The following is a 101,752-nucleotide window of genomic DNA, read 5'->3' on the forward strand; positions in this document are numbered from 1 at the left end:
TAGCAGGAAAAGGAAGGAAGAGTGAGCTCCTTCCTGTGTCCCAAAAGTTCTACTTATTGGGCATTTGTTACAAACCAAAACAAAACACCAAATGTGTTTTCAGTGCCTTTTACCCAAGAGGTTCATGTTTTCTTTTATTTCTCTGTAGTATTTGCACCATGTCCTCCTGTTTGGGTGCTTTCTATACTACCTTTTCCCTCCTCCTGCCTCACTTGCTCTCATTATTGGTGTTTGAACAACTCCTCTCTTCCCGGGAGAGCACATGGTTCTCCTGTCCCCCCTGGCCTGCCCTCCAAGGGGAACACACTATTAGCCAGCATCCTCTGGGAGCCCTCCAGGTGGTTGGCTGCAATGTGGTGGCTGCTATGGGAGCTGAGCTTGGGGCTGGCTTTTCCCAGGAGCCTCTGGGAGGGGTTGGTACCTGAGCCATCATGGAGGTGCTCCTCCTCGTCTGTGTCAGCGTCGATGAACTTACTAATGGAAGCATCGTGGAATGTGAAGACTGTGGGGATCAGGGTCTCCTGGGGTGGAGTCCTGCTGCTGGCGGTGGTGTAGACAGACACCTCAGGACTCATGAAGGAGTGGTCAGAACGGGCAGAGCTATCTGAGAGGGCCCCATCCCCTGGACCCTGTGCTGAGAAGGAGGAGGAGGGGTCCGCGCCGCCACCTTTGAAGTTGACCTTGAGTGAGCGGTTCTTGAGAGGGTTACTGAAGCGCATTCCACGGGGGCTGTCAGGGAGGCCGCACTTAGAGCCTCGTCCTCCAGGGAGCTTGGTAGCAGTGTGAGGGCCGTCCATGGCCTCATCCTCCAGGGTGATCTCAAGCACGGGGTTGGCGCTAACCCTTCCTGGTACACTGGTTCTGGGGCTGTGGGAGAAGCGAGCGCTTTCGGTGAAGTCGGCAGCGCAGCTCATGAAGCTGTCAATACTGGACATGCTCCTCATATCTGTGGTTGGGGCAGGCTCCGCGGGGATGCTTCCCATCTCTATCTCATCTCTCTTATTGGCTGCTTTAGATAAAGGTCCCTTGTCCTTGTTGTTAAGGTTAGGTTGAGATTGGGTCTTGGCCATCTTGTTGTACATCTCCTCCAGTTTCTGAGCGTTGAGGTGCTGAGGGCTTCCAGGACGGGCTTTGTCTGGTGAGCTGGGCTCCAGGGACTTGGCGGAAACCGTCTCTGAAGTAGTCCGCTTGGGAGTCCCTTTCCTGTAGCTGGGAGACAGGTGGTTGCCCTGCAACTTCCCCATGTTCTCTCCATTATTTTCTACCACTACGTCCATGAGCTCGACGCTACGTGCGAACGCCTCCTTCATGTTCATGGAGACGATGCTGCCATTTCTCTTGGCTTTCTCCAGGGCCTCCCGCCTCTTGATGGCCTTTTCCTGCCTCTTCTGCTCCTTGTAGAACTCTGAGAAGTTGTTGACGATGATGGGGATGGGCAAGGCTATCACCAACACTCCAGCTATGCAGCACAGACCCCCAATAATCTTGCCCAATAAAGTCTTTGGGTATATGTCGCCATACCCCACCGTAGTCATAGTAATGGTGGCCCACCAGAAGGAGGCCGGGATGCTTTTAAACTTAGTGTCCTCTTCGTCCTTCTCAGCGAAGAAGACGAGACTGGAGAAGATCATGATGCCCATGGCCAAGAAGAGGATGAGCAGGCCCAGCTCGTTGTAACTCCTCCTCAGGGTGAAGCCCAGAGACTGGAGCCCTGTGGAATGCCTGGCTAGTTTCAGAATACGCAGAATACGCATTATTCGGAAGATCTGCACCACCCTCCGGACGTTCTGGAACTGTAGAACACTCTTATTGGACTCAGTCAGGAAGATGGTGACGTAGTAGGGCAGGATGGCCAGCAGGTCAATGATGTTCAGCGGGCCCTTGAAGAACTTCCACTTGCTTGGCGAGGAGATGAAGCGGAGCAAATACTCCATTGTGAACCAGGCGATGCACACCGCCTCCACGTGAGCCAGCTGAGGGTTGTCTGTCACCTGGCCAAACTCGTCTATGTCCTGCAGCTCCGGGAGGGTGTTCAGAGACAAGGCAATAGTTGACAGCACGATAAAGAGGATGGAGATGATGGCCAGGACCTGTTGAAACACAACCAAGACACCACGTTTCAGTCAAACTTCAGTGCAGTGACATGTTGAACATTAATGCCAGAGCATTTCAAGGCCTTTTAGTCTGGATCCAACTATGCGATCAAACAACTTTCAAAGATGCTCTAAATATCCTAAGTACGGCTGCAGCAAATAATAACAGTCATTATGTAAAGCTGAAGCCTGAAAAATATGATTCATTCATGACCCACTTAGCTCTCTGACTAATTTCTCCTGAACATAATGAAAAGGCTACGGTCCTATCAGGACTAGCGGGTTTTTAAAGAGAAGAAAATGTCAAAGATAAATATCATCTAGAAGGCCTGGTCATTCAAGTCTGACCAAAATAATGTTTAGAATGTTAGTGCCATTCCTTTTAAAAATGTGAACCAAAATACTAGTTTCCCTGGTAACCCACTTTCTTTGCCACCAAATGTTGTATTTTCTGTGGATTGTGATTGACAGAACACACACCATGAGATGAGGGTGCACATTGATCCACAGATAGTGTGTGTGTATTACCAGCGTTCCCCATCACAGTAGGAGGGTGTGATAGCTGTCAGCTGGCTGTCAGCTGCAATCTCTTCAGCTATGAGTTGTGGTGTGTTATATCCCTGCCAAATGTGTGCCCTTGTTCCTATCCTGCTTTATGCCTCCTTTCAGTCCCTCCTCATCCGCCTCTCTCCTTCAGACTGACTCCCTCAGACTTATTGTCCTAGTTCTTCTACAAAGCACCTTGCAAAGTTAGTGTACTACTAGCAGACTACTAAAGACAGATTCACAGCACAATCTGTGACTCCACTGCATGATGAGAGCATTTGGACCTGCAAGAAGGTCACAGGGAACAGGATGATGAGTACTACATGCTGAGTACATCAGGATCTGGATAAGGTATTGTGGATTAACAGAGTGCATTCAGGGCTGTGTGTACCCTGCTTGTGGCACACCTATTATTCCTCTACCAGCCAGTGTGTGTCAATCCAACACAAGGTCACAGTGGAGGCTGTGTCCCTATCCATGTCCCAGGTCAGTGCAGTGCAGGATTACACCCTGGCAGTGCTCAGCACTCATTAACTTTAATTAATCCTGGCAGGTGTGGTGCCTGCAAACCCACCATGGCCTTTAGGGAGAGGCTGAGAGAGAGAGAGAGAGAGAGAGAGAGAGAGAGATAGGGAGAGTCTGAGAGAGAGTGAGAGAGAGACAAAGAGAGACTATGGGAGACAAAGAGACAAAGAAAGACAAAGAGATGTAGAGACAAACTGGACTAAAGCGTTTCAGCATAATTTTGATGCCCAAGTTAAAAGAGAGTGAATTAAAGGCCAGACACGAGTTTAAACTCAATCAGGGCCACCCCTAACTTGTCCTTCGTCGAGTCAGGATCCTGAGGGACCAGAGTGATGGATGAAAATCTACACATTAGATCCAAAGTGGATTTGCTCCCATGAAAGATTCACTCAACCAATCACCATTAATGAGTCAAGTTTCAAGTGTAAACGGCACATTACATATTTGAAAGGACAAATAACTTTTGAATATGCAGTATGTCACCGTATCCTTATATTTCCATTGTGTTTATAAGGATACTGTGTAGTGTTTGTGGTTCTTGTTTATTGAACTGACACAACAAACCTACACACATTGGTTGTTAGGCATACTATACCTCATACATGACTAAGTGCACGCTGACATCCAGACATGAAATACTGTAACTGTGCCATTGGGACAAACATAAACGACTTTTCACAATGACTTTCTAAAACCTTCCAGCTCAGAGTTGCATTCAGAATCCAGCTCAGAGTTACATCCAGCATCCAGCTCAGAGTTACATCCAGTGTGTGCTAGCTAGCTAGTGTGTTGTGACGTAATGCTCGTAGTGACGTAATGCTAATGGGCACGGCGTGTTGTGACGTAATGCTAATGGACATCATACTGTTACAAGTACCCTCAATGGCAGTTGGCGCGGCCTGTAGTAGGCGCGGCGGGTAGTTAATGTAGTCCGCAGATAGATATTATTGTAATGAACAAAGACAGTGTGGGCATGGATATGAGGATCTGCAACAGAATACATGAGCTAGAAGTTGTCAACGTAAAAGCTGTGAGACTCTAACTAACGTTACCTGACCATCGCTCCAGCTAGCTAGCTTTTGACAGGTTAGTAATAAGGGCCACCAACAAGTCAAGTCAAGCTAACTAGCTAGCTGCCTTCCTTCAATGCTTTGGTGGCTTACTGACAGACAAGACAGGGAGCTTATATTAGAAGTCACCAAGTATCGAGCTTAAGGCTACAGCTAGCTAGCTATCATATCAAAGATGTGTGTACACGTGCACGCATGCGTGTTTCTGTCTGTGTGTGCGTACATACTGTCCAAGAATCGATCACAACTAGCCAGACCCAGCTAACATGGCTTGACATACCATGTTTTGACTTTCACCCTCTCCCTGCAATCAGGTGAGTATGAAGTAATTATCAGCAATTGTCTATATCAGCGAGGGGCAACTCCATTCCTCGGGGGCCTGATTGGTGTCATACTTTTCCCCCCAGCCATATAGCTAACACACCTGATTAAACTACTTGCATTCGAAACAGAAAACTATGATTTGCTGATTATTGGAGTCGGGTGTGTCACTAATCAGGCCCCCAAGGACTGGAGTTGTCCATCCCTGTTCTATATGGTGTAGGTAGCTATAGTGCTCTCAAACACAACTCTGGTGTAGTGTGTTTGCAGACCTTTCTGTAGTATTCATTCTAGTTTTTTGCAGAAATGATTGTAGTACACTTCAGTATTCACAGTAGTGTTTTTGCAGACATGATTGTAGTATATTATACACTGCTCAAAAAAATAAAGGGAACACTTAAACAACATAATGTAACTCCAAGTCAATCACTGTCACGTTCTGACCTTTATTTCCTTTGTTTTGTATTTTTTTAGTATGGTCAGGGCGTGAGTTGGGTGGGCAGTCTATGTTTGTTTTTCTATGATTTGGGGATTTGTATGTTTCGGCCTAGTATGGTTCTCAATCAGAGGCAGGTGTCATTAGTTGTCTCTGTTTGAGAATCATACTTAGGTAGCCTGGGTTGCTCTCTTTGTTTTTGGGTGATTGTCTATGCTAGTTGCTTGTGTCAGCACAGGTCTCATTTATAGCTTCACGGTCATTATTGGTTTATTGTTTTTGTATTCAGTGTTCAGTACTTTCTTTAATTAAATATTCACCATGAACACATACCACGCCGCATTTTGGTCCTCCGATCCTTCTCGCCTCTCCTCTTCAGATGAAGAGGAGGAAGACCGTGACAATAACACCTCTGTGAAATCAAACTGTCCACTTAGGAAGCAACACTGATTGACAATAAATGTCACATGCTGTTGTGCAAATGGAATAGACAACAGGTGGAAATTATAGGCAATTAGCAAGACATCCCCAATAAAGGAGTGGTTCTGCAGGTGGTGACCAAAGATCACTTCTTAGTTCCTATGCTTCCTGGCTGATGTTTTGGTCCCTTTTGAATGCTGGCGGTGCTTTCCTCTAGTGGTAGCATGAGACTAGAGTCTAGAGCCCACACAAGTGGCTCAGGTAGTGCAGCTGATCCAGGATGGAACATCAATGCGAGCTGTGGCAAGAAGGTTTGCTGTGTCTGTCAGCGTAGTGTCCAGAGCATGGAGGCGCTACCAGGAGACAGGCCAGTATATCAGGAGACGTGGAGGAGGCAGTAGGAGGGCAACAACCCAGCAGCAGGACCGCTACCTCTTTGTGCAAGGAGGAGCAGGAGGAGCACTGCCAGAGCCCTGCAAAATGTCCTTCAGCAGGCCACAAATGTGCATGTGTCTGCTCAAACGGTCAGAAACAGACTCCATGAGGGTGGTATGAGGGCCCAACATCCACAGGTGGGGGTTGTGCTTACAGCCCAACACCGTGCAGGACGTTTGGCATTTGCCAGAGAACACCAAAATTGGCAAATTCACCACTGGCGCCCTGTGCTCTTCACATATGAAAGCAGGTTCACACTGAGTACATGTGACAGACGTGACAGAGTCTGGAGACGCCGTGGAAAACGTTCTGCTGCCTGCAACATCCACCAGCAAGACCGGTTTGGCAGTGGGTCAGTCATGGTGTGGGGTGGCATTTCTTTGGGGGGCCGCACAGCCCTCCATGTGCTCGCCAGAGGTAGCCTGACTGCCATTAAGTACCGAGATGAGATCCTCAGACCCCTTGTGAGACCATATGCTGGTGCGGTTGGCCCTGGGTTCCTCCTAATACAAGACAATGCTAGACCTCATGTGGCTGGAGTGTGTCAGCAGTTCCTGCAAGAGGAAGGCATTGATGCTATGGACTGGCCCGCCCGTTCCCCAGACCTGAATCCGATTGAGCACATCTGGGACATCATGTCTCGCTCCATCCACCAACGCCACGTTGCACCACAGACTGTCCAGGAGTTGGCGGATGCTTTAGTCCAGGTCTGGGAGGAGATCCCTCAGGAGACCATCCACCACCTCATCAGGAGCATGCCCAGGCGTTGTAGGGAGGTCATACAGGCACGTGGAGGCCACACACACTACTGAGCCTCAATTTGACTTGTTTTAAGGACATTACATCAAAGTTGGATCAGCCTGTAGTGTGGATCAGCCTGTAGTGTGACTCCAAATCCAGACCTCCATGGGTTGATAAATGTGATTTCCATTGATAATTTTTGTGTGATTTTGTTGTCAGCACATTCAACTATGTAAAGAAAAAAGTATTTAATAAGAATATTTCATTCATTCAGATCTAGGATGTGTTATTTTAGTGTTCCCTTTATTTATTTTTAGCAGTGTAGTATTCACTGTAGTGTTTTTGCAGACATGACTAGTATACTGTAGTGTTTTTGCAGAAATGCCTGTATTATACTATAGTATTCACTATAGTGTTTTACAGCCATGACTGTAGTGCACTGCAGGGTTTACTGTAGTTTATTTTGGGACATGACTGTAATATGTAGTGTTTTTGCAGACATGACTATAGTATATTGTAGTAACACCTGTCTACTAAGGTTAGCTAAAATGGCACAACTACCAGACTACTGCAGTTACTGTTTAATGAGGTGAACACCTCAACCAGAACATAAGACACCGGTTAGTAACAGGCCACCTATTGAGTTCGGTCAACAGTTCTGAGCAATGCAACGGACCATAAAACACCTTAGCAAAAATATTAAATGTGTATTACAATTGCAACATCTAAACATTAGAGGTTCTAGGCCCATTACAGGGAAACAGTACAGAGGCAGAGAAAGAACAAGCAACCTTTATTACATCTTAGAGGATCAGGTATGCTTGTTTGACACAGATAAATAACTCACATTAACAAGAGTAGACTATAATGACTTCTTAGATATTACTTCCACCAGATAGCTTTCTGAAATACAGGGTTTCACAGAGATTCAGCTGACCAAGTTCATAAGATGTCCAAAAACAGTGACAAATAATACTGCACTTCTGAATATACAAAATAAACAGTTAACCACTGCATTTACATAAACAATACATCTTTTTGAAATACAGCTGACTTTACTTAAAGACAGTCACCTTATTGGAGGGCGCTACCATAAACTGCCTGGACCTCAAACCAGCAAAGTCTCTCCTAACAAACCCACTGAAAACAAAAGTACATTATAGCAGTGGCTTAACATAATGAACATCAACCACACCCAAAATATTTATTCAAGACAGCATGGCCACAAAATGGCTCACAGAAATAAACCAACAGCAACAACCCCATGCAGCCTGTACACACAAAGGATCTTCCCAGTACAAAGCTCTCACCTGAACATGTACAATGGGTGCTTTTATACATTTCCTGCATGTCCTCCTCTAATAAGGGTGCACAGGGAAACACTGACCAAAACTTTGCTTCCAAGCCTGTCACACAATATTCTTCAGTTACTGATTGAGGATTAGGGGAAGGTTACGGTGATGCCCATCTACTATGGGATTTCAAATAAAGAACAGGCAGAGGCAGAGATGCTTTTCAGTTTAAGAGTCTTATAGATTCAGGTAATGGAGATGATACATGGCAGGGAATGATTGACAGTTGTTGACATGTGATTCGTCTTGAATTGAGACTTGATTGGCTTTGTATGGAGTATGGTTTACCTAAAAGGAGACACAGAAAGGTGCAAATAATAAAAGGACAATAACATCAGTGAACATACATCATTAATTGGCTGTTAATGGCAATAATAAATTACACTATATCAATGCAATAAGCATATAACATGGGTAAAGCTATGCATAAATATAGCAGCAGTTAACAATGAACGGCCAGAAAGGGTGTGCAATAGCATGTGGCATGGTAAGCAGAAGCCAGATATTTTATTTATCAATGGCTTCATAGCACATCATGGCAAGCAAACAAACAATATAAGCTAACAAATAGCAGGCTTAGTTAACATAAAGGGCAATGCACAACAAGTGCAAAAAACATGTATATATTTTATTATTTCCCCTTAACCCTACCACCCCTCCCCTATTGGAGTAAAATAATGGACAACAACACTTAGGCTTCTACATACATTTTACAGACACGGTATATTTTACAATAGTTATCTTTTGTTTGTTTTTAGTCCCATCGTTCAGCTGCCCTCAACCCCTCCTATCTATCTCTGAACACCATCCTGTTTTCATTTCTATTTGCCATATATTTTCCAACTGTGCTGTTTCACAAAAGTTCTGAACCTATATACATTTTACGGACACAGTATTTTTTACATTAGCTATCTTGTTATTTTTAGTTCCACTCTTTAGCTCTACTCAACCACTCCCATCTATCTCTGAACGCTATTTGCCATATATTTTTCAACTGTGCTGTGATGATTCTGTTCTGAACCTTTCTAGTCTCATAGTTTCTACAGATTTTAAATTAGAGATTTTAAAAAAATCTAAGAGTAGTAGTGCAACAATTATTAAAATGCATCCATTAACAGTACAGGTACCAAAGACAACAGGGCCCCGTTACCCAAAAGCATCTGAAAGGCTTTGTCTTATTCTCGTTAAGTTCATCATTAAAACCTTCGTGGGAGCATCGTTAAATCGCAGAGCCAACCCTGTTCCTTGAGAGCTACCCGCCTGTAGGTTTTCGCTCCATCCCCAGTTGTAACTAACCTGGTTCAGGTAATCAACCAGCTAATTATTAGAATCAGGTATGCTAGATTAGGATTGGAATGAAAACCTACTCTCCAGGGACAGGGTTGGAGAGCCCTGACCTACAGCATGGTTGTCACGCCTTGGTCTTAGTATTTTGTGTTTTAGTTTATTAGTTAGTCAGACCAGGGTGTGACATGGGGTTATTATGTATTGTATTTCCGTATTGGGGTTTGTAGTGTTTGGGATTGTAGTTGATTAGGGGTGTGTGTGTGTGTTTATTAGGTTGGCTGCCTGAGGCGGTTCTCAATCAGAGTCAGGTGCTTCTCGTTGTCGCTGATTGGGAACCGTATTTAGGTAGCCTGATTTCGCTTTGCATTTCGTGGGTGTTTGTTCCTGTCTCTGTGTAGGTTGCACCAGTCAGGCTGTATTAGGTTTCGTTCTGTTTGTTGTTTTTTTGTATTTATTTAAGTTATTCGTGTTAGTCCGTTCGTTTTGTCTTCACTAATAAACGTGAGTAACAGTAACATACACGCTGCATTTCGGTCCGACTCTCCTTCAACAACAAAAGAACGGCGTTACAATGGTCAATCAAGTTACTATTTCAGAAATTTTCAGACTACTAAACAACTATTGATCTAGAACACAGGAGAGGTACTGCAAGTTGCAAAGAAAACAGGACCTACCTCCACTATTCCAGCACTATTTCAACTTTAACATTTCAACATTTTTTAAAATACATTTTTTATTATTTCAATTCATATGATTCATAAATACATAATCAAATCACTTATGATTAGTTTAATTCAGTGACAACTAAAATATTCCAAAAATAATATTTGTAAATGATTTAGTCCAATCAACGTAAACTAAATATCATGTGGCTGTCCATGGTACTGATTTGTGTGTGTGTGTGTGTGTGTGTCTGCGTGCATAAGAAGAAAACATGTTGACTCACCCTACTTGTAGAGAAACACCAATGCCATCATCTTCTCTTCTCCTCTCTCTCTTTCATTATGCCGAAACAGGCTACACTGAGTATACAAAACATTATGAACACCTACTCTTTCCATGACATAGACTGACCAGGTGAATCCAGGTGAAAGCTATGATCCCTTATTGATGTCACTTGTTAAATACACTTCAAATCAGTGTAGATGAAGGGGAGGAGACAGGCTAAAGAAGGATTTTTAAGCCTTGAGACATGATTGTGTATGTGTGCCATTCAGAGGGTAAATGGGCAAGACAAAAGATTTAAGTGCCTTTGATCGGGGTATGCTCAACAGTTTCCTGTGTGTATCAAGAATGGTCCACCACCCAAACGACATCCAGCCAACTTGATAAAACTGTGGGAAGCATTGGAGTCAACATGGGCCAGCATCCGTGTGGAACTTTCGACACCTTGTAGGGGGGTGCAACTCAATATTAGGAAGGTGTTCCTAATGTTTGGTATACTCAGTGTATGACTCTTCCATACAGTACACGCTTTTCGTTTTTGTTGTCCTACGTTACCTGACTAAAATGCTTGCTCGCTAACCTAACTTCCTTTTCATAGGCACCGATGAGCCAGCTCGTTAACATTAGCCAACTACAGCTAGCTGCATATTGAACTTCCATCCTCTCAGGCCAGGGGCACAATGTATGAATTTATGGTTTGATGAGAGTCATTGTTATAATCATCGGCCAGTATGGAGAATTAAGTAAAACCACAAGTTCATAACCCTATCTCCATCCATGGGTAATTGAGGAAAGGACCAATTTTAGCTAGTTAGCCACCGGTGGACAACAACACAACGAGATGCAACGATTCCATTTTGTTTGTCAATGATGTTTAGCTTTTGATGGGATGTGATTGGTGTGAAGCCAAATCACATCACTTGACACTTTTTTTTTAGCTCAACGCTGATTGGCTATTGTTGCATATTTTTTTTATCAAGGGAGGCCAAATGCTCACTGGCTTCCCTTACATTCAATGCTCCGATTCACATCAATATCATACTCTTTTTGACCAGACAGCATCAGATAGATGGGCTACACATACAGAGACAGAGGAGCGTTTATCTTGCATGCTTTCTCTGGTGAGATACATTTAGCCTTTTTCGAATTGAAGGAAAATTATGAAATACAGAGACAAAGGAAAAATTACTTTGTTTAAAAAAAAAATGTCTTCGTCAATTTTTGGGGAAGCCTGTCTTCCCTTGGCAGCCATGAATACACGCCACAGTGTAACTCTGAGATGGATGCTTTATATAACTCTGAGCTAGATGCTGGATGTAACACTACTCTGAGCTGGAGGCCAGATGTAACTCTGAGCTAGATGCTGGATGTATAACACTACTCTGAGATGGATGCTGGATGTAACACTACTCTGAGCTGGAGGCCAGTTGTAACTGAGCTGGATGCTGGATATAACACTACTCTGAGCTGGATGCTGGATGTAACACTACTCTGAGCTGGATGCTAGATGCTCTCCACAAGACATCCAGGTCACTATGCCATATGGCTTGTTTTATTTCCACATTCCACTCAACATCCACTCCAGGGAGGGTGACGTCCATGTGCTCTAGTGTCCGTCTTACAGCCCCTACTGCCTTTGAGGGGAACTCACGCTCATCAGATTCTGGCTAATGTAGCCAGATGAGCAGACAGGGCTGTAGCAGCGTGCCTAATGAAGTGTGCTAAATAGGAACAACAGCATTGAAACTGACCCCAGGTGTGTGTGTGCTAACTATAGAAGAGCAGCTGAAGTATGACTGCTCTGCCCCTCTAATCTCTCTCCCATAATACATATTCCCACTCCAGTCTCAGTGCACTGCCAGCCTCAGCCAGCCAGCTAGGCAAAGAGGAGATTACGGGGACATGGACTCACAACAAAGAGAAGTCTACCCAAGGCACTTACAGCAAAGACAACTCCACACTACAGGGGTAGAGGGTTTAAAGTGGGGGTAGAGGGTTTAAATTGAAAAGTAAGGCCTGCGTCCATAGAGACATATACCAGCTGTACTGGTAATACTGCTACTACCAGCAGTACTATATCTGCACTGTTTTACAACGCATCAGTGACATGGCTGGAGGTGTTTTGAAACAATTACGGCTTCGCATACAAGCCAATGAATTATATGTGTTACAGCTGGAAGAGTCAACAGACATGGCGGGCCTGGCACAGCTCCTGGTATATGTCTGTTATGTTTATGCGGGGTCAATTAAGGAAGACATCCTCTTCTGCAAACCACTGGAAACCAGGACAACAGGAGAGGATATTTTTTAAGCACTGGACAGCTTTATGACATCAAATGGACTTTGGTGGTCAAGATGTGTTGGTATCTGAACTGATGGCGCAAAAGCAACAAGCGGTTCTGTGAAAATTGTATTTTATCAGAAGCCTCTGCCAGATTTCTGGATAGGGCTGAGCTCAGCGTATCCTGCCTTGGCAAATCCCCTGTTAACACACTGATGCCCTTTGCAACCATGTACATATGTGAGAGTGGATTTTTGGCCTTCACTAGCATGAACATTAAATACAGGCACAGACTGTGTGTGGGAAATGGTTTAAGACTGAGACTGAACATTTATTTAAGACTGAACAATTAAGGTTTTATACTGTATGTAAGATGGCTAAATAAAGAGCAAAATGATTGATTATTATTATTTGTGCCCTGGTTCTATAAAAGCTCTTTGTCACTTCACACGAGCCGGGTTGTGACAAAAACTCATACTTATGTTTAATAAATGTATTGTATAGTGTGTGTGTGGCATGCTCACAATGATGGCAAAAAACAACATTGTGGAGTGTGCTGACCCTGGTGCTAGAGGGGGTACAGCTGGAGGTTGAACGTTTGAAGGGGTACGGGACTATAAAAAGTTTGGGAACCACTGCGCTAAGACGTCTGGTCTATATTCACACTCAATAAACGACAAACATTCATTCAGGTGAGGTATAGACACATTCATTCCTGTACACTTGTGTGCATACCACACACAGTACATGTCTATAAATTCAGTACAATACATACACACATGCAATCTCCCCCACTTTGACTACACATACTCCTGTTTTCAGTAATAGAGTGGTAAGGAGGAGCTCCGCAGACCCTCCATGTCCAGAAGTAATTTAGCCGTTCACTGTAGTCCTTGGTGCTCTGTAGAGTTGCTATTTTCTCATGTCAATTAACTTGTGACATTCCTGGATTATTCATTATATTAATAAAGTCTAATATAATCAACAAATCAGTGATTCTTGAATGATGGGACAATCTCTTCCTTTTCTTAATATTAATAACATTTGAAATATATGATAGACCAAAGTATCAGCTATTACACCACGTATTGGAACAACCCTTTAATTCTTATATTTTTTCATAATATGCAACTAACTGGATTTATGTCAACTCTGTCAGACACCATAAAAGACATTTCATTTTTACATGTTTTGTCCAAAAGTGTTAAAGACCTTGATTGTTTAATTCTAATATCATTCAAATATGTAATACAAATCTCCAAACTTCTTGTTTTATTTTATAGCACTATATAATGCTCCAGGGCTAATTACGTTAGCATTTTGACATTTATTTTCTAGATTTAGAAATAAAACATTTATAAAGCAAACATTATCCCTTAGATCTAGCACGGCAAATACGTCAATAGTTTAAGCATGTTTCAGAAAAGTGATTCAAAAAACTCTGAATATTGAAAAATATATCTTAAGGAGTTTTAACGGGGTTAGCCATCAGTGATGGAGTTGACAACAAAATACTCAAAACAGACATTTTTGCCTTTAAAAATCAAAGTAAATTACAAACATTTGTAAAATATAGACAATTGTTAGTTTGAAAATCCCCAATAAAAACACAACCATTCTGTTAGATTTTTCAGCACTCTAACAGAGTTAACAAACACTTCACTGTTAGTTACGAATTATGTGATGCATAAAATTTGATTTGAGTTGATGTTTTACAGCGTTGACATAAATGGCATTTTTCTTCTTCATTCAAGTGGTATTAAAAATATACATTTCTTTTTCCGTAGTTGCTTCATGACTCTAAAACACAAAATGTATATCCTATCAGGGAGATGGAGTTGTTGTGACAATGGGGATTTCAATACATATATTTTTATTCTATAAAAAGTAGGGAACTTTACTGACCATGAGTGGTCTTGTTGCACTACATGTTATGACTACATGAAATAAGGGTGCTTAAGGTGTAGCAGTCCCTACTCACTCTTGATTCATTTAGGATTTTAGACAAATCTGACTGATTTCACAAAATCTCTGGACATAATCTTTTTGGGAATCACAGTTTGGAGATAAATATTATTTGAAGTCAGAAAGGGCTATTTCAAGAAACTACACAAGATCATTTTTCAGTTAATATTCATTATTGCAATTTGTAAAATTTTTAAAGACTTGATTGATTTATTTTTGTTTGTTTTGGAGGGTTTGAAAATGCAATCCTTTGCTCCAGAGAAGGGCATTTTCCTGTCATAGAGCCAACATGGAAATTAATAATATAGAAAATATTTAGAAAATTACAAAAGCAAATCTTTCCCCTTTAAAAATCCCCTAAATATAATTTATCAGCCCAAATTGTCACGCCTGCTCCCGCTCCCCCTCTCTGGCGCTTGATGGTGCCAGGCTGGCCATCATTACGCACACCTTTCACTATTGTTATGCACATCAGTGCTTCATTGGACTCAATCACTTTATTGATTGCCTCCTCTTTATCTGTCTATTCCTCAGTTTGATCTATGTGTCAGTATTAATGTTGTTATGTTTCCCTTGTCCAGAAGCTGTCCGTGTCTTGTTTCATGTCTGTTATTTATTAAATATTCACTCCCTGTACTTGCTTCCCGTCTCCCAGCATCTGTCCTCACAGAATGCTGACACTAATATTGGAAGCATCAGGGAGTTTTTTGTTTTGGTTGGTGACGTTGGGTCCGCTGCCGAAGGAATTGGGGATGCCTTTGCTGGCTCGTCAGTCTTCCATGCCTTACTGGCTAGAGGTTTTCTTTCATCGGTTGGCTTGGCAGGCTCCCATTCCACATCATGCCTCAGCCGGCTCGTTGGGCTCCCACGCCTCAGCTGGCTCGTTGGGTTCCCACGCCTCAGCCGGCTCGTCGGGCTTCCACATCTCGGCCGGCTCGTCCTCATCCTATGCCTCGTTCGGCCCGTCAGTGCATTCGGAAAGTATTCAGACACGTTGACTTTTTACACATTTTGCTATGTTACAGCCTTATTCTAAAATTGATTAAATAGTTTTTTTCCACACAATACCCATAATGACAAAGCAAAACAGGTTTTTAGATTTTTGTTTTGAAAATGCATTTAAAAAAACCTGAATCATCACATTTACATACGTTTTCGGACCCTTTACTCAGTATTTTGTTTAATCACCTTTTGCAGCGATTACAGATTCAAGTCTTATTGGGTATGCCGCTACAAGCTTGGCACACCTGTATTTGGGGAGTTTCTCCCATTCTTCTCTGCAGATCCTCTCAAGCTCTGTCAGGTTGGATGGGGAGCCTCGCTGCACAGCTATTTTCAGGTCTCTCCAGAGATGTTTGATCGGGTTCAAGTCCAGGCTCTGGCTGGGCCACTCAAGGACATTCAAAGACTTGTCCCAGAACCACTCCTGCATTGTCTTGGCTGTGTGCTTAGAGTTGTTGTCCTGTTGGAAGGTGAACCTTCTCCCCAGTCTGAGGTCCTGAGCGCTCTGGAGCAGGTTTTAATCAAGGATCTTTCTGTACTTTGCTCCATTAATTTTTCCCTTGGTCCTGACTTGTCTGCCCAGCCCCTGTCACTAAAAAACATCCCCATAGCACGAGGCTTCCACCACCATGCTTCACCGTAGGGATGGTGCCAGGTTTCTTCCAGACTTGACACTTGGCATTCAGGCCAAAGGGTTCAATCTTGGTTTCATTAGTCCAGAGAATCTTGTTTCTCATGGTCTAAGAGTCTTAAGGGTGCCTTTCGGTAACCTCCAAGCAGGCTGTCATGTGCCTTTTACTGAGGAGTGGCTTCTGTCTGGCCACTCTACCTTAAAGGCCTGATTGGTGGAGTGCTGCAGAGATGGCTGTCACTCTGGAATGTTCTCCTGGATATTGTGTGTAGGTTGATGAGGGGAAAACAACCATTTAATTCATTTTAGAATCAGGCTGTAACGTAACAAAATGTGTAATTCTCGGTCACGTCCCTGACCAAGGCCTTTCTTCTCCGATTGTTCAGTTTGGCCAGGTGGACAGCTCTAGGAAGAGTATTGATGGTTACAAACTTTCTCCATTTAAGAATGATGGAGGCCACTGTGTTCTTGGGGACCTTCAATGCTGCAGACATTTTTGGTCCCCTTCCCCATATCTGTGCTCTGACATGCACTGTCAACTGTGGGACCTTATATAGACAGTTATGTGCCTTTCCAAATCATGTCTAATCAATTGAATTTACCACAGGTGGACTCCAATCAAGTTGTAGAAACATCTCAAAGATGATCAATGGAAACAGGATGCCCCTGAGCTCAATTTCGCGTCTCATAGTAAATGGTCTGAATACTTATAAGTTATTTCGTTTTTTGACTTTTAATACATTTGCAAACATTTCTAAAAACCTGTTTTTGCTTTGTCATTATGGTATTGTGTGTAGATTGATGAGGATTTGTATTCATTTAGTCCATTTTGGAATAAGGATGTAACATAACAAAATGTGGAAAAAAGGGAAGGGGCCTGTTGTCACAGTTCCAAGACCAGTTAGAAATGTCCAGCTAACCCTAAGCCGTTGACGCCGGAGTATCTCAATACTTAACTTGGATCCGCACTAAGTAGCAATGATAACCTTCACCACCGTTGTCTTACGGCAGACAATCAATAATTGTCTAGTTTCTTTCCATTGAATTTCTTGGTTACATGATTGTATAACTATCAAAGGAGTTTTGATGTTGAAGGTGCAGTATTTATGAAGTTTGGCAATGAGGACAACAAGTAGCATAGTTCAGCTAGCCAGCTAGTTTAGCCAGAGATACTGGATACAATGACGAGATTCTTGTCTCCACCCTAACAATGGGAAACGTCAACAACCTGTATTCAATGGAGAGTGAGATGCTATGCTAGCCTCATGAATATGCATAGCCGTCTCAAATTTCAACAGCGACAACTCTGATACCGTTTTTTTTCTCTCAAAGTTGCATCACACTTATATCAGTACACCCGTAACAACCTAAGCATTACGAAACTTCTACAAAATTGTTACCTTGAATAAATTCGACACTCTCGCATTGCCCACCATACAAAAACTCTTCACTTGCTTAATAATTTATGATCTTCTTCACGTGGACAGATTCTGGGTTAGTCAGGGAAAACCAGGGAAATAGAGCTCAGGACAGGATATAACTGAGTGCACATGCACACTAGGGTAAATCAGGAGAATGATTTTGGTTTTTATGTCCTGATATTAGGAGCAGGCTACAAAAAGTTTGTTAAAAAAAATTCAGAGACTGAAACGAATACATCAAATGACAAATATCTAAGGAGAGCGAATAGATATACAAACCCAGATATCAGCTGTGACTTTCAATAGTAAAACAAAGTTGAAAATGATGTTTGACTGTAAAATGAATCCAGAAAATGAATGGAGGAGTCGCTTCCGGACACGGTAGACTCCTCCTCCTCACCACTTTATGAGACCAAAGCGCCAGCGGCCCCTTCCACGTCTCCCTGGAGGCAGAGTGAATATCTAATGCCCTGAAGTGTGAGCAGAACCATCCTCCTGTCCTACACAAGGTGTATGTCAGTGGGTTCTTAGTGGGGCATGAAGGACAGCAGGGCAGCCCAGATAGTTAGCCCAGTTCTCACTCTGCTTCATCAAGCTTAGCCCTGCCTCATAGAGAAAGGAGGCATGAAAAGAGGAAAAACAGCAAGAGAGAACTCAGTGAGGACAGCTACCCTCCATTCCCCACCAGGGCAGGTTATAGGTACTGGAGGGGATAATAAATATAATAGGATTGTATTGCTCTATAAAGCCTGCTATAGGATGGGATGTTTTCTATTTCTCTTTTTTATGGGCCTGTCTCCTGGGCCACAGAGAGTAAGAATTCAGTTGCACTGCGCTTTATCATGGCTCCGCTAGCTCATTTCACCATGAGTGTGAGTAGAGTTAGGTCACCTGTGTTTTCTTCTTTGTTTCCTTTTCCTGGTGGTTTTCCTTTCTATGCATGATTAAGTTATTTATTTTTTATTTGTTGGTAGATTTAGGTATATTGTATTTCTTGTTGGAATTGACCTGGTTTTGGTGGGGGATGGTGACCCACATGGAGACACTCGTCCCTGTCACTTTGGTAGGGCTTCAGGTGTGTTACTGAAGCTACTGTCACTGTGGAGGAGATTCTGGTCGCCATAGGAGAGAAGGTAGGCTATGAAAATGTTGCTTATGCGTAGTGGATGAATAAAGCAGTGGTGTTTTTTCTTAAAGTAGAGCGTCTTATCGATCAGATGGTTGAGCATGGCGTACTTCTTAAAAGGTATGTTTATTCGAGTATAGACGCTTTTCTCCGTCAACAAGGGTAACGATTTCAATGTACAGCCGTTTATTCCTAATGAGCTATTGGAGCGCGAGTTATTGTGGTTTGGGAAGTTTGCAAGTTTAATTGAAACAGGTTATGTCGTTTAGGCGACAGGTGTTTGTGTTTTTGGACTCACCGGAGCAGACTTTGATCGTTTAAAGTCAAGTATGACAACAGACTGCAAATGGCTTATGCTAGAACGGGTAGTCAATGGTGTTTTGAGTGTGGGGATGTTGGCCATAAGTGACATGCTTACCCGAAAAGGGAGAAGGCGGAGGGAGGGACACAGGTGGTCCTCGTAACGCCTGGGCCCACTGATGTAGGGAGAGGTGGGCCGACAGCGGTAGAGCAGCCACAAGCACCTGTTGCTGAGGAACAAGTTGTGTTGATGGTACTGAGTTACAGCTTGTACCAGAGGGGAACATAGCGTCTGATGTGCAGCAGAAAAATATTGTTGTAGAAGGTAAGGACGGATCTGGGGAGCTATTTCCCCAGATGGGTGAGGAGATGCCCTGTATGAGTAATGGGGTACAGGAGGGGGTTCAGGTGGAGCTAGTCTCACAGGTAGTTGAAGAGATGTCCATTATGAGTAATTGGGTACAGGAGCGGGTTCAGGTGGAGCTAGCCACCCAGGCAGTGGAGGAGATGCCCGGTACGAGTGATGGGGTGCAAAGTGGGGAGTGTTGAGAGGGATGTTACAGAGGGGAGTCAGGGGTCTGAGGATCAGGAGAAGGATATGGACATTTCTGATATCCCAGATTCCCTCAAAATGGCACCGGAGAAGAAGGCAGACGTTTTACATGTCCCCAACCGATTGTGTTTTTTTTTCTTTGTTTATTTGCATTTTTTGTAACTTGTTTTGTAACTTATTTTGTACATAATGTTGCCGCTACCGTCTCTTATGACCGGAAATAATTTCTGGACATCAGGAAATCACCACGGACTGGCAGAATCCTTTTTTCCTTTAACGAGTCTGACGAGCCAGGCGCGAACGATATACTGCTTTCTCTGGAACAAGCCCAGATCCCCGGGATTTGCGTGAAGATGTTAAGGTTTTCTTCCTCTTCCTCTGAAGAGGAGGTGTAGCAGGGATCGGACCAAAATGCAGTGTGGTTATTTTGATACATCTTTAATAAAGATAATAACGAATGATACAAAACACTAAACGTAATGTGAAAAAACCAAAACAGACCTATCTGGTGCAAACACAGAGACAGGAACAATCACCCACGAAACACTCAAAGAATATGGCTGCCTAAATATGGTTCCCAATCAGAGACAACGATAACCACCTGCCTCTGATTGAGAACCACTAGGCAACCATAGACTTACCTAGACAACTCTACTATACCACAATCCCATAACCTACAAAAACCCCAAGACAAAACACACCACATAAATAACCCATGTCACACCCTGGCCTGACCAAAAGAATAAAGAAAACACAAAATACTAAGGGTCCGGGTGGGCGTCTGTCCACGGTGGCGGCTCCGGCGCGGGACGTGGACCCCACTCCAACATAGTCTTAGTCCACTTACATCGCGTCCTAGGATTGGCAACCCTCGCCGCCGACCTTGGCCTAGTAACCCTAACCAAGGACCCCACTGGACTGAGGTAGCTCGGGACTGAGGGATAGCTCGGGACTGAGGGATAGCTCGGGACTGAGGGGAAGCTCGGGACTGAGGGGAAGCTCGGGACTGAGTGAAAGCTCATTCAGGTTGATGGCTCTGGCAGATCCTGGCTGGCTGGTCGTTCTGGCAGATCCTGGCTGACTGGTGGTTCCGGCAGATCCTGGCTGACTGGCGGATCCTGGCAGACTGGCGGCTCTGGCTGCTCCATGCTGACTGGCGGCTCTGGCTGCTCCATGCTGACTGGCGGCTCTGGCTGCTCCATGCTGACTGGCGGCTCTGGCTGCTCCATGCTGACTGGCGGCTCTGGCTGCTCCATGCTGACTGGCGGCTCTGGCTGCTCCATGCAGACTGGCGGCTCTGGCGGCTCCATGCAGACTGGCGGCTCTGGCGGCTCCTTGCAGACTGGCGGCTCTGGCGGCTCCTTGCAGACTGGCAGCTCTGGCGGCTCCTTGCAGACTGGCAGCTCTGGCGGCTCCTTGCAGACTGGCAGCTCTGGCGGCTCCTTGCAGACTGGCAGCTCTGGCGGCTCCTTGCAGACTGGCAGCTCTGGCGGCTCCTTGCAGACTGGCAGCTCTGGCGGCTCCTTGCAGACTGGCAGCTCTGGCGGCTCCTTGCAGACTGGCAGCTCTGGCGGCTCCTTGCAGACTGGCAGCTCCTTGCAGACTGGCAGCTCCTTGCAGACTGACAGCTCCTTGCAGACTGGCAGCTCCTTGCAGACTGACAGCTCCTTGCAGACTGACGGATCCTTGCAGACTGGCGGCTCCTTGCAGACTGGCGGCTCCTTGCAGACTGGCGGCTCCTTGCAGACTGGCGGCTCTGGCTGCTCCATGCTGACTGGTGGCTCCATGCTGACTGGTGGCTCCATGCAGACTGGCAGCTCTGGCAGCTCCTTGCAGACTGGCAGCTCTGGGGGCTCCTTGCAGACTGGCAGCTCTGGCGGCTCCTTGCAGACTGGCAGCTCTGGCGGCTCCTTGCAGACTGGCAGCTCTGGCGGCTCCTTGCAGACTGGCAGCTCTGGCGGCTCCTTGCAGACTGGCAGCTCTGGCGGCTCCTTGCAGACTGGCAGCTCTGGCGCTCCTTGCAGACTGGCAGCTCTGGCGGCTCCTTGCAGACTGGCAGCTCTGGCGGCTCCTTGCAGACTGGCAGCTCTGGCGGCTCCTTGCAGACTGGCAGCTCTGGCGGCTCCTTGCAGACTGGCAGCTCTGGCGGCTCCTTGCAGACTGGCAGCTCTGGCGGCTCCTTGCAGACTGGCAGCTCTGGCGGCTCCTTGCAGACTGGCAGCTCTGGCGGCTCCTTGCAGACTGGCAGCTCTGGCGGCTCCTTGCAGACTGACAGCTCCTTGCAGACTGACAGCTCCTTGCAGACTGGCGGCTCTGGCTGCTCCATGCTGACTGGTGGCTCCATGCAGACTGGCAGCTCTGGCAGCTCCTTGCAGACTGGCAGCTCTGGCAGCTCCTTGCAGACTGACAGCTCCTTTCAGAATGACAGCTCCTTGCAGACTGACAGCTCTGGCGGCTCCTTGCAGACTGACATCTCTGGCAGCGCTGAACAGGCGGGAGACTCCGGCAGCGCTGAACAGGCGGGAGACTCCGGCAGCGCTGGAAAGGAGGAAGGCTCTGGCAGCGCTGGACAGGTGAAGCGCACTGTAGGCCTGGTGTGTGGTGCTGGCACTGGTGGTACTGGGCCGAAGACACGCACAGGAAGCCTGGTGCGGGGAGCTTACCAGGTTGAATGCTCCCGGTCGCCCTGCCAGTGCGGCGAGGTGGAATAGCCCACACTGGGCTATGCAGACGAACCGGGGACACCGTGCGCAAGGCTGGTGCCATGTAAGCCGGCCCAAGGAGACGCACTGGAGACCAGATGCGTAGAGCCGGCTTCATGACACTTGGTGGTTCCCTTTCCCGAGCGGGTGGCGCTCGGCGGTCGTCGTCACCGGCCTATTAGCTGCCACTGATTGTCTTTCCTCCCCCTCCTTGTATGTTTAGTGGTAGCACCTGTGTATGTTTAATTAGTTTCTTTATTAGACAGCCGGCCCGCCTGGTTGTTGTGCGGGATTATTTCAATGTAACCTTCGGCTCTGTTGTAGAGGTACGTGTTAGTACTTGGTCGTGTATTTTTCGTTGTACATTTTGATTCCCTGTGTTTGGGAACGTACCTATTGTGAGCACCCTGTGGTGCGTTGGTGCTATTAAAGATGCACAGCATTGAACTCTCTGTCTCCTGCTTTTGACTCCACACCCACGACACCCGGAGCATTACACTGCCCAGTTACACAAGCCTACCAGATGAGCTCAACTACTTCAATGGTTGCTTCGAGGCAAATGGCACTGAAATATGCATGAGAGCACCAATTGTTCCGGAAAACTGTGTGATCCCGCTCTCCGCAGCCGATGTGTGTAAGACCTTTAAACAGGTCAACATTCACAAGGCCGCAGGGCCAGACGGATTTCTAGGATGGGTACTGAGCGCACGCACTGACCAACTGGCAAGTGTCTTCACTGACATTTTCAACCTCTCCCTGTCCGAGTCTGTTATACCAACATGTTTTAATTAAGCAGATGACCATAGTGCCTGTGCCAAAGAACACTAAAGTATCCTGCCTAAATGACTACCGACCCGTAGCACTCACGTCTGTAGCCATGAAGTGCTTTGAAAGGCTGGTCATGGCTCACATCAACACCATCATCCCTGAAACCGTAGACCCACTCCAATTTGCACACCGCCCCAACAGATCCACAGATGATGCAATCTCTATTGCACTCCACACTGCCCTTTCCCACCTGGACAAAAGGAACCCCATATGTGAGAATGCTATTCATTGACTACAGCTCCGCGTTCAACACCATAGTGGCCTCAAAGCTCATCAATAAGCCAAGGACCCTTGGACTAAACACCTCCGTCTGCAACTGGATCCTGGACTTCCTGACGGGCCGCCCCCAGGTGGTGAGGGTATGTAACAACACATCTGCCACGCTGATCCTCAACACAGGGGCCTCTCAGGGGTGCACGTTCCCCATCCCTCTCACACACACTCACATCATCTCACGCAATTTAGTCAGAAAGGGTGCACATAGGTTTTTATATATTTTTTGAATGAATGACAACATAATGGAAAGGATGGAATTACCCAGCTACTGCCCGTAAACACAGAATTTTTCTATGGCTGATGTGAGAATACCATGGGTTAGAGTACAGTGTAGACAAAAACATTTACACCCATGGGGGACACAGTCTGTTAGGAAAGTTCCATATTGGGAGTGACCCAGGTGTTTGCAAGTCTACCCTCAAACTCCCCCAAACTATTCTCCCCTCTTTCTCTCTTACTCCCTCATCGCTTCCCTTGTCACATTGAAGGGCTGACTGTGATTATGCAAATCAATGGGCAATGACAACGAACATCGCCTAAATCAACAAGAACCCAGACCTCATGCACAGATGACCACCACCGAGCACGTATGAACCACCTCAACCTTCCCTTCCCACTTCTGTCCTGACCAATGGGTTGCAGCTGAGCAGCCCCATACAGAGGGGGAGACAGAGAGATGGATGGTTGGGCTCCCAGGCAGTGTCCACTGAAGCTGTGACATGGTGGTGCTGTTGCCGGGAAAAAGGTGTGTGTATTTGTGTGTGTAGGTTGGGTGGGTGGTTGGGTGTAACTCTGAGTGCATGCCTCTGCCTCTCAGCTCTGCTAAAGCTCATTAGCGGGTGTAGGCAGGTAAGAGAGAGAAAGTATGTGTTTGTGAATTAATGAGCATGCACCCCTGTGGGTGGTTTGTACAGTAGGGGCAAGGCATGTCACTGGCCTGCACTAGATCAGCTGTATGACTGGTAAAGGATTTATGACCCCCCCCATCTCTTTGTGCTGTATGTGGTATGGAGGAAGTGCCTGTTTGGCTGCCTTTGCAGTGGGAACCCTCAGTAGACTGTGAGTGAGGCTTTCCTCAGGGCGGTGGAAAAACGGACAGATTGTGAGGCCCAGTCTCCCTCTAATGGAAGAAGTAATGTGACTGTGATCCTGATCTACGTGTGGTGGGCGTGTGTCTGAGTAGGCCAGGAACAAACAACACCAGGAGGCTGACAGCACTCACACTCTTCCTGTTGAAAAAGATCACACACCGCTGAGACTGTGCTCAGACTGTTCTTTTTTCTAATTTCATGCAGGAAGTGCAGCTGTCTTGTTATGGTTTTGACACACGTATGGTACACCAGGGCTGGCAGTAGTGTTTATTGCCAGTGTTTCTCTAGCCAGTAGTGAACTAAGTGGGACTATGAGATTTGAGTGTGGGCCATCAGATCTTGGAGGCTGTGTATAACATGGGGATTAGATGACTGACAATGTAAGGATTTGATCATGATTAGAGTGACTAAGGCATGTGGAAATATCTGGAGTGACAGAAGGGCTATCAAACACCCACTGGGCACAGATGTCAATTCAACGTCTATTCCAAGTTGGTTTAACATAATTCAATAGAAATTACGTGCAAACAACGTTGATTCAACCAGTATGTGCCCAGTGGGCAGCCATTGAGCCATTGTATCGCCACAATAAGGTTCAATGCAAACATTGATTAGAATCAGAAGGCACGTACAAGTTAGAGATTAAACTACACAGGGCTAAGGGAAAGGGTCATGACCCATGTTCAAATTTGTTTTGCAATCGCTTAAGATAAGGCACATTTCTTGGAATGACATGGATGTTAGTGCTGAAGGTTCAGACTTAGATGGGCCGGAAACATTGGGCCAACATCACTTGAGATACAACACAGACACTTGGTGACCACTAGATTCTTGCCGTTCTGTATCAAATGTAAATCTTAGAGTTCCTGTGACTAAATCCTGTTGTTTGATTACCGATCACAGCCTGCAGGCTATCGCTTGGCAGCATCTTCATCCTGAAGCTTGATATCAGCCACTGTGCCAAGCTGGAAACAACGTCAAGTGATAAGATGCCTCCGCTGATCATGTGCCCATTGACAGCTAATTAACAGTCACCAATATGTTCCTCTCCGGTGACCCTAGCAACCTGTTCTGTCCTGTTTGATGTTTTTCATAAAGGGACTTGTCACTCGATGCCACAGCAGGTTGTTACAGCAAAACGTAGGATGGATGGACCCACAGTTTTTCCTGAAAATGTAGAGAGCTTTGTGCCCCAGAGTGACTAGCTATACAGTATGTGAGACAGGGGAGAGGGTCATGGTTGGACACTACGTTTGGCAGGTGCTTGATATTTTCCTCTAGATCTCTGACAATCAACGGCCCTGATGAGAGGTGAAGTGTTCTCCTGTCCAGTGAGCTGTAGCTTGTGGAGGGCCCATTTAGGACCGTGTCAATTTACCCACTTAAAGCCTTATAGAGTTTATTTCAGATCCTCCAATTCACTAAAGGCATTGTCTCTATAGCAGGTCCAAATGAGACCCACTCTTTCAGTAACACATGTTGTAGAGCTCCCACTGTGGTCTGTAACTATGGGCACATCAGCAGAAAATGATCAAACTGTTCTCGGTGCCGCACCGGGCCGGTCTCTCATTGTAATCATGACAACCTACTCATGGCTCACCAGGTGGAGTTACTGGATCGTTACTAGTCTGACAACATCACTAAGGTCTTTCTATCTCACCACTTGTATTGCTTTCCTATCCGGATGACCATCTTTTCCAGTGTATCCATTCTGTCTCAGATACATTTTCCTTTTCAAAGCCATTGTCTGTAATGGTTGGTATTGAAGCGATGATGACACTTTACTCTAAGTGTCAGTTTGTCAGCCCTTTATAACATCTGTAATGGGAAGTAAACATGAGCAGACATACAAATAACCTTCAGTCTGGTTCTGACATGTAAGAGCACTGAATACCTTCTCTGTTGGTATTATAATACCTCTGAACTAAAGACACATTTTACTGTGCAATCTCCTGTTATATGCAGATCAATTGTTCCATTAGTCTCTTACCAAGTCTCACTCTTACATTACTCTATCCCTATTATTCACATCTTGATATTATTCACATCTTGATATTATTCACATCTTGATATTATTCACATATTGAATGTTATTCACATATTGAATGTTATTCACATCTTGATATTATTCACATCTTGATATTATTCACATATTGAATGTTATTCACATATTGAATGTTATTCACATATTGAATGTTATTCACACCTTGTTATTATTCACATATTGAATGTTATTCACATATTGAATGTTATTCACATATTGAATGTTATTCACACCTTGTTATTATTCACATATTGAATGTTATTCACATGGTGAATATTATTCACACATTGTTATTATTCACATGGTGAATATTATTCACATCTTGTTACTATTCACATCTTGTTACTATTCACATCTTGATATTATTCACATCTTGATATTATTCACATATTGAATGTTATTCACATATTGAATGTTATTCACACATTGCATATTAATATACAATGCTATCTGTCCCCAAAAACCCCGCATATCCATCACATTAATGTACCACGAGTCATGACATGTAAGCTACAACAGCCCTTTACATAGACGCCTCTTTACACACACACACACACAAACACACACACACACACACAAAGTGAATATTACATTGTCTAGACACACCTCTTCCGTGTAGCAGTCAGTCTGTGGTTGAATAATTCAGTGGGAGAGAAATATAGAGAGGATAACTGGGTCTATATTTGAACCCTACTGTCCTAGTAAATGGTCATAAATAGAAAGGGGATGTTTCTCTCTCTCATGGGTCAGTCTGAGACCACTGCCTCATTGTCTTTCTAATTCATATTCAGCTCCACCAGCTAGACAAGAGATTGAGCTCAGGTGCTCTCTAGTTCGTCTCTAGAAAGAATCCAGCAGTTACAAGTGCACACACACACTTACACTGGGCTACAACCTCTGTTATACAGTCAGACTATCAACTTTACATAAGTACCTAATGAATAACAAGGACTGCAGTGACAACGTGTGTGTGTGTGTGTGTGTGTGTGTGTGTGTGTGTGTGTGTGTGTGTGTGTGTGTGTGTGAGAGTGATATGTTAGCCATAAGCCCAGTGGTACTTCATAGAAACTCTTCAGGCAGGTGAGAAAAAACCTTTGGAAGTGACAATGAAAATTTGAAAAGCAGCTTTTTAAATAATTACTAACCCACCAGCTGATGTAGAGAAGGAAGAGTCAAATTTTCTGTCAATGCAGTGCTTTTCCCCAATTACAGAACCAGAGAGTTTTATAACGCAAACAAAACATGCTTTTTCAAGCATTTTCTGAGCTTATGGCCTGTGCCATCAGGGATGTGTATGGCCTGCGCCACCAGGGATGTGTATGACCTGCGCCACCAGGGATGTGTATGGCCTGCGCCACCAGGGATGTGTATGGCCTGCGCCACCAGGGATGTGTATGGCCTGCGCCACCAGGGATGTGTATGGCCTGCGCCACCAGGGATGTGTATGGCCTGCGCCACCAGGGATGTGTATGGCCTGCACCACCAGGGATGTGTACAGGGATGTGTATGGCCTGTGGCATCAGGGATGTGTATGGCCTGTGGCATCAGGGATGTGTATGGCCTGTGGCATCAGGGATGTGTATGGCCTGTGGCATCAGGGATGTGTATGGCCTGTGCCATCAGGGATGTGTATGGCCTGTGCCATCAGGGATGTGTATGGCCTGTGCCATCAGGGATGTGTATGGCCTGTGCCATCAGGGATGTGTATGGCCTGTGGCATCAGGGATGTGTATGGCCTGTGGCATCAGGGATGTGTATGGCCTGTGGCATCAGGGATGTGTATGGCCTGTGCCATCAGGGATGTGTATGGCCTAAAAAGAGCTAAAAAAGGGAAGGAAAGAGTGTTAGTCTGACATTTAAATGGGAGCAGTTTAGAGGGATAAAACCTTTAAACATGAACACTCCTTCTTGGCTTGGAGAGCAGCTGAGAGAAATGTAGTCATTCATTACAAATTAGACATTAAAATGGACGTATCCCACATAGGCAGTGACTGTGAAGTCAGTTCCCGCTCTGTCAAATACAGAAATTCAAAGACTTTGAGAACAGTCGCTTTGGATAAAATACTTGATTACACACAGGTGGATTGTATTTATCATCATTAGTCATTTAGGTCAACATTGGATCATTCAGAGATCCTCACTGAACTTCTGGAGAGAGTTTGCTGCACTGAAAGTAAAGGGGCTGAATAATTTTGCACGCCCAATTTTTCAGTTTTTCATTTGTTAAAAAAGTTTGAAATATCCAATAAATGTCGTTCCACTTCATGATTGTGTCCCACTTGTTGTTGATTCTTCACAAAAAAATATAGTTTTATATCTTTATGTTTGAAGCCTGAAATGTGGCAAAAGGTCGCAAAGTTCAAGGGGGCCGAATACTTCCGCAAGGCACTGTATAAGTGTATGTAAACTTCCGACTTCAACTGTGTGTGTGTGTGTGTGTATATATACATACGTGTACATATATACATACGTGTACATATATACATATACATACGTGTACATATATACATATACATACGTGTACATATATACATACGTGTACATATATACATATACATACGTGTACATATATACATACGTGTACATATATACATACATACGTGTACATATATACATACATACGTGTACATACATATACACACATACACATACGTGTACATACATATACACACATATACACACACATATACACACATATACACATATATACATACGTGTACACACGTGTACACACACACACGTACACACACGTGTACACACACACACACGTGTACACACACGCACACACACACACACACATATATATACATATATACATGTATATACATATATACATGTACATACACACACATATATACATGTATATACATATATACATATACATATACACACACACATATACATATATACATATACATATATACACACACATATACATATATACATATACATATATACACACATATACATATATATACATATATACATGTACATACACACACACATATACATATTTGTACATACACACACACATATACATTTATACATGTACACACACACACACACACACACATACACACACACACACACACACACACACACACACACACACACACACACACACACACACACACACAAAAAAAACACACACACACACACACACACACACACACACACACACACACACACACACACACACACACACACACACACAGATAATAAAAACACACACACACACACACACACACACACACACACACACACACACACATACATACATACATACATACATACATACATATCTGTATAAGTATATGTAATATATACACACACGATATTCACACACACGTGTATATATACATATATATATATACATATACATATATATATACACATATATATACACATATATATACGTGTATATATACACATATATATACACACACACACATATATACATATACATATACATATACATATATATATATACATACATATACATACACACACAGTTGAAGTCGGAAGTTTACATACACTTAGGAAGGAGTCATTAAAACTCCTTTTTCAACCACTCCACTAATTTCCTGTTAACGAACTATAGTTTTGCCAAACTACTTTGTGCATGACACAAGTAATTTGACACAAGTAATTTTTCCAACAATTGTTAACAGACAGATTATTTCACATATAATTAATCCACTATCACAATTCCTGTGGGTCAAAAGTTTACATACACTAAGTTGACTGTGCATTTAAACAGCTTGGAAAATTCCAGAAAATTATGTCATAGCTTTAGAAGCTAATTGACATCATTTGAGTCAATTGGAGGTGTACCTGTGGATGTATTTCAAGGCCTACCTATCCTACCGATCCTCGACTTCGGCGACGTCATCTACAAAATAGCTTCCAACACTCTACTCAGCAAACTGGATGCAGTTTATCACAGTGCCATCCGTTTTGTCACTAAAGCACCTTATACCACCCACCACTGCGACTTGTATGCTCTAGTCGGCTGGCTCTCGCTCCATATTCGTCGCCAGACCCACTGGTTCCAGGTCATCTACAAGTCCATGCTAGGTAAAGCCCCGCCTTATCTCAGTTCACTGGTCACGGTGGCAACACCCAGCCGTAGCACGCGCTCCAGCAGGTGTATCTCACTGACCATCCCTAAAGCCAACACCTCATTTGGCCGCCTTTCGTTCCAGTTCTCTGCTGCCTGTGACTGGAACGAATTGCAAAAATCGCTGAAGTTGGAGACTTTTATCTCCCTCACCAACTTCAAACATCTGCTATCTGAGCAGCTAACCAATCGCTGCAGCTGTACATAGTCTTATCGGTAAATAGCCCACCCAAATATACCTACCTCATCTCCATACTGTTTTTATTTATTTACTTTTCTGCTCTTTTGCACATCAATATCTCTACCTGTACATGCCCATCTGATCATTTATCACTCCAGTGTTAATCTGCAAAATTGTAATTATTTGCCTACCTCCTCATGCCTTTTGCACACAATGTATATAGACCCTTTTTCGCAGTCGCAGTTGCAAATGATAACTAGTTCTCAACTAGCCTACCTGGTTAAATAAAGGTGAAATAAAAAAACATTAAAAAAAACTCAGTGCCTCTTTGCTTGACATCATGGGAAAATATAAAGAAATCAGCCAAGACCTCAGAAAAAAAATTGTAAACCTCCACAAGTCTGGTTCATCCTTGGGAGCAATTTCATAACACCTGAAGGTACCACGCTCATCTGTACAAACAATAGTACGCAAGTATAAACACCATGGGACCACGCAGCCGGCATACCGCTCAGGAAGGAGACGCGTTCTGTCTCCTAGAGATGAACGTACTTTGTTGCGAAAAGTGCAAATCAATCCCAGAACAACAGTAAAGGACCTTGTGAAGATGCTGGAGGAAACTGGTACAAAGGTATCTATATCCACAGTAAAACAAGTCCTATATCGACATAACCTGAAAGGCTGCTCAGCAAGGAAGAAGCAACTGCTCCAAAACTGCCATAAAAAAACAGACTACGGTTTGCATTTGCACATGGGGACAAAGATCATACTTTTTTGAGAAATGTCCTCTGGTCTGGTGAAACAAAAATAGAACTGAAGAACACCATCCCGACCGAGAAGCACGGGGGTAGCAGCATCATGTTGTGGGGGTGCTTTGCTGCAGGAGGGACTGGTGCACTTCACAAAATAGATGGCATCATGAGGAGGACAATTATGTGGATATATTGAAGCAAAATCTCAAGACATCAGTCAGGAAGTTAAAGCTTGGTCACAAATGGGTCTTCCAAGTGGACAGTAACCCAAAGCATACTTCCAAAGTTGTGGCAAAATGACTTAAGGTCAAGGTATTGGAGTGGCCATCACAAAGCCCTGATCTCAGTCCCATAGAAACTTTGTGGGCAGAACTGAAAAGGTGTGTGCAAGCAAGGAGGCCTACAAACCTGACTCAGTTACACCAGCTCTGTCAGGAGGAATGGGCCAAAATTCACCCAACGTATTGTGGGAAGCTTGTGGAAGGCTACCCGAAACGTTTGACCCAAGTTAAACAATTTAAAGGCAATGCTACCAAATACTAATTGAGTGTATATAAACTTCTGACCCACTGGGAATGTGATGAAAGAAATAAAAGCTGAAATAAATAATTTTCTCTGTGTTCTCGGTGTCTACGGTGTTCTTCGGCTTGCAAGCCTAGCCCTTTTTTCTCCAAACATAAGAGAGCCGTGCTCTCTCAGCGCTTGGGTATGTCACCAAAGCTCCGCCACTGTGCTTTCTTTTCGAAGAAGCTCAGCCCTGGCGGAGCGAATATATGATGTTGTGGACCGGGAGCTGTTGGCTGTGGTCAAGGCTCTGAAGGTGTGGAGACATTGGCTTGAGGGGGCTAAACACCCTTTTCTCATCTGGACTGACCACCGCAATCTGGAATACATCAGGGCGGCAAGAAGACTGAACCCTCGCCAGGCAAGGTGAACCATGTTCTTTACCTGTTCTCTTTTCACTCTGTCCTACAGACCAGGTCCCAGAAAGCTAAGGCAGATGCACTGTCCCGGATGTATGACACAGAGGAGCGGTCCATGAATCACACTCCCATACCTCCAGCCTCTTGCCTTGTGGCACCGGTGGTGTGGGAGCTGGACACAGACATCGAGCGGGCGTTACGTACAGTGTCCAGCTGGGCATCTGTACATTCCGTCTGCGACCATTTGATCTATTGGGCCCACATGTCACCCTCCTCTGGTCACCCTGGCATCGGTCGGACGGTGCTCTGTCTTAGTGGGAAGTACTGGTGGTCCACCTTGGCCAAGAAAGTGAGGGTTTATGTTTCCTCCTGCTCGGTGTGCGCCCAGTACAAGGCTCCTAGGCACATGCCCAGAGGAAAGTTACAGCCCTTACCCGTTCCACAACGGCCGTGGTCACACCTATTGGTGGATTTCCTTGTGGATCTTCCTTCCGTCCAACACCACCATCCTGGTCGTTGTGGATCGGTTCTCTAAGTCCTGCCATCTCCTTTCCTTCGGTCTCCCTACGGCCCTGTTTACACACGTCGTCCGGCACTACGGGGTGCCTGAGGATATAGTGTCTGATCGAGGTAACCAGTTCACGTCAAGGGTCTGGAGGGCGTTCATGGAACTTCTGGAGGTCTCGGTCAGCCTTACCTCGGGTTTTCACCCCGAGTGTAACGGGCAGGTGGAGAGAGTAAACCAGGATGTGGGTAGGTTTCTGCGGTCTTATTGCCATGACCGGCCGGGGGAGTGGCGGCGTTCATCCCCTGGGCAGAAATGGCCCAAAACTCGGTTCGCCACTCCTCCACTAACCTCTCTCCCTTTCAGTGCGTACTGGGGTATCAGCTGGTTCTCGCACCTTAGCATCAGAGCCAGATCGAGGCTCTTGTGGTGTGCGAATGGTTTAAGCGCTCGGAGGAGACCTGGGACGCTGCTCATGTGCATCTGCAATGGGCCGTGAGGCGTCAGAAGGCGAGCGCCAATCGCCACCGCAGTGAGGCCCCGGGGTTCACACCAGGGGACCGGGTCTGGCTCTCGACCCGAAACCTGCCCCTCCACCTGCCCTGCCGGAAGCTGGGTCTGTGGTTTGTGGGGCCATTCAAAGTCCTGAGGAGACTGAATGAGGTTTGCTACAGGTTAATCCCTCATTCCATGTGTCTCTCCTCAGGCCGGTGGTGGCTAGTCCACTCCAGGAGTCTGAGGTGCGGGAGGTTCCTCAGCCCCCTCTGGACATCGAGGGGCACGGGCATATGCTGTTCGATCCATACTGGACTTGAGGCGTCGGGCGAGGGGCCTTCAGAATCTCGTGGAGTGGGAGGGATACGGTCCAGAGGAGAGATGCTGGGTGCCGGTGGAGGACGTTTTGGACCCTTCGTTGCTGCGGGATTTCCACCGTCTCCATCCTGCGCCTTGTCCTCCGGGTCGTTTCCGAGATCCGTGTCGACTCGCTACTGGAGCCGTGCATCGGAGCCATGCTACCGCCGAAGTCGGTTCCTCTCCTTGTTCGGGCGGCGTTCGGCGTTCGACGCCACTGGCCTTCTCGTCATCGCCGATCCACTTTTCATTTTCCATTTGTTTTGTCTTTGTTTTACACACCTGGTTTCAATTCCCCAATTACATGTTCATTATTTAACCCTCTGTTTTCCCCATGGTTTTTGTGCGTGTTTGTTTGTTGTATTTACGGTCTGTATTGTGGGCTCCGTATTATTGACTTGTATTTGAAAGTCTTGAGTAAATTTACGTGTATTACTCATCTCTGTTGTCCTGCGCCTGACTCCTCTGCACCAGCTACACCCAGACCCATTACAGGCTGAATGAGCAGCTGGAGGTGTGTTACCAGACACTGGGCCAGATGCTGCTGGGAGGAACACAGCTAATATGGCCTGTGTCCAGGTAAATAGACTGGGTCCAATCTCTGCAGTACATCTTCTAGAAGCCCTACTTGAGATAAGACTGTCTGTCATTACAGCGTTGCATAATATTACCAGGAGTAAATCTGGGGTATACTGTGCTTTTTAGTGTCAAGCACGTCTGAGAGTAACCACCACAACCTTATACAGATACCGCTATCAGTACACCTGCTGCCCATAACTTCCCCTGACCTTTGAACTTGACTCCAAGTCCAAATGTCTTGAAATGTAGAGGCTGAGCTGTCTGTCTGTCTGTCTGTCTGTCTGTCTGTCTGTCTGTCTGTCTGTCTGTCTGTCTGTCTGTCGGTCGAGGGGAACTCTCCAGTTGTAGCAGATCAGGACATACAGCCAGTCCAGTGAGCCTTGGTCATACTGTGATCAGCCTGGACAGGGCTGTAATAGGACTGCGGAATGTGGCCAGCTAGCTGTCACAGTCTTTATTTCATCTCTTAAGCAATGCCGAGCCACTCGATGGGATGAGCATGTGATGGGCATGGGGTGGGTTTGTTGTCTTTTACTGTGAAATCAAGCTGTGTTTGCCCTCTGAATAAAAGAGTAGGGTCTAATCTAATGAATTACAATGAAATAAAGAGGCTTTTTGGGTGGCTATTGTTTAGTGGGGAAAACAAAACAACCACATGCACACACCATGTGCTACAATTTGGAGCGAGGCCTTCAGCGAGACTGCAGTATCTTGGCTATAATTGAAGTAATAGTTGCCATGGTGATGTGAGGCTTTTTTGTGCATAGGAAAGGCATTCACAAAAACAGGACAGAACAAAACAAAACACAGAGGGAAGACACAGAGGGAAGAGGACTGCCTAGAGCAGGGATGGGCAACTGGGGGGGGGACTCAGTCGGGTTCTCAACTTACTGTTGAGAGTTAGAATAATAGAATACACAAGTTGCATTTTCAAAATGTGGTTGTGCATCAGCAGTCACTTAATTCGTCCATGTCAGCAATTTTTTTTAGATGGGTAAGTTAGTCTAGCGGTCAGCTATCTAAACCTGTAGTAATCATGGTCGAATTACCGACCAGGGTGGGGCCCATTGATAATCAGTTATCACATTAAAAAACAACCTATGGCAAAATGTGTAGAATTGCAGGATATTTGCTGTAAAACGGCTAATCTTTCACTCCGCCCCATTGCAAAATGTGTAGAAGTGCAGGAAATTAGTTATAACATTGCAAAATCTTCTCTCTGTCCCATGGCAAAATATGTAGAATTGCAGGGAATTAACTTTAAAATGTGATTTTTTTTCTCTTCGCTGTCACAAGGGGAGCGCTAAAATGTTTTATTTGAAGGGGGGGGGGTGTAATGGATGTGGGTACGCACCCTAATGGTTTTTTTGTGGCCCCCATCAAAGGCCCATCCCTGGCCTAGAGGGATGACATCAAAACTTGGCTGTGGGACAGAGAGAGTGGGATAAGGAAAGAGAGGGAGAGAGAGAGAGCGCAAGAGAGAGAGCGCAAGAGAGAGAGCGTGAGAAAGAGAGAGAGAATTCCACAAAGAATTTGAAAACAAAGCCAATTTTGATAAACTCCCATATCTACTTGGTGAAATACCACAGTGTGCCATCACAGCACCAAGATTTGTGACCTGCTGCCACAAGAAAAGGGCAACCAGTGAAGAACAAACACCATTGTAAATACAACCCATATTTATCTTTATTTACTTTCCCTTTTGTACTTTAACTATTTGCACATCGTTACAACACTGTATATAGACATAATTTAAAATGTCTTTATTATTTTGGATCTTCTGTGAGTGTAATGTTTACTGTTCATTTTTATTAACACTTTTTCACTTTTGTTTATTATCTACTTCAATTGCTTTGGCAATGTTAATTAACATTTGTTTACCCACGCCAATAAAACCCTTAAAATTAAATTGTATTGAATTGAAATTGAGAGAGGGGGGTGGGATATAGCAGCAGGAGAACACCTCTCAATCTCTACAGAAAAACAAACAAAGGCTAAAAGGAGTGGAAAGAAACTCTTTATTTTTAGTGGAGGAGAGATTACTGTGATAACTCTCGCTCCGGGGAGCTAGTCGAGCGCTCTGATGAATGGGAGCTGGTAAGTAAGATCAGTAGTACCTAAGTGGACCAGAACACCCTGCAGAGACTGTGTCAGAATTACTTTCTGATCATCTCTCCCAAACCTCAATTTCAATCCAAGATAAAGAAAAAGAGGGAGGGTTTTGATTCCGCCACTCAATTAGTGCCCTCGATTGAATGATTAAACCTAAAGCTTCTGTTGCCTCATTGAGAATGTGACGGCACACACACACACACACAAATGGAGGTATAAACGGAGTCATTTAATCCTTAAGAGTCTATTGACGCACCTGTGAGTCAATCTAAGTAACATACACCCTCCACCAATGGCTTAGACTTTTAGAGGTTCAAGTTTTCTACTCTCCGTTGCCAATCTAAATCTGGCTATGTCATATGGTTGTGAGAGTGAGAAGTGGTCGTAGTGGCCCCCAGACTGGCAAGGGGCCAGGGGAGACCATGGCAGGCATCCCGTCTCCAGTCTGAATGGCCAACGCATCCTGCTTGTATAAAGAGTGAGAAACAGGCAGGGTGATTTGCAAACGGAACGGAACACTAAATTACAACAGGATGTGTGTAATGCAGTTGTCATCGCAAGGATCCTGGAGCTGCTGAGACAGAGGATGGGATGGAGTAGAAAAGGGAGAGGGAGAACGTATCTGTTTAAGAGAGAGAGAGAGATACGCGTTCCTAAAAATAGGGATACAAGACAGAGGGGGATAGAAAAGCAAGGAAAGAGAGGAAAGCCAGTCAGCGAGCCCTGTTCTCTAGCCCTAACTGTAGCTCTCCAGTCTCCCAGACATAGTTCGCTAAGTGGGATCGCCACACTCCGCCAGAGGGAAGGTTAAACAGACGTTAGACTGAGGGTGACACACAGCACACTGGTCACATCCATCCAGCAGCGAGTAAACAGCTTGTCACTCCGGCATGCTGGCCCAGACAGCCCATGCCATGGATGGAGACCCCGACAAGGCCGGGCTGTAACACTCCCTCAATAGCCCCCCCCCCCACTCCCCGCCGCACAGAGACTTTTAATTTGCGGCTGTCATCCTCCTCTCCCACCCCTTCCCCACAAACTCCTACTCATCTGCCTTCTCCCTGCTGTGCTGCTGTGGCACGGACCACTGCCTGCCTGCCAGCCTGCTTGTCTGTAAGTCTGAAAGTCTGTCTGATAATATGCATGTTCCTGTGTCTGTTTGGTATTTGGGTCTGTCTGTCAGTCTACCTGTTAGCCTGCTTGTCTGTAAGTCTGAAAGTCTGTCTGATAATATGTATGTTCCTGTGTCTGTTTGGTATTTGGGTCTGTCTGTCAGTTGGTCTACCTGTTAGCCTGCTTGTCTGTAAGTCTGAAAGTCTGTCTGTCAGTTGGTCTACCTGTTAGCCTGCTTGTCTGTAAGTCTGAAAGTCTGTCTGATAATATGTATGTTCCTGTGTCTGTTTGGTATTTGGGTCTGTCTGTCAGTCTACCTGTTAGCCTGCTTGTCTGTAAGTCTGAAAGTCTGTCTGATAATATGTATGTTCCTGTGTCTGTTTGGTATTTGGGTCTGTCTGTCTGTCAGTTGGTCTACCTGTTAGCCTGCTTGTCTGTAAGTCTGAAAGTCTGTCTGATAATATGTATGTTCCTGTGTCTGTTTGGTATTTGGGTCTGTCTGTCAGTTGGTCTACCTGTTAGCCTGCTTGTCTGTAAGTCTGAAAGTCTGTCTGTCAGTTGGTCTACCTGTTAGCCTGCTTGTCTGTAAGTCTGAAAGTCTGTCTGTCAGTTGGTCTACCTGTTAGCCTGCTTGTCTGTAAGTCTGAAAGTCTGTCTGTCAGTTGGTCTACCTGTTAGCCTGCTTGTCTGTAAGTCTGAAAGTCTGTCTGATAATATGTATGTTCCTGTGTCTGTTTGGTATTTGGGTCTGTCTGTCAGTTGGTCTACCTGTTAGCCTGCTTGTCTGTAAGTCTGAAAGTCTGTCTGTCAGTTGGTCTACCTGTTAGCCTGCTTGTCTGTAAGTCTGAAAGTCTGTCTGTCAGTTGGTCTACCTGTTAGCCTGCTTGTCTGTAAGTCTGAAAGTCTGTCTGATAATATGTATGTTCCTGTGTCTGTTTGGTATTTGGGTCTGTCTGTCAGTTGGTCTACCTGTTAGCCTGCTTGTCTGTAAGTCTGAAAGTCTGTCTGTCAGTTGGTCTACCTGTTAGCCTGCTTGTCTGTAAGTCTGAAAGTCTGTCTGATAATATGTATGTTCCTGTGTCTGTTTGGTATTTGGGTCTGTCTGTCAGTTGGTCTACCTGTTAGCCTGCTTGTCTGTTTCTGTATCTATCAGATAGAATTGGTCATTCTGCAACTATGACTGGTATCTTGACACCTCCAGCTCTGAACATTCCTTGACTTACTGCACACAGCAGTGTTCTCACTACATGAACCCATCAACTCACTGCATTATTGGACATTTGTCTTACTTGCAGAGAATGTTAGATTTTGACAGAAAAGTCCAACTACCTGACTTGAAGTGACTTGCCTTGTCAAAATTGTGATGTTAGCTCCTCAGAATGATTCCTCCCCTCACGCTAGAACCCTACATTGGTCATGCTCAAGAACCCTGTCCTGTTCTGAAATCAAGCCACTCCTCTAAGCCCTCTTTCTTGGCCTTGACTTCCTGACTAGAGACCATTAACATTGACCTGTCCTCTCAGTGTGAGATGCTGAGAAGCTGTTGAGAAGCTGTTGATACTGTTACTGTAATCCCTGATCCTCATCTGTTTCTCCTCACCGTCCGTCTACGTGGCTTCTCTCCACTTACACAATCAACATGCTATTTATTCACTCTGTGATCTTCATTTCCTGCCTATTGCTTTCTAGCTCTCATTAGTAACAACTACATATCATGTCGGCTTTTATTCAAAGCTGTCATTACATTTCTTTCCAAGTAAGATATTATGCCAAAACATGAGCCATTGCCAGCATTTCTCGAATCACTTTTTGGCATTAGACTCAGAGAATACGAGATCAGACTAAGATTAGAGTGAAAATCCTTGGATATATTTTGTAACACTGTGGCAGACATAATCCACACGCACCCAAAGTCTTCATGGAATAGACCCGGAGGACTTCCCTGTAAATACTGAGTGTGATCTGGGCTGAGGGGTGATGAACACTATATAATCACCAGCCTTATCCTCTCATTTCCTCAGACCCACGTCCTGTCTTAATGGAAACTCTGCACTAGTGGGCAAAGACTACAGTACACAGCATTACATAATAGCATTATTATGCAAAGTCTTCAGTTAAAGTTGCCCTTTCAGTCTCAAGTAAATATTCCCTTTGAGGTGGCTATTCAGCATTGAGGATGAGTAAAATAGATACGAAGAGGGAGATTGACGTGAATGTTTGATGCAGGTATTTTTGTCCTCTCGTGGGTGACAAGATGACAGTGGAGTGTCCTCTCACAATCATGGCTTTGATTAAGAGGTAGCTCACCAGTCTCTAGTCTCCATTTGGTTACTATGGGCTCAGTCTATACAACTCTGTGGTGTCCTGATAAAGCTATAGATAGTATAGGACAAGGCTCTCCAACCCTGTTCCTGGAGAGCTACAATCCTGTAGGTTTCCATTCCAACCCTAATCTAGCGCGTCTGATTCTAATAATTAGCTGGTTGACAAGATGAATCAGGTTAGTTACAACTGGGGTTGGAGCAAAAGCCTGCAGGAGGGTGAGTCTCCAGGAACAGGGTTGGATCGGCTGACGTAAAAGGATTAATAAATACATTTGATTGATGGGCTAATATGCAGAGACATTTTGTAGCAGCAAACTAGGAGCAGACATTCACCAATGTAATTATTGTGATGGCTCTGGGATCTTTATAGAAATGGAAGGCTGTTAGTCCGACAAAATGAGAGAGATTGATCCCTGGCTTACGCATGTATTGTATGTGACTGTTTATTCACACACGTTCTAATCATCAGATGAATTCAACAAATACTGAAAAATCAAATTGGTCAGTTATGTCCCAGTTGAGCAGTCCCTCAGCTCTCCATCGGGCTAGATTGTTTGCTCTTTGGGCTACCTCAGGAACCACACGTGTGCTAATGTAATAGTTGGTAAGGGAGTCGAGTTTCCCACAGTTCTCTAACCCTTTCTATTGAAATCACACTGCTCAGTTTACCTAAGGCCCATCCACTCAGAGGTCTCATTCTCCTGGGCTACAATACACAGCTACTGATAGCCTGGGAAACCAAGCTCCATTCACAATAGACTGCCAGACAATGACTTCTGGTCATTTACGAGGACAAATAATAAGAACACCAAATCAATATCTGTAAACACATGCCATATAAGAGATTTGCAGAGCAGCAATATTCAATGCATGTTTTGAGTCAGCAATGTGGCTGTGTAATCTTCACTACACAACTGTCGAGGTGGAGGATAGGCTGGGAAGGAAAATCAGAGGAAAGATATGTAAAAAGGCATAAGGGAGGCTGGGGGTAGAGAGTGGAAGTGGAGGGAGTGATGCAGGGATGAGAGGGAAAAATGACAGATAAAAGAGGTATAAGACATTCAATAAAGACAGGGAGATTGTTGGAAGAACAAAGAGATTGAGGAATGTACATGAAGAAGAGAGGGGAGAAAAGGGAGAAATATATGGAGAAAATAAAGGGGTGAAGGAGGACAGAAAGACAGAGTGAGGAGCGTGCCCACAGTTCAGGGTCACTCATTGGTCAAGTGCCTCTGCCTGCGGCATTGCAATTCCCCCTTTCTTCTGCTGTCCTCTCTCTCTGTTTCTGTCTCTCTCTCTCTCTCTGTTTCTGTCTCTCTCTCTCTCTCTCTCTCTCTGTTTCTGTCTCTCTCTGTTTCTGTCTCTCTCTGTTTCTCTCTCTCTCTGTTTCTGTCTCTCTGTTTCTGTCTCTCTGTTTCTGTCTCTGTTTCTCTCTCTCTCTGTTTCTGTCTCTCTCTCTCTCTCTCTGTTTCTCTCTCTCTCTCTCTGTTTCTGTCTCTCTCTCTCTCTCTGTTTCTGTCTCTCTCTCTCTCTCTGTTTCTCTCTCTCTCTCTGTTTCTCTCTGTTTCTCTCTCTCTCTCTGTTTCTCTCTCTCTCTCTGTTTCTCTCTCTCTCTGTTTCTCTCTCTCTCTGTTTCTCTCTCTGTTTCTCTCTCTCTCTCTCTGTTTCTCTCTCTCTCTGTTTCTCTCTCTCTCTGTTTCTCTCTCTCTCTGTTTCTCTCTCTCTCTCTCTCTCTCTGTTTCTCTCTCTCTCTCTCTGTGTTTCTCTCTCTCTCTCTCTGTTTCTCTCTCTCTCTGTTTCTCTCTCTCTCTCTGTTTCTCTCTCTCTCTCTCTCTCTCTGTTTCTCTCTCTCTCTCTGTTTCTCTCTCTCTCTCTGTTTCTCTCTCTCTCTCTGTTTCTCTCTCTCTCTGTTTCTCTCTGTTTCTCTCTCTCTGTTTCTCTCTCTCTGTTCAATTCAATGGGCTTTATTGGCATGGGATACATGTGTTAACATTGCCAAAGCAAGTGAGGTATATAATATATAAAGTGAATATATAAAGTGAAATAAACAATAAAAATTAACAGTAAACATTACACATACAGAAGTTTCAAAACAATAAAGACAATTGAAATGTCATATTATATATATACCGTGTTTTAACAATGTACAAATCGTTAAAGGACACAAGATAAAATAAATAATCTCTCTCTGTTTCACTCGCTCTGTTTCTCTCTCTCTGTTTCTCTCTCTCTCTGTCTCTGGTTCTGTCTCTCTGGTTCTGTCTCTCTCTCTCTGCCTCTGTTTCTGTCTGTCTCTCTGTTTCTCTGTCTCTCTCACTCTCTCTCTCTCTCTCTCTCCCCCTCTTTCCCTGTCTCTGTCTTCCTTTTTCATTCCACCTTTATTCATTCACCTCCTACACTTCCCTCTCCTTCCCTTTACCCTACTTCCATTTTTTCACTGTCCTTCCCCATTTCCCCTTCCCTCCACCTTCACTGTCTCTCTTTCCTTTCTTTCTCTAGAGAAGCATCCCATCTCCGGCCAGCCCCTGATCTTCCACTGGCTACAGGCCCAGCAGTACATAGCACAGTGACAGGAGCTGGCATGGCATGGCCCACTTAGCTCTAGACATGCTCAAAGAAACAGGCAGAAATATTCCTGTGTCCTGGCTGCTCCATGGTGACTAGGGGAGAGGGGTTGGCGGGGGCTGGAGATGGGGGGTAGAGCAAAGCCTGAGTGGGATGGAGGCTTTAGCTGTCTGCCTGGGGAGGGAAGGAAGGGGACCACTGGGACTCCTGCCTGCCTTCAGAGTAATGGGATTGTGATTGAGTCTCACACAGTCAGTCCACCCACACTACACTGTCAGAGTCATACAGACACACTACACTGACTCTCACATATAGTACACTATAGTAACAACACCTTTACCACTGTTTCAAATAGGCAGTCACTTTGCTTGGCTTTAAGAGCACTATTCAATCAGAAAGATAATTGAGTTCGACCTCTGAGAGCATATCATTGAATGAGGAACGCCTTCTGATGTCAATCATTCCCTGTGCAGAGTTGCCATAGGGCTGCAGGTGGGTAGTAGCCTACTTTACTGTAACTACAGGAAACTCCTCCCTGGAGATAGTCTTAGTAAAGCCATTAGAAAGGAATAAAGTAGACTTAATCATCTTTAATTGCGTTGGGATAGATGAGCCTCACACAGGCCTCCCACCAGTGAAATGACAGTGTTTCAGGTATTTCTCTATCTGCTCCAAAGCAGGTCTATCACAGCAGTGACGACGACTGATATACCACAAACACACCTCTCTTTAACATACATACTGCAGATAACTGCCAAAACAAAGGAAACATCAACATAAAGTGTCTTAATAGGGTGTTGGGCCACCACGAGTTGCCAGCACAGATTCCATGTGCCTTGGCATGGATTCTACAAGTGTCTGGAACACTATTAGAGGGATGTGACAATTTTTCCACAATAAATTCCCATAATTTGGTGTTTTGTTGATGTTGGTAGAAAACACTGTCTCAGGCACCGCTCCAGAATCTCCCATTAGCATTCAATTAGGTGACTGAGACCACACACACACACACCATTTAAAAACCCTATGCGTCTTTGAGACCCCTCTTTCAGTCACTGAGATCTATGGTAGCCAAAATAACGAGCAACTGGGCATTTTTACACCCTTAAGTATGATGGCTTGTTATTGCTTAATTAACTGCACCTGCCTTTCAATATACTTTGTATCCTCCATTAACTCAAGTGTTTTCTTTATTTTGGCAGTTAACTGTATATATGTCAAATGAACATTAGCTTGCTTTTGGCTGAATTACAACCAGTGTCAGACAATGTAAGGACCTTTGTATTGCAAATTCATCCTGCCACAGAACCAATTTAAAACAAAGGAAAATTGTGTCCTTATATGCTTAGGTTTTAAAGCTGCAATGTGTTGGGCAACCCAATTCACATAGAAATGTGAGTTACAGATATGGTGCATTCGAAAAGTATTCAGACCCCTTGACATTTCCAAATTGCGTTACATTACAGCCTTATTCTAAAATGGATGAAATCATTTTTTCCTCATTAATCCCCATACAATACCCCATATTGACAAAGCAAAAACGTTATTATTTTTTTAGTGCAAATGTATTAAAAATAAAAAACAGAAAAATAGCATTTCCATAACTATTCAGACCCTTTACTCAGTACTTTGTTGAAACATCTTTGGCAGCGCTTACAGCATTGTGTCTTCTTGGGTATGACGCTACAAGCTTGGAACACATGTTTTTGGAGAGTTTCTCCCATTCTTCTCTGCAGATCCTCTCAAGCTCTGTCAGGTTGGATGGGGAGCGTCACTGCACAGCTATTTTCAGGTCTCTCCAGAGATGTTTGATCGGGTTCAAGTCCGGGATCTAGCTGGGCCACTCAAGGACATTCAGAGACTTGTCCCGAAGCCACTCCTGCATTGTCTTGGCTGTGTGCTTAGGGTCATTGTCCTGTTAGAAGGTGAACCTTAACCCCAGTCTGAGGTGCTGAGTGCTCTGGAGCAGGTCAAGGATCTCTCTGTACTTGGCTGCGTTCACCTTCCCCCGATCCTGACTAGTTTCCCAGTCCCTGCCACTGAAAAACATCCCCACAGCATGATGCTGCCACCACCATGCTTCACCGTAGGGATGGTGCCAGATTTCCTCCAGACGTGACAATTGGCACTCAGGCCAAAGAGTTCAATCTTGGTTTCATCAGACCACAGAATCCTGTTTCTCATGGTCTGAGTCCTTTAGGTGCCTTTTTGGCAAACTGCAAGCGGGCTGTCATGTGCCTTTTACTGAGGAGTGGCTTCCATCTGGCCACTCTACCACAAAAGCCTGATTGGTGGGGTGTTGCAGAGATGGCTGTCCTTCTGGAAGGTTCTCCCATCTCCACAGAGAAACTCTGAAGCTTTGTCAGAGTGACCATCGGGTTCTTGGTCAGATCCCTGACGAAGTGCCTTCTCCCCTGATTGCTCAGTTTGGCCAGGAGGCCAGCTATAGGAAGAGTCTTGGTGGTTCCAACCGTTTTCTTTTTAAGAATGATGGAGGTCACTGTATTCTTGGGGACCTTCAATGCTGCAGAAATGTTTTGGTCCCCTTCCCCAGATCTGTGCTGTGACACAATCCTGTCTCGGAGCTCTACGGACAATTTCTTCGACCTCATGGCTTGGTTTTGCTCTGCACTGTCAACTGTGGGACATTATATAGACAGGTGTGTGACTTTCCAAATCATGTCCAATCAATTGAATTTACCACAGATGGACTCCAATCAAGTTGTAGAAACATCGCAAGGAGCTCAATTTCAAGTCTCATAGCAAAGGGTCTGAATATATATACCTGAATAAAGTATATATAAATACAGTGCCTTGCGAAAGTATTCGGCCCCCTTGAACTTTGCAACCTTTTGCCACATTTCAGGCTTCAAACATAAAGATATAAAACTGTATTATTTTGTGAAGAATCAACAACAAGTGGGACGACATTTATTGGATATTTCAAACTTTTTTAACAAATCAAAAACTGAAAAATTGGGCGTGCAAAATTATTCAGCCCCTTTACTTTCAGTGCAGCAAACTCTCCAGAAGTTCAGTGAGGATCTCTGAATGATCCAATGTTGACCTAAATGACTAATGATGATAAATACAATCCACCTGTGTGTAATCAAGTCTCCGTATAAATGCACATGCACTGTGATAGTCTCAGAGGTCCATTAAAAGCGCAGAGAGCATCATGAAGAACAAGGAACACACCAGGCAGGTCCGAGATACTGTTGTGAAGAAGTTTAAAGCCGGATTTGGATACAAAAAGATTTCCCAAGCTTTAAACATCCCAAGGAGCACTGTGCAAGCGATAATATTGAAATTGAAGGAGTATCAGACCACTGCAAATCTACCAAGACCTGGCCGTCCCTCTAAACTTTCAGCTCATACAAGGAGAAGACTGATCAGAGATGCAGCCAAGAGGCCCATGATCACTCTGGATGAACTGCAGAGATCTACAGCTGAGGTGGGAGACTCTGTCCATAGGACAACAACAGTCGTATATTGCACAAATCTGGCCTTTATCCTCTTGATGCTCTGGGGGCGCTATTTCATTTTTGGATGAAAAACGTTCCCGTTTTAAACAAGATATTTTGTCACAAAAAGATGCTCGACTATGCATATAATTGATAGCTTTCGAAAGAAAACACTCTGACGTGTCCAGAACTACCAAGATATTTTCTGTGCGTGCCCTAGAACGTGAGCTTCAGGCAAAACCAAGATGAGACGGCATCCAGGAAATGAGCAGGATTTTTGAGGCTCTGTTTTCCATTGTCTCCTTATATGGCTGTGAATGCGAGAGGAGTGAGTCAGCCCTTTCTGTCGTTTCCCCAAGGTGTCTGCAGCATTGTGACGTATTTGTAGGCAGATCATTGGAAGATTGACCATAAGAGACCACATTTACCAGGTGTCCGCCCGGTGTCCTGCGCCGAAATTGGTGCGCAAAAGTCAGCTGCAAGTATTTTTCCATGGAATTTAGAGAAGAATGCAAGCTTCCACGAACGATATATCAATGAAGAGATATGTGAAAAAACACCTTGAGGATTGATTCCAAACAACGTTTGCCATGTTTCGGTCGATATTATGGAGTTAATTCGGAAAAAGTTTGACGTTGTAGGTGACTGAATTTTCGGTTCGTTTCGGTAGCCAGATGCGATGTACAAAACGGAACGATTTCTCCTACACACAGACGCTTTCAGGAAAAACTGCGCATTTGGTATGTAACAGAGTCTCCTCATTGAAAACATCCGAAGCTCTTCAAAGGTAAATGATTTTATTTGGTTATCTAGTTTTTGTGAAAATGTTGCTTGCTAAATGCTACTCAAAATGCTAAGCTAGCTTTGCATACTCTTACACAAATTAGTCAATTTCTATAGTTCAAAAGCATATTTTGAAAATCTGAGATGACAGTGTTGTTAAGAAAAGGCTAAGCTTGAGAGCAGACGCATTATTTTCATTTTATTTACATTACATTTAAGTCATTTAGCAGACGCTCTTATCCAGAGCGACTTACAAATTGGATGTAAATGTAAATGTAATTTTATTTGCGATTTTCAGAAATCGTTAACGTTGCGTTATGCTAATGAGCCTGAGGCTTTAGTCACAATCCCGGATCCGGGATGGGGAGTTTCAAGAGGTTATGGAAGAGTGGCAAGAAGAAAGCCATTTCTTAAAGATATCCATAAAAAGTTAAAGTTTTGCCACAAGCCACCTGGGAGACACACCAAACATGTGGAAGAAGGTGCTCTGGTCAGATGAAACCAAAATTGAACTTTTTGGCAACAATGCAAAACGTTATGTTTGGCGTAAAAGCAACACAGCTCATCACCCTGAACACACCATCTCCACTGTCAAACATGGTGGTGGCAGCATCATGGTTTGGGCCTGCTTTTCTTCAGCAGGGACAGGGAAGATGGTTAAAATTGATGGGAAGATGGATGGAGCCAAATACAGGACCATTCTGGAAGAAAACCTGATGGAGTCTGCAAAAGACCTGAGACTGGGACAGAGATTTGTCTTCCAACAAGACAATGATCTAAAACATAAAGCAAAATCTACAATGGAATGGTTCAAAAATAAACATATCCAGGTGTTAGAATGGCCAAGTCAAAGTCCAGACCTGAATCCAATCGAGAATCTGTGGAAAGAACTGAAATCTGCTGTTCACAAATGCTCTCCATCCAACCTCACTGAGCTCGAGCTGTTTTGCAAGGAGGAATGGGAAAAAAATTCAGTCTCTCGATGTGCAAAACTGATAGAGACATACCCCAAGCGACTTACAGCTGTAATCGCAGCAAAAGGTGGCGCTACAAAGTATTAACTTAAGGGGGCTGAATAATTTTGACGCCCAATTTTTCAGTTTTTGATTTGTTAAAAAAGTTTGAAATATCCAATAAATGTCGTTCCACTTCATGATTGTGTCCCACTTGTTGTTGATTCTTCACAAAAAAATACAGTTTTATATCTTTATGTTTGAAGCCTGAAATGTGGCAAAAGGTCGCAAAGTTCAAGGGGGTGCAAAATGTTCAGAGGTCAGAAGGTCATTATTCCCAAATCACTACGTCCAGAGATGCTTACCCGCATACACTCCAGTCACGTTGGAGGTGATGCATGCTACCGCCAGGCTCGTGAAACATTATACTGGCCAAACATGCAAGCAGAAATGAAAGACATTGTCAGCAGTTGTACCACATGCAACGAGTACACCCATGAACAGCAAAAGGAAACCATGTCGTCACACGAACTGCCCACAAGGGCCTGGCAAATCGTCATCATGGACTTATTCAGCCACAGACAAAAGGACTATCTTCTCATTGTTTATCACTACTCTGACTTTTGGGAAATTGAACTGCTCCCTGACTTGTCTGCGGAGACAGTCATAAAGCGCTGCAAGGCGCAGTTTGCAAGGCAAGGTCAGCCTGACAAGGTAATCACGGACAATGGCCCACAATTCACTGCACAGTTAAAGCATTTCGCCTCAGAATGGGAGTTTGACCACATGACCTCCTCTACAAGACACCCAAAAGCAAATGGCAAGTCAGAATCAGCTGTCAAGATTGCAAAAAACCTGTTAAGCAGGGCCTTGCGCGACAGCAACGACCCATGGAAAGCGATCTTACAGTGGAGTAACACACCCACCGAAAACATGGACAGCAGCCCAGCACAACGCCTTCTGTCCAGACGTCTGAAGACTACCATCCCCGTAGCTAACAAGCTACTTGAGCCCTGCGTCATGGTTGGCGTCACGGACAAACTGCGTCACAGAAAGCAGCTCGCTAAGTGCTTCTACGACCGGACTGCTCGAGACCTACCAGAGCTGGAGGTGGGTGAAACGATAAGGATGAAACCGCTGCCGGGAGATCACACAGGACTTTAGAGGCTGGGAACATGCCTACAGAGTTGCACCACGTTCTTTTTTTAAATTTATTTTATTTCACCTTTATTTAACCAGGTAGGCAAGTTGAGAACAAGTTCTCATTTACAATTGCGACCTGGCCAAGATAAAGCAAAGCAGTTCGACACATACAACGACACAGAGTTACACATGGAGCAAAACAAACATACAGTCAATAATACAGTATCAACAAGTCTATATACGATGTGAGCAAATGAGGTGAGATAAGGGGTAAAGGCAAAAAAAGGCAAAAAACTACATTTACATTTACATTTAAGGCCATGGTGGCAAAGTAACTACAATATATCTAAATCATTAAGGGGGAGGGGGTGTGAGAAGGATTACAAGTAAAACACTGGAATGGTAGATTTGCAATGGAAGAATGTGCAAAGTAGAAATAAAAATAATGGGGTGCTAAGGAGCAAAATAAATAAATAAAATGAAATACAGTAGGGAAAGGGGTAGTTGTTTGGGCTAAAATATAGGTGGGCTATGTACAGGTGCAGTAATATGTGAGCTGCTCTGACAGTTGGTGCTTAAAGCTAGTTAGGGAGATAAGTGTTTCCAGTTTCAGAGATTCTTGTAGTTCGTTCCAGTCATTGGCAGCAGAGAACTGGAAGGAGAGGCGGCCAAAGAAAGAATTGGTTTTGGGGGTGACTATTGTAAGTGGCTGTTCCACTGGATGTCAGAAGGTGAATTCACCAATTTGTAAGTCGCTCTGGATAAGAGCATCTGCTAAATGACTTAAATGTAATGTAAATGACTAGAGAGATATACCTGCTGGAGCGTGTGCTACAGGTGGGAGATGCTATGGTGACCAGTGAGCTGAGATAAGGGGGGACTTTACCTAGCAGGGTCTTGTAGATGACATGGAGCCAGTGGGTTTGGCGACGAGTATGAAGCGAGGGCCAGCCAACGAGAGCGTACAGGTCGCAATGGTGGGTAGTATATGGGGCTTTGGTGACAAAACGGATTGCACTGTGATAGACTGCATCCAATTTGTTGAGTAGGGTATTGGAGGCCATTTTGTAAATGACATCGCCAAAGTCGAGGATTGGTAGGATGGTCAGTTTTACAAGGGTATGTTTGGCAGCATGAGTGAAGGATGCTTTGTTGCGAAATAGGAAGCCAATTCTATATTTAACTTTGGATTGGATGGGATGTTTGATATGGGTCTGGAAGGAGAGTTTACAGTCTAACCAGACAGCTAAGTATTTGTAGTTGTCTACGTATTCTAAGTCAGAGCCATCCAGAGTAGTGATGTTGGACAGGCGGGCAGGTGCGGGTAGCGATCGGTTGAAGAGCATGCATTTAGTTTTACTTGTATTTAAGAGCAATTGGAGGCCACGGAAGGAGAGTTGTATGGCATTGAAGCTTGCCTGGAGGGTTGTTAACACAGTGTCCAAAGAAGGGCCAGAAGTATACAGAATGGTGTCGTCTGCGTAGAGGTGGATCAGAGACTCACCAGCAGCAAGAGCGACCTCATTGATGTATACAGAGAAGAGAGTCGGTCCAAGAATTGAACCCTGTGGCACCCCCATAGAGACTGCCAGAGGTCCGGACAGCAGACCCTCCGATTTGACACACTGATGGTGAAACAGGCGAGGCAATCATTTGAGAAACCAAGGCTGTCGAGTCTGCCGATGAGGATGTGGTGATTGACAGAGTCGAAAGCCTTGGCCAGATCAATGAACACGGCTGCACAGTAATGTTTCTTATCGATGGCGGTTATGATATTGTTTAGGACCTTGAGCGTGGCTTAGGTGCACCCATGACCAGCTCTGAAACCAGATTGCATAGCAGAGAAGGTATGGTGAGATTCAAAATGGTCGGTAATCTGTTTGTTGACTTGGCTTTCGAAGACCTTAGAAAGGCATGGTAGGATAGAAATAGGTCTGTAGCAGTTTGGGTCAAGAGTGTCCCCCCCTTTGAAGAGGGGGATGACCGCAGCTGCTTTCCAATCTTTGGGAATCTCAGACGACACGAAAGAGAGGTTGAACAGGCTAGTAATAGGGGTGGCAACAATTTCGGCAGATAATTTTAGAAAGAAAGGGTCCAGATTGTCTAGCCCGGCTGATTTGTAGGGGTCCAGAATTTGCAGCTCTTTCAGAACATCAGCTGAACGGATTTGGGAGAAGGAGACATAGGAAAGGCTTGGGCGAGTTGCTGTGGGGGGTGCAGTGCTGTTGACCGGGGTAGGAGTAGCCAGGTGGAAAGCATGGCCAGCCGTAGAAAAATGCTTATTGAAATTCTCAATTATGGTGGATTTATCAGTGGTGACAGTGTTTCCTATCTTCAGTGCAGTGGGCAGCTGGGAGGAGGTGTTCTTATTCTCCATGGACTTTACAGTGTCCCAGAACTTTTTTGAGTTATTGTTGCAGGAAGCAAATTTCTGTTTGAAAAAGCTAGACTTGGCTTTTCTAACTGCCTGTGTATAATGGTTTCTAGCTTCCCTGAACAGCTGCATATCACTGGGGCTGTTCGATGCTAATGCAGAACGCCATAGGATGTTTTTGTGTTGGTTAAGGGCAGTCAGGTCTGGGGAGAACCAAGGGCTATATCTGTTCCTGGTTCTAAATTTCTTGAATGGGGCATGTTTATTTAAGATGGTTAGGAAGGCATTTAAAAAAAATATCCAGGCATCCTCTACTGACGGGATGAGATCAATATCCTTCCAGGATACCCCGGCCGGGTCGATTAGAAAGGCCTGCTTGCTGAAGTGTTTCAGGGAGCGTTTTACAGTGATGAGTGGAGGTCGTTTGACCACTGACCCATTACGGATGCAGGCAATGAGGCAGTGATCGCTGAGACAGCAGAGGTGTATTTAGAGGGCAAGGGTTCTTACCTGGTAGATGTTGGTGGCTCCCTCTATCGTCGCAATCGGGTGGATCTGCGCGTAGCAGAGCAGACAAACCAGAACACGCCATACACTCACCTAGATGAGCTGGATCACAGTCCAGGCCTAAGGGTAAGGGGCGCAGAATCGAGACATGGGCCAAGCTCTCCAGTTCGCCCCTAATCCTACCCCTGTCAGAGCCAATACTTACTCACGGGTGGGTCGGCTGTGCAAGCCACCGGACAGGCTTACTCTGTAAGCAAGGGACTGTTAACTTGCCCTCGGTTAATTAAAATATATATATTTTCTTAAATAATTAAATTCAATTAAAAAAGGAAGTTGACAACTGAAGTAAAAAGAAAATGATTTTTCTATTGTTATGACCCGACTATTAAGAACTTAATGTTATAACTTTATGTTTGGACTTTCTATTGAAAAGGATAAAGGATTCGACTAGCCGGACTGTTCCCCGGACTCCATGTGTAGGGATTTGTACAATGCACTAACAAGGCTATTGAACCTGACATTGGTGTCTGTCTTTATTCCTTTATCCAACATATCATACTGGAACAATTGGGTATCTCACTGCACCCTCATATGTAATGTCTTGAAATATACAGACAGATGTATTAAAAGTTAATTTACATTGCATTACCTCAGACATCCATCTTTCCAACTCTACCCATAACTTTTGAATTTTGTAACATTCCCAGAAGTCATGAATTATTGAGTCATTAGTAGTTTTACACTTCAGACATGACCGCCAATGAGCTGTAGAATTTGTGAATTTTGATACTTGTTAATAAATTCTATACATTAATTTATATTGGATTAAGCGTACATTTTTGTTAACTGTAATCTCGTTAGTTATGTTCTAACATTTCCTCCATCTTGTGCCAATATCAGTTATTTTTAAATCTTGGTTCCAATGATTTATATTGTTTGACTCCCTCAATGTCAAGTTCTGACCTTTATTTCCTTTGTTTTGTCTTTATTTAGTATGGTCAGGGCGTGAGTTGGGGTGGGCAGTCTGTTTGTTTTTCTATGATTTGGGTATTTCTATGTTTCGGCCTAGTATGGTTCTCAACCAGAGGCAGGTGTCATTAGTTGTCTCTGATTGAGAATCATACTTAGGAAGCCTGGGTTTCACTGTGTGTTTGTGGGTGATTGTTCCTGTCTCTGTGTTTGCACCAGATAGGGCTGTTTTGAGTTTTCACGTTTCTTGTTTTGTTAGATTATTCATGTATAGTGTCTTTTTCAATTAAACATGAATAACCACCACGCTGCGTTTTGGTCCGCCTCTCCTTCACCTCAAGAAAACCGTTACACTCAAGAACTGCTCTGACGTCCAAAAGATTTATAACCAAAATGTTGTGATATAAATCTATATCTACACTGGTCAACCCATAATCACTTTTTAAAGCTGTCATGGAAATAAATATTTCCCATTACCTAGTTATTTGTGCCTTTAGTTTTCCATGTGGGCTATTTTATCGATGAATTCTGAAAAGCTATCCAACGATTGTTCCATGAGGTTGTATTTCTAGGTTCTTGTAAAATAAGTTAAATTTTCTTCCATGTCATTATAGTGTTCTTAACTGTGAAGTTGTTAATGTTCTTATCTTTTTTCTTTGAAAATAGAAACTTAAAAATATTCTGGAGATGAGCATGCACAGGTTAAACTCACCCTCGGGCTTCGGAAGATGAAAAACGTTCCTTTTTATTCTATGAATTTTATTTGCCCATATAAAGTCTGTTATGACCGAGTATTATTTTTTAAAGAATGTCTTTGGTGGGACAGTGGATCTGTTCTATGTACACTATTTCTATGCTTCCCGTTCTTAAGTTCTGTTTTTGTATCTTTTACTTTAGGTTTTGTACAACTTCAAACAGCTGTAAATACTATATTTTTGGATAGTGAAACTATATTTTAAGGCAGTTTAGATGATGATACAATGTTTCTCTACACTAGTTATGTCACATAAACTGAAATTAGGCAAACTATTAGAATTGTAGCAACCAGGAAAGGGTTTCTGGATATTATATCTTTAAATAGAAACGGAACCAGATACAATGCTTCCCTGTGCTGACCTAGAAAAGTCTCTCTCATTCTCTCACCCCGTCTCTCTCACACATAGGCACACACACATAGACACACACACACCATTCTTCATCTTATGATCCATGCATTGTCAGGCTGTGAAGGTTTTCCCTTAATTGTAAGCCCAGTGTTGAATTTTGGCCAGTGTGCCGGCCCCTGCAGTGTGAGCTGAGCTCTGTTTCCAGACCGTCTCTGCTGCCTGTCTGTTTCTCCTTGCTTAATGGCCCCAGGCTGGGCTAAAGGTACCCAGTAGCCAGCTAGTTGTCTATTACCTATCTTGTTGTCTAGACACTTTCCCCTACCTATATGTAGAGTACATCAACCTGGTCTCAGAGAATTTCGTATTATTCTTTACGTAAGTCCCAGATTCTACATTTAGTATGATATGTTACGTTTGGTATGGGACATAAGACAGATGGTTACTTAAGGCAAAAATGAAAGGAAAGTGGTTGGTCGGGGTGGATGGGTAGGCATATATAACTGCATATATTTAACGGGTGGATGGGTAGGTATACACAACGTGACTGTTGCAAGTTCGAATCTCATCAAAGACAACTTTAGCATTTTACCTAATTAGCAACTTTTGAGCTACTTACTACTTTTGAGCTACTTTGCAACTACAGTGACAAGAAAAGTATGTGAACCCTTTGGTATTACCTGGACTTCTAAATTGGTCATAAAATTTGATCTGACCTTCATCTTCATCAACAATAGACGAACACAGTCTGCTTAAACTAATAACACACAAACAATTACATTTTTATGTCTTTATTGAACACGGTGTAAACACTCACAGTGCAGGGTGGGAAATTATGTGAACCCTTGGTTTTAATAACTGGTTGACCCTACTTTGGCAGCAATAACCTCAACCAAACATTTTCTGTAGTTGCGGATCAGACCTGCACAACAGGCAGGATGAATTTTGGACCATTCCTCTTTACAAAACTGTTTCAGTTCAGCAACATTCTTGGGATGTCTTGTGTGAACCGCTCTCGAGGTCCTGCCACAGCATCTCAATCGGGTTGAGTTCGGGACTCTGACTGGGACACTCCAGAAGGTGTATTTTATTTTGTTGAAGCCATTCTGTCATTGACTTACTTTTGTGTTTTGGGTCGTTGTCCTGTTGCGTCACCAAACTTTTGTTGAGCTTCAATTGGCAGACAGCCTTACATTCTCCTGCAAAATGTCTTGATAAACTTGGGAATTCATTTTTCCATTGATGATAGCAAGCTGTCCAGGCCTTGAGGCAGCAAAGCAGCTCCAAACCATGATGCTCGCTTCACCATACTTTACAGTTGGGATGAGGTTTTGATGTTGGTGTGCTGAGCCTTTTTTTCTCCACACTTAGTGTTGTCTGTTCCTTCCAAACAACTCAACTTTAGTTACAGCTGTAAACAGAATATTTTGCCAGTAGCGATGTGGAACATCCAGATGCTCTTTCGCGAACTTCAGACGTGCAGCAATGTTTTTTTTTTGGACAGCAGCGACTTCTACCTTGGTGTCCATCCATGAACACCATTCTTGTTTAGTGTTTTACGTAGTGTAGACTCGTCAGAGATATTAGCATGTTCCAGAGATTTCTTTAAGTTTTTAGCTGACACTCTAAGATTCTTCTTAACCTCAGTGAGCATTCTGCGCTGTGCTCCTGCAGTCATTTTTGCAGGACAGCCACTCCTAGAGAGAGTAGCAACAGTGCTGAACTTTCTTCATTTACAGACAACTTGCCTTACCGTGGACTGATGAACATCAAGGCTTTTAGAGATACTTTTGTAACCCTTTCCAGCTTTATGCAAGTCAACAATTCTTAATCTTGGGTCTTCTGAGATCTCTTTTGTTTGAGGCAATGTGTGTTGTTATTTGTTTGAGGCAATGTGTGTTGTTATTTGTTTGAGGCAATGTGTGTTGTTATTTTAAGCAGACTGTGTTTGCTTGTTGTTGTGACTTACATGAAGATCAGATCTTATTTTATTGCCAATTTATGCAGAAATCCAGATAATTCACATAATTGTTCTTGCCACTGTACTTAGCATGTTAGCTAACCCTTCACCTAACCCTAACCCTTTTAACTAACCCTTCACCTAACCCTAACCCTTTTAACTAACCCTTCACCAAACCCTAATCCTTTTAGCTAACCCTTCCCCTAACCTTAACCCTTTAACCTAGCTCCAAAACATAACCCTAACCTTAACCCTAACCCCTAGCCTAGCTAAAGTTAGCCACATAGCTAGAATTCGTAACATATCATACATTTTACAAATTTGTAAAATATGGTATATTTTGTGAAATTCATAACATAGAATATGAAATGTAATATGTAACATATCATACGGAATGGGTGATGGACATCCACAATTAATACATACCATACGAAATGTAACATATAATACTGAATGGAGTGTCTTGGCTTTACGTACAGAATAATACGGAATGCTCTGAGACCAGGAGTACATCGCAACCTCAATTACCTCGTAAGAGTTCCTGATCAAGTCGTGTCATTAGGCAAAACTCAGGGCCCTATTTTGACGGTAGATTTCGGATTCTGTTATCGTCTGTCATGTCTAGACTAAAGCCTAAGTACCAATGGACATTATTGTGGAGTCAGAGGACATTATGAAATGCCAGAGCCTCTCTTCTGTCACCATGGACACCAGTCTGTCTCAGCCATTAACACCTACGTACAGTCTGTCTATCCAGTTTGACTAGACTGCCTCTCTCTATCTCTTTGCCAATGAGCTCATTCAGGTGTCATGTTAAAACAGACGCTGTCCCATCTTCGGGACCAATTCAGCAGGCTTTTTACGGTATTTAGTTGAACATGATGTGCTACCTTTGGGAAATCAGGTGATTGCCAAACAGTTTGATGCAGCGTGATCAAATGCTTCCATCCCTGTAACAATTAATTAGTTAAGTCATAACCTGGATGTGTCTATTTATGTGTGTGTGTGCTTACCTGAGTCTGTATACGTGTGTGTACGAAATGGAGGGGAATATATTAGCTAGATCTCCACATGTGTGTGTGCCTGTCTCTGACTATGTATTTATAGAAGCCCCGCGGGAGAGTGTGTTACTTACTTACACACACACACAGAAGCCTCTCCCAGGTAGAGGCGTGTTGCTGTGTAGAGCTGTCACACCAGGAAGGCTGCAGTCTACAGCAGTAGAATATACAGTGCACTCTTGGGGTTCTAAAAATTGCCACACAGGAGGATCCTTTCCAGTTCAAAAAGGTTCCTCGTGGAACCCCTCTGAAAAGGGTATTTTAGGAACCCCTGTCCAAAGGTTTAAACCGGAACCTTTTTGTGATGGCAGGGGTTAAATTTTTAACCTTTTTAATAATATATTGTAGAGGTGGCAGCCTATCAGAAGATTGAAGGCGTGGCTTATTGGAGGTGTGGCTCTCAGATAGCTATTTTTGGCTCCCCATTAGAGTAAATGTCATTCCTGTTAATCATGTTAAGTTTGTACACTGCAAATAACATTGTTTCTTTAATATTTATGCACATTGCATATTGTAATATAATATTCATAATTTTAAAATAGCTGATTACACATAGTAATAAGGTGGTAACTATTCCAACATTGGGATTTGCATGGGCTCTTGAGGAATTCATATACCTCTGTAAGCCTCATTGAAGCTACAACACATCAGTGTTCAACCTTAACATGGGATGGCAATACAACAGAACAGATGAAAAGGAATTACTTTTACTCCAAATGGTGGCCTAAAAAGATATATCTGAAAGCCACACCCTTACTAAGCCACACCTCCAGTTTAGGGTTCCTCTAGGCTACATTGAAACATTAAAGATTCCGCCAAGAACTCGTCAAAGGTGCAAATATGGACCCACTGTTGCAATGGTTCCTTGAGGATCTCCTGGGTTCCTTGAGTCACCTCTATGAGAGTACCAGGGCTCTCCTCTCCTACATGGTTCTTCTGAATCTCCCTGAACACACATCACATTAATAATTTACTGGACCAGGGAATAGGAACTAGAATCATCACACAGATACTTCCCATGTCCACCAGGTCAGAGTTTCGTGAGTGCCCTATCTGGAGTGTGATCTGTCAATACAGAAGTCATCAGACATTCAAACACAGGCAGATTGTTCCTGTTTCCCTCTCTCTTACTGACTTCATCCTGTTTTATATCCATCATTATTGTATTTCTTTGTTTAAATGGGCAATTCCCCTGAAGAGTGTAGCTCTTTCCTGCAGTCAATGACCAAAAGCGCCTTCTTTGGCCTCATGGGTGGAATGTTATTACTATTTTTCATAATTTCATCAATAATAAAGATATATATTTTTTTTAAACAGACAAAAATCCGGTGTTTCTATGTCAAACAGTTCTTATATTTCAGTCTTCTGTGATAAAATGTAATATTGGGATGCAAACTCAAAGTTGAATACATTTCAACTCTCTAACTAGGTTAAGAGGGATTGGAGGAGGATGAGGCATTGATTGAGATTTTTTTTAAGACTAACAAGAAACATTCTGTGTGACCCTGATTTAGCCCACTGCAGTAAAAGGTTAAGAGGGGATGAGGAGGAGGAGGTATTGATTGAGAAATCCAGTTGAACTCCCTCTGACTGTTTCCCTTTCACCAGCAGGCCCGAGCATCACCTTCGAAACATAGGCCAGTCTCTATAGCAACAGATATTCTTCCTGAGTCCGTGTAGGTGAATGGAAAGTCAGCAGATCAATGAAGGCCTACACAGGGTCCCTTGGACCGCATTATCGCCCATACTGGCCTAAATCTGGATCAGAGCTGATCTATAGTTCTGGGACTCACGTGAGGTCCCCTGACCCCACTCCCCTTCACACACAACCAACATGAAGACCACCATTACCCCACTAAAGCCTTCTGGAGCCTTGCTTAGCAACAACCCATAAACAGCTCCATTGATGTTGTCACTAACCATTTTCACTTTTCATAAAGGAATATTTTGTATGTCCAATTACAATGAAATGCATTGAAATGTATCATTGGAATCAGTGTGCAGATTTCCCTCAAAATCTACATTAATTCTGTCAAATTTGACTGTGTGGGCTGGGCTGTGTTTTGGCTTATGAGTTGTGCTTGATGATGTTGACAGGGCTTGTGTGTTTGCTGTCTGCTCTGTCTTCTGTAGGTGTGTGTTTGTCTAAGAGCAGAGGCCATAGAGATAGCCCCATTTGGATAGGAGCAGGTGTCTTTCTCACCCATCTGTCTTTACGCCTGCTCTGCTCTGCTCTCTCACCCACTCTGCTATTTTCCAGTCAGGTGTGGCTGGACATATTTTTATGTTCTAACTAACTATAATTGGCTTTCCATTTGCACTTTAGGAACATTGCTTAGTAAAAGGGGAAAAGCAACAACAAAATCCTACTGTATATTGCTGCCAACTGAGTTTGACTGAATGTAACTAAAATCTGGAGAATTCTCTTGAACATTTATACATAGGGATGACAGGAGAGTATGAGAAATGATTGAACATACATTTCAGTTGTTATATATCCCCAATAACTAAACAACACAATGGATGATGATAAGATCAGTCCACCATCACCCTCAGCAAAACGGAAAGAGCCTGTGATGCGACTTCCGCTTTTGGACGTTAACACTGCATCTTAACTCCTCCTCCACATTTACTGGATTGGATGAACACTGCAGAAAAGAACCCCCACGCCTGCTATGTCAGGCAAGTCCAAAATAAAGCTTTATTTAATCTAAATTCTCTGCACCAGAAACATGATTCCTTATAGCTTTACTGTAAGTGTACAGGTGATGTTGTGTTAATTAAACCATGTTGTTGATTGTTCCTCCATGGAGTTTAACGGCGTTGGGTTGTGTCTCAGTTTCAGGTAATTACAGTTGCCAGGCTGGCAACCACTACAGCACTAACCCCAACATCGCTGAAGGGAGGGACAGCAGGTAGCGAAAAGAAATGGGAGAAACAGTGTGTTATTTTAATAACAACACTCTAGGTGATCTCCCGATACACAGTAAAGAACAAAACAAAACAGAAAGTGGCAAGGTACCGTTAATTCTAAAACAATATTTAGCTCAGTGCTCATCCACTGAAGCACAATAGCCAAACAGCAGGGATATGGCACTATGTATAGTTGAAGATGTAAATTTACAAACACTTGGAGTCATTAAAACGCATTTTTCAACCACTCCACAAATTTCTTGTTAACCAACTATAGTTTTGGCAAGTCGGTTAGGATATCTACTTTGTACATGACACAAGTAATTTTTCCAAAAATTGTTTACAGACAGATTATTTCACTTATAATTCACTGAATCACAATTCCAGTGGATCAGAAGTTTACATACACAAAGTTGACTGTGCCTTTAAACAGCTTGGAAAATTCAAGAAAATTATGTCATGGCTTTAGAAGCTTCTGATAGGCTAATTGACATCGTTTGAGTACCTGGGGATGTATTTCAAGGCCTACCTTCAAACTCAGTTCCTCAGCTTGACATCATGGGAAAAATCAAAAGAAACCAGCCAAGACCTCAGAAAAATAATTGTAGACCCCCACAAATCTGGTTCATCCTTGGGAGCAATTTTCCAAACGCCTGAAGGTACCACGTTCATCTGTACAAACAATAGTAAGCAAGTATAAACACCATGGGACCACGCAGCCGTCATACCACTCAGGAAGGAGACGCGTTCTGTCTCCTAGAGATGAACGTACTTTGGTACGAAAAGTGCAAATCAGTCCCAGAAAAACAGCAAAGGACCTTGTGAAGATTCTGGAGGAAACAGGTACAAAAGTATCTATATCCACAGTAAAACGAGTCCTATATCGACATAACCTGAAAGGCCACTCAGCAAGGAAGAAGCCACTGCTCCAAAACTGCCATAAAAAAGCCAGACTACGGTTTGAACTGCACATGGGGACAAAGATCATACTTTTTGTCCTCTGGTCAGTGAAACAAAAATAGAACTGTTTGGCCATAACAACCATCGTTATGTTTGGAGAAAAAAGGGGGCGGCTTGCAAGCCGAAGAACAGCATCCCAACCGTGACGCACGGGGGGGGGCAGCATCATGTTGTGGGGGTGCTTTGCTGCAGGAGGGACTGGTGCACTTCACAAAATAGATGGCATCATGAGGAGGAAAATGATGTGGGTATATTGAAGCAACATCTCAAGACATCAAGTTAAAGCTTGGTCGCAAATGGGTCTACCAAATGGACAATGACCCCAAGCATACTTCCAAAGTTGTGGCAAAATGGCTCAAGGACAACAAATTCAAGGTGTTGGAGTGGCCATCACAAAACCCTGACCTCAATCCTATAGAAAATTTGTGGGCAGAACTGAAAAGCGTGTGTGAGCAAGGAGGTCTACACCAGCTCTGTCGGGAGGAAAGGGCCAAAATTCACCCAACTTATTGTGGGAAGCTTGTGGAAGGCTACCCAAAATGTTTGACCCAAGTTAAACAATTTAAAGGCAATGCTACCAAATACTAATAGAGTGTATGTAAACTTCTGACCCACTGGGGATGTGATGAAAGAAATAAAAGCTGAAATGAATCATTCTCTCTACTATTATTCTGACATTTCACATTATTTAAACAATGTTGTGATCCTAACTGACCTAAGACAAGGAATTTTTACTAGGATTAAATACCTGGAATTGTGAAAAACGGAGTTTAAATGTATTTGGCTAACGTGTATGTAAACTTCCGACTTCAACTGTATCTGCCTTTTCTCTAAGAGAACAGCACAGTCTTAGACATGATCTTCACAATGACTGGAATACCTTTATGTCAAACTGCTCTTCTTTCATATCCTGTCCCAGATACCTCTCTACACTCTGAAGGTTTTGACCTTTTTACTTTGACCTTTCTCTCGGCCACACCACACCACACAACCACAGCATGTCATGGATTCAGATGTGAAGCAGACAGTGTGTGATGACACCCTACTTCTGGAGCTGGACAAAGGAAACTCTTCTAGACTGATCTAGTGGAGGTGTAGCTCCAATGTCACACTAGAGCTGGTGCTTGACAAAGCATGTCAACCTGAATGGGGGTGTTGTGTGGTGTGTAGTTGTTGTGAGCAAATTCAAAATACTCTTCATTACACTATCACAGGCTGATGACAAGTAGGTTAAATTATATGTTGCTCTTTGGCTTACTGTAGATAGGAAAAAAAATCAGCCGTCAGACAACAATGTAATCAGAGTGCATGCTATTTACAGCTGTGATTCAGATTCCTGTAGAGTGGTGCTTGATCGTGTTTTAAATGAACCAGTATAGTTAAAAAGCCATTTAGTTCACACTATTTCATAACTAAATGCTAATGTATGTATTTACTACCACAGTATATTTCTGTGGGACTTTCCACATCACCTCATACCGTGAGGCCTCTTGAGCATCCTGAGGAACCCTGACCCTTGGCTGTCACAGTAAGCGCCTGGCTATACTCCTAATTGGGATTGCGCCCGTTTACAGCCACCCTCTGCGCCCGTTTACAGCCACCCTCTGCGCCCGTTTACAGCCACCCTCTGCGCCCGTTTACAGCCACCCTCTGCGCCCGTTTACAGCCACCCTCTGCGCCCGTTTACAGCCACCCTCTGCGCCCGTTACAGCCACCCTCTGCGCCCGTTTACAGCCACCCTCTGCGCCCGTTACAGCCACCCTCTGCGCCCGTTACAGCCACCCTCTGCGCCCGTTACAGCCACCCTCTGCGCCCGTCAGCCACCCTCTGCGCCCGTTTACAGCCACCCTCTGCGCCCGTTTACAGCCACCCTCTGCGCCCGTTCTGCGCCCAGTCTGCGCCCGTTACAGCCACCCTCTGCGCCCACAGCCACCCTCTGCGCCCGTTACAGCCACCCTCTGCGCCCGTTACAGCCACCCTCTGCGCCCGTTACAGCCACCCTCTGCGCCCGTTACAGCCACCCTCTGCGCCCGTTACAGCCACCCTCTGCGCCCGTGCCACCCTCTGTTACAGTCACCCTCTGTGCCGGTTACAGTCACCCTCTGTGCCAGTTACAGTCACCCTCTGTGCCAGTTACAGTCACCCTCTGTGCCAGTTACAGTCACCCTCTGTGCCAGTTACAGTCACCCTCTGTGCCAGTTACAGTCACCCTCTGCGCCAGTTACAGTCACCCTCTGCGCTCGTTACAGTCACCCTCTGCGCTCGTTACAGTCACCCTCTGCGCTCGTTACAGTCACCCTCTGCGCTCGTTAGTCACCTGCTTCAGATTCCATCTCCTAATTTTCTCCTATTCTTCTGTTTTACTCAACCTCTGTGTCTGTCTTTGGTTGAGTGATGATTAGGCCTACATTACTGCCAGGTTGACTGGACCTCTGCAAATAATGAACGAGGGGCTGCAGCAGCATGTAAATACAGCAGCCATGTTCACATCTTCTCATGTTTTACCTCTCACCTTCTTATGTAACCATTGGAACTTACCTGCAGTACATAATGCTTCTACCCACAGTATTCTACCCACAGCCCCTACATACTGTAAGGTATTTAGGCAGTCTTAGAATACACTCTCTGTATTATAAGGGGGTTGGTCAGTGTGTGTGTGTGTGTGTGTGTGTATTAGGGCTGAATGGCGAGAACCCAGTTTCTGGGATTTACCGCACAAAACCACTCAAATTATAATACATTATATGAACAGCATGGCGCGAAATGGAACTGTTAACTTATATTTGAAGTCTAAATCTGGCTTCTCTACGGCCTCTGCATGATGAATCAACTCTCAGGGTGTGGACAGACAGCCCATCTCAGTATGGAGCACACTTCACAATGCATGTAGACCTTTCATCTCATCATGGTAACTGTTTTTATTGTGACAGGTAGGCCTACATTTGATGCAGAATAGCCTTTGTTACAGTAATGTATACATGTCCATCTGGCTTTCGCAGGTCACCTTGTTTTTTAATTGTACAGATGTTTTACTTTTATTGCAGCTGCAGATTTTTTTCAACAGCCTATCACTCAAATATCGTTGCTTTAAATCAGTGCATGCGTGACCACTCTCTCGCAGTCTTTCTCTCTCTCCACCAACTCCCTTCAAATTGCATCCAAAATAGATAATCCTGTTATAGATAGATATATAGCCTGATATAGTGGCTGCGAAAGTATTCACCCCCCTTTGCATTTTTCCTATTTTGTTGCCTTACAACCTGGAATTAAAATTCATTTTTGGGGGGGTATATCATTTGATTTACACAACATGCCTACCACTTTAAAGATGCAAAATATTTTTTTATTGTGAACAAAAAGAAATAAGACAAAAAAAAACGGAAAACTTGAGCGTGCATAATTTTCACCCCCCCCAAAGTTAATACTTTGTAGAGCCAACTTTTGCAGCAATTACAGTTGCAAGTCTCTTGGGGTATGTCGCTATAAGCTTGGCACATCTAGCTACTGGGAATTTTGCCCATTCTTCAATGCAAAACTGCTTCAGCTCCTTCAAGTTGGATGGGTTCCGCATGTTCCGCATGATGCTTTAGCAGTATGCTTAGGGTCATTGTCCTGCTGGAAGGTGAACCTTTGTCCCAGTCTCAAATCTCTGGAAGACTGAAACAGGCTTCCCTCAAGAATTTCCCATCCATCATTCCTTCAATTCTGACCAGTTTCCCAGTACCTGCCAATGAAAAACATCCCACAGCATGATGCTGCCACCACCATGCTTCACTGTGGGGATGGTGTTCTCAGGGTGATGTGAGGTGTTGGGTTTGCGCCAGACATAGCATTTTCCTTGATGGCCAAAACGCTCAAGTTTAGTTTCATCTGACCAGAGTACCGACAGATAAAAATAAGCATATGTTTGGCGAGTCTCCCACATGCCTTTTGGTGAATACCAAACATGTTTGCTTATTTTTTTCTTTAAGCAATGGCTTTTTTCTGGCCACTCTTCTGTAAAGCCCAGCTCTGTGGAGTGTATTGGAATGTTGTGAATCAAGAGGTTGTGAGTTCCAGGTGTGGACATCGATGCCATTTCCGGTCACAACTTGCAGACTTGTTTACATGTTGCTGTGCGTTTTGTGCGTTTTGTTGCCAACCTTAATTTGCTACCTGACAACTTTACGGTTTTTACTTTTTAATTACCGTTTATATTTTTGATTTTTTCCTTCACTCAACTTTTTTTTCATTCAACTTTTTCACTCCGTACGCTTTATCTGGACGTGGTTCGTCAGGACCTCCAACAGCCGAAGCTAAGTAGTAACATTAACATGATGCCTTCTAATTGCAGTCACTGTACTCATAATATACAGGAGAACGATCGCTTTACGGCGAAGATAGCTGTGCTGCAAGCCCAGCTTCAGACGCAATCGTTAGGCAAGGGTAATTTCAGTGTAGGAAAGGATGAAACAGCGTCTGTGCCACCAGTAAGTACAGATAGTAAAGTGGGTGGGGTTATATCCTTCCTGTTTGGCCCTGTCCGGGGGTATCATCGGATGGGGCCACAGTGCCTCCTGACCCCTCCTGTCTCAGCCTCCAGAATTTATGAGTCAGTAGTTTATGTGTCTGTGGGCAAGGGGCAGTTTGTTATATCTGGAGTACTTCTCCTGTCTTATCTGGTGCCCTGTGTGAATTTAAGTATGCTCTCTCTAATTCTCTTTCTTTCTTTCTCTCGGAGGACCTGAGCCCTAGGACCATGCCTCAGGACTACCTGGCATGATGACTCCTTGCTGTCCCCAGTCCACCTGGCCGTGCTGCTGCTCCAGTTTCAACTGTTCTGCCTGCGGCTATGGAACCCTGACCTGTTCACCGGACGTGCTACCTGTCCCAGACCTGCTGTTAATGATGATGATCAGCTATGAGAAGCCAACTGACATTTACTCCTGAGGTGCTGACTTGCTGCACCCTCGACAACTACTGTGATTATTATTATTTGACCATGCTGGTCATTTTTGAGCATTTGAACATCTTGGCCATGTTCTGTTATAATCTCCACCCGGCACAGCCAGAAGAGGACTGGCCACCCCTCAGAGCCTGGTTCCTCTCTCAGTTTCTTCCTAGGTTTTGGCCTTTCTAGGGAGTTTTTCCTAGCCACCATGCTTCTACATCTGCATTGCTTGCTGTTTGGGGTTTTAGGCTGGGTTTCTGTACAGCACTTTGAGATATCAGCTGATGTAAGCAGGGCTATATAAATACATTTGATTTGATTTGATTTGCTACCACACCAAAGCTACTCTCTGTTTATCATATATGCGTAGTCACTTTAACTATACATTCATGTACATACAACCAATTACATACTACCATACTATCAATTACCCCAACTAACCGGTGCCCCCGCACATTGGCTACCCGGACTATCTGCATTGTGTCATATATGTGTAGTCACTATAACCACACCTACATGTACATACTTCCACAATTAGCCCGACTTACTGTATATAACCTCCCTACTGTTATTTTTCACTGCCTTTTTACAATTGTTTTTCTTTTTTTTTTACTTATCTATTGTTCACCTAATACCTATTTTTTAACTTAAATGGCACTGTTGGTTAGGTCCTGTCAGTAAGCATTTCACTGTAAGGTATACACCTGTTCAGCGCATGTGACAAATCAACTTTGATTTGATTTGAAAGACATGTTAATTTTAATACACCCCAGCAGAAGGGTCATTTCAGCCTGGCAGCTCATTTTCCAACTACACCCCAGCAGAAGGATCATTTCAGCCAGACCCAGGACAAGGCCAGGTATATTACCCAGTAGCCACGGGTAATCAATTAATTACAGTACGAGCCTTATATATTTAGCTAATTAATGATGGGCTATGCCTAATAACCTTCTAACTTATAGCCTCTCTTTTGCGCAAAACGCATGCACCTGGGCACCGCTGGCCTTTCCTTAGAAAACACTCCTTAGCTTTTGGAGTCCCATGCAGGAAAAACTAGACTAGAATAGCTTGCTGGACATATTTTTCTATATCAATAGACTATTAGAAGAGGGACGCAAGCTCTTTTTTGCTAAATGTCTAATACAACAATCAATGGAATGGGTAGTTTGAAAGAAGAGCAAACGCGTGATGGCGGTAGGGTATAGCAGTTATTACTGCTATACAGTCAATCACGGACTACAGGAAGAAATCCAGCCCAGTCACGGACCAGGATGTCTTGCGCCCAGGCAGACTAAATAACTTTTTTGCCCGCTTTGAGGACAATACAGTGCCACTGACATTGCCTGCAACGGAAAAATGCGGTCTCTCCTTCACTGCAGCCGAGGTGAGTAAAACATTTAAACGTGTTAACCCTCGCAAGGCTGCAGGCCCAGACGGCATCCCCAGCCGCGCCCTCAGAGCATGCGCAGACCAGCTGGCTGGTGTGTTTACGGACATATTCAATCAATCCCTATACCAGTCTGCTGTTCCCACATGCTTCAAGAGGGCCACCATCGTTCCTGTTCCCAAGAAAGCTAAGGTAACTGAGCTAAACGACTACCGCCCCGTAGCACTCACTTCCGTCATCATGAAGTGCTTTGAGAGACTAGTCAAGGACCATATCACCTCCACCCTACCTGACTCCCTAGACCCACTCCAATTTGCTTACCGCTCAAATAGGTCCACAGACGATGCAATCTCAACCACACTGCACACTGCCCTAACCCATCTGGACAAGAGGAATACCTATGTGAGAATGCTGTTCATCGACTACAGCTCGGCATTCAACACCATAGTACCCTCCAAGCTCGTCATCAAGCTCGAGACCCTGGGTCTCGACCCCGCCCTGTGCAACTGGGTACTGGACTTCCTGACGGGCCGCCCCCAGGTGGTGAGGGTAGGTAACAACATCTCCTCCCCGCTGATCCTCAACACTGGGGCCCCACAAGGGTGCGTTCTGAGCCCTCTCCTGTACTCCCTGTTCACCCACGACTGCGTGGCCACGCACACCTCCAACTCAATCATCAAGTTTGCGGACGACACAACAGTGGTAGGCTTGATTACCAACAACGACGAGACGGCCTACGGGGAGGAGGTGAGGGCCCTCGGAGTGTGGTGTCAGGAAAATAACCTCACACTCAACGTCAACAAAACTAAGGAGATGATTGTGGACTTCAGGAAACAGCAGAGGGAACACCCCCCTATCCACATCGATGGAACAGTAGTGGAGAGAGTAGCAAGTTTTAAGTTCCTCGGCATACACATCACAGACAAACTGAATTGGTCCACTCACACAGACAGCATCGTGAAGAAGGCGCAGCAGCGCCTCTTCAACCTCAGGAGGCTGAAGAAATTCGGCTTGTCACCAAAAGCACTCACAAACTTCTACAGAGGCACAATCGAGAGCATCCTGGCGGGCTGTATCACCGCCTGGTACGGCAACTGCTCCGCCCTCAACCGTAAGGCTCTCCAGAGGGTAGTGAGGTCTGCACAACGCATCATCGGGGGCAAACTACCTGCCCTCCAGGACACCTACACCACCCGATGTTACAGGAAGGCCATAAAGATCATCAAGGACATCTACCACCCGAGCCACTGCCTGTTCACCCCGCTATCATCCAGAAGGCGAGGTCAGTACAGGTGCATCAAAGCTGGGACCGAGAGACTGAAAAACAGCTTCTATCTCAAGGCCATCAGACTGTTAAACAGCCACCACTAACATTGAGTGGCTGCTGCCTACACACTGACACTGACTCAACTCCAGCCACTTTAATAATGGGAATTGATGGGAAATGATGTAAATATATCACTAGCCACTTTAAACAATGCTACCTTATATAATGTTACTTACCCTACATTATTCATCTCATATGCATACCTATATACTGTACTCTATATCATCGACTGCATCCTTATGTAATACATGTATCACTAGCCACTTTAACTATGCCACTTTGTTTACATACTCATCTCACATGTATATACTGTACTCGATACCATCTACTGTATCTTGCCTATGCTGCTCTGTACCATCACTCATTCATATATCCTTATGTACATATTATTTATCCCCTTACACTGTGTATAAGACAGTAGATTAGGAATTGTTAGTTAGATTACTTGTTGGTTATTACTGCATTGTCGGAACTAGAAGCACAAGCATTTCGCTACACTCGCATTAACATCTGCTAACCATGTGTATGTGACAAATAAAATTTGATTTGATTTATTAACTCAGCCCCATAACCCTTCAATCTTCATGAAGAGAAGGCCTTCTGCATCTAATTCTAGTCCTACAGCATATTATTCAAGGATGTCATCAGAATGAGGAAGATAAATTAAATAAGTGTCATTGTCCTAAACAGTTGAAAGCGAGGAAGGAATGAAGCAACAATAGAGAGAAATAGGAAGTCGGCCAATAACATTATGGGAAATATTATGAAAGGTATATATGCGTCAGCCTACTAATTATATAAATAGGCTATATTATATTTCAAAATTAAAATCAAATTCGCTAGCCTATACTTGTAATTTTGTAGGCCGCATGTGCTGCACCAGAATCGCACCTTCTCTTCTGCTTTATCATGGTTTGTACGATGTGTGCAATTCCATATCATACAGTACAGCAACACAGTTCAAACTCAAAGATTAGCCTACTAAATCCAGCTGTGATGGCAGGTATCTACAGTCAGACAGCTGTTGAAGGCCAATCCTGATGTCCTAATTAGAAGGTGGACCTCCACATTTGTAAGGAAAGCCTTCCCATTCAAAAGGTATTACCATCAGAACATCAGCCTGTGTCTAGCCTATATCCTGCGGATACAAGGTACATTCTAGCCTAACTGTCAATTAGTCCTTCCTCTTCTGATCTCAGTCCACACCAGGAAAAACGTTTGGGTCATTATCAGCAAGTGCATTTAGGACGGAAATAAACTATACGTAATTAAATAATAATAAACTATACTAGTGAGCAGTTATGTTCCCATTTCCATAGTGATAAGATATATGTTATCTCTTTCCTCTGTGTGTTGTTTGTATGGTTCTCTATATAAATGTTTGTCTGTTTCCACCAAGAACCACATTGTCCTCAGGCAACAGTGTCTGTGAGATAAAAACCCCATCTCAAATAACATCAATCAACAGCCAATCAATACATCACAAAAGGGTGGACAAACAGATAAAACATCTTTGTGTGGTTAGTCATACGCTCATCTAAACACAAAGCCTGCCCTAAGGATCACAGTGAGCCATGCAGTAGCTGCTGTCCATACTGGTAATAGAGCACCTCCATCAATAGAGGAAGTAATTCATAGATTACAGACATTGAGTCGTGTCCCAGGGAACTGCTTTCTTCACCACTCAATCTCGATGGAGAGGAAACCGTAGCCCAAAGGTATGACCTCAATTTCAATACATTAACAACACATTTCTCCAGGACCCCACTCTGCCAAATAGCAACACACTTTTTTTAAATAAGGGAATATCTCATATTGTATGCATCTGAATGTCTGCTTGACATATGTACAGCAGAATACGACATTATTTCCAAAATGATACATCCACAATTTTTTCACATTATGTATTTTTTCATCAGAAATGATTTCTGTGGTTACCTTCATGTGTGTAAAACTATTACTGTTCTCCGATTTTTTATGAATAGATTTTAGATGTTTTGCAAAACAATATACAGTGCATTTGGAAAGTATTCAGACCTCTTGAGTTCCCCCCCCCCAAACAAAAATTGTTATAGCCTTATTCTAAAATGTATTAAATTTTTTTTTTAAATGTCTCAATCTACACACATTACCCCATAATGACAAAGAAAAACAGGTTTTTAGAAATGTTTGCTAATTTATAAAAAATACAAAACTGAAATATAACATTTACATAAGTATTCAGACCCTTTACTATGTACTCTGTTGAAGCACCTTTGGCAGCGATTATAGCCTCGAGTCTAACAAGCTTGGCACACCTGTAGTTTCTGCCATTCTTCTCTGCAAATCCATTTACTAACACCAGCCATATTCAACGGGTGTTGAGCTTTTTGTCAGTTATTCTGTACTCAGGCAAATTCAGATGAGAGTGGTCTGAAATCGGAGTAGATAAAAAAAGCGAATTTAACAGCTACAATATTAGTCAAAAGCTTGGACACACATACTTATTCAAGGGTTTTCTTTATTTTTGCTATTTTCTACATTGTAGAATAATAGTGAAGACATTAAAACTATGAAATAACACATATGGAATCATGGGGTAACCAAAAAGTTTAAAACAAATCAAAATATATTTTATATTTGAGATTCTCCAAAGTTTGGTATTGGTTATTGGTATTTTATTAGGATCCCCATTGGCTGTTGCAAAAGCAGCAGCAAATGACAGTTTACAATCTAAGGTAACGCCAAGTAATTTAGTCTCCTCAACTTGTTCAACAGCCACACCATTCATTACCAGATTCAGCTGAGGTCTAGCACTTAAGGTATGATTTGTACCAAATACAATGCTCTTAGTTTTAGAGATGTTCAGGACCAGTTTATTACTGGCCACCCATTCAAAACTGACTGCAACTCTTTGTTAACTAGGGGGCAGTATTTTGACATCCGGATGAAAAGTGTGCCCAATGTAAACTGCCTGTTACTCAGGCCCGGAAGATTTTGGATAGATTTGGATACAAAACATTCTAAAGTTTCTAAAACTGTTAAAATTATGTCTGTGAGTATAACAGAACTGATATGGCACGCAAAACCCAGAGGACAAACCATCCAAAAAAAGAAAATGTTCAGCCTACCACTGTTTCCAATGGCTGTCATGTTTATTATGAGGCAAAATCCTCCCAGATTGCAGTTCCTAGGGCTTCCACTAGATGTCATCCATCTTTAGAAAGAGTTTCAGGATTGGTTTTGGAAAAATGAGCTCGAATTTGTAGTTTTTCTAAGTGGCTCCCATTTTGGCTGTAGTATTTTACTGTGCGTGGATGAGAGCATGACCTTTGTTGCTTATCTCCGGTAAAGACAATAACAATTCTCCGTCTTAAGTTTGATAGTTTATTTACGTATTAGGGTAGCTGAGGTTTGATTATAAATGTTGTTTGACATGTTTGGAGAAGTTTATTGGTAACGTTTGGGATTCATTTTGTATGCATTTTGAAGGAGGGAAGCTGGTGGATTATTGAATGACGCGCACCAGCTAAACTGAGTTTTTGGGGTTATAAAGAAGGACTTTATCAAACAAAAGGACCATTTGTGATGTAGCTGGGACGCTAGTGTCCCACATACCCTAGAGAGGTTAAGCTTTATGTTGATGTATGACACTTGTATTTTCATGAATGTTAAATATTTATATTTCTGTCATTTGAATTTTGCGCTCTGCAATTACACCGGATGTTGTGGAGGTGGGTCGCTAGCGGAACGCCTGCACCAGAAAGGTTATTAAGGGTTTCAGTTACTTCATTAGTTCTGGTTGCTGATGTGTATATGGTTGAATCATCAGCATACATAGACACACATGCTTTGTTTAATACCAGTGCCAGGTCATTGGTAAAAATAGAAAAGACTAGAGGGACTAGAGAGCTGCCCTGAGGTACACCACACTTTACATGTTCGACATTAGAGAAGAATCCATTAAAGAAAACCCTTTGAGTTTTATTAGATAGATGGCTCTGAATCCACATTATGGCAGAGGTTGAAAAGCCATGGCACATAAGTTTTCAACAACAGGTTATGGTTAATAATATCAAAGGTTCAACTGAAATCTAACAGTAACCTCCCAAAATCTTCTTGTTATCGATTTATTTCAACCAATCATCGGCCATTTGTGTCAGTGCAGTACATGTTGAGTGCCCTTTCTATAAGCATGCTGAAAGTCTGTTGTTAATTTGTTAACAGAGAAATAGCATTGTATTTGGTCAAACATCATTTTTTCCAACAGTTTGCTAAGAGCAGGCAACAAGCTGATAGGTCTGCTGTTAGAACCAGTAAAGGCCGCTTTACCACTCTTGTGTAGCGGAATTACTTTGGCTTCCCTCCAGGCCTGAGGACAAAGACTTTCCTCTAGACTCAGATTAAAGATATGACAGATAGGAGTGGCTATAGAGTCAGCTACCATCCTCAGTAGCTTTCCATTTAAGTTGTCAATGCCAGGAGGTTTGTCATTATTGATCGATACCAATAATTTTTATTCATATTTTTATATGTTTTTCCATCATTCTTTATATCATTGATCTTGGCTTCATAATAAAGTTTATTATTCTTTTTGTTGAAATTTCTCAACTTGCAGTAAGTAAGACAGTCATATGTGCAGCCATACTTATTAGCCACTCCCTTTGCCCCATCTCTTTCAACCATACAGTTTTTCAATTCCTCATCATTCCATGGAGCCTTAACAGTTCTAACAGTCAGTTTCTTAACTTCTTATGGCTGCAGGGGCACTATTGAGTAGCTTGGATGAAAGGTGCCCAGAGTAAACGGCCTGCTCCTCAGTCTCATTTGCTAATATATGCATCGTATTATTAGTATTGGATAGAAAACACTCCGAAGTTTCTGAAACTGTTTGAATGATGGCTTATTCAAATTTGAATGAGGCTTCTGCTGTGATGTGGGGCTAAATAAGAACAGAATGCATCCGACTACTGGCAGAGAGCCAGTTCCAGGTCATGCGCAAAGCACATGATATCTTCCTGCGTTCCGTTCCTCCTCTAGACACAAAGGATTTCTCCGGTTGGAACTTTATTGAAGCTATATGTTAAAAACATCCTAATGATTGATTCTGTAGTTAGTTTGAAATGTTTCTTCGACCTGTAATATAACTTTTTTAATTTTTTGTCCAAAGAAACTGTCATCCAGCTCCAGCGTTTGGATATGTGTACCAAACGCGCTAACAAAAGTAGCTAATTGGACATAAATAATGTACATTATCGAACAAATAACAAATCAAGCATTTATAGTGGACCTGGGAGTCCTGTCAGACTTTCTGATGAAGATCATCAAAGGTAAGGGAATATTTAGCATGTAATTTATGGCTATAGATGACTCCAACATGGCGGCTATGCAACTATTTTTCTGAGCGCCGTCTCAGATTATTGCATGGTTTTCTTTTTCCGTAAAGTTTTTTTGAAATCTGACACAGCGGTTGCATTAAGGAGAGGTATATCTATAATTCCATGTGTATAACTTGTATTATCATCGACATTTATGATGAGTAAATCTGTTGAATCGAAGTGACTATGCAAAATTACTGGATGTTTTTGGAACTAGTGAATGTAACACGCCAAGGTAAACTCAGATTTTTTGATATAAATATGAACTTTATCAAACAAAACATACATGTATTGTGTAACATGAAGTCCTATGAGTGTCATCTGATGAAGATTATCAAAGGTTAGTGATTAATTTTATCTCTATTTGTGCTTTTTCTCTGTCTTTGGCTGGAAAAATTGGCTGTGTATTTCTGTTGTTGGTGACCTAACATAATCGTTTGTGGTGCTTTCCCGTAAATCCTATTTGAAATCGGACACTTTAAAATGGAATGAGATACATGTATGTTTGAGGAATTTTAATTATGAGATTTTTTATGTTTTGAAATTGGCGCCCTACACTTTGACTGGCTGTTGTCATATCGCTCCCGTTAACGGGATTGCAGCCATAAGAAGTTTTTAACAGGTGCTTGTTTATCAATAATTGGAAGAAGCAATTTCATAAATTCATCAAGTGCAGACCAACAAATATTTTTAAGTAGCCACCCTTTGCCTTGATGACAGATTTGCACACTCTTGGCATTCTCTCAACCAGCTTCATGAGGTAGTCACCTGGAATGCATTTCAATTAACAGGTGTGTCTTGTTAAATGTTAATTTCTTGAATTGTTTTCCTTCTTAATGCATTTGAGCCAATCAGTTGTGTTGTGACAAGGTAGGGGTGGTATACAGAAACCCTATTTGGTACTGTATGTCTATCGACAGTTGTCGTAGTGACGTCATTAACATTCTATTGAAATGGTGCTTGCATAGTGGAGTCTTTTGTTTATACATGTAGCTAGCTAAACAATTAACCATCATCCCAACTCATAACGTTACTACTGCATGAATCTGCAGGTAGCTAACCAACCAGGTTCAATGTTAGCTAGCTAGCTAACATTAGGCTATAACTAGCAATGCAAATGGCTCTCCAACAGAATTTTCTCCATCTCCTTTGCTATCAAACTCTAATTCTGTACATTCCACTGATTTCAAAACTTGGTCCTCCAGAAAGTGGAGAGCAACACATTTCCAGTTCTACTAAGGATTACCTACACATACTGACCAGCTCATGTTATAAACAGAAGCTTGCTACATGGCAGACCAATCCAAACTCATCTCTCAGCATGTCCAGCCCAATCATGACTTGCGGGAAAATTCCTGTCTTTTTCCGTGGCTAAACCAACTGAGCTCATAATTTAACAAATTAATTTGTATTTACAGATGGCATACAAGTTTGTTAATAAGGCACATGAAAGTTCACATGTTCCAGAAGGCATTTCTGCCCCAAAATGCATTTTGATAAAACATTTAAAAAAGTTTACGTTTAAATGTCTCGCCTGTGAAGTAATGACGCGCGACATATGCCTAGTTTCCTGAAACAAGTCACATATTTGACTATGTAGTTGTTTCACCTAGTACAGTATCTAAACATGAATGCACTAACTGTAAGTCGCTCTGGATAAGAGAATCTGCTAAATTACTAAAATGTCAAATGTATAGTAAATGTTCACTTACAATTCTCATATTACTATATTAAACAATAACATTTTAAATTATTTAAAATTGATGTCAACAAATGTATCATTTGTACAGTTCTTTATTAAAAATGAAGTTATTTGTTTCATTTGACTGTATAAATCCTAGCAGGACTACTTATTTCTCTGAGAGGGAGGCGGATATATAGCGTTTTGCAAAAAAACATGATTATTTGTCTCTGAAACGAAACCAGCAAGTGATTTTAAACAAATACATGCCTGTCATTGAACAACCCTATGCCATGATTAAATAGTGAAAAAACACCAGTGAATCTGCATAGCAACTGACTATGTACCCCCTTCACCTTTTCTTTTCTTTCATAAGTTCTTTAAATAATAAAAGCTAATTTTCCTACATTTCAGAAAATGGATATATACTGTAGCGTTTTAGAATTAAACTATTCTTGCTATCTCAGTAGTTTTCTGTGATTGCAGTGAAATGCAGTCTTTTAAGACTTGAAAAAAATCAACCAGGAAACTACACTGCTTGCAACCGCAGTGCTCTCCAGAATGTGGTGTGGTCTGCCAAACGCATCACCAGGGGCACAATGCCTGCCCTCCAGGACACCTACAGCACCCAATGTCACAGGAAGGCCAAAAATATCAAAGGCCATCAACACCCGAGCCACGGCCTGTTCACTCCTCTATCATCCAGAAGGCGAGGTCAGTACAGGTGCATCAAAGCTGGGACCGAGAGACTGAAAAAATGCTTCTATCTCAAGGCCATCAGACTGTTAAACAGCCATCACTAGCCGGCTACCACCCGGTTACTCAACCCTGCACCTTAGAGGCTACCTGGAGAATCAGTGTTACTTTAGTAATGGAACACTAGTCACTTTAATAATGTTACACACTGCTTTACTCATTTCATATGTACATACTGTATTATTTTCTACTGTATTTTAGTCAATGCCACTCTGATATGACTTGTCCTAATATTTATATATTTCTTAATCTCATTATTTTACTTTTAGATTTGTGTGTCTTGTTGTGAATTGTAAGATATTACTGCATTTTTGGAGCTAGGGACACAAGCATTCCACTACACCCGCAATAACATCTGCTAAATATGTGTGTGTGACCAATAACATTTGAATTGATTTGAAAATGGTGTACGGAACAGACATTGGCAACAACACAAACAATTGAATCCCCTTCTCAGCAGCTTACTAATGGGAGAGATTTTCCCCATCAAGTAGAGGCTCCTTTGCTAGGGGTGTTTAGTTTCTTTGGCCTATCTCCTCCATCCATGTGCTGCTACACATTGATCAAATGCTATCAAAGACATGTCAAAAATCTAGAATGTAAATGTTGGTTTGTGTACAAGTCGTGGTGAAGAGGAGCATCTCTGAAGGCTGTGCCCTTGTGGTCATGGATTTAAAATGTAAACAATGAAAAGACACAGGTTAAAGATATGTCAGTAACAGGCAGAATCGAAAGGTTAAGAATCTCAAAGATTAAGCTATGCTTTAGGGGCACATAGGGGTTAATTGACACAATGTGAGTAACCTACGAGAACCACAAAGCATTTCCACCTGTGGCAAACCTCTTCAAGGTTAGGAGCATTTGTCACAAACTAAGTGGTAAACTGTCACCAAATCATCCAAGAATGAGAGTTCTTTCGAACAGGACAGTACCTGTGTGTTTGTTTCCCCGTCCTGGTCCACCCAGGCCATAGGCGAGGTCAAGGATAGCAGGGTTCGGTACACGAATTGGGTTCTCGGTAGGTCCAGGTCCAAACGCCAACAGGTAAGTCCAAAACAGTCCAGCTCATACACGGTAAATCCAGCCAATCTCTATTGTCTCTTTCTCTATTGTTCATAGATCCTTCCAGCACTCTTCTTCTCTTCCTGGTTTTTCTTGACACTTTATCTGTGGGTTGGCTCCACCTTCTGAGGGTTCCCCTTGCTTCTGGGACTTGTAGTTTTGGTGGTCGGCAATTTTGTGATCTGTAGTTCTGACAGGGGTGGCCATTTTAGTGATCGGGCAGAGCCCGTTTATTAGTTCTGCTCTCACATATCTGCCATTTACCACTCGACCCCCTTCTTTGCCACACATCTCTCCCCCTAGATCCGACCCCTACACCAAAAATATGAGTGCATGTGGGATAACCCATCCACGTTTCATATTTCCTTCCCTGCTCTGTGTTTCAAGTCAAAATGAAACGAACTCAAAAACCACCGCATCACCTGAGCGTTCTTCTCTTTAATGCATCCAGGTGAGTGGGGCATGGTCACTGATGAAATATATTTCAGACTTTCTAGAGCCCATTTACTGCCAGCGCCTCTTTCTCAACGACTGAGTAGTTGGTTTCCCGTGGTTCCAGCTTCCTGCTTAAAAACAGGATGGGGTGTTCCACCCCTTCTACCTCTTGGGATAGCACTGCTCCCAAGCCGATTGAGGCATCCGTCTGAACCATAAACTCTCTCTCAAAGTCTGGTACCACCAGCACTACCATCTTTGTCTAAATGCTGGAGAAAACCATTTTGGCCCTCTGGCTCTAGTCATGTCGGTAATTGGGGCGGCCACTGTGGCATAACTATGATTCAGTAACCCGTCAGCCCTAGGAAGGCTCAAACCCGCTTTATTTACTTTTCGGCCATTCTCTATGTTCATTCTTAAGTTGGAATTTGATTAACCCTCTTCCCACAGTGTATCCCAGATACTCTGTTTCCTCTAACCCCACATAACACTTGGCAGGGTTTGCCGTGAGCCCTGCCTTTCTAAGGGCGTCTAACACTGCCTGTACCCGGGGTAAGTGGGATTCCCAATCTGGGCTGTAGATCCCCACGTCATCTAAATAAGCTGCGGCATATGCTTTGTGCGGTTTTAGGACTTTGTCCATGAGCCGTTGAAAGGTGGCTGGGGCCCCGTGTAAGACCTGGCATGACGGTGTATTGAAACAAACCCAGGTTTCAGGAGATGCTAAGATTCCCCGGGGATGCCTCCCAAGCTCAAAGGGAGAAAACCCCAGGAATGGAACCTGCTAATGGCAAACATCAGAAGGTGAATCCCAGTTCTTCCCATCCTTAATTACCTTCCTGAGCATTGACTTCAGGGTCCCCCATCTCTGTCCGTCTGAGGATGGTAAACCGATGTCCTCACTGTTTCACCTGCCAAGTTTACAAAGGTCCGCCATAAGTTGGGACATAAAGGAGGTCCCCTGGTCAAATCTCCTTTGGAACCCCTACCCTGAATAATTCCTTTAAATTCAAGCCATCGTCCGATGGCTTCTGGAGCGAATAATCAGAATGACCAGAATGATGAAGACTAGATCCTCTCAAATGGTGTTTCGAAGTACTAACCTCTAACAGCTGGTCAACTGTTAACCCCATCCCACAATGATTCCTTGAATTCCTGGCCAGTAAAACCTCGGTGACGATAAAGCCACCCAGAATGTGCAGGCTAGATCATACTGTCCTCCGCATAACCAACAACTGTTCCACCACATCAACCCCTATTTCTCTGAAAATCCCTTTTTCAAAGTAAAATGGCAAAAACATTTAATACCATCTACGACCTGCACATCTGCTCTGGCTTGCTGCAGGGTTAGATCCTGGTTTTGGGCTTAACAACACTGTCATCTCAGATTTTCAAAACTATGCTTTTGAACCATATCCTCCTCCTCCCCTAAATTGACTAATTTTTCCTGGCTTTGTAAGGCCCCATGTATGGTCAAAGTTGTTGGCATATGCATTTTGAGTAGCATTTAGCATCTTTGGGACCACACCGACCTCATTTTCACAAAAACCAGATAACCAAATAAATAAAATCATTTATTCGTCACTAGGCTTGAAGAGGGTTAGCTTCTGATGTTTCTTTCCCTTCAATTCACCCTGACATATGTTTGAGATCTTTCTCAGTTAACAGGACATGCATACCAAATCTTCATTTTCACCGAGCAGTTTTTCCTGAATGTGTCCTGGTTGTTACAATTGTAACAGATAATAGGAGAAATCGTTCCGTTTTTAGTGTCTCGGCATTGACTCTTTCCTCATGGCCCCACGCTGCTCTCTTCCCCCTCTATATGCTGGGACAGCCTTACCCTGTCCGCTGGTTTGCCCAATCTGAATCTTTCCTCCTGTGCCTGCTCAGCGGTTCCTGCCATACAATAGTCAACCAGGCCCACGAGATGGTCAAAAGTACCTCGTTCTGGCCAACCCATCGTCTCACTTCTTGGGGTAGACCTCGCTGAAACTGGTTGAGTACGGATTAACTACATAATCTCTGGTCGCAAATTTCATGGCAAATCTGTTGTTTGGAATCAATCCCTCAAGGTGTCTTTCTCTCCCTTTAGTTTATCGTAATCCTGTATCTTTCTTCATTGATATGCAGAAGCCCTGTTCTTCTTTTGGCCACTTCTCCCTCTCTGCTGTCCTTTCGAATATGCTTCCACATCATCCTGCTGTCATTTTTTGAAGAAAATGATTGGCCTCTCTGTATCCCATGGAAAAATTGGTCCGCTAGACCCTTTAGGCCTTCTCTTAACTCCCGGGTGTTTCTCTCTTGCTCTTCTCTGAGCAGCTGGTTGGTGCGGTGCTGGACCTGTAACGTGTCCTGATACATTCGCATTGCATCCTGATGAGCATTTGGACACCTCTTGGGGCGGACACCTGTATGGCTTCCTCCATAATTTTCCTGTGGCCACAAAAAAACCTCTCTTATGGTCAATTTTTCTTCCAAACCAGTGATCTGCCTCCTCCACAAATACCTCTTCAATGCTTTGTCACACACCTTGGGGAAACGACAAGAAAGAGTTCTTTCGAACAGGACAGTACCTTCCTCCTGGTCCACCCAGCCGTATCACAGGATATAAGCAGGGTTTGGTACACGAATCGGGTTCTCGGTAGGTCCAGGTCCAAAAACAGGTAAGTCCAAAACAGTCCAGCTCAAAAAATCCTGCTCATTTCCTGGATGCCTTCCAGCACTCTTCTCTTTCCTGGTTTTGACCCTTTATCTGTGGGTTGGCTCCACTCACGTTCTAGGGACTTGGTGGTCGGCCATTTTGTGAGAAAATATCTTGGTAGTTCTGGACACGTCAGAGTGTTTTCTTTATGGAAAGCTATCAATTATATGCATTGGCTTTCAGTCGAGCATCTTTTTCTGACAAAATATCTTGTTTAAAATCAATGACACTTTTTTACATCCAAAAATGAAATAGTGCCCCCAGAGCATCAACAGGTTAATAGATCCAGTGTTATGGTGATTTTACATGATTAGGCATGTTTGTATGTTTACCTCATATCTGTGTAAGGGTTTGTATTAATTACTGTATTGTATCCTTTCATCTCTGTTAGTTGATAGTTGATATGTTATATTGTTATCTCTGCTAAAGAATGCTGAAATGCTGATGAACTTATTCTGATCTGAATAATCAGAGCAGAGAAGAGAGAATGAGAAACAGGGACGGCAAGAGAGACAAGAGTAAGCGTGTAAGAGAGAGGAAAGAAACAAGTGATGGAGAGTGAAGAGGAGAAAGGGGTGAGATGGAGAGATGAGGTGAGATAGAGAGAGCTTGGGGAATATAGCATGGCCCTCAGTAATCTCTGTCTGTCTGTCAGTGTGCCAAGCGCCCCCCTGCGTCAGGCTGGTAAGAGATATATGGTGATTGAATCAGCCAGGCAACAGAAAGGTTGTGTGCCATGGATTTATAGGCATTCAGAAAGCACAGTAAGATTATCAGACACCATCGACCTCTCAAAAACATCCCCTTCAACACACTTCATAGGACAGTCTCTCACAAATCCTCTCAGCACACAGCAAACACACACACACATTCAAAACCATCCATCCCAACTCTAATCTTAGGTCCTAGTAGTCATAAAGCTACTGGGACAATCACTTAAATAACATAAACCCCACCATGCTACTGTACTGCTCTTCTAGTGTGACCATCCATCCTCAAGTCATGCTGGGCTCAGTGTGAGAGAGAGACAGGTTGGCCTGGAAGTTAGCATGTGAAGCCACACTCCCTCCTGCGGAGAAAGAAATCTCCTCGGCCAGCGGTCCAGTGGTCCACACACGCTACTCTGCCTCTCAGCCTCTCTCTCCCCTGCCTGTCTGTCCAGGGTGTGTACTGTCCTCACCCAACCCCACTTACTTTTTATCTTAATGCAATTGTCATTGATTTCCTTCCCCGGCTTAAAACAATTAGTTTGTCAGCCCATACTGGATGAAAATATATGGGACCTGGCGGGAGCTGTAGAACACTGTTGATGGCTTCACCCTGACAGGGCACATAGAGCTGTCAACCTCAGCCCAGACGGATGCTCAGTTAACTCCTCACTCACTAGTTGGCTGCTCACCATGAAGCAATATCGTCTCAAAGTGAGGTTTATGATCAGATGTGAGCAGGTCAGGGGTTGTAATGTAAGGTAAGATGTACAGGCTACAACCATCTGATACGCCGTGAGCCTGTCTTATTGCATAGCCAAGGTTCTTATGCACTAGAGCGTGAACTGCGGTCTATAAGGCAGAAACATGCTGAGACATGCTTTAGTGCAGCACCAGCAAGGTCTTCCTGTGGACGGCAGGTAACCTAGCGGTTAAGAGCTTTTGGGCCAGTAACCAAAATGTTGCTGGTTCAAATCCATGAACCGACCAGGTGAAAAACGTGTTGTTGTGCCCTTGAGCAAGGCCCTTAACCCTAGACACTCTGGATATGAGCATCTGCTAAATGAATGTGACGTGACGCAGGCTGTCTGCAGCTGAAGGGAGAGGAGGCTGTTATGTAATTAGTCCTACAGAGTCAGTACTGGTTGGGCAAAAACACAGCATCCTTTTTCATAGCTCAAGTCCCATTCTGGGTCCAAACTGCAATAGTTTCTGGGTAGAGCTTTGCACACCTGGAGTTTACAATATTTGCACATTATTATTTTTTTAATTATTCAAGCTCTGTCAAGTTGGCTGTTGATTATTGGTAGACAGACATTTTCAAGTCTTGCCATAGTTTTTCAAGACAATTTAAGACAAAACTGTAATTAGATCACTCAGGTACATTCAACGTTGTCTTGGTAAGCAACTCCAGTTTATATTTGGCCTTGTGTTTTAGGTTATTGTCCTGATATAAGGGTAATTTGTCTCCCGGTGTGTGTTGGAAAGCAGACTGAAACAGGTTTTCCTTTAGGATTTTGTCTGTGCTTACCTAATTTCGTTTCTTTTTATCCTAAAAAAAATCAGAAAGCAGTTTTACTTTAGTGCCTTATTGCAAACAGGATGAATATTTTGGAATATTTGTACTATGTACAGGCATCCATCTTTTCACTCTGTCATTTAGTTTAGTATTGTAGGGTAACTACAATGTTTTTGATCCATCCACAATGTTTTCTCCTATCCCAGCCATTAAGCTGTAACTGTTTTAAAGTCACCATTGGCCTCATGGTGAAATCCCTGAGGGGTGTCTTTACTCTCTGGTAACTGAGTTAGGAAGGAAGCCTGTATCTTTGTAGTGACTGGGTATATTGATACACCATCCAAAGTGTAATTAATAACTTCACCATGCTCAAAGGGATATTTAATGTTTGTTTTTTACACATCTCCCAATAGGTGACATTCTTTGTGAGGTATTGGAAAACCTCCCTGGTCTTTGTGGTTGAATCTGTGTTTTAAATTCACTGCTCAACTGTGGCACTTTACATATAATTGTATGTGTGGGGTACAGAGGTGAGGTAGTCATTCAAAAATCATTCAAAAATGGTAAACACTATTACTGCACACAGACTGAGTCCATGCAACTTGTTATGTGACTTGTTGAGCACATTTTTGCTCCTGAACGTATTTAGGCTTGCCATAATAAAGGGGTTAAATTTTAAAGACAAAATTACACTCTGACATTATGGGGTATTGTGTGTAGGCCAGTGACACATCTCAATTTAAACCATTTTATATTCAGACTATAACACTTTTTCAAGTCAAGGGGTGTGAATACTTTCTGAAGGTACTGTACATACATATTCACATGGTGATGTTTCTATTTGTTAAAAACACAAACAATTTGTTCTTAATGTTTGAAAAAGGGCTTTTTTTGTGATTTTAATTCCCTGATCTCTATAGGTAAATTATTCCAGTCAGTTGGGCCTTGGTATCTGAAAGATCTTACTCTAACATCCTGATGCAGCCTTGGAATTTACAAGTGCTGCTGTCGTTGAAAGGAGTAGTTTGAGTCTTGTAAAGTTAGGTGTTCCTTAATATATACAGGGAATTTAAAGTTCATACATTTAAAATGTATAAATCAATTTAGTGATTCATACATTGTACAATGATGTGTCTTACAATGGCATCCAATAATTAATCTGCAAAGATGGGTATAAATGACATCTCATTCATAAAGTAAGTTCGTGGTTGTGTTTTAATAGATGATGTCACCATAGACTAGGATAGGAAGCAGCAGTTGGGTTACTAAGGTCTTTCTAATGGATACAGTAAAACAATTCTTAGATCTGTATAGTAACCCAAACTTATAGTTAATTGTTTTTCTAATATAATCAATATGCTTTCCAAAAGATAATTCACAATCTTTCTTCAAACCCAGATGTTTCAAACAATCAACACTTTCAAGCATTGTTCCATCACTTGCATGAATTTTGAAATTGCCAGCTGTGGAGTTTATTCTTTGCCGTGAACCGAAGAGCATGAAATCAGTGGCGTGTATTCATGAATGCCAAATAATTGAAAAATAATAATAATAAAAATATCTATTTATCTTTCGTCTCTCTGTGTTTCATAATTTTCCTTCAATTCGGAAGAGGCTGAATGTATCTTGCCAGAGAGAGCCTTCAAGTGAGCGAAATAGTGCCCCTCTGTCTCTGTATGTGTAGCCCATCCTGCTGATGCTATCTGGTCTAGCATTTGGCCTCCCTTGATAAAAAAATCTGCAATAATAGCCAATCAGCATGGAGCTAAACTGAGTGAGCTCAACTGTGAATGGTCCTGGTGCACCAAAAAAAAGTTTAAAGGGAAGCCAGTTTGGATTTGGCTTCACTCCAATCACATCACATCGAGAGCATAGGTAATTGACAGAAACTCGCTGTGCATCTCATTGTGTTGTTGTCCTCCGGTGGCTAGCTATCTGGCCAAAATTGTCCCTTTGCTAAATTATCCATGGATGGAGAAAGAGTAAAGTAAAACCACAAGTCCAAATCACTAAGTACTGGCCAATGATTATAAGGAAGATTCCGATCCAACCATAAATTCATACATTGTACCTCTGGTCTGAGAGGATGAAAGTTCCATACAGTATGTAGCTAGATGTAGTAGGCTAATGTTAACTAGCTGGCTAATCGTTGCCCATGAAAGGAAGTTTGGCTAGCGAGCAAACATTTGAGCCAAGTAGCCTAGGACATCAAAAACTAAAAGTGTGTACTGTATGATAGAGTCATTGACCATTTCAACAACATGAAAGGATGAGAGGATGGCACTGGTGTTTTTCTACAAATAGGGTGAGTCAATATGTTCTTTCTACTTACACACACTTACACAAATCAGTAACATGGACAGCCACATGGCATCCGACCGCAATGCTCTACAGTACATCACTGGGGCCGAGCTTTATGCCATCCAGGACCTCTATATTAGTCGGTGTAAGAGGAAGGCCATAAAAATTGTCAAAGACTCCAGGCACCCAAGTCATAGACTGTTCTCTCTGATACCGCACCACAAGCATTACCGAAGACTGGGTCAAAATGATCATTTTTTGCACTGACTCTTGCACAAGCTCGATGTACACTCACTGGACTCTAACCACACACACACACGCACGCACGCACGCACACACACACACACAACACCCTCACACATGCATATTGATAGCACACACACACATTCACATTCCTTCACACTCGTCACATATGCTGCTGCTACTCTCTGTGTATTATCTAGTATTATTACTACTAGTATTAGTCACTTTACCTCTATGTACATATACATTTTACCTCAATTACCTCGACTAACCCCTACCCTTGCACATTGACTCAGTACCAGTACCCCTTGTATATATCCTTGTTACTGTTATGTTATTGTGTTACTATTTTTCCTTTAGTTTATTTAGTACTTTTTTTTAACTTACTTTTTTAAAGCTCTGCATTGTTGGTTAAGGGCTCATAAGTAAGCATTTCACAGTTGTATTCGGCACGTGACAAATCAAATTTGATTCGAATTTATATTTAGCTTACTTTGATTGGACTAAATTGTTTTTGGTATCTTTTAGTTGTCAGTGTATTAGACTAAGCATAGGTGATTAGATGATGTTGAAATGTTGAAGTTGAAATGGTGCTGGAATAGTGGAGACAGCTCCTGTTTTCTTTGTGTCTTGCGATAACTCTCCAGTGTTCTAAATCAATAGTTGCTTAGTAGTCCGAAAATGTCGGTAATATTAATTTGATTGACCCTGCTGTAAGTAAGGTAAATGTTTTTTTACATGCAATATGCTTTGTGGACTCTGACACCAGACATATGTTGCTCTACGGTTTTGTGATGAAACAAAGGTGTGGTATTCTGCCACTGTGTCTTCTTATTGTCTTGGCCTTAGGCCTGTGTATCACTGTGTTAAGGCATGTGAACTAAGAGGTTATAGAGCAAACAACACAATTATCACAACATATTAGTTGTAATATGGCTTTTTTCCCCCTGGCTTGGCTTCCCCGGTGATTTTACCCATGCATCGCTACTGCATGATATAGGACTTTGTTTGATTTTAAAACAACATTCTTTGCTAGAAACCATTTTTGCAAAGTGTTAAAATCATCATGGAGAGTTGCTTGTATCTACAAATATTTGAACCTGATATATAGAGCACTATCATCAGCATATAAGGGATTATGTGTATTCTGACAAATTAGAGGCAATTGATTTCTGATTATAGAGAAAAGAAGGGGGGCCAATACTCAACCTTGAGGTACTTCTTTACTGAGTCCAAGAAGATGTGATTTGTGTCCTTCTATGGAAACATTGTTTTCTATTGCTGAAATATGCATGGAACCAGTTTAGTGATATGTTAGTGAAACCAATGTTTTGAAGTTTTGCTAGTAAGACAGAATGATCCTTTTGAGAAATCAATAAAGATGGTACCAGTTAGTTTGCCTTGGTCAGATGAAGAATTGTCACGGTTTTCTGTAGGTGAAAGAGAGTCGGACCAAAATGCGGCGTGTCTATTGCGATCCATGTTTAATCAAACTGAAGAAACACGAATCAATACAAAAAACAATAAACGTAACGAAAACCGAAACAGCCTAATACTGGTGCAAACTAACACATGACAGACCTAAGGACAAACAAGGAACAATCACCCACAAAACCCAACACCAAACAGGCTACCTAAATATTGTTCCCAATCAGAGACAATGACTAACACCTGCCTCTGATTGAGAACCATATCAGGCCAGACATATAAATAGACAAACCAGACACACAACATAGAATGCCCACTCAGATCACGCCCTGACGAAACAAAACATATAAACATACAAAGCAAACTATGGTCAGGGTGTGACAGTACCCCCCCCAAGGTGCGGACTCCGGACGCAAAACCTGAACCTATTGGGGAGGGTCTGGGTGGGCCTCTGTCTGCGGTGGCGGCTCTGGTGCTGGACGTGGCCCCCACTTCACCATAGTCTTAGTCCAACACCTTGTCCGCTTCCTTGGCCTCCTAACTACGGCGACCCTACCACATAACCCCACTGGACTGAGGGGCAGCTTGGGACAGAGGGGCAGCTCGGGACAGAGGGGCAGCTCGGGACAGAGGGGCAGCTCGGGACAGAGGGGCAGCTCGGGACAGAGGGGCAGCTCGGGACAGAGGGGCTCTGGCGCCTCTGGGCTGACTGGCGGATCTGGAAGAGTCTGGCTGACCTGGAAGAGTCTGGCTGACTGGCGGATCCTGGCTGACTGGCGGATCTGGAAGATCCTGGCTGACTGGCGGATCTGGAAGAGTCTGGCTGACTGGCGGATCCTGGCTGACTGGCAGATCTGGAAGATCCTGGCTGACTGGCAGATCTGGAAGAGTCTGGCTGACTGGCGGATCTGGAAGAGTCTGGCTGACTGGCGGATCTGGAAGAGTCTGGCTGACTGGCGGATCTGGAAGAGTCTGGCTGACTGGCGGATCCTGGTTGGCTGGCGGTTCTGGCAGATCCTGGCTGACTGGCGGATCTGGAAGAGTCTGGCTGACTGGCGGTTCTGGCAGATCCTGGCTGACTGGCGGATCTGGAAGAGTCTGGCTGACTGGCGGATCTGAAAGAGTCTGGCTGACTGGCGGATCCTGGCAGACTGACGGCTCTGGCTGCTCCATGCTGACTGGCGGCTCTGGCTGCTCCATGCTGACTGGCGGCTCTGGCTGCTCCATGCTGACTGACGGCTCTGGCTGCTCCATGCTGACTGACGGCTCTGGCTGCTCCATGCAGACTGTCGGCTCTGGCGGCTTCTTGCAGACTGGCAGCTCTGGCTGCTCCATGCAGACTGGCAGCTCTGGCTGCTCCTTTCAGACTGGCAGCTCCTTGCAGACTGACAGCTCTGGCTGCTCCATGCAGACTGGCAGCTCTGACAGCTCCATGCAGACTGGCAGCTCTGGCTGCTCCATGCAGACTGGCAGCTCTGGCTGCTCCATGCAGACTGGCAGCTCTGGCTGCTCCATGCAGACTGGCAGCTCTGGCTGCTCCATGCAGACTGGCAGCTCTGGCTGCTCCATGCAGACTGGCAGCTCTGGCTGCGCTGAACAGGCAGGAGACTCCAGCAGCGCAGGAGAGGAGGAAGGCTCTGGCAGCACTGGAGAGGCGAGGCGCACTGTAGGCCTGATGCGTGGTGCTGGCACTGGTGGTACTGGGCCGAGGAGACGCACAGGAAACCTGGTGCGGGGAGCTGCCACCGGAGGGCTGGTGCGTGGCGGTGGTACTGGGTAGACCGGACCGTGCAGGCGCACTGGAGCTCTTGAGCACCGAGCCTGCCCAACCTTACCTGGTTGAATACTCACGGTCGCTCTGCCAGTGCGGCGAGGTGGAATAGCCCGCACTGGGCTATTCAGGCGAACCGGTGACACCGTGCGCAAGGCTGGTGCCATGTAAGCCGGCCCAAGGAGACGCACTGGGGACCAGATGCGTAGAGCCGGCTTCATGGCATTTGGCTCGACGCTCACTCTAGCCCGGCAGATACGCGGCGCTGGAATATACCGCACCGGGCTATGCACCCTCACTGGGGACACCGTGCGCACCACAGCATAACACGGTGCCTGCCCGGTCTCTCTAGCCCCCCGGTAACCACAAGAAGTTGACGCAGGTCTCCTACCTGGCTTCGCCATACTTCCTGTGAGCCCCCCCCCCCAAGAAATCTTTGGGGCTGACTCTCGGGCTTCCATCCGCGTCACCGTGCTGCCTCCTCATACCAGCGTCTCTCCGCTTTCCCCGCCTCCAGCTCTTCTTTGTGCGGCGATATTCTCCTGGCTGTGCCCAGGGTCCTTTACCGTCCAGTTCGTCCTCCCATGTCCATTCCTCTTTGAGCTGCACCTTGTGCGTCTACACTCCCCTGGTTTAGCTCAGGGTCCTCTCCCGTCGAGGATTTCTTCCCAAGTCCAGAAGTCCTTATTACGCTGCTCCTGTGGCTGCTTGTTACCACGCCGCTTGGTCCTGTTGTGGTGGATGATTCTGTCACGGTTTTCTGTAGGTGAAAGAGAGTCGGACCAAAATGCGGCGTGTCTATTGCGATCCATGTTTAATCAAACTGAAGAAACACGAATCAATACAATAAACGTAACGAAAACCGAAACAGCCTAATACTGGTGCAAATTAACACACGACAGAAGGACAAACAAGGAACAATCACCCACAAAACCCAACACCAAACAGGCTACCTAAATATGGTTCCCAATCAGAGACAATGACTAACACCTGCCTCTGATTGAGAACCATATCAGGCCAAACACAGAAACAGACAAACCAGACACACAACATAGAATGCCCACTCAGATCACACCCTGACCAAACAAAACATATAAACATACAAAGCAAACTATGGTCAGGGTGTGACAAGAATGTATATCATTAGTAAGTTTCACTAATGCTGTAGTGGTATAATGTTTGGGTCTAAATCCAGATTGAAAGGGTGAAATTAAATTAAATCTATCTAGGTACTGACACATTGGGAATGAATGAATTTCTCAAAGATTATTGCAATTCAACATATTACTGATATAGGACTATAGTTATTTGAGTCTAAGGAGTTTTCAGCTTTATGAAGAGGGTTCACTCAGGCACATTTACACACAAAAAGTATTTCACAAGTCGGTAAAGGCAAGTTGAATAGATCTGCTAGGGCAGGGGTCCAATCTGGTACTGGAAGTAACGTCAGCACAAGAACTGTTCATCGGGAGCTTCATGAAATGGGTTTCCATGGCGGAGCAGTCGCACACAAGCCTAAGATCACCATGCGCAATGCCAAGCATCGACTGGAGTGGTGTAAAGCTCGCCACCATTGGACTCTGGAGTGTTGAATCCCGCTTCACCATCTGGCAGTCCGACAGACAAATCTGGATTTGGCGGATGCCAGGAGAACGCTACCTGCCCCAATGCATAGTGCCAACTGTAATATTTGGTGGTGGAGTAATAATGGTCTGTCATGTAGTGTATGTTACAAATTGCAATTTGTACAATATGCAAAACGACTGATACGTTACGAATTCCAATTTGCTTGGTGGCTAACATTAGCGAGCCTAGGGGTTAGTTAAGGTTAGGGTTAAGAGTTAGATTAAAGTGTTGAGGTTAGGGAAACATGCTAAGTAGTTGCAAAGTAGATAAACAGTAGTAAGTAGTTGCAAAGTTGCTGAGAAGCTAAAATGCTGAAGTTGTCTGTGATGAGATTCGAACACTCAACCTTTGGGTTGCTGGACATTTGCGTTATACGCTTTCCCATCAACCCTACCAACCACCCTACTTTCCAGATGTACATTTACCATGTTATGTCTAGTCTATGAGACCAGGCTGGGCAAATACCTGACAGAGGACATGGCCCTTAGCTTCCATATTGTATGTGTGTATAAGTCCCTTGGGAGGGTCTTCTCAGAAACTAAAATAACATCTAATACAAAGTAGGCAGAGCAGGTGAAGTTCATTGCCAGTACAAATCAGGAAGGGAATGATCCATAAACTCTACGTCTTCATAAAAAGTTAATGCTGCATTGGTTACAAGTAAGCGGAAAAAGGTATAGAAAAACAAAGCAACACTCACATTTGCCACGCCAGCTATATAATGATACCTGTACAATATTGATTCCCACTTTATTATCCAAATTATTACTCAATCTATTTACAGTTGTTGTGTTCAGAACATGTTATTGTATTATTATTATTATTAATGTAAACTGAATATTGATATAATAAAACAGTAGTTATCATAACACGACTGTGTCCATTGGTCCAGCCCAGTGAATGTGTTGCTTTGCTTTACGGCTGCAGCGTGAGCTATGAGCAGATAAATTTCATTATGGATAATTTTACCAGGAATAATTTCCCAACTACATACATTACATTCATTATGACATCCAAAAACAAGAATAAGTTTAAACTGACGATTAAACTGATGATAATCAGTTGAAGAGTTACATTGATGTATTGGTTTTGAATCATGCATCGATTTTCTCCTGTCGCCTGAGATGCATATCTCTAGTAAGATATATTTCTCTCTCCTTCCTCTTTCAACTTGCCAATAAAAATATGAACTAACACCCTGAAACAGGTTGCCTCTTCAGTTCAAGAGACCTTTATAAGAATCACACTGGGTTTGAAATCAAAGAGACTGTTGGAGTCTGAAACTGACAGAGTTTCAGATCATTAGACAAGATCATTAGAACTACATGCATTCAATCACACACTGATCACCAACTGGTCCTTGTACCTGTGCTTCCCACTTCCCAGTTGGCTACTGCCCACTTGTCTCCAGACAAAAATCACTATTCTAAGTTTTAAATATGAGGGCAACATCAGCTATATGCATAACATCAGATCAGTCTGTCATGATGGACCTAATGCTCTGTTCAATTGGTATTGAGAGGTGGCTCTGAGGTGAAGGGAGCCACCCATGCATCAGAGGCCACAAAAGGCTTTATGTCAACCTCATGAAGTCAACCTGCAATGACCTGCTACCTCACAAACACACTCATAGTATGAGTCCTACTGTAGCACTTACAAGTCTAGAAACTTAAAGTATTCAATGCAACACTGTTCGTATTGCTTGAAGGCTTATGTTGATTAAATAAATAAATCAAAGTCAATATTTGTTAGTTATGACTTTCCTCTTCAGAACAACTCTCACCCTCAAGGACAGGCCATGTCATTGTTGAAAGATGAACAATGTAATAAGTAAATAATTTATAAACAAAATGTGGCACCTTTTTATTATTTGTTGAATGTAATACAAATGACTAAATTGAATTGTGTCGACTGGCAGTAAGCCACCAATAATGTTACCTAGGATGACATGACACGCAATGCATGGCAGGGCTATAAGCCCATGCAGGAAAACGTTCAGATATACTTGAAGAGATAGCCTACCTGTCTTAGTGCTTACCTTAGCAGCTAACGATGAACTAGGCTTCTCCAGGAGATCCCAAAGTTTCTTTTGCTTCTCAAAACAACATGTGGTATCAAAATCCTCGCCTTCCCTGGTCTTCATAGACTCAGCCTCTCGTTTGAGCTCCTCATTCATCTGTTCCTTCTTCTGGTGGTACCTGGCCTGGCAGCAGGACTCCAGGTAGATCTCATCTATACCCCAGTAGTCCAGCTCCTGACTGAAAGACAGAGCACACATCTCCTCCATCATGTGCAACTTTCCCGTGCGGGAGAAATTCAGAATGGACGTGAAAGCCCCAGGGTGTCTGTCGAAAAAATACTCATTATCATCCAAACTGTAGTCATCGCATATCTCCATGAGAGACTCGTGGGTGTTACAGTCTCGTAGCTTGCCCAGCCTTGTTCGGGGCAACCTGTCCAGTGTTCTCCATAGAACTTCGTGGAGAAGACCACCAACATTGAGTGTCACCCGACGGGAGTGCGACTTGCTACGGATGATTTCCACCGGCTCCGGTGGAAGCGATGTGGTCGACCGAGGGCCCCCTTTATTCATTCTCATTCAAGACGTTCGGCCACTTGAAATTGAATAATGTCCAAAACTATAGGGTCAGACAGGTCCAGAAGACACGATCCTACATTAGGGTATGTTCTCCCCCATTACTGTGGCTGCGAAAAGAGGAAAAGAGGAATATCAGTGCTATATCAAATTACCATCGAATATGATAACCTAAAGACCTGATAGAGAACGTTTCTCACACAATGTCAGGTGGTTTATCCATTCATTAGAGAACCAAACAGACTATTTAATCAGCTTTAAGATGCACAGCCGCTTTCCTCGCTGATGAGTGAGCAGAGTGAGTGAAGCCAACGATTCAATCGGCTCCACTCGCGAGCGCTGTCTAGTGCTGAAAACACATAAAACTGTTAATACAGAAAACCATCAAATTTCCCCGCTGTGCGCTGTCCCCAAACTTCGGCGCTGAAATCATTTCACTTCAGCACCACATAAAAGAGCGGGGTTTCATGAGAGCGAGGAAGCTGCGACCTGACATTTGAAGGTGTTCTTGAACTCATCTCGCTAAAGAGATACAGTATTAGCCCTACTAACACAGATAAGCAGGGGAGTTCAGACTCAGCGAAAACTAAATTAGGCCTACTCTGCATACAATGCAAATTATTATCTTGACCAAGTTTTCTATTTACTTTGAGCAAATATCGAAGGTTATCATAAACACATTTTACATTATGTATATTTTGTACATTTCACATCATTTAAATCACACGAACGTTTTGAAATGTATTTAGCGCAACAAGCAACTTCCATGTGGCTTACTTAACCTACAATAATTTGCGCAAAACAGACTCGACATTAGTATGATAATTAACCAGTGGTTTATGAGTTTTAATGAAGAGAATTCTAAGCATTGCTCGTTAAGCTTTGGCTAAAACATTTGGATCAGTCAAATAGTGTTCCTAAAAGTGCATGTATTTCTAAAAAGTAAAATGTTTCACAAAAGCGAAAGAAATTACACAATTTCCAATCACATTTTGAATTCCTCCAATCGATGGTCTGATCAAAACCATGATAGGCCTATAGATGGGTTAGCTACAACATTATGGTAGTCAAAGTGTAACAGATTAAGCCGAAAATAATGACAGATATTATAGTCATGATACTTACATATGTTACTTTTAGCCTGAGAGTGTAAGAAGAAACATTTCAACATCTTAAAAAAACATTGTGCTGAATTGTTGCTCCGCTCACCGCCTGCCTATTGGAGGCTGTTTTTAGAGACATCACCCCCGCAACAGACATGTTTAAAATGGGGTTACACCTGCTGTAAAATCTCAGGTCGAACCAGTGTCCTTCTCTTCCCTTACGGAACGGATCAACAAGTATGATGTGACGATATGAATGCACCGATTCCTCTCTACCTGGTTGCTGAGTTGTGTGCCTGTACCGTGCGTGACGGGCCACGCTCCAGCGGGGTTCTGCAGGGGCTGATTTTGCCGAGGCTGCGCTCCTCCAACCAGAAGCTGCACTGCCGGGGGATGCTGCTTAAACCCATTCGGTATCAAAGGGGCTGCGCTTGCACATCCTCTACAACCCAGAGTCTTCCAAAAGCCAGTAAACACAAAACAATCATGAGGTAATAGATTTACTACATAAATAGGTAACCTTCAGGCTTCAGCTGCAATGATTTATTGTAAAGCGCAGCCTTGGCTATAGGGTGATGAGAAATTACGCAGTTGCTCTCTCTTTGTGCCCCACTCTTTGCGACATGAAACAATAGTGTGCTTTGGAGTATAATTTAAAAAAAACGATGTTTACAGTCTTGGCAGGGCACAGTTGTTTTGGTCTCCCCTGCAGTGGGCATGATCAATGGCACAAAACAATAAAGACCACAAATCAAGCAGCAATCACTGGGTTCAGCACTATTGTGCGCAATAGAGGACCGGTGTTTGTAAGTTTCCATCAAATTGGCAAACGATTTTCATGCTAATATTCTAAAATGCGCATAAAAACAATATACGCATTTTTTCACCATAGGTGTGTTTCCTTCAAATTGACTTGTTCCAGATAAAAGGCTTTTTTTGTGGTTACATTCCCATGTACCGAATAAAACATAAAAGTTAAATTGGTTTCGATCGTATTTTCAACTCTACAGATGGTTTTGCCACAAAAAAGGTTGCATTTATGTGCCCACTCTGGTATTGGCAAGTGTGCCCTAGCCCACAGCTTGCAGATACATTGCGGAAATAACCTACATGATGAGATTATTCGGGACGGATCGAAATTTACAGAATGGTCACATGGAAGAAAATGGGGGAGGGTCATGCTTTTTCAATTTCAGTCAAGGGGAGGGTTTAGTATTTTTAAAATATAGTCCAGGGGAGGGTCATATAATTTGTAATTGGTGAAATTTCAATATTTCTTAATGTTTTAGAATTAGTTGTTTAATTAGGCTATATCAGTGGCGATTTTAGCATGTGAATATTGGTGGGGCAAACATAAAACATACACTACACAACACAACATTAATTGCACTATTAAGGTGGCACACAAACTGTTAGAGCTTACATAAAGCTGTCCCAACATCAGAGTCCCAACACCTTACCACTGCTAGACCTGGTTATCAGCAGAGCCTTGTCTGGCAGTGAAACAGTTAGTTCAGCCTCATTTACTACCTTTAAAGAAAACATAGCTGATACGGCTGACTTGCTTCAACAAATGTGGTTTCAATTGACAATTGAGATGTACAAACTATGGCATAAGGGGAAGACAAGCGAATAAGAGGCAATCCTTCATTTTGATTAAGACATTAATGAGCGAGCTAGGAGAGACTAGTCAATATAACTATTTGTTTAGCACTTTTGAAATGTACAGGATAGAATTCAGAACATGGACACTTCTTACAGTATTCTCCCTGTACACCAAAACAGAACAATATGATAAATAAAGGGGGCATATAAGCAGACGATGAAAGCTCAATATTTGAAGAAGACATTTCTCTAAAACAGGGCTATAGGCTACATGTGCACCATTAAGTCAGAACGGCAGGCTAAATTATGAGGGTGAGGCGCATGGGCTACTAACAACTTACTACACAACATACACTTAGTATTACTCGCTCTGGATAAGAGCGTCTGCTAAATGACTTAAATGTAAATGTACTTTCTTAGCTACAGTATACATATCTCCCTGGCATATTACATAATTTATGCAGCAGCATATAATACATTTTTGGACTCACCTTGATGTGATGTGGTGGGCACATTTTGTCATCAAAGTCTGGCATTCTCTGGATTTATGGTGCTTTCAAGACAACTGGGAACTCTGGAAAAAAACAAGGTTGAATCATGACGTCAGTAATCTTCAGGTCGGAGCTCTAAAAAGCGGCCTGAGTTCCCAACTTGGTATTTTGAGTTGGATGACCGTTCAAAACTTATTTTCCCAGTTGGAACTCACATAAGTCTGAGATTTCCCTGCTCTGAGTTTCCAGTTGTTTTGAACGTGGCAGAAGTCATGCTGGATTGACAGCATGGCCAATGTTGAATATTTATCCTTTTAAAAAAGTGAGATTTTTCAAATAGCCACCCTTTGCCTTGATGACAGCTTTGCTTGGCAATCTCTCAACCAGATTCATCAGGAATGCTTTTCCAACAGTCTTGAAGGAGTTCCCACATATTCTGAGTACTTGTAGGCTGCTTTTCCTTCACTCTGTGGTCCGACTCAATTTGGTAAATCACAGACAGTGTAAGTTTATCGATAGTCTAGCATAGCATTATGTCCAGCTAGCAGCAGGAAGCTTGGTCACGAAAATCAGAAAAGCAATCAAATTAATCGTTTACCTTTGATGATCTTTGGATGTTTTCACTGACGAGACTTCCAGTTAGACATCAGATGTTCCTTTTGTTCCATAAAGATGATTTTTATACCCAAAATACCTCAGTTTGTTTGTCACGTTATGTTGAGAAATCCACCGGAAATAGCGGTCACGACAACGGCGAAAAAAATGCAAAATTATATCCATAATATCGACAGAAACATGGCAAATGTTTTTTATAATCAATCCTCAAGGTGTTTTTCAAATATCTATTCGATAATATATTAACCGGGACAATTGGATTTTCAGTAGGACCGAGAGGAAAAATGGCTACCTCTGTCTTTTACGCAAGAATCACTCTGAGAGCCCTCAGCTGGCCACTTACGCAATGTGGTCCTTTACGCTCATTCTTCAACATAAAGGCGTGAAACTACGTCTAAATGCTGTAGACACCTTAGGAAATACGTAGAAAAAGGAATCTGGTTGATATCCCTTTCAATGACCAATTGGAATGCATAGGAACACAACGGTTTCAAAATATGAGTCACTTCCTGATTGGATTTTTCTTAGGCTTTCGCCTGCAATATCAGTTCTGTTATACTCACAGACAATAGTTTTACAGTTTTGGAAACTTTAGAGTGTTTTCTATCCTAAGCTGTCAATTGTATGCATATTCTAGGATCTGGTCCTGAGAAATAAGCCGTTTACTTTGGGAACGTTATTTTTCCAAAAATAAAAATAGTGCCCCCTAGCTTCAAGAGCTTGGAAAAAAACCTTAAAACCAAACTTGGACAACACATCCACTCCACTGAATAGCATTGGTTTGCATTGCCTTGCAATGCTTTTAGTTAGCCACTGATTCCTTCCAAGCCACTCATTTTAGAATTTGCAAATTCCGACTTGTTGTGTAATGTTTATGTCCAATGGCCAATCATCACCAATATGTTTTATCTATAATTTCTCTTCATATGACAAGGATCGAAAAGGATTTACCAGTAGATTGTCGACTTGATTCATGATGATGACTGCTGGCTTGCTAGCTAAGATTTTGAAAGTGTGATGTTGACATGATTAGTCCAATCAAAGCTACGGTAGATATAACGTGATTTGATAATTTTATGTGTGGCCAATGACCTTGAGCCTTCTTGGATGGGCACATCTTTATTTTTCTCCCTAATCTCGATCTTGTTTCATCGCTGCAACTTCACAAGGTTGAGTCATGCGTCCTCCAAAACATGACCCGCCAAACTGCGCTTCTTAACTCCCGCCCACTTAACCTGGAAGCCAGCTGCACCAATGTATCAGAGGAAACACCGTTCAACTGACGACCGAGGTCAGCCTGCAGGCGCCTGGCCTCTGAATCAAATCAAATCAAATCAAATTTATTTATATAGCCCTTCGTACATCAGCTCATATCTCAAAGTGCTGTACAGAAACCCAGCCTAAAACCCCAAACAGCAAGCAATGCAGGTGTGAAGCACGGTGGCTAGGAAAAACTCCCTAGAAAGGCCAAAACCTAGGAAGAAACCTAGAGAGGAACCAGGCTATGTTGGGTGGCCAGTCCTCTTCTGGCTGTGCTGGGTGGAGATTATAACAGAACATGGCCAAGATCTTCAAATGTTCATAAATGACCAGCATGGTCAAATAATAATAAGGCAGAACAGTTGAAACTGGAGCAGCAGCACGGCCAGGTGGACTGGGGACAGCAAGGAGTCATCATGTCAGGTAGTCCTGGGGCATGGTCCTAGGGCTCAGGTCCTCTGAACAGTTGATGTTGAGATGTGTCTCTTACTTGAATTCTGTGAAGCATTTATTTGGGCTGCAATTTCTGAGGCTGGTAACTCTAATGAACTTATCCTCTGCATCATAGGTAACTCTGGGTCTTCCTTTTCTGTGGCAGTCCTCATGAGAGCCAGTTTCATCATAGTGCTTGATAGTCCAAACTTTTGACTGGTACTGCATATGTATTTTTATTTTATTTTTACTAAACAGGTGGGGCTCAAAAACGGTGGGGCTCTGACCCACCTGCCTTTAATGACAGGTTGCCACTGGGCTACATATCGATGTGTGCCTGATGCTGCCCTTCATCCCTGATTCTCCTCTGTACGCGCAATATCAAGTGGGCCTATAAGTTATTTAGTGTGGTCTCAATCAAATTATCCATAGCCTATAGTACAGAGCAAAGTTATATTTCTAAGATAACTGCTGGGATAGTGTACATAAAACCAGGCTGCATTACACACAGCAATGGATATTCCAACCCTGTGACCCGGCCAGCTCTGCTCTTACTGATGGTAAAAAAAGAAAAGTGTGTCCTGTCTAACCAATGGCTGTGCTGTGTAGGGCTACGGTGGCAGTTCAGGAGAGTCAAAGGATTTTTCAGAAAATGTTTTGTTTATTAGGCTTAGTCCTAAAAATGTGCTAACTTGCACACAGACCAGCCTATAGCCTATGTTATGTTCAGTTTTAGAAGGAGAGTGTGGAGATGAGGAAGACCAGAAGTCAACTTTGATAGCTTTCTACTACTATAATTTATTTGATTATAAACAATGTTTCTTGGCCATTATGTATTTATCAGAGTTATTGACCTCACAATAAGCCAGATTCGAGTAATGTATATTGTGGTGCTGAAACTTGAAGCAGCAGTTGCGGCACAATGAACCAGGAATGGACAGCTCATGGTGCTGAAAGTAGGAAAATTTGAGTACGCATAATTCATTTAATCGTCTTCATTTTAATTAGACTTTACTAACAACAAGAGGGTTTTGTGTTGTAGACTATTTCTTCCTATTTAATAAATAATAGGCAGACATACCTGTTTGATAGATGAAATTAGGAGGCTGCTCTATCCATAGATTTCTCTGTCAATTCCTCCACCCACCTGGGCTTTTAAGTTAAAACCAAGACTCGAATTGAGGGGGTATGAGAGGGTACGCTGTAGGCCTACCTATAATTAAAGAAAATGGCAAAAAGCACAGGCTTGTTAGTTTATGATTTTGAATAAGATAAAATGGATCCGATTACAGAAAGCGATTTGGTCCGAGATGCTTTATGCTAGAAACAAACTGTAAAATACCCGGGAAAGACGTGACTCCGATATGGGGATATCAGAGGCTAGACAAAAAATTGACTTTGCTTGGGAAGTAATCTAACTCTGTCACAATCTATTAATTAAGATATTCACTTTCTGTACAATAGAAGACATTAAACCCAGACAGGTTTTAGGGAAACACGTGTGACCTCTCGTTTGGTTAAGCCATGTAACCAGCAGTTAAAACCTCTTTGGGCTGAGATCCCGCTAACGGGATCGATATGACAACAGCCAGTGAAAGTGCAGGGCGCCAAATTCAAAACAACAGAAATCTCATAATTAAAATTCCTCAAACATACAAGTATTTCACACCATTTTAAAGATCTACTTCTTGTGAATCGCACCACAGTGTCCGATTTCAAAAAGGCTTTACGACAAAAGCAGCACAAACAATTATGTTAGGTCAGAGCCAAGTCACAGAAAAACACAGCCATTTTTCCAGCCAAAGAGAGGAGTCACAAAAAGCAGAAATAGAGATAAATGAATCACTAACCTTTGATGATCTTCATCAGATGACACTCATAGGACTTCATGTTACACAACACATGTATGTTTTGTTCGATAAAGTTCATATTTATATAAACAAATCTCAGTATACATTGGCGCGTTACGTTCAGTAGTTCCAAAACATCCGGTAATTTTGCAGAGCCACATCAATTTACAGAAATACTCATAATAAACATTGATAAAGGACAACTATTATGCACAGAATTATAGATACACTTCTCCTTAATGCAACCGCTGTGTCAAATTTCAAAAAAAGCGTTTACCAAAAAAGCACACCATGCAATAATCTGAGTACGGCGCTCAGAGACCAAAACAACCCAAACAGATGTCCGCCATGTTGTGTAGTCAACAGAAGTCAGAAATAGCATTATAAATATTCACTTACCTTTGATGATCTTCATCAGTTTGCACTCCCAGGAATCCCAGTTCCACAATAAATGTTTGTTTTGTTCGATAATGTCCATCATTTATGTCCAAATACCTCCTTTTTGTTCGCACGTTTAGCCCAGTAATCCAAATTCATGACACGCGATCACTAGGAGCAGACGAAAAGTCAAAACGTTCTGTTACAGTCCGTAGAAACATGTCAGACGAAGTATAGAATCAATCTTTAGGATGTTTTTAACATAAATCTTCAATACGGGTCCAACCGGAGAATTCCTTTGTCTTCAGAAATGCAATGGAACTCAAGCTAACTATCACGTGAACGTGTGTGGCTCTCTGGCAGACCTCTGACTCATTCCCCTTTCATTCGCTCCCACTTCACAGCTGAAGCATCAAACAAGGTTCTACATTCTGTTTACATCTAGTGGAAGCCGTAGGAAGTGCAATTTGACCCCATAGACACTGTGCATTCGATAGGGATAGAGTTGAAAAACTACAAACCTCAGATTTCCCACTTCCTGGTTGGATTTTTTCTCAGGTTTTTTTCCTGCCCTGTTATACTCACAGACATCATTCAAACCGTTTTATAAACTTTAGAGTGTTTTCTATCGAAATCTACTAATAATATGCATATATTAGCAGCTGGGCCTGAGTAGCAGACAGTTTACTCTGGCACCTTGTTCATCCAAGCTACTCAATACTGCCCCCAGCCATAACAAGTTAATTAAAACTTACATTCTGCATCGGTAGACCTACTCTGACTGGGGTGGAAAGGTAGGCCTTGCTTTTGAAAGTACCATGCTTAGATTCCCAATGACATCTTAGATTAAATTATTTGCAAACAGGGACAGTTTCGTTGCAACTCAATATTACAGTAGGAGGTGTTCTTAATGTTTGAACACTGTGTATTATGCTGAAGGGGTGGCCAGCCATTTTCATTTCAGAGGTCTGATTTTCTCCATGTAACCCATATTATAAATAATGTTCACTCCCTAATGAACAAGAGCGAGGTTTAAAAAAAAAATAGCGGCCAATTTTCATGGGAATATAAAAAAACGGTGTTATATTTCCCCACCAGTGGTGTATCTCCAATTAATGGACTTGTGGATAAAAAGTTTTCATGTACCGAATAAAAACCTAAAGTTAAATGCGTTTCCATCGCAATTTCATCTTTACGGATCGTTCGGTCACAAAAACTGTTGCTAAATAGTAAATGTGTGCCTAATATGGTCTTGGCACGTGCGCTCTAGCCAACAGTTTGCAGATACAGTGCAGGTAGGCTTGTCTACATGAGATTCTTATGGATAGTCTAAGAGCAAGAATATTTGTATTTGTCAAATGGCAGTCAAGCATCTATTATCATGTCACTAGAATAAAACCCTAGATATGTATTGAAAAGCAGCATCAATATCAGCATGCACTACCATCACCCTGTGAAGTTCAAGTTATTCAATCCGTAGCCTAATAAACTGTATGGTTTCTCGAGTCGTAGTGGGAGGACTACACACCCTATCATCTTGCGACTCAAATGTACTTCGATATGATGGTTGTTATATCAATA

The 101,752-nt window shown here is 43.3% G+C and overlaps 1 protein-coding gene across 1 annotated transcript; it reads right to left on the reverse strand.

Annotated features, from left to right (window-relative positions):
• Nucleotides 1–221: 221 nt before the first annotated feature.
• On the reverse strand, nt 222–94,152 carry LOC135541890 (potassium voltage-gated channel subfamily B member 1-like). Its single transcript, XM_064968371.1, has 3 exons — nt 93,817–94,152; nt 91,880–92,547; nt 222–2,090 (listed from the first exon to the last, which is right to left on the reverse strand). Exons 2-3 carry the CDS (start codon nt 92,438–92,440, stop codon nt 222–224), a joined length of 2,430 nt encoding a protein of 809 aa, XP_064824443.1. The 5' UTR covers nt 92,441–92,547; nt 93,817–94,152.
• Nucleotides 94,153–101,752: the final 7,600 nt, after the last annotated feature.

The sequence above is a fragment of the Oncorhynchus masou genome, chromosome 6 (assembly GCF_036934945.1).
Source record: "Oncorhynchus masou masou isolate Uvic2021 chromosome 6, UVic_Omas_1.1, whole genome shotgun sequence".
NCBI classification, from domain to species: domain Eukaryota; kingdom Metazoa; phylum Chordata; class Actinopteri; order Salmoniformes; family Salmonidae; genus Oncorhynchus; species Oncorhynchus masou.

Excerpts from the sequence above, each read along its gene's own strand:
- LOC135541890 (XM_064968371.1), bottom strand. The coding sequence starts at position 92,440 with ATGAGAATGAATAAAGGGGGCCCTCGGTCGACCACATCGCTTCCACCG. Across the intron at positions 2,091-91,879 it reads GTTCATCGTTAGCTGCTAAG|GTCCTGGCCATCATCTCCAT; the intron begins GTAAGCACTAAG and ends GTGTTTCAACAG.